Source organism: Haliotis rufescens, unplaced genomic scaffold, assembly GCF_023055435.1.
Source record: "Haliotis rufescens isolate VD_foot unplaced genomic scaffold, xgHalRufe1.0.p SCAF_20, whole genome shotgun sequence".
NCBI classification, from domain to species: domain Eukaryota; kingdom Metazoa; phylum Mollusca; class Gastropoda; order Lepetellida; family Haliotidae; genus Haliotis; species Haliotis rufescens.
Window position 1 is genome coordinate 17,759,534 of NW_025963891.1, and position 144,179 is coordinate 17,903,712.

Consider the following 144,179-nt stretch of genomic DNA (forward strand, 5'->3'; position numbering starts at 1 on the left):
TGTGGCTGTTCATTTAACTGTTCTCTTTCAAACCAAAGTCACATGACAGGAGTATGTTTGTGTATGTATAGAGCATAGGTGGCACAGTAATTGAAGGCTTCACAGTTGGCTGTGCAGAGTTGCATCCCTTATTGCATGCAAGGATCCCTGATCTTTGAGGAATATGCTTGTTATGAGAGGCGACTAACAGATGGTCAGGCTCGCTGACTTAGTTGATGCATGTCATCGATCCGAATGCGTGGATCGATGCTCATGATGTCAATCACTAGATTTTCTGGTCTAGACTCAATTATTCACAGACCACCGTCATATAGCTGGAATATTGCTGAGTGCAGCGTTAAACAACATACAAACAAAGAAAACAAAAACAAACACTGATCATGGGTTCAAATCCCAGAATTGCCTTGATTATGATCCACTCTCGAATATGGATGAAAAATATCTACAATCTGCCACAATTGTCTTTCCTCTCACATTAGGCTGCCATTAAGCTGTGAGGTAGCTGTAATACTGTTCAAGGCAGCCTCATGCCCAACTCTCACATTTTGTCCAGCGAAAATACCCAATTAATGTTAACTGCCATTTGCCATTTTTGACTGTTCTGTTTTATGTCCTGTACCTGAGTAAGTATCTGACGAATGTGTTAAGAATAAGGTAGGCCTAATTGTGAATTATAACATTTCGTGTAAGCATCTCAGCATCTTGTATGTAGCTGGGAAACCTGGAGCAGTTTGCTCCTTCTACACGTCAGGTTGGATCAAGTATACATGTTGCCATGTCAACACAAATATTTCATGACTAGGATGAACGTCACTGCTTTGCTTCTGTGGGCTGTAACTGTTGGATCAGGTCATTTGACTTCTGCAGTGTTAGACTGTGGTATTTTGTCAATATTTACAAGCATTCATCAATCAGCCAAAATTTCAGGTTAAAGCCAAATCGCCAAATCCCAATTTGATCATATTAGGCATGTCTATATAGGCCAGACCGATCTATCTTGTGTTGTGTTTGTCAGTAAGCCAGGAGGCATGGCAATATATTTAAGGTGATAAGGGTAACCTAGTTGTCTGTGCAGAGTTGCTTCCCTTAGCCATGCCATGATCCAGTGATATGGGTTCAAATCCCCAATTTGCCCTTATTGGTGTCCTTGGTTTGTCAGCACCATACTCATGCACATGGATTTAACCAATGTAGTAAATGACAGGTTTGTTTTCAGAAATATTAAGGGAACGCCTCCTGAGATATCTGAAATAATGTTCAATGTTCCATTAAACCCAGCTAACTCATTTCGGGTAAATATCCCTTATAGAAAACTACACAATATATTTTTATAAGTATAGTTCCAATCAAATATATAATTCAATATTTTGTTTTATTTTCACAAAATTTTGTCTTATCTATAAAGGAAATTCATTTGTCTGGCCTAATGATATTACACACACATCTGTTTTATAGCTTGCCAAACATTTAAGACTGTGATATGTGAAGCCAGTTGCTTCGTAAATGCTCAAGAAAGGTGATCTATAGCAATATCATGAACAATTTACCTATGTCAGTTTATGCAACAAATATACTACTCCAAAAAAGGTTAGAGAACACCTGATTTTTTTTATATGACTATAGTTAACCTGTCATGGCCAAAGTTACTATAGTTATATGAAAAATTCTGATGTTCTGAAACTTTTTTTGAGGCGTATTCATGGCATGAGAGAAGAACCTATACCAACACTCCAATGATTTGTTACTTATCAGGACAACTTAGTTTTCTATAAGAGCGTCACCACGACTGTTAGCACATACAGTTTATGGGTTCCATATTATTTGGCTGTACTTAATTCATTTAATCCATCATGATATGTTTGTTCCAAGAATTCAATACTTAGCAATTTATGAATTGTTAAAAAAGATTCAACTTTTGTCCAGAATATACTTGTTGATTTGATGTAAATGTAGGGTAGACTTTGCTGCAGGATCTAAAGCCTTTCCTAGTCCCGATCTAGATGTTGTAATGATGCTACTGTGTTGGAAACAGACATTGACCCTTTACAGGTAAACAAACAGTGTGAACACCATGTGTTAGGACAGTAGACGTTGTGTAAGTAATGGAAGGATCCATTTCCATTGAAGGGGGACTGCTGTAGATTGTGGCACAGACTTCATGCTTATCGTGTGCCCTTGAATGCGCCAATAAGCAAACCTTGAACCCCTGTTATCAAAGGCATGGATTATGCAGATCTGTAGGTTCAATTATCAGGTCATTATTTTTCTTAAGTTTGTTTGCCAGTAGTTAGGCTAAATGACTGGTAGATTTATATACTTAATATTTTATTTTGAACGACTTCAATCAAACATTCTACGACTGCCATTTAATAACCTAAGTCAAGTCTCATTTGAGGGGGGCACTGGTGGCCCTGTCGTGTAAGGCGCCGCGATTCGCTGATCAGAGTTGCGTCCCTTGGGCACGCCAGAAACCTATGATTGTGGGTTCGAATCCCAGTTCGCCCCGATTATGTTTCTAGGTTTGTCAGCACCATACCCGTGCTCATGGGTTTCACCAAAGTGGTAAACGTCTGAGACCTGCTTCACTTCGGGCTTTCCTCCCACATTAAGATGACATGGTATACAATAATTTATTGGAAAGCTGTTTAAAGCGGCATGAAACCCAATGGACTCACTCACTCGTTCATGTTCAGAGTTCAGGGAGACACTGCCATAGTTGTATAGTTGTACAGACAGAACATGATGCACTTATACCATGTTATCCAGAGCCTAGAGCTCCTCTACATCGCCGAAGATTGATTAGTAGCCTAAATTAACTCGCCACTAAATGGATCTCTCTGACACCTAAATGGTGGTTTTGAGATTTAAGGAGCGCTAACACGTTTGGTCATCTGACCTGCATCACTTTCCTCTCATTTTATGTCTTCAGCAACCCATGCTTGCCGTAAAAGGTGACTATGTTTGTCGTAACCCATATGAAGCTGACACGCCGTGATATATCTGTTTAAAGGTCACCTCAATGGCAAGGGGCAAAGCTTTCCGAAAGTTTTATAATTCATAAGCTAGGCCTAATGCAAAAACTGTAGGTTCAAGATTAGAGGATAATCACCATGTCACACTCATTCAACACTCTACTGCCCTTAGGTTTTTTCCAGCAATGTATTGTAACTAAATGATAGACACTGTAGGAATAGTGATGAAGCTCTGTAACCAGTGGGAGGTTGGAAAGATGGCTAACACTCTGTGATAGAAGAAAGGAAGTTAGAGGGGGTGTAAAAGAGCTGTCATCTGGACCAGGGATGGGGAAATCGGTCGGGGCGCCAGAATATCTGATTTGAAATCAGATGGTTGCTGTAAATAACGGTGAGTTGTGCAATCTACCGATCACTTCACACACAATTTCGCCACCAAGTTAATGTAAACAATATTGGATGAAATTTTGAATAAAATTAATAATATTAATTAAATTAATATAAAAAAAAAATAATATAAATAAATTACAAACATAAGTCTGATATACAATGAACAGGTTTTTATGACCAGATATTATTAAAATGGAATTATATTGCGTTCTTCAGTTTGTATTTGTTGACTGGTATTTCCAGTATTATGTGCTCGTGGTGATCAGCTGATAACGTTTTTGGAGGAAAAACATTGTGTAAAACTTGGGTTGTGTAAAATGTAAGTACATTTTTATTTATGTATGAACATCCATCTCCTCCAATATGTGGTGGGCGTGACCAAAATGCAAATGTCCGATTGGCAAAGAAATATTTCTGGATCCCTGATCTGGACCAGTTTTACATGGTCATGTCCTGGTCATGTAATACTGTCATGTATTTAGAGTGTTGTAGGTTAGGGAAGATCAGTTTCAGAGAAATACACAATATTGAGGACGGTGGGGAAAATAATGGAGTCATGGTAATAAATTACTGTGTCATCACAGAAGAATTAATAAATGTTTCGCGATTATACTATAAACATAAACGAGAGGGTTATACATGGTACTACGCTCGGATTGAAGTATCTAAATAACACTAGAATGATGAACGTGACAGGACAGCGCAAGTGTGCATGGAAAACCTCACATTTTAATGAACAAACTTATTGTTGCATTTGTCTTATTCATTGGATGACATTTCTTGCAAAGTATATGGCATGCCAGCCTTATTTACAAAGAATCCCTTCACCATGATGACTCACTCACTCACTCTTGCTCAATGAACTTTCGTAGTTGCCTTTGCCTGTGATTATTGTTTGTGTTGGATGTATAAATTATTTGTTTCCGCTTTTAGGCTAAGTGTTTCGGCAACAGTTCAGGTCAGTGTTGATGTTTTTGGTTAGTTCGTTAATATTTTTGTTGAATTATTTGATTTGTTATGTTTGGTAGTTATTTAACTGGCTTCCTGTGCACTTCCTTGTTCATAAAGTGATGAAGGAGAAGAGGTCTCAGTGACTGATTCCTGATGCTGAGGATGAATTTGTCTCCTGCTCTTGTCCTGTCCTGCCAATCAGTTCTTGATTTGGTCACACAAAGATCAGTAAACCAAGAAATGTTGTTACAACTGATAGGTGATGGGAGTTCCAAGTTCCAGACTTCACTAAACTGAGAAGGCCTGGTAAAGATAGAGAAGGCCTGGTAGAGATAGAGAAGGCCTGGTAGAGATAGAGAAGGCCTGGTAAACATGGTAAAGATAGAGAAGGCCTGGTAAAGATAGAGAAGGCCTGGTAGAGATACAGAAGGCCTGGTAGAGATACAGAAGGCCTGACAATGATAGAGAAGGCCTGGTAAAATGTTTTGCAATACAGACCCTCCACAAAGTGGTCTCAGCAGTGGTTTGGCAACAAACTAGAACAAAGGTGTTGGGTACCATTACAATCTTGGGCAAACCTATCTTTGTTTATCTAGTTGTGACTACAGTTTCATAAACATTAGCTGGTTGTGCAATGTTTACGGTCTGAATTGAGGTGTGTTCGAGGATCATTGCCAAAATGAATGCGAGGCTCGAAAAGGAATGTAAAACAAATGTTGGTGTTGGCTGCAGTCTGAGCGATTTAAAAACATTACTTTAAGAGTTTCAAGATCCAGAGTGGGTTTAGGTCCTGGTTCGACCTGAGTATGTTTCTAGGTTTGTCAGCACCATACTCATGCTGGTTGGTTTCACCGAAGTGGTTAACGGCTGAAAAATACTCAAGTTCATTGAAATCATATCTTAGTTCTCGCTACCGCTAAACAAAGATCTGAGGACATCCCACTATGGGTCACGTCAGACCGACCTTTTCCATCAATGGAATGGCGAACAAGAAGTCGACAATAGCCATTCAGAAGGCAGCTTAATTGAGCTTTACGGCACGAGTTTCAAACTGGCAACTATGCTTCGAAACATATTTTAACATACACTCGATTAAAAAATTAAAAACTGAATAAAAGAACATTCTGGAATGGCTAATGGATGGTCTTGATTGTATGAATACAGACATAAAGCCCATAACTGTCGTTCGGAATACCCTGTGTGTGTTTTTTTTGAGGTTACACGATCAAAAATCACATTCCAACCGTAACTTTCATGATCTGATAAGTGATGCTCTGATTGGTCAGATGAAAGGTCGTTCTGACATGACCCGCAATGGGATGTCCTCAGATCTTTGTTTAGCTGTAGCGAGAACTAAGATATGATTTTAATGAGATGGGAAAAATACTTCAATTCAGGCTTTCCTCCCACATTAAGCTAACACGCCGTGATACAACTGGAATATTGTTCAAAGGAAAGTTAAACTCAACTCACTCAAAGTCCAGAATGTCTCTTGATTGTCCATGACAACAGGATGCTTGGTAGATATACATGTAGCTGTTTGTTCTGCATATTCGGAACCCCAAAGTTAAAACAAGAAAACCTGTAAATGGGCATAGTTGACATGGATGTTGAAATCATTATATTTGATGTGTTTCATATGCGACAGATATTTCTTGAATTGATTTTTCTCCATTTCTCATGACCAGGCAGCTAGATGTTTTGGAGCCTTGGTAACTTGGTAGTACCCCCAGTATCACGAAAATGTATGGATTCACGAATTCATAATTAATGATAATAAATTATTTATATAGAGTTATGCATTGAAATCCACTTCATGTAACAATTTATATATTTAAGAACTAGATACCACAAGAAATGATGGCTACATAATAGACATTTGTTATATCATGGTTGGTCTATGGAACAAGGTTAAACATATATTCATCAAAATCATGACATCTAACATGTCAAACATTCCCTTTGTATTTCATCCTGCACGTGTTATGTAAAAATGAAATTATTTTTGCACATTGTATACAGATTTATATAAGTTTATATATAATTTATTCGGAATGTGAGTAGTTGTAGGAAATATGCGGTAATGAGCTTCATAGTGTTCATTCATGTTCATTTTGTGTGATTTAGTTTAATAAAGAGTGTACTTGATCTTGGAGTGTCATTTTGTGTTCATTTCTGCTATTATTGCTCCATTATGAAACATGTTGCTGAAACCGGCCTGTTGAATTGCAATGAACGTTGCGAAGACCTGGTACTGTTATTCTATCAGGACTTGCTGTGTGTACACTGTTGAAATCCGATGTGGAGACCATGAAGTCATTGGGGTAGAATAGGTCTTCAGAAACCCATGCTTGCTGTAAAAGGCGACTATATGTCATCCGCCATCATATAGCTGAAATATTGCTGAGTGCAGCAATAAACAAACAAGTCTAAAGGACGTCATTGATCAACATTTAGTAGAACAGCCCAGCATGAGAACTTTGGCAAAACTAAGATGTCTTGATGGATCAGTAAAGCTGCACTCAATTTTGAAAATCATTGAATAATTTTATGAAATATTTAAAAACATTTATTAGCATATATTTCTATTTCTGTTAAAGAAATTTACCTTAACCGTTCCGAATTTGCCTCCTGTGTTTTGCCAAATAACCAAAAAACTCTTTAAGAAAAATATAAACTTGGTCTGACCTAAATTATACTAAATACAGAGGTTGTCATACACCTTCATGTAATCTCATTCTTCTTCTCCAAGAAACATGGCCAAACAACTGTTTCGTGTACAAAATGTTTATTACCCAGTTGATATGCACCAGTAAGGTCACAGATGGTTGACATTCTATAAATATGATATGCTTGTATATATATGTATATATATATATATTATAACAGTTTGATCACAACTGCCATCCCTGGCATACATCACTTCCACATCAATCCGGTGGGTTCATGAGGACTCTCTACCACAAGCTGATATATAATATTACAAAAGGACACTAATCTACCAGCACTACAAGTGCGGAAACTACATATTCCAACCACTATAGTACAGGGCACCAAGGACCACACCTGTACCATATCCAATGTATACTCCAAGGCATCAGTAACTTATTATAGTTATCAATAACTAAATAATATTAACTTTTTAAATTCAAAACTCGAGTAACCGCTGTAAGTGTAGTGGATAGAGCGTTGCCTTGAGAGAGGAAGGTAAGTGTTCGATCCCCTGGATTCGTCAGACCAACATAATGGCATTTAGGTATTAGGGGATAAAACAAGGACTGGTCGGCTAGGAGTCAGTATGTGTCTAACAGGGAAGTCCATGTTAAATTGCAGTTGGAGCACTGTAAACTAGCATACCGTATTCGACATAATAAGCGCCCAGGGTGCTCTCAAAATTAGAAATAGGGAACTCTTATTACAATGTTATTTTGGTGAAAAAAGTTGAAAGATCAATTTCATGGTTTATGCTGACAGCCTGAAATGTTTATATACGACAGATATATTTTTCCAGAATTTAATTGCCCATAATTAAGGGTGCGTATAACAAACGAGTGCATATTACAAATAAGTCTTTTGTACATTGATCAATCGGAAGGGGTGCTAATTGGGATTGTTCACAAGCCAATATATTAGTATCGCGTGGGTGTTTATTAGAGCAGGGCACTTATTATGTCGAATGCAGTATATGTCTAGTACAAGCGCTCAGACATTTGCATTGCTCTATAAGGGAAGTAATCTTGAACACGATGATAAACCCGAATTCACCTCACCTCAGAACTCTGTCTCTTTGAAGATTTAAAGTGTAATGCATTAAACATGCAGTGCACTTTAAATCTTCAGAGACAGGAGTGAAGATGGGTTTGTAGATTGTAAAGAAATATATCACATTATAAATTCTGTTCTTAACAAGTTGTAAAATGTCTGGTTCATTTCTGTCAGAGCAGTACAGCAGTGGGGTGTGACTTCTTTTTTTACCTCAATCACATGACGCCACACATCATCGGTCTTGACAGGTGGTTTGATGTGTACACAGAAGCTTGACCAATCTGTAAAACTTTACAGTGCATATTATCATAATTAGCATAGTTCTATCATCAATAAATTCATACTGTCAGTTAGTTTTGGGTGTGCAGCTTCCAACAAGTTCAGAGAGGAAGTCCCTGACAGAAGATTCTCCCATGAGAATAGACATGGAAGAAACAAGGCTTTATTTTCAGATCTTAAATTGAGACCCATTAGGGCAAGACTATCTTAAAGTGAATCTGACCCTGAAGTAAGGTTCTGAGCTAAAACATCTACTGACTCTTGTACTTCAGGTTTGGTTTGTTTGTTGTTAAACACCGCACTCAGCAATATTCCAGGTATATGATGGCGGTCTGTAAATAATCGAGTCTGGAACAGACCATTCAGTGGTTGACAGTGGTTGACATCATTATGATGACATGCATCAACCAATTAACTGACTGACTGAGTATGGTTTTACGCCGCTTTTAGCAATATTCCAGCAATATCACGGCGGGGGACACCAGAAATGGGCTTCACACATTGTACCCATGTCGGGAATCGAACCCGGGTCTTCGGCGTGACGAGCAAACACTTTAACCATTAGGCTACCCGACCGCCCCTCAACCAATTAAGCAAGCCTGACCACCTGATCCTATCAGACGCCTATGATGACAAACATGGGTTGCTGAATTCTAACCCGGATTTGCACTTAATGATGTTCCCTGGTATGAATAAATTTAGAAATAGTGATATATGTTTGGCTTGGTATATATTTATCTGGCGTTTAATGAACCATGCGGTCAGGGTCTGATGAAGCAATGAACAAACTGGCCTAACAACCCACATCCAATCCATTAGTCATGTCTTACGACCAGCATAGGATGCTGGGGGCCATTCTAACTCAAATCCCCACAGGGTAATCTGTATGTAAGAAGTGTGAATAACACAGTGTGCACAGTGACATCCTTTTTCAATAGATTTTGAAGTTTAATACATAGGTATTTTAGAATCTGTGTGATTTAATCTATCTTAGAAAAATCTAAATACTCTGCACATTCTGACAGCAAACATCTGTAACATACAGACTGCTGACACTGTCTAGCTATCAGTGGTTCAGCAACTAATGCTTGCTGTAAGATGCGACTAACAGGATCGGGTGGTCAGGCTTGCTGATTTGGTTGATGCACGTCATCGTGTCCTAATTGTGTGGATCGATGCTCATGATGTCAATCACTAGATTGGACCAGACTTGATTATTGACAGATCACTGTCATATAACTGGAATATTGCTGAGAGCGGCGTTAAACAACAAACTAAATCACCAAACCTGCCAAGCCAAATCTATGGGAAGTTGACAAATATCATAAATACTATTCATACAATTCACATGATATCGCCACTGTGAGCCATTGAATACATTGAGAGGACTATACTAACCGCATATTATTTAAAAAGAAATTTATGTGATATCATGCAGCTTGGTATAAACTTACCTGTGGTTTCTACCAGGAAACTGGTAGCACACATTCTTCCTGTTTGAAATCAACAGGCCTGGCGATGGCGATGTTTACTGTGTTACCATGGATACTACTACAGGACATGCTGATGTATATTTCAGAACAGGAAAAAGACTCCTTCCTTGTATGCTATTTCCTGTCTTGATAGGACTGTTCACAACGAAAAACACATTAAATCACGTTGTGAGTATTGATTGATACAGTATTTGCATTTTCTAACCTTTGAACTAATTAGTGCAGATCTTTCAGTTTAAACGAAACTACAACTTTTTAATACAGGCGAAATACTTCTTCCTGTACTGTATGTGTATTGTGAGTGAGTGAGTATGGTTTTACGCCGCTTTTAGCAATATTCCAGCAATATCACGGTGGGGGACACCAGAAATGGGCTTCACACATTGTACCCATGTCGGGTATGTGTATTGTGTAGTTTGATATACTACTCAGAAGAACTTAACATGGCTCTTCTGTTTATTAGGCTATGTAGTTACTCATGATTTTGACATTTATGTGTAACTAAGGGGAATTACATCATCTCTCCCTAGTTGTGTAGCAACATTAATTAATGATGGTGAGCTTATCTGTACTGAGAGTGAAGAAATTTAGTATACAGCCTGCTACCGCAAAATCATGAAGCCATTTTCTGTATTGGACAATTGACACACTGCGACTTCAGTGTTGTGAAAAAAATGTCTATGACTTTAAAAAGTAAGGGAATGTTGCGATGTGACAACTTTTTGTTGCAATTGTTGCAATTATTTGTGTGTGTGTGTGTGTGTGTGTGTGTGTGTGTGTGTGTGTGTGTGTGTGTGTGTGTGTGTGTTTGCTGCTCTTACTGTCTTAGCAAATTGTCAGCAGTATCCCAGCGGGGAATACCTAAAGTGGGTTTCACACATCGCATACCTGTGACGAGCAAATGCTTAACCACTGATGCTTATGCTGATTATATATGTAGGGTTTGCTTTTCCTTATCAACATTTGGATTATATCATTGTACCACAGTGTCACTGGTGGGTGGAAACATGGAAGCCCTTTGCCCTTGACATTCAACAACATTTAACAAAAGTGTCAAGGTCAAAAGGGTTACTTGATACTCAAAAAATCATACAAGGCGGTCTCATAGGTGATGACAAGGTTGATATACTAGTATATGCTTGAGTTCATAGGATACAAGATACACTACAATGTAAAACAACAGGTTAATGGATGATATGGAGTCATACCCTTCCAAGGCACAATATATGCTCCTTCCACATAAAACACAATAAAATATCACAGACATTTAGGAAGGCAAATAAAATGTTTTGAGCAAAATACATCTCAACGTATCAAAACACTTCGATCACCATACATTAAAATTCAAATATTTTTTGTCATCACAATAGTTATCTCCAATTGTAACATGTTCAACCCTTTATTGAGGCCTTAAAAAGTAAAAGAATTGGTTCTCAGGCAATGACTTTTGAAAATAAAGTGCGGGCAGGCGGTGCTTTTTTGGGGGTTTGTTCAAACTAGTATGTAACCAAATAAACAGTTGTGTACCATCAACCTGGGAAAGGGCCTCCGTACATAAACAGGCATACAAACTCCTACTGCCGCCATGACCATAACACGAGATGCACAGTAAAGCAGTGTGCATGGAAAGGGAAGTAACTGTGTGCTATATTGGATCACATTGTTTTTAAGTATTAGGATTTTTATATTTTTTTGAAAATGGAAATAAAAACGAAACATGCGGCAGACTTTATGAAGATGCACGCGGCGCCTGAGAACAAGGACTATTATTGTTTTTAGCTTGTTGATGGGATTTTGTGGAACAAACTCCCCACGTTTTCACAAAGAATGTGATAAACCATAAGCAGCTAATACTGAGAGTAGCAGGGGTAAGACTATTGCTCATATCTCACTTGTCGCAGCTCAATTTGGACAAGTGTTTTTTGCAAATAACTAGATTTTGGATGCAAAAAACTAGTCCCTTTAAATTTTCACTTGTCTCGGACTAACGGACAAGTGGCAATGTCTATCCCTGAACTAGTACCGGGTATAGCAAAGTTTTTATTGAGGACAAGAATCTATTCAACAATAAGATATCATCTGTAGTCCAGTTCCCTGTCAGACAGCGGTGTTTGAAATTAAGGATCCACGAGGATTTGTATCTAACACCCCTCAAATCTTATACTATTAACATTAGGTTATGAGAAGCATCCCTCAACGTTCACGCTTAATTTCAAACTGTTTCACATAACCCTGAAGAAAAGTGATTGAGTATGGTTTTACGCCACTTTTAGCAATATTCCAGCAATATCACGTTGAGGGACCAATGTGGGGAATCGAACCCGGGCCTTTGGTGTGACGAGTGAACGCATTAACCATTAAGCTACCCAACTGCACCCCCTGAAGATAAGAAATTGGGTTGGACAGGCAGCCAACTTTTTGTTCTTGTTTGAGTTGGTGTGACAAAAACAATACTTTCAGTCTGAAGTAATGCAGTCTATAGCCAAATACTGAAATAGAAACACAAAACTAAACTGCTTATTAATGGATCTTAGACATCAGTGTCATGCAAATACTCTTTAAATACAGGGATGAGAATGGATTTTTCCTTTTCAGCTGAAACTTCTTTGCAATGAAGTGTGGTCTACAATTTGGGGGTGTTTATGGGGGAAGCCAACAAATGTTTGGTCACTAAAATATGCGGATCCGCGGAAGATTCTCATCACTGTGAATAGGAAAATGACATCTTGTACAGAAAATGCTATGTTGAAGTCAGTGAGAAAATGTGTGGTTATCCAAATTTCTTACATTATTTCATCTGATAAGTGTTACAGATTATAGGTAGATTACAGACACTGACACATTACAGAGGATTCATGGTTAATACTGAGATTCTGTAGATTATTTGTTAACTTGATTATTTAAAGTCAAACATCAACATATTTCTAGAACGTAAGGCCTCATGCAATGGTCAGCACAGAAGACACTGGGATCACAGAAACAATAGTCCAAGGCAACAGAAGACGATAATGAACAGAGTTAGGTAGAACTGGTCACTCTTTGTTACGTCAAAGTTTCGTTGTTATTTGGTATGTCACTGTACAGACAAGGATGATCTATTGACAAGTAATTAGACATTACCCGGTACATTAAATCATGTTATGTAACATATATGTGAACTGTTTTGTTAATAAACTAACAAATATCAGGGAGATATGCAAAGTTGTTCAACAACACATCAAATGCACAACATGCTTATCATACCAGTATGAATTTGTGAGGACCAATGGTGACATGTCTTGAAGCACACTCAGTAAGACATGGTGGTTGGCATGAGTGAGTGAGTGTGTGTGAGTGTGTGAGTTTGGTTTTATGCCGCTTTTAGCAATATTCCAGCAACATCATGGCGAGGGACATCAGAAATGGGCTTCACACATTGTACCCATGTCAGGATTCAAACTCAGGTCTTCGGCGTGACGAGTGAACGCTTTAACCACTAGGCTACCCGACCACCCCCTGGTTGGCATGACAACCATGTGAGTGTTGTACTGACATTACTCCTTCAATGTTGTCTTAAGGTGTCTTCCCAAAGCAAGCATGTCCTCTAGCCTATATCCAAGCCTAGTTTTTACCCTTGCCACATGAAGGCCACTTTTCTAGGCTCGAACCTGGCACCACCTAGATCACGAGTTGTGTCCCTTGTAATGAAAACGCGATATCCAATCATTTGCTGACCATTTGCTGAATCATGGGCTGACCATTTGCTGACAAGGTTTTGCTTGTCTTTAGCTTTAGCAAATTATGTTTAGTTGATCGGAAAAATGCATTAATACATATGTAGTCTACTCTTTGTACATGATTGCCATCTGAATCTATGGTCTTGGCTACTAGCACATAGTGAGTGAGTGAGTTTTGGTTTTACGCCGCTTTTAGCAATATTCCAGCAATAGCACGGCAGGGGATACCAGAAATGGGCTTCAGACATTGTACCCATATCGGGATTCGAACCCGGTCTTCGGCGTGACGAGCGAACGCTTTAACCACTAGGCTTCCCGACCGCCCCACTAGAACATAGAGGACTGCTACATGACGTATATGACGTAATCTAAGCATGTGTTTTGTTTATTTAAAGCATAAATAGTTTATTGTTAAGCAAGTTTGTCTCTGCAGCCGACTCGTCTCGCATCACCATGCAGATGACCATGCCGTACGCTGATCACTGTCAGATTAACGAGACTGATTAATGAGTGATTTCTGTAATTCGTTGCAAATTAGGCGTGTTGGAGTGCGAGATTAACGGGTCTAAATAGCACTGATTTAATCGGTTCCCATCATTAGTGTCAGATAAATCCGATTGTCGGATTAACGAGACTTGACTGTACATGACTACTACGGGACTAAAGGACGGACACATGATGTACACAGGAGGGCAAGGTGAGTACAGGACGGACACATGATGTACACAGGAGGGCAAGATGAGTACAGGACGGACACATGATGTGTATAGGAGATACATGACTACGACACAGAGGGCCACAACACACAAACTGAGACAGCAATCAGTCCAATGTCTGCATCCCGGCTTGGTCCTCTTGGTACCTCCCAGTTTCACCTCCAACCTCCATTGTTCACAAAAATATCTTGGCAATATGACTGTAACCCCATTTTAACACATGACAGTTGTAATGGCTACAAACAGTCTGTGTCAAGCCCTGCACTTCTACAGATCTATGGCGAGTCGGGTCCAATTCCTGTCTACACTATGTTCGGATTTCACTGTCGTTCCACTGACTATTGCTGTATGCAATTTCAAAATATTCATCTCCAATGAACTGATCACACTTGACACACCCTTAGGACGGAAGATGATTAAAAATGCAAGCACTTCATGCTACATCTGATAGTCACAAACTGCAGACATCATTCCTTCATCTGTAATTCAATGGATGACCGGAACCACTAGTGAGGTCAGATTTTCTGTGAGCCATGATATGGAGAATGTTTCAGTGTCTCTAAGAATATGCTTTCCTCTTCTAAGTACTCCTTGTCCTGAATTGAAAAATGTCAAATTTAAATGAGAATGCATTCCAATTACAGTTAAGCTACAACAAATCCACGAAAAAACAACAACATAACAACTCATATTCATTCCAAACAGATAACTCCAATCTAAATCACTTGTTGCAACCTTTCAAAACGCAAGTCCGATCTTTGCTTAATTCCAGTTCGTGACTAGAAAGGTGCACAGAAGCAGCTCCATCCAATCAAAGAGAGTGCTTATGTTCTCATTGAAAGATGTTTTGTATTATCAGGAATTAAAACCAAGTATTCAATGTTTTTACAATGAAGTTTCTTTTGACCTTGACCTTCATTGGAGGTCATCAAAAGCATTACTTGTTGCAAACATATGTGGTGTTAGAAATAATGACAATACTTTCAGAATGAAACTATTTCAGGAGTCATTCATAAGTGAATGACCTTCAAACTGACCTTGACATCTGACACAATAGTGACAAATGATAACTGATAGGAAATTGCTTTGATTTTGCAGGAATGAATACAAAATTTCCAGAAATTTGAGCCATGTTTCATGTGACCTTGACCTTAAACAGGTCACCTAAAAGTTGATGCAATTGATGAAATCATTGTGATCCAATGAGAAAATATTCTGCAGGGGCACATAGGTGATACAACATGTCTAAAAACGCTAGCATCTGTCAAAAGTGTTGAGAAAATTTTGGCAGCGATGGTGCATCAACCCCTACAGGTGGAGACTTCACAAAATACCAGTCACTACCCAGCTGTGTGAACGTGTATCATAATATATAAGATAGCTACACGATAAATCGCAAAGAATAATGAAGAACGAAGCATGGTTTATTTCACATTGTTCTATCATGACGTCATTTCTGGAGATTCGAACATGCGCTCACAACTTGATGACGTATATATGACGATGTTATTTTTGAGAGGGGAGTGTCTGGTGAGTTGTTCCCCATAGATGTAGCTGGGTAATACAGATAAACGTGATGGCCGAACGATCACATCCCAAAGCAGGAGAGATACGACAATCGGTATTGGGACAAAAGATACAGGTAATCGAAGTTAGGATTGTGAGAATATCTGGGAAATACCCACCGTTGCATAAAATGGACTTATTGCGGAAGACATCATTATTTAAATACGGGTAAATATTTTTAAAGCTTGTACAATTTATCGTCATCCTTAAAGAGTCTATATATAATGTTGATATCTCGTATAAGAAACAAACGACTCATGCCCTCACGGTTTATTCTCCCTGCAGTGTTTTATTGTACAATAAACCACTCCCATTTGTCTCCCACTCCCACTCAAGCCAACTCCCTCACTAACTCACCTTCAAGGCTTCAATCTTCCACATACGTACTGATCTGTCTGCTGCTATCGATGATGTTATGGACTCGATGGCATTGAAGGAAAAATTCATACCCGAATTACCATGATACATCATGTTCCCAGCATGCATTGGAGTTCGCATACCATTGACAGGGGACATCATCGGTCCTCCCGTCGTCATCGGCACTGCAACAAAACAGAGGACAGTGAGGACATTGGGAGGACTATTATGCAACAACAGAAACTATTCATTCGGTGACGAAAGGAAAAGTTAGTAATGTGAGGTGAGGTTAAAAGGGGTTTAACGTCGTGTTCAAGATTATTGCACAAAGTGGCATTACATAACCATGGTCCCCGTGAAGATTCCGGGGTAGAATAGGTCTTCAGCAACCCATACTTGCTGTAAAAGGCGACTATGCTTGCCATAAAAGGCGACTAATGGGATCACGTGGTCAGGCTTGCTGACTTGGTTGATACATGTCATCGATCCCAATTGCGTGGATCGATGCTCATGATGTCAATCACAGGATTGTCTGGTCCAGACTTAATTATTTATAGACCGCCGTCATATAGCTGGACTATTGCTGAGTGCGGCGTTAAACAACAAACAAACAAACATAACCATGATTCGCTACTCTGGAAATTTGTTAATCTGGACAACTGCAATTGGACCCTAACATTCTGATTAACAGGGTTTCACAGTATGTGAGAGATGGGAGTTTCCACTGACTGTGTGCAGGAACAAGGTTGGAGTCTCCAGGTCGCAACGGTGTCCGACAGTTTGTACACAGAGAAGAGTTCTTCAGGTTTTCCACATCCTTCTTCTCCTTAGCAAGTCGCAACTTCTCCTGAAAATAAACGATTCTTAACACTGCAAGGTTTATAATTCAACATACCAAAAATAAAAGGCGACTAAGCTTGTCATAAGGGGCGACTAACGGGATTGGGTGGTCAGGCTCTATGACTTGGTTGATGCATGTCATTGTCTCCCAAATGCGTGGATCGATGCTCATGATGCCAATCACTGGATTGTCTGGCCCCGGCTTGATTATTTACAGACTGGCGTCATATAGCTGGAATATTGCTGAGGGTGGCGCTAAACAACAATAACAACCAAACATATAAACCCAATCTATTCTCAGTCCATGACTTTTGAGAATTTGATGTGGGTAGGCGTGGTAGGCAGGGCAAATAATTGTTTCTGTGAAAAAATATTCCATTTTCACTCAATGTGGTCTCGATTGATGTTCCAGCAGATGAATAAAGATGACCAGAAAGAGGATGAAATCCATAAGTCAACCTTGTCTTTACTGCTACTACAGCAGCGAAATGCCACTTGAAAATACAGCCAGGTTACACGATGTTACCACCCAAAACCCGGCCCGTTTCATCAGCTTTCCTGACAAGCATGTATTCCTTGGGACCCAACCATATCTCAGCTCCTTGCAGTGTCTGTGCCCTACCTCCGAGATGTGTTCCTCCATGTTCCTGATGTTCTGGAGCTGTCGCTGTATCTCGTCCAGACGCTGGTTGTGGTGGGACTCTATCTGTCTCGCCTCCAACAGCGACTTCTCTCCATCTCGGTGAGATCGCGATGCCAGCTGCAAAAAGAAGGACTTTATAATAGTTTCAGTTGTTATTAGTCTTACGAAAAGAATTCAGTCCCAACACATGAAGCTTCAAGTAGGGAACATACTTTCTTATTGCATTGAGATAAATCAGTTTCCAGCTTCCAGAAAGGGCCCACTGCACCATGTCTAAAACGTCCGATGAACTTACCTCACTCATCGAGTCGACTTCTGCAGACTTCTGTTTCACCTGAATGGCCAGGTCAGACAGTCTGTCCTTCTCTGCATCAATCTTAGCCTTCTCTCTCTCCAGGCGTGTTCGTTCTGCATCCATCCTGTCTTCCTCTCTGTGCAGTTCCTGTAGTCTCTGAGATGACTTGGAACGCTCCTCAGCTATGGACTTCACTAACACATCATACTCAGCCTCAGCCTGGAAAACAAAACAGGACCCGTCAGAGAATACTCCAAGATGTCAGTTTCATTTTTCTTTTGGTGTGAAAATGAAAAGGTTCTTGCTTTTGCCCAAAAAACTAAAACCATAATGCTGTCATTGGACTATTTCTTTGTTTTTTTTCCCCCTAATGCCCAAGTACAAGTACCATTTTTTAACGTCTTTTGGTATGACACGGCTAGGGATCGAACCCCCGGAACTTCTGCTCTCAGGGAGGGTACTCTACAACCAGACCGTGGAGGCAAGAATAGGCAACTTTAAGTCACTCTTTTTTGTTTACAAAATTTCTTGTTTACAAATTTGTTAACCAGAAATGCCACTCATGATGTGAAGCCATTCCATTTAATGAATACCAATGATAACAACAACAACAACAACAACAACGTGAATACACAGATTCAAGATGTGAAATCTTTATGAGAAATAACAGAATGGTATTTCCCTGACCTGAGCAGCTTTGATGGAGTCACTGTTCATTTTCTCTCTCATCATCTTCTGATCAATGTTAAACTTGGTCCTCTCCTCAGCCAGAGCTCTCCTCTCCTCATTGATCTGGTTCATAGATGACCTCTGTTCCTCCAGGAAGGCAGACTGACAAGGAAATACACAATCTACATAACAAGCTTCTCTGTATTCCCATGGGGATATTGAAATACTACAACCTAATTGCCTGCCCCAAAACATTAAGCTGCCAGACACATAACATTGCGCATGTGAGTTGCATATCATGTCCCTCTCGGACACAAAGTCTGTCACACCCTGACCTTCTCCCTGACACAAAGTCTGCCTCACCCTGACCTCCCTGACACAAAGTTTGCCTCACCCTGGTCCTCTCTATCATGTCCCTCTCCCTGACACAATGTCTGCCTCACCCTGACCTCCCTGACACAAAGTCTGCCTCACCCTGACCTCCCTGACACAAAGCCTGCCTCACCCAGGTCCTCTCTATCATGTCCCTCTCCCTGACACAATGTCTGCCTCACCCTGACCTCCCTGACACAATGTCTGCCTCACCCTCTTTCTCTCTATCATGTCCTTCTCCCTGTCACAATGTCTGCCTCACCCTGGTTCTCTCTATCATGTCCCTCTCCCTGACACAATGTCTGCCTCACCCTGGTTCTCTCTATCATGTCCCTCTCCCTGACACAATGTCTCCCTCACCCTGACCTTCTCCCTGATACAATGTCTCCCTCACCCTGGTTCTCTCTATCATGTCCCTCTCCCTGACACAATGTCTCCCTCACCCTGACCTTCTCCCTGACACAATGTCTGCCTCACCCTGGTTCTCTCTATTATGTCCTTCTCCCTGACACAATGTCTCCCTCACCCTGACCTTCTCCCTGACACAATGTCTGCCTCACCCTGGTTCTCTCTATCATGTCCTTCTCCCTGACACAATGTCTGCCTCACCCTGACCTTCTCCCTGACACAATGTCTGCCTCACCCTGGTTCTCTCTATCATGTCCCTCTCCCTGACACAATGTCTCCCTCACCCTGGTTCTCTCTATCATGTCCCTCTCCCTGACACAATGTCTCCCTCACCCTGGTTCTCTCTATCATGTCCCTCTCCCTGACACAATGTCTCCCTCACCCTGGTTCTCTCTATCATGTCCCTCTCCCTGACACAATGTCTGCCTCACCCTGGTTCTCTCTATCATGTCCCTCTCCGGGTCTCCCTGACACAATGTCTCCCTCACCCTGGTTCTCCCCATCATGTCCCTCTCCCTGACACAATGTCTGCCATACCCTGGTTCTCTCTATTATGTCCCTCTGCTTGACACAATGTCTGCCTCACCCTGGTTCTCCCCATTATGTGTCTCTCCCTGACACAATGTCTGCCTCACCCTGGTCCTCTCTATCATGTCCCTCTCCCTGGCCTGATGCTCCACCCACACCCTCCGCTCCTCTTCCAAGGACTTCTGTTGTGAATCCAGACGACCGTGGTCCTGTTTCACCTTCCACCGTTCCTATGAGATGAAATATGTACATGTTCAAGACTGACTAGATCATTTAACCTTTCACTAACATGAGTGGCATGGCTAGGTGTGGAATCAATAAGCATTTGTAGCACTCAGATGTTGCTAATTTGTAATCAAGGATAATTACAGCCCATGGACACACATGGATGGTGAAATTTATAACAAAATCACATTACAAACTTTACCGCTGCACTCAGCAATATTCCAGCCGTATGACTGCGATCTGTAAATAATTGAGTGTGGACCATACAAAACAATGATGGACCTCAGGAGGATCATTCTACACAATTGGGATACATACATCAACCAAATCAGTGAGTCTGTCCACCCGATCCTTTAAGTCGCCACTTATGACAAGCATGGCTTGCTGAAAACCATTTCTAACCTGGAATTTTCATGGGGTTCTTGCCATTCTAAGATCTACCCTACGTACATGCCACAGATGTAAGAATCCATCACAGATCTGATTCCTACTATGGATCTGAGTCTTACACATTCACTGCATATTAGTTCCATAAACATGATCAATACATAGTAACGGTCCTAGATCAAACATGAATTTTGGATCAAGCTGCCTTCCTCAAACTTCTTCTCTAAAACCAGTAGTCCCAGTATAGTAAAGTTACATAAATGAAGAAAAGAAGTGTGAATTATGAGTGACTGACTTTGAGCCTACATACAAGTGGCAGAGACAGAGCCAATCACTTACCTCATCCAGCATCCTAGTCTGATCTCGGAGTTGTGACTCCATCCTGGCGATGAGATCTTCTAATCTCTTCCTCTCATTCTCATTGTCTCCCTCCTGGCGAGTGAGACGCTCCTGCAAAACTACAACACGACACATGTTTCAATAAAGGCCCATGGTTGTATACACTATTGCCTGTCAGATGTATTAAAAGTGCATCAATTTCCCATTAAAACACCATTAATTCATTAAAGTGTACCATGAAACTGTCCTTGTGAAGAAATTAATGGTTGAGACAAATACCATTAAATTCAAGGCCATTTCAAGGCTCAAAGCTTTGTTTGTTTGTTTGTTGTTTAACGCTGCACTCAGCAATATTGCAGCTATATGACGGCAGTCTGTAATTAAATCGAGTCTGGACCAGACAATCCAATGATTGACACCATGAACATCAATTTACGCAATTGGGATACAATGACAGGCATCAACCAAGTGAGCGAGCCTGACCACACGATCCTGTTAGTCGCCTCATCTGACAAGCATAGTTGCCTTTTACAGCAAGCAAGGGTTGCTGAAGACCTATTCTACCCCTGATCTTCAAGGGTTAATTGCACAAAGCATTAAATCTGTTTGATGAAAAAAACAGAAAATTAATGGTCTTAAAATACCATTAATTACTTTGCACCTATAAAATTTAGGCTCACTAAACCTCAGACTTAATGACATTAAAAACCATTAAATGGTTAAATTCCACAAAAAAAGTTTGTGAAGAACACGCATGAGTCAAATTTAGTGAGAAGGACTACACTACCCAAGCTGTATTTAACTTTGTGAGTCGGCAAATGCATCAAGCCACGGTCTGTTGTGTTTTCTGTTCAAATCTGTTGCCGTGGTGGATTTCAATTATGTTTAAATTCACCAAATTATATGGAGAAATCTTTCTTTATTTTTGCCCATAGTTTATCAGTGTTTTAAATAATCTCAGCAAAGAACCGTTAAATATACTACTCGAACAAAGTTAAGAACCACCCGATTCTTTCATATTACTACAGTTAATCCGCCATGCCTTGACAGAGTAACTACAGTAATATGAAAGAATCGTGGTCCTTCACTTTTTTTTAGTAGTATAGGATAGCATAAATCCATCTCCAACATATTTAAACAGTGTTTGAAATAATCTCAGCAAACATAAGTCCCAACTGTTAAATATGATAGGTCAAAGCCATCGGCAACATGTTTTAGCAACTATTTTACTTGTGTCTATTTAGTTTCGCTCATGGTGTTTGTTGGGCAGGAAAGATGGAAAGATATCAGTTATTGACAACTACATTGTCACAGACTTACTCCGGAGTTGTTCGTCCTTGGACTTGAGAGTGATCTCCCTGTCGTCAAGCCCCTGACGGTGCCAGCTGTCCACCTTGTACTGCAGCTCCCCAAGGTCCTTGGCATTGTTCTGGATCTGTTCCACCACCGCAGTCAGGCTCCTGGAGACATATATACAGTCAGGCTCCTGGAGACATATATACAGTCAGGCTGCTGGTGATATATATACAGTCAGGCTCCTGGAGACATATATACAGTCAGGCTCCTGGTGATATATATACAGTCAGGCTCCTGGAGACATATATACAGTCAGGCTCCTGGTGATATATATAGTCAGGCTGCTGGTGATATATATACAGTCAGGCTCCTGGAGACGTATATACAGTCAGGCTCCTGGAGCAGATACATAGTCAGGCTCCTGGTGATATATATACAGTCAGGCTCCTGGTGATATATATACATAGTCAGGCTCCTGGTGATATATATACAGTCAGGCTCCTGGTGATATATATACAGTCAGGCTCCTGGAGCAGATACATAGTCAGGCTCCTGGTGATATATATACAGTCAGGCTCCTGGTGATATATATACATAGTCAGGCTCCTGGTGATATATATACAGTCAGGCTCCTGGTGATATATATACATAGTCAGGCTCCTGGTGATATATATACAGTCAGGCTCCTGGTGATATATATACAGTCAGGCTCCTGGAGACATATAAAAAGTCAGGTCCCTCAGGCTCCTGGTGATATATATACAGTCAGGTTCCTGGAGACATATATACAGTCAGGCTGCTGGTGATATATATACAGTCAGGCTCCTGGAGACGTATATACAGTCAGGCTCCTGGAGACATATAAAAAGTCAGGTTCCTGGAGACATTTATATAGTCAGGCTCCTGGTGATATATATACAGTCAGGCTCCTGGAGACATATATACAGTCAGGCTCCTGGTGATATATATAGTCAGGCTCCTGGTGATATATATACATAGTCAGGCTCCTGGTGATATATATACAGTCAGGCTCCTGGTTATATATATACAGTCAGGCTCCTGGAGCAGATACATAGTCAGGCTCCTGGTGATATATATACAGTCAGGCTCCTGGTGATATATATACAGTCAGGCTCCTGGTGATATATATACATAGTCAGGCTCCTGGTGATATATATACAGTCAGGCTCCTGGTGATATATATACAGTCAGGCTCCTGGAGACATATAAAAAGTCAGGTTCCTGGAGACATTTATATAGTCAGGCTCCTGGTGATATATATACAGTCAGGTTCCTGGTGATATATATACAGTCAGGCTCCTGGAGACATATATACAGTCAGGCTCCTGGTGATATATATACAGTCAGGCTCCTGGTGATATATATACAGTCAGGCTGCTGGAGACATATATACAGTCAGGCTCCTGGAGACATATATACAGTCAGGCTCCTGGTGATATATATACAGTCAGGCTGCTGGAGACATATATACATTCAGGCTCCTGGTGATATATATACAGTCAGGCTGCTGGAGACATATATACAGTCAGGCTCCTGGAGCAGATACATAGTCAGGCTCCTGGTGATATATATACAGTCAGGCTCCTGGAGACATATATACATTCAGGCTCCTGGTGATATATATACAGTCAGGCTCCTGGAGCAGATACATAGTCAGGCTCCTGGTGATATATATACAGTCAGGCTCCTGGAGACATATATACAGTCAGGCTGCTGGTGATATATATACAGTCAGGCTCCTGGAGATATATATACAGTCAGGCTCCTGGTGATATATATACAGTCAGGCTCCTGGAGACATATATACAGTCAGGCTCCTGGAGACATATATACAGTCAGGCTCCTGGAGATATATATACAGTCAGGCTCCTGGTGATATATATACAGTCAGGCTCCTGGAGACATATATACAGTCAGGCTCCTGGAGACATATATACAGTCAGGCTCCTGACTAGGCGTCAACACATATTTTCCAAATCGTTTCAGGTTTTTTTATCAAGGTGCTCACATGATTTAATGCACTTCGCGACATAAGACCCGTTTAATCACAATATTGATCTTGATCATCGATCTGATTGTCTTGACTGGGCGCCGCCATTTTGTTTGAAGTAAATGCAAGTGATATGCGAAGTGAAATCTGATTGGTCAATAGGAGGGACATAGAAGGGACACAACTCGTAACAGCCACTGGTGGCACTACGATCAAGCCTGGAAATTCCAGCCGAGTTCGGCAAGGGTGGAAACTAGACTTTTATAGTCAGTTATCTCCCTTGCCTCGGGAAGAAGAAATTTAATATACTTGCTGTATTATTGTACATAGCATCAGATGATGCATTAGTTAACACTGAAGGTAAATGTATGACTGTAGCAAGTCTTGTATGTATGGTCCTTTGAGCTTCAAACTGTGGTATGCCTTTGTTCCTGACACTTTTCACTGAGGTACTTTCTCTCCAGGTTTCATATGATGAAGCTACACATCCATCACAGATTCTAATTGCCACAACCCTGTGAAATATCGTCACTAGATCAATGTAGATCAGGTATTACCACAGATTGCACAATATCTGCAACATAAAACTGTCCTCTGAATCATATGACATACTTGGAGGTATCGTGTGCACTGGCCACTGCTTCGATCTCCAGGTTTTTGGCTTTCTTCAGCCTCTCTATCATCTCTTCTTGCTCTCTCTTTGTTTCAGCAACTGCCAATCTGAAAGGGTTTACAGTTATACAGTCATTTTCTGTACTCATTCGATTTCCTAATTTGTCCCTCAGCCTATCTCAGTACCTGTGTTGTTCCTTCAGTCTATCTCAGTACATGTATAGTTCCTTCTGCCTATCTCAGTACATGTATAGTTCCTTCTGCCTATCTCAGTACATGTATAGTTCCTTCTTCAGTACATGTATAGTTCCTTCTGCCTATGTTAGTACATGTATAGTTCCTTCTGCCTATCTCAGTACATGTATAGTTCCTTCTGCCTATCTCAGTACATGTATAGTGCCTTCTGCCTATCTCAGTACATGTATAGTTCCTTCTGCCTATCTCACTACATGTATAGATCCTTCTGCCTATCTCAGTACATGTATAGTTCCTTCTGCCTATCTCAGTACATGTATAGTTCCTTCTGCCTATCTCAGTACATGTATAGTTCCTTCTGCCTATCTCACTACATGTATACCGTATATGACCGCGGATAAGCCGACCCCGTAGATAAGCCGAGGTGTTAACTTGACCATTGAAATACGAAAGAAAATGATATGACCCGCAGATAAGCCGAACCAGAAATTGAAAGGCAAAAAAACACTGCGAAGTCGGACTGCAAGACATGTGCCGGTACTCGCAGATATTCAAAAAGATGAAAAACGTTGTAATTATATTGAAAAAGTAATTATTATTTCTAATAAAGATTTAACAAACCAGTCATCCACTTTCATAATGTGGGAAGCTGTTTCTCGTGGGTTTTTTTAATCTCATAATGAACGTTATATGTTGCCATCAACAACGAAGCGCCATTTTGTGAATCGGTGTATATAGAATTATGAACCCGTGAGAAAATATATCAGCTAGAGCGAAGACTCGCAGTTTGAATTCAACATAGTAAGCATGGCGTTTTTTGTTTCAAACTCATGATGAGAATGTCAGTCAGTAAAATTATACCAACTTTTATAACCCCCTTTACACCACTATTGTATGTTAATCCAATTGAATTAAATAAACTATCATACTATGAACACATTGAATGACCATCACTTACTCACAGGCTTCTCCAGTTTATTAAACTACTCTCTCGAAAACAAAGGAATTAAGCCCCTACTCCCAACACGATCGCTAAGCACCCACAACTTGAAAATGTTTGTGTAAACAACATGACAATACCAATCGGCCCGTTTTTATCAATGCTCATTTCCTTGTGTACCGTGTTGCTTTTTAAACAACAGGAAGCAATCACAGTGGTCACCGTTTGTGACGTCACAGGAAACAGCTGATCACATGTTTTTGCAAATGGCGAACGGAATTACTCGCCGATACAGTTGTTTATTTGCCTCTTTCAATAAAGGTAGACATTTGTTCACTATCAATTTATGAACTTTGCAAAATGTACGTAATAGCTATTGGCGATTTCATCTGGGGATTATATATTATAGCTGTGAATTACATACATTGTTACATGTAAAAATTGTGGAGTTTACGAAGAACGATAAACTTTGAACATTCAATTGAAAACTTATTATCGGAAGTAGTAACATGCATAACATTTTTTTAATAATGACAACATTGGTGTATAATAATAACTTTATTGATAATTTATAACAATAATGGCTCTAGTCGTGGCAACTTCCAAACTTTCAGGAAGTTGTGATCTATCGGAACCGTCATTCAGGCGATGTTTCTGACAGATCACGATCTGAAAAATACTATCATGAAAGTGTATCCCGTGGATAAGCCGACCCCTTTCTACAGAATCTTTTTTCTGGTCCTCAAAATTCGGCTTATACGCGGTCATATACGGTAGTTCCTTCTGCCTATCTCAGTACATGTATAGTTCCTTCTGCCTATCTCAGTACATGTATAGCTCCTGCCTATCTCAGTACATGTATAGCTCCTTCTGCCTATCTCAGTACATGTATAGCTCCTTCTGCCTATCTCAGTACATGTATAGTTCCTCCTGCCTATCTCAGTACATGTATAGTTCCTGCAGGCTATCTCAGTACATGTATAGCTCCTTCTGCCTATCACAGTACATGTATAGCTCCTTCTGCCTATCTCAGTACATGTATAGTTCCTTCTGACTATCTCAGTACATGTATAGTTCCTTCTGCCTATCTCAGTACATGTATAGTTCCTTCCGACTATCTCAGTACATGTATAGTTCCTTCTGCCTATCTCAGTACATGTATAGTTCCTTCTGCCTATGTCAGTACATGTATAGTTCCTTCTGCCTATCTCAGTACATGTATAGCTCCTTCTGCCTATTTCAGTACATGTATAGTTCCTTCTGCCTATCTCAGTACATGTATAGTTCCTTCTGCCTATCTCAGTACATGTATAGTTCCTTCTGACTATGCCAGTACATGTATAGTTCCTTCTGCCTATCTCAGTACATGTATAGTTCCTTCTGCCTATCTCAGTACATGTACAGCTCCTTCTGCCTATCTCAGTACATGTATAGCTCCTTCTGCCTATCTCAGTACATGTATAGTTCCTTCTGCCTATGTCAGTACATGTATAGTTCCTTCTGCCTATCTCAGTACATGTACAGCTCCTTCTGCCTATCTCAGTACATGTATAGTTCCTTCTGCCTATCTCAGTACATGTATAGTTCCTTCTGCCTATCTCATTACATGTATAATTCCTTCTGCCTATCTCAGTACATGTATAGTTCCTTCTGCCTATCTCAGTACATGTATAGTTCCTTCTGCCTATCTCAGTACATGTATAATTCCTTCTGCCTATCTCAGTACATGTATAGTTCCTTCTGCCTATGCCAGTACATGTATAGTTCCTTCTGCCTATCTCAGTACATGTATAGTTCCTTCTGCCCATCTCATTACATGTATAATTCCTTCTGCCTATCTCAGTACATGTATAGTTCCTTCTGCCTATCTCAGTACATGTATAGTTCCTTCTGCCTATCTCAGTACATGTATAGTTCCTTCTGCCTATAACAGTACATGTATAGCTCCTTCTGCCTATGTCAGTACATGTATAGTTCCTTCTGCCTATCTCAGTACATGTACAGCTCCTTCTGCCTATCTCAGTACATGTATAGTTCCTTCTGCCTATCTCAGTACATGTATAGTTCCTTCTGCCTATCTCAGTACATGTATAGCTCCTCCTGCTTATGTCAGTACATGTATAGTTCCTCCTGCTTATGTCAGTACATGTATAGTTCCTCCTGCTTATGTCAGTACATGTATAGTTCCTCCTGCTTATGTCAGTACCTGTGTTGTTCCTTCAGCTTCTCCATGTCGTGGGACTTAGCCCGCTCCACCTCCTCCAGGTTCTTGTAGTTCTGGCTGGCGATGTCTGCCTTCTCCTGCTCCATCTTCCTCACACGCTCCAGGTGGTCGGCCATCAGCTGCTCACTCTCGTTCCGTAACCTGCAACACACATCCACACCACAAGGCATACAAACTGCATCCGAAATATTGGACATATAACTCCCTCTGTCTGGGCAGATAGTGTTTTTGTTAGTATATTGGTATCAGAGTCACTGTCTGCTGGAGGGGCAGTCAGGTAGCCTGGTGGTTAAAGCGCTCGCTCGTCATGCCGAAGACCTGGGTTCGATTCCCGACATGGGTACAATGTGTGAAGCCCATTCCTGGTGTCCCCTGCTGAGATATTGCTGGAATATTGCTAAAAGCAGCGTAAAACCATACTCACTCACTATCTGCTGGAGACATTTATGATGCACCTATGTGAATTCATGCAACTGTGCTGAAAAATGAAATTAGTAAAATCTAGATTTTACATTTGTATATTTATCCTGCATTACTCTAAATGCATTTACCGCTGATTGTTTACAGAAAGACAAAGCTGTGTGAAGTGCAACTAGTTGTGTGGTCAAACCCATCACACAGCCTCCACTTCTTTAGCTGGACCTCACACGGCTTCATCTTTCTGTAAAAAATCAGCATTAAATGCAGTTAGGAGTAATGCAGGATAACTTAAAAAATTTACCTTGTCTCTTTCTTGCGATTAGAATCTTCTAAAATCTGCAGTCTGTTTCTGAAAGAGAAAAAGAATCAAAATATTAGTACATCAGGTTACTTTCAACCTACACTTGAAATATTTCCTGCAATCAAACCTAAAGTTACACATGCATTCAAAACTGATTATGTAAATTTTGTCTGCAAGTAAACATACTAAAATCTCTCAAACATTTGAAGTAAATTACAACCATGAGTGACGTTATTTATGGGAATTGTTATGCTAAGATAAAATTCCTACTTATATGACGCCTCTATAGCCTGGATCTCCTCCTCGTATCTCCTCCTCGTACTGTCCAACAACGACTCTGTATAATGTTTCTCAATCTCCAGCTTTCGAATCTGATGAGAAAACCACACAATCCCATAATTCATCTCACAGAAGCACACAATTCTACACAAACATTCATGATCATTAAACGTTATCACAAGACCTTTAAATAACACAATGTTCATCAGAAACTCCAAATTCTAAATGAGTTTCCACAGCAATGTTGTAGAAATTGGCACTAGTCCTATAGTCCTGCCAAACTTCCCAATAGTTAAGGTATCATAAGGACTAGTAGAAATGTGACCTTTTTAAGCGTTTTGCTATATGTTATCACTATAAGAACTAGTGGGCTAAAACTGTGAGTGAGTGAGTGAGTGAGTGAGTGAGTGAGTGAGTGAGTGAGTGAGTGAGTATGGTTTTACGCCACTTTTAGCAATATTCCAGCAATATCACGGCGGGACACACTGGAAAATGGGCTTCACACATTGTACCCATGTCGAGAATCGAACCCGGGTCTTCGGCATGACGAGCCAACGCTTTAACCACTAGGCTACCAAACTGCCCCTATTGTGAGTAGACATAGTAGACACTTGTGTTAGGAGGATACCACTAATAATGAAGATACTACAATCTTCTGTCAGGTTTACCCTTGATTGAGCCTCTTCTAAAGATCCAGGAAGATCGTCCAGACGGCCACCGATGCTGTTGAAGGACTGTGGAGTTGAGGGGAAGGGCGTCGACCCCAGGACTGGGATACTAGGTGTAGTCTGAAACATGGTCCACATGAAAATTGATGGCATTACTCAAGTACAAAAGCCTTTGGAGTCTAATCTCTTGGCATCATTCTCAGCAGATTTTAGTAACAATCATATGGACTATGTCAGTTCAGCGTCTTGACCAAACAAAATGTTACTTGTCTTGGGCTTCAGACTAGTTGCTGGTGTCACACACTGTAACATGATCTTATTCATGTATTTGAATTCTCAAATTTGAAGGATAGCACACATTTGGTTTATTTTTCGATTTTGTCTCTGAACGGGTAACATCAGCTGAAAAAAGTTATGGTTCAATAATCACAAAAATAAATTGTCAGCATACAAAGGAAACGTGTATGATTTTGCCCGCCCTTGTTATATTTGTGAAAAACAGAACTGGCAAACACACAAGGAAGTGATGAGTCTGGACACCTGAAATGTCCATGCAGTATTGTGCTGAGCTCCTCAGTGTCATCTAGTGTGTCAGTCACAGGGACACATGGAATAGCAGCTGTGGCTGCTGTAATGTACAAGCCTTTTGTACATTTCGGTCAGTAGACAGTGAGATGAATCATATTGTATATGTTGTATGTGATACAGCACACTACCGTAAAGATATACGTTATTGCTACATGAATTAATGTATATCACCACTGATCTTACTGACTGTTTGTTTAATGTGCAAAAACAAAATGTGAACACGTTCTAAATCACCTGTTTCGATTTGGCAACATGATAGTTCGTGTGACGTCACCTATATTCGTGAGTCTGTTCCACGAAACTACTTCTTGTAGCATAATGGCTTAAATCAGCCTTGTATGGCTACAAACATGCATCTAGTCCATCTGAATGCATTGTATATTACTACATAGCCATGACATGAAGTAAAATAACTTCTGTCACTGGTGGAGTGCAATTTCCTCACTTCCACCGACCGTATCCTCGTGCGAGAGACTACTTCCGGTATGACGTCACTTTGTTGACAGTTTGATCGGCTGTAGATTTTCTGATTGGAGAGTGAAAGCCGGTACGAGCCGAGAGATGTGAGTTGACATTCAAGTATTTTATATTTATTGTACATCTTCCTAACTGAATGAAATACTGAAAAGAATAATTATATTCTTGTAATTTAATAAATGTTATTGTGCAATTCTTAATTGTGAAATTATTCTTGAAAATTAAATAATTAAAACTGTGTGGTTGGTGGTATTGGGAGTGATCCACAATTCGCTACCCAAAGCTGTACCCCAATACCCACCCCCTGAACCCAGCTGACTTAGGCATGAACCAATTCTCATCAAAACCAGAACTTAGTTCTCGCTACCACTAAACAAAGATCTGAGGACACCTATTACGGGTCACATCAGAACAACCATTCATCTGACCAATCAGAACATCGCTTACCAGATCAGGAAAGTGACTGTCGGAATGTGTTTTCTATTCATGCAACCTCAAAAAGGTTAACACGGGTATTTCGAATGACGGTTTCGGGCTGTACGACTGATTCCGTCAAAATCATCGTCTATTTCTCGCTTCAATGGGATAAACATCTTTAGGAAGAGACGTTGCATAGCACGTGTGAAGTACTGCCATACAACCTCAACCTTATATTAGACATTCCAGAATGTTCTTTTGTTCAGTTTTAAATTTTTTTTACCCGAGAACTTCAACATATTTTCAAGCATACTCTGGAAGTCGCCAGTTTGAAACTTGAGCCGTAAAGCTAAAATAAAAGCTGCTTTCTGATTGGCTAATGTTGACTTCTTGTGTGTCATTTTCATTGGTCGGTCAATGTTCACAAACAGTTCTTTTGACATGACCCGTAATGGGATGTCCTCAGATCTTCGTTTAGCGGTAGTGAGAGCTAAGATCTGATTTTAATGGGATTGTGCATGAACTGGACACAATGGCCACACTGTACATATCATCATCATCATCATCAGTACCAGGTGTACGTGTTTCCACTACTCAATCATATCTATTCCTGGCATAACACTCAGGATAACCTTCGAGTGGCCCAATATTAACATAATTTCTCTGCCTACCAACATTTTCTTAACAAAGTCCAAAATTAAGTGTCCACTCATCATTGTGAAAGGCTGTGTTACTTTTCTTCCTATCAGTTTCATAGCATGCAGGTTTGATTGGTTGACTAAAAGCAACATTCCTATAACTCTAATTTACACCAACAATTAATCACAGGGGTAAAGACCTGTGAAGATCCAGGTGGACAGGTTTTCAGCAACTCATGCTTGCCGTAAAAGGCGAATATGCTTGTCGTAAGAGGCGACATACGTGATCGGGTGGTCAGGCTCGCTGACTTGGTTGATGCATATCATCATATCCCAATTGCGGGGATCAATGCTCATGATGTCAATCACTGGATTGTATGGTCCAGAATGTTATTTACAGACCACCGTCATATAGCTGGAACTTTGCTGAGTGCGGAGCTAAAAAAACAACAACAAAACAACAACACAGGGGTAAAGGATGCTGTCTCACATAATATCCTGTTGGGGCATAACAAAACTGATACTGATTCCAAATATATTCTGTTACTGGGACGAAGACAAATCCTTACTACCTGTGGAGAGGTGTGGTACTGTGACTGAAGGTCTTGCATCATCCGCTGTAGTTGAGCCTGCTGTTGTAGCAGATGCTGCTGCTGCTGGAAGTCCGGGAGATGTTGCTGGGGTTGTCGCTGACTGGGCATGGGAACTGGCTCCTCCAGGAAGTCCTGAAGAGACTGACTGTAACCTGGGCCTGTGGTTACTATTGAACCCTGCCAAACATACAGTTTTCACACATCACAAGCAGTTCTTAAACAATGAAGCAATTGCATCAGTCATCCATGCATGGTTTCAGACTCACAGTCCTGAAAAATTCAGAGATGCTCAAATGTGAAAGTCTACATCTCCTCAAGACAAGCGAGTTAACTGACTGTAAAAGTCCAGTTTCCACCCTTGCTGAACTAGGCAACAATTACGGAGAGTTAAATTTTTGATGGACTAATGAGTCTATGCATAGTCCAATCAAAATCGCTTAACGAAATCGACATCCGGTTCATCAACAACATGGATTTCAAGGTACAGATTTCAGTCAACTGCAGGATTTGCAAAGGATGTGTACTGTCAACTGGGCGTCGACATAATTTCCAAAATGTTTTTAATCAAGGTGCTCACATGATTTGATGTACTTCGCGAAGTAACACCTGTTCTCTTACAATATATACCTTGATCATCGATCAAATTGTCTTGACTGGGTGCCGCCATTTTGTTTGAAGCGAATGCAATTGATATGAGAGATGGAATCCGATTGGTCAGTAGGGGGGACATAGAAAGAACATAATTCGTAATAGCCACTGGTGGCGCTACAATCAAGCCCCCAAATTCCAGCTTCGCTTGGAAAGGGTGGAAACTGGACTTTTAGAGATAAACAAAGGTTATAATCATCTTCCAGTACGTGAAGGCTAAGAATACTTTGTATCCATGAGCACGTTCCTTGAGCACAATTCACTCATTTAGATATCATGAACTGTATTGTAGAGCATTGTTGGTTTGTTGGTTTGTTGTTTAACGCCGCACTCAGCAATATTCCAGCTATATGACGGCCGTCTGTAAATAATCAAGTCTGGACCAGACAATCCAGTGATTAATATCATGAGCATCCACGCATTTGGGATCGATGACATGCGTCAACCAAGTCAGCGAGCCTGACCACCCGATCCCGTTAGTCGCCTTTTATGACAAGCATAGTCGCCTTTTACGACAAGCATGGGTTGCTGAAGACCTATTCTACCCTGGAATCTTCACGGGTCTGTAGAGCATTGTCATACAGGCAGGTATTGTTACAGCCCTAAGATGTGAGCATGCTGACCCCTCAAAACCTGGTGAAAATTTCTAATACATCTACTATGAATCCTTTTTTGCTTTGTTTGTTGCAGTGTCTACTCACTGGTGTTCCATTTAATTGAAATAAGAAAACAAAACATTTTAAAATCTTTAAAGAACAAAGACTCTATTACAGCATTAGATTGATATTATACAACATTTCACAGGGAAGTACATAACAATACTGTTAAAATTGTTAAGACTGCTCCATTCAATTCATTAAATTTATAAAATTTATTTAAAAACAAAATAATTGGGGGGAATCATAAATAGGAAAAGACACATCTACACTATATGGTGAATGTTTTTACCAAGTTTCTTAAAGATATCTCTAATAATTTTCCAGTTTTTCTCTGGAAATGAAACCCACTGCTTTCATTCAGTTCAGGGACTAAGTCCAAATTTATGAAAATTAAAAGAAATAAAAGAAAAATTTGGAGGAATCATAAATAGCAAAAGGCACATGTACACTATATGGTGAATGTGTGTACCCAGTTTCATAAAGATATCTCTAATAGTTTTTGAGTCCTGCTCAGGATATGAAGGTCACTTCTTCCAATCAGTTCAGAGATAAAATCCAAATTTAAATATATATATATAAGATATATTAAAAATGCAGGGGAAACCTAAATAGCAAAAGGCATATCTTCACCATAAGGTAAATGTGTGTACCAAGTCATTTCTAATGGTTTCCCAGTTCTGCTCCGGAAACGAAACGTGATGGACGGATGGAGATAATGTCTACATCACTGCCAACTTCGTTGGGGTGGAGGATAATAACTTTAAATGATCTCAGTTACTTTGGTTCTGAAGAAAGTTATTGATTCAAAGTAAAAATTAACATGCAGCTGGATCAAATGTGGACAAAACAAAGACATAATTCAATTCACCTTTCTAATGACTTCTTTTGCAGGTTCTGCTGTGGCCATGTTGTGAGCGGGCCCAGCATACTGAGTGACATCTCTCTTGAGGGGTTGCTGCTGGTACACCTGGGACATGATCTTGGCCTGAGGGGGAGGCCCTGGTGCTTGACCCATGTCCACTTCATCCTCCTTGTCCAGTGTCCGGTGTTGGGAAAAGCCTGCTGCTCCCTCTACGTACAAAGTTATTATGAACATTTCTACTCAGGAGCTTGACAACAGGCTGTTATTCTATCAATGACATCCCTAGCTATTGGCGTTGTGATATAGCTTAAATGTGGTTCAGGAACCTGTTTCACAGAGCCATCTGAGTGAGTGAGTGAGTGAGTGAGTGAGTGAGTGAGTGAGTGAGTGAGTGAGTGAGTGAGTGAGTGAGTGAGTGAGTGAGTGAGTGAGTGAGTGAGTGAGTGAGTGAGTGAGTGAGTGAGTGAGTGAGTGAGTGAGTGAGTGAGTGAGTGAGTGAGTGAGTGAGTGAGTGAGTGAGTGAGTGAGTGAGTGAGTGAGTGAGTGAGTGAGTGAGTGAGTGAGTGAGTGAGTGAGTGAGTGAGTGAGTGAGTGAGTGAGTGAGTGAGTGAGTGAGTGAGTGAGTGAGTGAGTGAGTGAGTGAGTGAGTGAGTGAGTGAGTGAGTGAGTGAGTGAGTGAGTGAGTGAGTGAGTGAGTGAGTGAGTGAGTGAGTGAGTGAGTGAGTGAGTGAGTGAGTGAGTGAGTGAGTGAGTGAGTGCGTGCGTGCGTGCGTGCGTGCGTGCGTGCGTGAGTGAGTGAGTGAGTGAGTGAGTTCGATGCAGTATTCAACAATATTCTTCTCTCGGGGTAGTGGGGACCTATTTTACAACAGAATCTAAACGTTATCTCTAGATGAATTAAACATTTTATTCATTGATATGACTACATAGATCTGTCCAAAGACTCGTCAAATAAACTTCTGTTTGATCTAATCAGCTCAGTTGATAATGACTAAACTATCTACTGAAAGTGATGTCAAGATACAGGTTCGGACAAGAAGACTCAACAGTTTTGGGCACAAATTGATACATTTCATCCATTTGTGCCTCATTCATTGGGTCAGATGAGAGGGAATTCAATATTTCTGTCTTTTGTATCTCAAAGATTACTCACTTCTGCCTCTCATGAATCCATCTTCAGTTCTTGTATCAGTCGTCGGTCGCGTCTGCCTGGTGTGAGATTCCTCCTTTGCTGATGAACTGAAGATAATGTACTCGAATAAAAACTGATATTTGATCAATAAACCAAAAGAGAAAATCAATTAATCCAAAGTAAGACTCATGACAAACAAGGATCATCCTGGAAATTTTTACCTTTGAGAGAAATATCTCCCTTGGTCCAAAGAAATGAGATTTGGCGAGACTGTGATGAGATTTTGCTATGGTAGAATTTATTTAAGCAATACAAGCAGTTAGATGTAGAAATCTATGCAACTTTCAATGAATGTTGATGAGATATCTATGACAACTATGCGAGAATATCGTGGAATCGCGGCCTAAGTCAATCCCTGGACAACCTAGGATGTCACTACTATGATTTATGACAGCGTGTGAAATTAAAGTCGGTCCTGATGTCCTTGTCATTTACCCTTGCAGTATTTGAATCTAGGAACCCTCTAAACCTTCAACTTTCAATTTGAGATTCTGAGTAATGACAAAGGCCCCTTGACTTCATTCTTAATTACCCTGATTATGCAAGTCATAGGCACTTCACATACCGAAGTCAGATCCATGCTGTCCCTAGCTTCACAAATACCTGTAATTATCACATGGTAATGCACAATGTTTGGCATAGTTCCTCTTTATTCAAATTTTGAAACTTTAAAATGGTCGTCAGTCTTACCCAGAGCCTCGTGTAGGGGGAGGGGTGAAGAGATCCTTGTTTCGGTCATCTTGTTTGTTGAAGGCCGGAGGAGTCTGACCTCTGAAGGCAGGGGAATCAGGCCTGGACCTGGGGACAGAGATGCTCATCAGTGTGGCAGCTTACAGGTTTATCAAGGGAGTGAGTTTGCTTTAACGCCTCTTTGAACAGTATTCCAGTTATATCCCGGCCTGCCAGCATGATGTGGGAAAAAGCCCAGTGATGCAGGTTTCAGAAGTTGACCAGTTTGGTTGGTTGGTTGGTTGCTTTGTTGTTTAACGCCGCACTCAGCAATATTCCAGCTATATGATGGCGGTCTGTAAATAATCGAGTCTGGACCAGACAATACAGTGATTAATATCATGAGCATCGATCCACGCAATTGGGATCAATGACATGCATCAACCAAATCAGTGAGCCTGACCACCCGATCCCGTTTGTCGCCTTTTACAACAAGTAGAGTCACCTTTTACGGCAAGCATGGGTTGCTGAAGACCTATTCTACCCCGGAATCTTCACGGGTCCTTGACCAGTTTGGTAAAAACTCACAAATACTGGTATGGTCCTGACGAACCTAGAGACATAAACAGAGCAAATCTGGGATTGAACCCCATCATATGTTTCGGGCACATCAAGAACAGCAACTCTGCACAGTTGTGTCTATGACAACTTGACTACACAAGCCGTGATGAATTACAGATGGAAATATTCAAAAGCAAACAACGGTGTTGTTAATCAAATGTCTTCAGAATTACATTAGATTTACTCCCAGTTATTAATCAGAGAAAGAATTCAGGTAAAAAGACTGTCAGTAAACATGATAAATAATGCTTAACGTCACAGTCAGGAATATTCCACCACTATTCCTTTTATTGCCTCTTAGGCCTTGACCACGTCGACAGAATAGGTTGTTTGGACCTATTCTAACCTGGAATCCCAATGGAGTAGAAATGTTCCATGCCATCTGGTATAATGACCTATGATCACACATTGTGACCACCCAATTCCCTCTTGTAACAAGCATGGGATGTTAGGAACCTGATATCCCAACAGGCAAAACACAACCAATTGATATCATGCTTCACCGATATCTACAATATCATCGATACTGGAATCGGCAGAATGTGAAATGGCGATACACCATTAATGAAACAGGACCAAATGGTTACCTCCCATAATGGCAGAAGTAGCATAGCGCCACCTGTATGCATGGCAGAACACGGGGACATGGTGACTGATTTGGTTTGTTGTTTAACACCACACTCAGCAATGTTCCAGCTATATGACGGTGGTCTGTTAATAATCGAGTCTGGACCAGACAATCCAGTGATTAATATCATGAGCATCGATCTACGCAATTGGGATCGATGACATGCATCAACCAAGTCAGCGAGCCTGACCACCCGATCCCGTTAGTCGCCCTTTAAGGACAAGCATAGTCACCTTTTACGGCAAGCTTGGGTTGCTGAAGACCTATTCTACCCCGGAATCTTCACGGGTCCATAGTGACCGAGGATAAGCCGACTAACTATTACATTTAATAACCATCCCTTCATTTAAAACGTTTTTTTTTCTTGTGGTGTTAATAGTTAATGTTTTGAGATAACACTAAATAATGAGTGAGTGAGTGAGTGAGTGAGTGAGTGAGGTTTTACGCCGCTTTTAGCAATATTCCAGCAAGATCACGGCGGGGCACACCAGAAATGGGCTTCACACATTGTACCCATGTCTTGAATCGAACCGGGGTCTTCGGCGTGACGAGGAACCCTTTAACCAATAGGCTACCTGACCGCCACAAATAAATGTATGAAGAAAGGTTTTAAAGCTGCATTTCAGTGATTTCATCATTTCTTACTGTTTGATGTGATGTATTGTGATACCTGTAGTATCATCAGTCCGTTTCTTGACACAAAATCGTATACGCAAGATACAAAAAGATACTCTGACACCAAGGAGATACACTATCGTGAATGCAGTTTTGATTTCTTGGTCACAAATAAAAGGTAGATCTGCTTGAAGCTCAATAATTACTACTTACGTGAGAATATCATCCAGGTCCACCTCCTTGCCCAAACCTAGATAGTCGTCATTCTGTTTGGCTGAATCACTCATACCAGAAAATACTGGCTTGTCACTGACTTCTTTCTTATCTGGCTCAGATTTCTTGTCAGCTAGTCCTAGCCAGTCATCTGCTTTGTCTTTCTTAGGCTCGGCCTTAGGTGGCTGTGTCCTGCGTCCTGATTGGCTAGATGGTGGAGGTGTTCTTTTGGGTCTGAAGAAGTCCTCATCACTGGATTCGGATTCTTTCAACCCTAACCAGTCAGATGGACTAGATTTTGACTTTGTTTCAGCAGGTTTGGAATCTGTTGGTTTATCTGCTGTTTTTGCTGGTGAGGCAGGTTTATCATCTGTGTTAAAGTCCAACCAATCCATTCCATCTGGGACCTTAGCAGAGCCCCCTGGTGACTGACTTCGCCCTCTAGATGCTGGTTTATCTTCACCAAACAGATCGTCATCCTGAAATCTAGAAACATACGAGTCAATCAAAATGTTTCCCATTTAATAACAATTTCAACTCATTAGTGTGAGGTAGGATGAGTGAGTGAATGTTGTGTATAGATCGTTGAGAAACATCACATGGCCTGAAAATAATTGCCATGATTCCTGCACAATAATTGTCTGTTGTGAAGTACCAAGGTAGCATAGTCAAGTATTTTAATTAAGTCAATTTTTTTTTAATTACTGAAGTTCTTTGGAGACAAATTTAGTAAAATCTAAATATTTTTTACATTTGTATACTTATCCTGCATTACTCCGTATTGCATTTACTGCTGTCTTTGACAGAGAGACGAACTGTGTGAGATCCAGCTGCTGAAGAAAGTTGTTTCCATCTGTCCAGGAAGCAGTGCCCCCTCCCACACAGTCGGCACGTGACCCGGAAGACATGACGTCATGTCAAAACTCATAACTGCTTTAACATAACATCGGAAACTTCGTGGGGAGGAAGCGGAGCGCAGGGGGGGCACTTAGACTTCGTAATGCAGGATAAGTATACAAATGTAAAAAATATTTAGATTTTACTAATTTTTTTAACTTATCCTGCATTACTCCGTATTGCATCTTTATCAGACGGCACGGCCGGTGGGCATACCTTCAGATGTGAGCCAGAAGAAAAACCCTCGACAAAGGTCCGATGAAATCGCACCGCATGGACAAGAGATGACCGGAACACCAGCGACCATTCCTGTCAAAGGAAACGAGAGTCGATGCAAAAGAGGGAACCCGAAATAGGTGACAGAAATAGTATGAGGCGGGAATGCCAAAACTAGCACTGACCTAAGAGCGAATGCGGAACGCAGTAGAGCCCTCTAATCTGTGGTGACAAACACCAGAGAGTTCGACGGGCCCCGCTCAGGGTAACGGAGAATCAGTGGCGTCGGGGGTTGGTGACCTGTTGAGCTACCACCAGGGGACCAAAGCTATGAACGCCAGCGACATCTTCCAAGGCTACATCAAGGAGGTAGTGGTTGGTGAAAACGGTGTCGGAACGCCAAAAACAGCCTTCCATGATAGATTTGAGGGAACAGTTACTGTGCAGAGCCATGGTAGACGCGACCGCCCGAATCTCGTGGGGGTTGTTAGCCTTGGGGGGGTCCAATCCGACTTTATAAGCTTGGAGGATGACCGCCCGGAGCCACAGGGAGATAGTATTCCGGCTGACCTCCGACAGCGACGAAGGGGAGACCGGTAGGAAAAGGCGTTTCCTAGACTTACGGCAGGCTTTAGATCGTCGCAGGAAAACCTTCAGGGCCCTAACTGGGCATAATAAAAGCTCCTCCACGTCGTCGGCACCCACAATCGACGAAAGTGGAGGGATGGTGAAGGATCTATCAGGCTGTCCGGGGAGTTGATTCTTTGCGATGAAGTCCCAGCACAGCCCAAGATGAACTGCTCCATGAGTCCCGCGTTCGAACCTGACCCGAGAGACGTCGAGGGCGTGGAGCTCACTAACCCGGGCGGCCGTAGCCAAGGCCAGTAGAAACACCGTCTTCTTCGTTAAGTCGTAAAAGGAAGACGTGTGGAGTGGTTCGAAGGGAGCCTCCCGAAGAGCCTTTAAGACCACATTTAGATCCCACGCAGGTGGTCTGAACTTGGCTTTCTGGTCGTCGAGACGAAACGAGCGCAGCATAGCCTGGAGTTCGGGAATTTTCGTCATTCTCCGGTCGTCCGGGATGGCAAGGACGGAGTTAATGGCGACCAGGTACGTGGAGATGGTAGAGCCTTTTAATCCACGCGTGCTGCACAAGTACAGAAGAAACTCAGCCAGGAACTGCGGGGATGCCGTCATCGGATCCTGATGCTTGTCAGAGCAGAACGCCTGGAACGAGGACCATTTATCATCATATAGTTCCCGTGTAGATGGACGATGGGCGAAAGCAATAGCCTTGGCTGCTCTAGTCGAATAGCCCTTGGCTCCAAGGGCTTTTTGCAGATGTGCCAGGCGTGCAGATGAAACCGAGCGGGACTTGGGTGGGGCAACCGACTGTGTGGGTGGAGCAGAAGGTTGGACCACGCTGGCAGTTCTAGAGGGTTGTCTCTGGCGACGTTTCGGAGGTCGACAAACCAACTTCTGGCTGGCCACCAAGGCGCGACCAAAATCAGTGTCAAGTGTCGAGTGGCCTGGATCTTTTGAAGAACCCTGGGAAGGAGAGCGGGAGGCGGAAAAGCGTACGCGCTTAATCCCTCCCAGGGAACACTGAAGGCGTCGACTGCTACAGCGGCCGGATCCGGGACCGGCGAGATGTAAGTCAGCAGCTGGCAGTTCTGAGACGTGGCGAACAGATCGATGTTTGGAGTGGCGATCGTTTGACAAAGGACTGTGAAGATCTCTGGGTGGAGTCGCCATTCGGTGGGAGCCACCTTGTCCGGCCTGGACAGAGCGTCTGCCAGAACATTCTTGCAACCTGGAATGTGCTGAACAAGGAATTGCAAGTCTAAGCGGTCCACCAGGTCGAAGAATCGGAAGGTCTGGTTGAGCAGGGACTGAGAGTGGAGAATACCCTGATTCCTCAGACACCACACCACGGTGATGTTGTCCGTGGAGATGGTCAACTGGGCGTGACGGAGAATGCTCTGCCAGTGGGAGACGGCCAGTATGAGAGCTTCGAGTTCGAGGCTGTTGCTGTGCCAGTGGAGTCGATCTCCGGACCACAGCCCTGCAACTGTTTGAGTCCCCAGATGAGCCCCCCAACCCTGTGTGGATGCGTTGACGAACAGGTGGAGGGAGGGCTGTAGCGCGGTCAAGGAGACGCCGCCGCAGACGTTCGATTCCACCGTCCACCATCGGAGAAAGGGGTGGAGGTGGACCGGGAGGACGATGAGGGACTCCGGATCCTGCTGCCGGATAAAGGGTGCGAGAAACTGTTGAATTGGACGGAGTTGGAGGCGACCTCTGGCAGTCAGGTCTTGAGCCGACGTGAGGAGACCCAATAGAACCTGCCATTGGCGGAGAGTTCGAGCCTGTTGAAGGGCAGGGAAGAGATGAGCGAGGATTTTCAACCACCTGTCTCTGGGGACTTGAAGGAGGTCCTGATCCGTGAGAAACAGGCCCCCGATAAACTGCAGACGGAACAATGGGGTCAGCTCCGACTTGGTCTGATTGACGATCCAACCCAACTGATTGAAGAGCCGCAGGGTAAAATCCCTGTGACGCAGTAGCAACGCCGAGTCCCGATTGTTGAGGAGACAATCGTCGATGTATGGATCGAAGTTGATGTTCCTCAGGTGTAGGTAGGCGGCGACCGGGCGGGTGATCCATGTGAAAAGCCACGGGGCCGTTGAAATTCCAAATGGTAGGACCGCCCACTGGTAATGGGTACCATTGAAAAAGAACCTGAGGAAGCGCCGGTCGTTGGGGTGGATGGGTACATGAAGATAGGCGTCCTGGATGTCGAGGCTGATCAGGGAATCGCCAGCTGAGATTCTCATCCTGAGCAGTCGCAACGTCGTCATGCGGAAGTAGGGAGGACGTTCCAGGTAGTGCCGGTTGAAAGTGGAGAGATTGTGTATCATGTGCCAGCTGGTGGTCCCCTTCTTGGGCACCAGAAACACCAGAGAGTAAAATCCTGGGTGTCGAGCCGGGTCGTGTACGATCTCTATGGCCTCCTTCTGCAGTAGGGAAACGATGCTGTCGTGAAGGGGCCGAAGCTGGTGGGGTGAATAAGCGGCTGTTGACGGAGTAGACGTCAGAGGAGGCAGCGCAGACAATGGGAGCCGGTACCCCTGACGGAGGACGTCGGTGACGAATGGGTCCTCCAGTATGGACCAGTTTCTCCAAAACCGGCCTAGTCTCCCACCCACAGGTGTGTCGGTGACCTGAACGGCTGGGGGTGGGAGGTCCCAGTCGTTGAGGTCCCGCTGGTCAACGCTTTGAGGTGGAATCGGCACCCTTGCCGGGGCGACGATCCCTTCGGGGTTGGTAAGTGCCACGGGCTCTACCACGACCACGCCCTGTCCCACGAAAGGGCGAGGTATGTTTGGAGACGACCTTGAGGGAGGAACGGCGTGGTTTATAGTTGCCTTTGGAGGACTTGGCCGCTGATTGGTGTGTTACATGCTCCAAGGCTCTGAGAGCAGTTTCATCCCTGGCGAAGCTGGAGACTCGGGTGTGGGTAGCGGAGATAGCACCATTAAAAAGGGTAGGACCCGACCAAGGTTGTCGTAGTAAGGAACGCTTGAATTCGGAATCCCAGTCCGTGGAAGTCAAGTAACCCAACCGTCGAGTAGTGGTGATCTCCGCAAGCGCAGCTCTCAGGTGATTGCGCATGTGATCGATCTGGCGAAGTTGGAATGTCATAACCGTGCGCAAGTGGTCGATCCTGTTAGGATTGGATTCAGCGAGATCCTGGTCAATGGCTCTGGCAGATGAGGCAAGTGTAGATAGTGGCTTCAAAGTAGGGCGCAGTTCTGTTTCCACGAAAGCGAGTCGGGAGTCCGGCATACGTATGGTGACGGACTGGGAAGACCCGGTCATTCGATGTAAGTCCTCGTCAAGGATATGTGCACCGTCGGCCACGTCGAAGGAGTGGACGGGGAAATCTTCCCGCCGGAAACGCGGAGCCTTGAACGACGGCGTGAGGGACAACTTAGCGAAGTCCTCGTCCAACGCCGTAACCAGGTCAGTGAGCATTGGGTCGGGTGGTAGAGAAGTCGGATTAGACCAGATCGTCAACTTTTTATCCACATCAGAGCCCGGGGAGGGAGCGACGGAGGCCAGACGGTCCGGCAACCAATCAGCAACCTGTGAAAGGCCCAAGTGTGTATCAATCTCGGGAGATGGAGGGTCATAATTGGGGCGAAATGATCCTTCCGAGGAGGAGGAACGACGTCGTCGTCTATGTACAGGTGAGCGACTACGAGAGCGACTACGAGAGCGACGACGGGAACGAGCAGACTTGGACGAGTGCCGAGAAACAGTCGGAGGCGACGAGGTGTACAATGTTCGAGACCGAGAAGCACCCGATGTGGAGGGGGCCGCAGGAATCGAAGTAACAGTAGTCGGGGCCGTCAGCGTCCCCGGCGTCGCAGGAGGCACCGTCGGCGCCGCTGAGGTGGGTTGAGCTTGCGCAAACAATGACTGCATCCAAGCTTGCATCCAAGATGGATCCATGAACGATGACGGAAGGGCATGTCCATAAGTAGGAGGCGCCGAAGTAGTCAGAGGCGCCGTATACATCGAAGACATCAGAGGCGCCGGACCAAGAGGCGCCGGATACATCGGAGGCGCCGGACCAAGAGGCGCCGGATACATCAGAGGCGCCGGACCAAGAGGCGCCGGAGTTGCCGGGTACATCGGAGGCGCCGGACCAAGAGGCGCCGAAGGACCAAGAGGCGCCGGGTACATCGGAGGCGCCGGACCAAGAGGCGCCGGAGTTGTCGTCGTAGATGGTAGAGGTGACAGGAAACCCGAAACGGGCGATGCTGCAGACGATGATGTCGAAGCAGACGACGGTAAGGGTGGTGTAAGGGTGGTGTAGGAGACCGTGGGAGGCAGACTCTACGTTGGATGACATGTTGGAGAGTCGACGCACACGCTGGGTGAATCGTTTCCGTTAGGTAGGCGGTGAAGGAGACTGGCGACTGGGGACTACAATAACTGCAACGCTCTGTGAGGGTACACGGGGTTGTACAGTCCAGGCAGCAGGGGTGGGGGTCCCGTCCAGATTTATTCCCGCGGCAGCGAGAGCAGCGAGACATACTGGAATTGAAGCAAAAAACATAACGATGTGTAAACACACAACGTGAAACATAATGTAACTCAACATAACTTATTCTTGTTACAAAGTTAATAAGAGCAAACAATTACGCTTCAAACACGCCAAAAACAATCATTAAACTTAATGTAAAACTCCAACCATAGAGCGAATTCAAGACACAAAACACGAAAGTACATGGACACGTAGTGAATCGCAACAGGGCGGGAAAAAATGGCGGTAAACCAAAATGGCGGGAAACAACAATACGCTCGGAAAAACCGTGACGAGAGTCACAACCCGAGCGAGAAATGTAACCAATTAACAATATAATGAAGGCAAAGGTAATACAGCAGACTTTTGTCGTAGAAAAACGAAAGAAAGTCAGGACCAAGAAAGCTTTAATAATTCCACTGAGGGATACAGTTCACGTCCGATCCATGTGGTTGACAAAGCAGTTATGAGTTTTGACATGACGTCATGTCTTCCGGGTCACGTGCCGACTGTGTGGGAGGGGGCACTGCTTCCTGGACAGATGGAAACAACTTTCTTCAGCAGCTGGATCTCACACAGTTCGTCTCTCTGTCAAAGACAGCAGTAAATGCAATACGGAGTAATGCAGGATAAGTTAAAAAATTTGTAAATATGTAAATAAGGCTGACTTAAGGCCAGGCCTGTATTCAAAGTATTAAAATTCTCTACGATAGGTAGGTCTAAAATATAGCATATTTAATCTACCAGTAACTTTCCAAATGAACAAAGAATGGGATCATCATGATGACTCCCAGCTCATGAAAGTTTTCAAGCCACACCCCTCAGTAGCATCAGAAGCAGTTGCACAAACAGCTGGTTGCTGTGATGATAGCAAAGGATGGATGACTTCTAACAGGTTGAAGTTAAATGGAGACAAAACCAAAATCCGTGCTCATAGGTCCAACTTGAATCCATCAGAGTTGGTGCTACATACCGTATTCGACGTAATAAGCGCCCAGGGCACTCTCAAAATTAGAAATAGGGGGGTGCTTATTAGAATATTATTTTGGTGAAAAAAGCAGAGTTAAAAGATAAATTTCGTGGTTTATGCTGACAGCCTGAAATGTTTATGTACGACAGATTTATTTTTGTGGAATTTAATTGCCCATCATTAAGGGTGCATATAACACACGAGTGCGTATTATACACGAATAAATAAGTCTTGTGTACATTGATCAATTGGAAGGGGTGCTAATTGGGATTGTTCACTAGCCAATATATTAGCAAAGATTGCCGTGGGCGCTTATTAGAGCGGGGCGTATTATGTCAAATACAGTAAATTCCACTCAAGAACATGATCAAAGATTCCTACTTGATACAGAACCTGGCCTTGACAAACACATCAACAACATCTCCAAAGTATGTTTCTTGCAATCAGAAACATAGGGAAAATCTGGAAATATCTGACAAGACTTGCTTCTATCTATCACACTTGTTCTGTCCTTGGTTAGGTCTCGAGTAGACTACTGTAGTGTTCTTTTAAAAGGTGCACCTAAAAAGCTCACTGATCAACTGCAGCACATCAAGAATAAAGCAGCCATGATTATATCCCCATGTCCAAAACGTGACCACACTACACCAGTTCTCAAGAATCTTCACACTCAGCAATACAAGAAAGAATCACGGACAAGGCCCTGTGCTTAACAATGTGTGAGAAAGGAATACCCAGTAGATGATTCTTATCCGTACTGCATATAACTAACTTTCTGTATAAATGTAAACATCCACACCAACTCCACTTACCCATAATAGTGCATGGATTAGTTAGTTAGTTAGTTAGTTAGTTAGTTAGTTAGTTAGTTAGTTAGTTAGTTAGTTAGTTAGTTGCATCAATCAAGTCAGCGAGTCTGACCACCCGATCCCGTTAGTTGCCTCTTATGACAAGCATCGCCGCCTATTACTGCAAGCATGGGCTCCTGAAGACCTATTTTACCCCGGATCTTCACGGGTCATTAGTAGTTGTAGTAGTAGTAGTAGTATCAGTATGCATTCTAAAACATGCATGTGAAAAGGGACAATTTTTTGAAGATTTTGTGCATCTCTGGACCCAAGAGGACTTGTTCATCATTTCTTTGTACTGTAACATACAGCACCAAAGAAAACCAGTTAAACATGCTTTAGTTAAAGACTTGCTTATATTCAAATTTTTGAAAATTGCTTTCCAAATACCTCTCAAATGACCTTGTTTAGGATATATTTTATCTATACAGCACGGGTTTGAAAAGAACAAAGTATATTAATGTTTTTATTACATCTGATAACATTTCAACACTTCCTCAAGGTTTTGCTGGTTTATAATACATGTTAAATTCTTTGGGGGGATTATTGGGGCTATTTTCTCTATTGCAATTGTATTTGAATAGTAGCCCTCACTATTGCAAGAGTATTGCGATAGTAGTAAACCAAATTTAAGGCTTGATAATTATATTAATCGATGTAATATAAATTAATAAAAGCATTGCTGACAATCTCAAAGTCGGACATTTTTCTCCCTGCAGCAAAGAACCCAAAGGGAAGTAACTCAAATCTGAAGTAGTCGTAATCCATGCTAACCAACACACAGGCAGGTTAAAAATTGGCATAATTTATGTTTTATTAAAAACTAATTGCAACTATTGAAACTATCCATAGTTATGCATACTCTTGACAATACTATTGATATATATCCTTATCGATATAGCATTATCTTTATTCAAACAATTGCAAAAGTTTGTTAGTTTGATATATCGTTACAATCGTATAAATTACGCACATTAAGTGTGAAAAAAGGATCCTTTATCACACATTATTCTTTCAGTTATAAACTAACATTTTGAGTTGGTCCTTCTGGCCTGAGGATTACTGGCTACCCCAACACTATCGCCATCATTACTCACCTGACTGACCTCCTTGACCCTGGCCTTGACCCTGAGGCTACTGATGGCTGGTAACTCCCGAACAAAAAGTCATCTTCCTCCTCTTTGTTAGCTTAACACAAACAAAGAGAAATGACATAATGTGGATAGTCTTCCGAAATATGAAATCATGCTAGTTAATAAATTTACAATAAGAACATCCATAAAACATTCATATTTCTTACCTTCCGACTTGGAGTATTTACTGTCTAAGGTAAATGCTTTCTTTTCTTTCGTCTCTAACTGTTGGGTTGCTGAGCCTTTCCCAAGCAGCCCATCCATAAATGACTTGGCTGACCTCTGGCTGTTCTCAAGGTCATCAGGCTTGGGCTTAGTCTTCTCTATACTCTTAACAGGCTTGTCCTCCATTCCAAGCAGAAAGTCGTCTTCATCGCTGAAGATTACTTCATCTTTTTTCTTTACAGCTGGACAAGAAAAGGTATAGATATGATTCATTTATTTGATTAAAATCCAAGAACAAATCTCAACATCAGCTGTGTACATGAGCAGATGAACCTTGTTATCTTCAACCTGATGGAAGTGTTCACATACACGGACATGCAGATAAAAGGCCATCAAGATCTGACAAACATTTGCAAAGAGTAATAGGAGTAGGACGTTACACAGATGGATCGGTGGGTCGCGATTTTTTACTTCTCGGTACAAGTATCGATCACAATCCCACACAAAGAAAAAAGTAGCGATTCTTACCTTAAATGTATTCTTCAATAAATGTTACACCAAACACTAATTACTGGTGAAAATGAGTAGTGAAAACGTAAATATTTTCATCCATTGCGCCATACTTGACACTACCAACTGTAAATCGTTAGTGTGCCAGGTATTTGGCCATCCTGTCTAAGAAAAACATGGCTCATGCACCACAGAAAAGTGCACATGCAAGAATTGTGATACGTATCGGATCGTGAGCAAGGTATCGAGATACGTATCGGATCGCACAGTTGGTGTATAGTCCCAGCCCTAGAGAGTAACGAGCTTATTTGTTTGTTTGTTTGTTTGTTTATTTATTGTTGTTTAACACCATACTCATTAATATTTCACCTATACTATGGTCATCTGTAAATAATCAAGTCTACACCAGACAAACAAGTGACTGATATCATGAGCAATGCTCTATGACCTGCCATCCACCAGGACACCAAGTAGAAACACCTTATTTATTATGTCTCCTACGACCAGCATTGGCTGCTGCGGAGCAATTCTAACTTGAATCCCAACAGAGGAGAAATAATGTGATCTTCTTGAGGCTAGAGTGTCCACTTGCCTATATCAAAGCCTAGTTTCTAGACTCTGACTCTGAACTACATTATATATTCACAATATGACAGACCTCATAAGAAAAGATTAGAAACTACATTCTTAGTCTTGATCAATTTGAATCTAGATTGACAAACGACACTTTCCATCATTTTCTGGTGCTAAAATTAAACTTTGAGAAAATTTCTAGGAACAAAACAATGTACAGCTGACTCTCTTTCAGTTGCAAATTAAGGGACTGAGCTTGTCTGAACCCTGAAAAAAATACATCCAATACAGCCCATGCAAGTCTATAATGTTTGGCAAGTCTAGATTACTGCAGTATCAGAAAATGAAGAAAGTCCCCACACGGACCTGGTTTAGGTTTAGCTGCTACTGGCTCCGGCTGCGACTCCTCCTCATCTTCCTTGCCACTTCCGCTTCGGGTTGGCGGACGATCATAAAGATTCCTCCTTCTGGGAGATTCTGAAGCAAGGACGAACATGAGGAAGTGGAGTCACTCGTGTATGAATACATGAATATGGGGGGCATTCCTAAACGATTATACCAATGTAGAAAATATACCAATGTAGAGTCATTTGTAAATAAACATATGGAAATTGAATCACTTGTATATGTGCACAAGCTGACTGTCAATATGTCAAATAATACTGTTTGTGAGTGAGTGAAGCACTGCTTTGTACAAGTTGAACAATATTTCAATTATGCCTTATGTGACACAAATCATGCAGATCGGAGACTAAAACAAGGCTTTTAAACCCATGGGCAGATCTTGACAAGGCTAAGGGATGCAACTCTGCACAGCGAGGAAAACAAAGTCCAAAATGTAAAACCAAATCTGTTTGCCACAGATCAACAATTAAAAACTGTCCTACCATGATTCAGTCAAATTAAACATTACTTTCTTTATCATATTAACTTGTGAATTTCACATCAAATTGTATATAATTCTTATCCAAACTCACACTATGGAAATGTGCTTGAACAAAGTTTCCAGCTTCTTAAAACATATCCTCCGAACACACCCGAGGACATCCCATTGTGGGTCATGTCAGAACGACCTTCATTCAACCAATCAGAGCATCGCTTACCAGATCGGGAAAGTGAAAATCATGAAATCGGGAAACCATGAAAAGGTTAACATGGGGTATTCCAAAAAGATAGTTTCTGTCAAAACCTTTGTCTATCGCTTCTTCAATTGGATAAACACTTAAAACAGAAGAAACTTTCTGTCTATGAGAGGTACTGCTATACAAATCGCGCAAAAGATTGTTCTCAATCTGACATGACCAGTAATGGGTAGTCCCGTAGCCTCTTGAGAAAGGAAAAGATGTTTGTCATGACAGCAACTTACGAGGATCCTTGGTTGGCCCGACAGGTTCCACGACAGGGGGTGAGGCTGAGGGTTCTTCACTGGACTTCTGTTGCTTCAGAGCAGGTTTGGCAGCTGGTTTACGTCGGGCAAAGGATTCATCCTCTGACAAATCCAGGCCAGCCAGTGGGTCGTCCTCATCAAACTCTGCAAAACCAATACAGTAATACATAACACTAAGCTAGACCATGTACATGATGTTTGTTTGTCTGTTTGTTTTTTAACGCTGCACTCAGCAATATTCCAGCTATATGATGGCGCTCTGTTAATAATCAAGTCTGGACCAGACAATCTAGTGATTGTCATCATGAGCATCAATCCATGCAACTGGTATACGATGACATGTATCAACCAAGTCAGTGAGCCTGACCACCCAAACCCGTTAGTCACCTCTTACGACAAACACAATTGTCTGTTACGACAAGCATGGGTTGCTGAAAACCTATTCTACCCCGTATCTTCATGAGTCTGTACATGATGTCCCAAGAAACCAGTGTTATCACTCTCCCCCACCATGGGGCACATTGTTTGTTTATTTAGTTAAAATGAGTCCTATAAAGCCTTAACAAGAGATCGGCACTGGGATCGCTTTATGTCAACAACAAAAATTATTAAATGTGAAGTTAATACACACAAAACACACAACAAATAATAATTTATGGCACCATTATACGAACAGTCTTGATAAGTATCTCTTAGATAAGTTTCAGTAGTTTCTGAGAAAACTTGTTCCCATTGCAGACACTATGTACCAAGTAAAATAACATGGATCAAGGGAAGTAAATCTTGAAAAAATAATTGACAGCAACAATTTTTAAACTGACTTGACAAGTATCTCAGATAAGCATGCAAAACTGTCGATCATACGATGTCAATGGTTTCTGAGAAAAGTTGTTCCCACTGCAGACACTATGCACTTTGTTGAAAATCAAGGAGCAAGGGCCACAACTCTGTAAAAAATGAATTTAAGACGCCAACTTTCGAACTCATTTATCAGTAAAGTCAGTGCATGAAATTTCACAGACATCAGGGGTTGGTCAACTGCAGGGTCAGGACAAAGAGACCGAGGGTGTCTGTCACCTCGATGAGGTGATTGCTGGCAAGGATAGCCGTTGATGACTAGAAGATTCCTCCATGATGATCAGACGGAGATGGTGGCACTGAGGGCAATAGTTGCCAGGGCTCATGTGGCTCGGGGCACGATGGAAGGCCGATAGGAGACAAATGGAGACTTCTATAGTGACACAGTTGGAGGCTGGTATGAACAGATGCTGATGCTGGCGTCGGCACCGTGTGGACACGTGGTGGACGAGGTTATAGGAATCGTCCAGGCCGACAATCTGAGAAGGCGGCAAGATGTGAAACTGGCAGTCAGGTTGACATCAAGAATCTGAAGAACGCCAACCCGGACACCGTTGTAAGGGCCAGTAGGAGGCAAAACCTGAAGGGGAGGACCTCAATGGAAGCAGGCGCAAGTGACTCCTGGGGTAGAACCCTGTTGAGGAGAATGGAACTTCTCCTACAGGGTCTCCAGCTTGAACCCTGAGAAAGGTAAAGAGTTCTGGCACTGAAGCAAGTCGGGTAACTCGGGCTATCCTTAAGATGAAGCGGAAGGACGCAAGGCAAATAGCAACCAGCAAGGGGATGTTTCTGCATAGAAACAGCAGGAAGTCAGCCAGGACGGTGGCCTCCACTGGAGTGATGGGTCATGGTAGAGGGAGCGAGTGGATGAGTGATGTGCCCTGGAGGCGTCAGTGGCACTAGCCGAGAAACCTTGGCCCTGAGGGACCATTGGAAACAGACGTGAATAATGGAGAAGTCTGGGTTGGGATGAGGCTGTCTGGAGTGTGGGCAGGGGAGTGTGTTCGGCCAAGACAGTAGAGGTCGGATTTGTTGTCAGGCAAGTAGGAGTAGATTGGGAAACCACAGACTATCTGGCCAATAGGTGCAACTAAAACAGACAGAGAACGGAAGGGGAAAGTGTATTATTTCACTAGTCCTCAGAGATTGTAGCTTGTCCTGCTTTGACAAGACAAAAATATTAACTATGCTGTGACTGTCACACTCACCTCCAAAATCCATCTTTGGTTTAGCCTTAGGCACTGTACGAGGACGGTCATCTTCAGGTTTCACTTGTCCAGGCTTTAAGTTTTCACTTTCTTTATACAATTCTGATAAAAAGAAAAGTCAGACATTTTGAAAGAAATATGAAAACATCATTAATGACAGATTCTACAATGAATATTCGAGTAATTTCAATTGAAAACATCAAGGGTTCATACTCCTGGAGTTTCAACAATAGTGAATAAGGTGTTTCAGTCGAAGCACTAAATAATGTTTCAGCAATTAGTGTTCTGAAAATGGGGCTGGATAAAAGTTGCTGTGACCAGTATAAACCACTGGATCTACTGCTGTCACCACTCACCTGTCATCTTCCCTGGAGCTGTTCCAGGTTTGGGCATGGTTATCTGAGGAGGTGGGGAGCTGGGTTTCGAGGGATTCTTTTTCATCTTGTTACCCCGAGGACTTGTAGGGGTGTCACTAGAAGGGGAGGCAACTCTCTGCGGGGACCCTGGCTTGTTGCCCCCTGAGCGAGGGGTGTTGCTGTTTGAGCGCGGTGTACGAGTTCTACGAGGTGTCGTCTGTTTACCAGATCGTCCACTTCCGCTTTTGATGCTTCCTTTCTTTTTCGGCAGCTGCCCTCCGAACAGATCGGCATCCATGTCATCCAAGCCCTGAAAATACATCAGCTTGATTAATATTGAATTATTTGTTTCCTTTCAGGTGAGGGATGAATAAAGTTGCAGATAAAGGTTGATCAGGTAACTGAGAAAACACCCACATATTTTGGGGCCTTATTTAATGAGCATATGCTGAATATTAGGTACTGAGTAGACTTCACTCAGTCTCATTAAATCTGGAAATTTACATCAAATTGTATATTCATATACTTGTCCTATCTCACACTATCCTTATGTGGAAATGTGCTTGAACAAAGTTTCCAGCTTCTAAAACCCAAACACATTCCAGCATCACCATGGTCACCACCCAAACAAATGGGTCATACACTGTAATCCCGTGATGATTTGACTACCCCTGCCACATCCTTCTCTTTCTTTGACAGGCTAGAGGAGCTGTGATGCAGGGATGGCTGGGAAGACATGCAGCGTGTGAGATAGGATAATGCAGATGTGAGCAGGTAGGAGCTTAGGACACCGCTGAAATGCTGCATCTGGTGGCAACTTCAGCTGATCTCGGCACTGGACACCGCCAGAATGACTGCCTTGAATTCCAAGTTGTGATGTGGAATTTCTTTTCGTCTATGGCCAGTGCCATACATGGGGCCACATCTGGCTGTGTTGTAGCGTCCAGGTGATACAGATGTGTAGTGGCAGGAGGAGCGACATGAGTAGAGAGTGCCGAAATAGCCGTGGTATCCCGAGGAGGCAAGGTTGGCTGGCCAGTCCTTTGTTGTAAGGCCATAGTCTAGCCTGCAGAAGTGACAAACTCAGTGAATGAGAGGACCAGTTGGTCCCAATGATCCTACAATGTAGGCAAAGGTTGAGTACTCGGTGGATCCTTCAGGGGCGTCCATGGGATGGGGAAATTGTGTACAATCAGGCAATGGAGTATACAATCTGCCACAGGACTGTCAACCTGACAGATGTCAATGGGGCGGTGCGTCGAGTGTGTGATGAATGTCGACGTTGATACGGGTAACGATGTCGATCTTGGTGTCACTGTCTTGGAGGCATATATCGTAGTAGTAGGCGATCTGCATAACATTATATCCGCTGTGATGTTGATCCATGTAGTCATTGTGTCAATAGCGATCCTCGGATGAATGTTGATACTCTGTGGATCCAAATCTGAAGATTGAGATCTATCCTTGAATCGATGGTGATTCAAATGTTGATTTGGATCGGCCTTGCCCTTGAGTGTAGAAGCGATCAAAAGGTTGACATTGACCCTAAGAGTCGGAACGACTGCTCTCTCTAGTGCAATGTAGATTCATCTTTCTTTATCTTTATGTGAATGCTCAGACTTCCTGGATCAATGTCTTTTCTTAGAGTATCACTGTCAATCATTCAATTGTTTGTCAACTTTGGAGTGAATGGCCGTTTTAGTAACTCTCTTCAACTTTTGCGATGATGACAGTGTTCTGTGTCCCTTACAATGCTGGTCGACTGCGTTTCTGGCACTTCCAATCTCATTAAAATCAGATCTTAGTTCTCACTATCGCTAAACAAAGATCTGAGGACATCCCATTACGGGTCATGTCAGAACGACCTTTCATCCAACCAATCAAAGCGTCGCTTACCAGATCATGAAAGTGACATATTTTTTCAAGCGTAGTCTGAAATGGAAGTCGCCAGGTTAAAACGAGTACCATAAAGCTCCAGAAAACTGCTTTCTAATTGGCTGATGTTTGTCATTTCAGTGGTCGGTCAAAGTTTGCGAAAGGTCCTTCTGATGTGACCTGTAATGGGATGTCCTCAGATCTTTGTTTAGCGGCAGCAAGAAATTAGATCTGATTTTAATGAGATTATGGCACTTCGTATATAAATCGGAAAAGCTTCCTCCGACAGTTGGGAACACTGGGAGCAATGGCAAGCAGGTTTACATAGACCACAGCAATCACAGCATAAAAGATGCGGAAGGTAGGATGAAAAAGTTTGTCTGTATTTCTTACAGGCCGGGCGTTTTTAATTGTCAGCTCCCATCTTCTGCTGTAGAAGTGATGTAGTTGTTGGAGGAAGATCTCACACACAAAAAAAAATCTATTCTCTACTGACTCAAATTCGTTCTCACACTGTGGTGATTAGAAAGAGAATGATGTGGCAGGTTAGGTCAAGTGTGCAGGTCGTGTAAGGTCGCTATGCACAGGATTACAGTGTTGACCCATTTGCTTAGGTGGTGACCATGGTGATGATGGGATGTGTTTGTAAGTAATGTTTTATTGAGCTGGAAACTTTGTTCTGTGGCGTTTCCACACCAAGTTGGAAAGAAGGAGAAACGCATTGTGAGAACGGGTAAGTTTAAAAATTCAGATCTTTTACTTTGAAATTTGATACAATATCTCTCTTATTATGAGGACACCGACATGGGAAGAGGAGGTCGCTTTAGTCGAACCCTGAACGCCTGATATAAAAAAAGGAGGCATGCATTCAAATGCAAAGTTTCTAAAACAATTCTGCTTCATTTTTGACTACCTCAATTTTCAATTTTTTATTTGTACAAATGAAAACTGACACAATAATTATTCCATTGATTCTGGGTGTAGATGCAAAGGCGCTCTGAACAACAGGTTGTACAAAATATCAACAACAACAAAATGAAGTGGATGTATTTATCTACATTGTAAATTGTAAATTTTAGAATGTTTTTGAGATACACAATTCAAACGTGCTGGTCTGAATGATTCACTCACTAATACTGATATTAAGAAGCCCCGAATTATCAGAAAGTTCAGTCGCCACGACACCGAGGTGTTCTCTGATCTTCATAAAGAGAGGTAGATATTGGCGCAAACAATCAAATTCCAATGAGTTCATCTACCATTTCATTTCTTTCACAGTGCTTGACTTGCAACTTACCCCCAAGTCTCTTGCCATCTGCTTAGCATCAACATCGGACACTTCAGAATCTGCATCCTCTCCTGCCTGAGACGCCAGGTTACTGTAGAAATCTTCATCCAGAGCACTGCAAGTAATCTCTATAGTCACCTAACTTCACTTCAAAAGCATTGATGCTCATGGGTTTTAAAGTGGTAAACGTCTGCATCACTTCAGTCTTTCCTCCCACATTAAGCTGACACGCCGTGATATAAATGGAATACTGTCCATAGAAGCTTTTAGTTTTAGCCCAACTCACTCAAAAGCTTTATCTCTGTAGCTTAAAGGATTTTGTTCCCATATTATATTTACACGGATGACATAAATATTTAAAGTGTTCATATTGAAGTGAAATTTTGTATTACTGGGGATTGATGTTACTTTTTCTTGAGACCATTTAAAACATACATTGCAAAACATGATCTGGAATAACTAGATATGGTCTTTGGATTGAAGACAATACTTAAGAAATAAACGATGAATGGGGGTTGTTTATTGTACAATAAAACAGTGGTTTATTCTCCCTGCAGTGTTTTATTGTACGATAAATAACCCCAACTCTTCATTTTTTTCTTATATGAGACATCAACATTAAGTACAGCCTCTTTAACGATGTTAGTAAAAAGTACACACTTCAAAAATATTTACCAGTATTTAAATAAATAATGATGACTCCTGCAATATAATCGAACTGCGGAAAGGTCGGACAAGTCCAATTTATGAAAAGGGGGTTAAATTTGGTCTTTCTTGTATATTCTCACATGTTTCACATCGATTATCTGTACCTTTTCTCCCAATACCGATTGTAATATCTCTCCCACTTTTGGATGCGATCGTTTGGCCAATGCGTTTATCTGCACTGTCCAGCTATATCTTTGGGGAACAACTCACTGGACACTTCCCTCTCAAAAATAAAGTTGCGAGGGCATGTTCGAATCTCCAAAAATGACTTTGTAATAACCCAATGTTATAGTGTGAAATAAACCATGCTTCCTTTTTCATTGTTCTTTGTACCCGTGAAGATCCGGGGTAGAATAGGTCTTCAGCCACCCATGCTTGCCATAAAAGGTGACTATGCTTGTCGTAAGAGGCAACTAATGGGGATTGGGTGGCCAGGCTCGCTGACTTGGTTGATGCATGTCATTGTATCCCAATTGTCTGGTCCAGACTTGATTATTTACAGCTGGAATATTGCTGAGTGCGGCGTTAAACAACAAACATTGTTCTTTGCGACTTATCGCAGAGCTATCTTACATAAGCTAATAACATACTTTCAGTATCATAAATCACCATCATGCTAATAAGCGTCTTTCTTACCTTTTCCCACCTCTCTTTGAAGGAGCCTGAAAAGACACACCAAATTTGATTGGACTTCATCAAAATTATCATGGTGAATATTTAATTTCCTACATTTCACAGAATCTTACAACAGTAGCCTACCATTCACACTGTACAATCCTCCCACATCAAATCACTGAAACACTTGGGATCAACATCATATTTGTAAACATATCTTTAACATGCTACATCACCCTGATGAAGATTCTAGTGGGTGAAAAGGGCAGTTCCTTAGGGCTCACCAGTAACATAAAAGGGTGTCATTTACTCTTAAAAAGGAGGATGATCATTCCCTAGAATCATTATTCCTAAAAAACAAAAGATGCAGATTTATCATATTGCAGTTGTACAAAGCAATCTGTGCTAAGGTGATCGTAACTCCCATACCTTAACACAGACTTACAACAGTCGTAGTGCTAAGGTTGTTTTTACAACGGCACCCAATGCTAAGGTGATTGTAACTCCCATACCTTAACACAGACTTACAACAGTCGTAGTGCTAAGGTTGTTTTTACAACGGCACCCAATGCTAAGGTGATTGTAACTCCCATACCTTAACACAGACTTACAACAGTCGTAGTGCTAAGGTTGTTTTTACAACGGCACCCAATGCTAAGGTGATTGTAACTCCCATACCTTAACACAGACTTACAACAGTCGTAGTGCTAAGGTTGTTTTTACAACGGCACCCAATGCTAAGGTGATCGTAACTCCCATACCTTAACACAGACTTACAACAGTCGTAGTGCTAAGGTTGTTTTTACAACGGCACCCAATGCTAAGGTGATTGTAACTCCCATACCTTAACACAGACTTACAACAGTCGTAGTGCTAAGGTTGTTTTTACAACGGCACCCAATGCTAAGGTGATCGTAACTCCCATACCTTAACACAGACTTACAACAGTCGTAGTGCTAAGGTTGTTTTTACAACGGCACCCAATGCTAAGGTGATTGTAACTCCCATACCGTAACACAGACTTACAACAGTCGTAGTGCTAAGGTTGTTTTTACAACGGCACCCAATGCTAAGGTGATCGTAACTCCCATACCTTAACACAGACTTACAACAGTCGTAGTGCTAAGGTTGTTTTTACAACGGCACCCAATGCTAAGGTGATCGTAACTCCCATACCTTAACACAGACTTACAACAGTCGTAGTGCTAAGGTTGTTTTTACAACGGCACCCAATGCTAAGGTGATTGTAACTCCCATACCTTAACACAGACTTACAACAGTCGTAGTGCTAAGGTTGTTTTTACAACGGCACCCAATGCTAAGGTGATCGTAACTCCCATACCTTAACACAGACTTACAACAGTCGTAGTGCTAAGGTTGTTTTTACAACGGCACCCAATGCTAAGGTGATTGTAACTCCCATACCGTAACACAGACTTACAACAGTCGTAGTGCTAAGGTTGTTTTTACAACGGCACCCAATGCTAAGGTGATCGTAACTCCCATACCTTAACACAGACTTACAACAGTCGTAGTGCTAAGGTTGTTTTTACAACGGCACCCAATGCTAAGGTGATTGTAACTCCCATACCGTAACACAGACTTACAACAGTCGTAGTGCTAAGGTTGTTTTTACAACGGCACCCAATGCTAAGGTGATTGTAACTCCCATACCTTAACACAGACTTACAACAGTCGTAGTGCTAAGGTTGTTTTTACAACGGCACCCAATGCTAAGGTGATTGTAACTCCCATACCTTAACACAGACTTACAACAGTCGTAGTGCTAAGGTTGTTTTTACAACGGCACCCAATGCTAAGGTGATCGTAACTCCCATACCTTAACACAGACTTACAACAGTCGTAGTGCTAAGGTTGTTTTTACAACGGCACCCAATGCTAAGGTGATTGTAACTCCCATACCTTAACACAGACTTACAACAGTCGTAGTGCTAAGGTTGTTTTTACAACGGCACCCAATGCTAAGGTGATCGTAACTCCCATACCTTAACACAGACTTACAACAGTCGTAGTGCTAAGGTTGTTTTTACAACGGCACCCAATGCTAAGGTGATCGTAACTCCCATACCTTAACACAGACTTACAACAGTCGTAGTGCTAAGGTTGTTTTTACAACGGCACCCAATGCTAAGGTGATCGTAACTCCCATACCTTAACACAGACTTACAACAGTCGTAGTGCTAAGGTTGTTTTTACAACGGCACCCAATGCTAAGGTGATTGTAACTCCCATACCTGAACACAGACTTACAACAGTCGTAGTGCTAAGGTTGTTTTTACAACGGCACCCAATGCTAAGGTGATTGTAACTCCCATACCTTAACACAGACTTACAACAGTCGTAGTGCTAAGGTTGTTTTTACAACGGCACCCAATGCTAAGGTGATCGTAACTCCCATACCTTAACACAGACTTACAACAGTCGTAGTGCTAAGGTTGTTTTTACAACGGCACCCAATGCTAAGGTGATTGTAACTCCCATACCGTAACACAGACTTACAACAGTCGTAGTGCTAAGGTTGTTTTTACAACGGCACCCAATGCTAAGGTGATTGTAACTCCCATACCTTAACACAGACTTACAACAGTCGTAGTGCTAAGGTTGTTTTTACAACGGCACCCAATGCTAAGGTGATCGTAACTCTCATACCTTAACACAGACTTACAACAGTCGTAGTGCTAAGGTTGTTTTTACAACGGCACCCATGTGTTTATGCATCATTATACACTGTACATTTAAAATTATTCTAACCTCCATTACTTTGTCAATTATTATGCCAGCAGACAGCTTTACTTTATGTTATTGCTTTGTATGCTAGTACCTCAGAGTTTTAAAAAATAAGGTCAAAAATCCTAATTTGACTGCCAACATAGCCAAGGACACAAGTATTAAAAAAGATAAGTCCCTGGGAGTGCTCACGCATTAGGATTGAGCTTTCTGCAAGATGTGCTGCTGATGTCTTCCAGTGTAAACATACTGGCAAATCAAGCAAATTGTTGTTTTGTTAACATGGTCAATGATATGAGAATTAAGATAAAATATATATTGGAAACAATGTGATATTACTCACTTTGTTATTGAAATAGATGTGGTAATGTTGCAATGGTGTGCTCTACAATGAACACTGCAGATACCAGACACTGATTCTTACCAAAATTGACTGGTTAAAAGAAAAAAATAACATGCAATTCTAAGCACTTCTTATCTGGGCCCACTTGCACAGAACAATCTTAGTTACAATCGATCTTAGGCGGCTAAAATCAACTTTACAATCACCCTACAATTGTCCTATTCCACTTGCACAAACCGATCTTAGCGCGATTGTAAGACGGCTTGGAGTTAAGATCGCGATCTTAGCTAAGATTGAAATCTTCAACTGTGGAGGTACGAATATTTTAAACTCGACTCCTGTCTATAGTTGTCTGCAAACGGGCATAGTTTGCTGCGCATACAATAAGTGGAACCGGTAACGACACGCAACACGTACCTCCCTCCATCGCACTTTTCCCAATTATTTGAAGGAAACGATTACTAGAATGAAGGCATATATTCTTGTCGGCATTAATACTGTCGTGATTTAGGAATTGTTTTCTATTTCAACAAGAGAAATACCTACTCATGTTTTTATTCAAAGTATTGAAATGCGAATAAATACATTATTTAGTAACACAATTATTATGAAAATTAAAATAAATAATAATAATATTTCCTAAAACCCAACGTGTAAATGCATGATCGTCATCTATTTGGGGGAGTTTTTCGTAAAATCCTAAATATATCCTTCATGTTTTCGTTTCGTTGCTACAACAAAGGATGTTATGACTACCATTTCAAAACACAGAAAGACGGGAACTTTCAAAAACGCATAGACGGGAAATAAGAATAATGAGTAATGTTTCGAGAAGCAATTGTTAATATATTACCCCTAGGTATAAATTAAAAAAAAAAAAAAATTTAAAATGTGAATTTTATTTTTGATATTAATGGGATATTTTGCAAAAAAAATCAAATGTTTCATCATGTATATTTGCTTGTTTGATGAATACTTGTATTTTTTTCTTTTAAACTCTGATTAACCGCTCGTCCCCGTCCCATTTGATTTTAGATTTAAACATGTATGATTTCCTCTTCAGCTTGTATTTATTTGTAGATTAATTTCATGATAAACTAACGACAAAATAACTGACACGAATATGACCCGAAAAATATATAGGGGAAGCTCAGCAATTCAACAACATTGATACACTGGGTAAGGTAGATTGTACTCTACGGGCTTATACAAAGGGAAACCACTCCCATCTAGAGTATAAACTAAGATTAGCTGCCCTTGATTTATCGAAAAGGTCACGGACGTTGCAAATCGCTTGCGGGACGACTTAGATTTATATCCTTCCCTTGTTTAGCGAAAAGGTATGTTGTTTTACATTTCTTTCAGTATTGAGTCGGATGGGAATATTCCTTTTAGCTATCGACTCGATAGTTACGTATTTAACTATGGTAATTAACAATATTTCTGACGTTAAATCTGTGGTGCATTCTTCATGTTGTTAAAGTGTCGATTCGAATGATAAAGTTTAGAAAAAAAGAGAGGCAATGTTTGAACGTAAAGCAGATTTTTTATGTGAAACAGACTAAGCCTTGCACGCCATTTTGTCAAGTTTATTCAGGGACACCAACGATCTTAGCTACTTAAGATTGGTCCGGACCAATTGTAAGTTTCGATTGTAGCTTACAATGATCTTAGCCTACAATCGCTTTGTGCAAGTGGATGACGATTGTAACCGAAGCCTAAGATCGCGATCTTAAGGATTTACAATAATTGTAGCGCTAAGATCGCTTTGTGCAAGTGGACCCTGGTCCCCTACCTTCTGAACTGGTTTCTTCTTCTGCACAGGAGGCCCTGAACATGCAATGAAAGAACAACTCAGCACATGTAATACTAATACATCTACATTGCATGATGACAAACACATACCAGGTATTACTGATTTAACAAGGGCAAAAGTGAGCGTGGCTCACTAATACCCCGACCTGCCTAGCGTGTCAGTAGTTTCAAATTAAATAATGGATAGGGTTAGGGTTTGAAAAATTCATTACAAAATGGAAAATTAATAAAAACAATTTTTTTCTTTTGACTGCACCCCTCCATATGACACAGATTATATGTACTAAGTTTGAGATGAATCCACTAAATAGTTTAAGAGAAATCGTGCAGACAAGTTTTCGGACGGACGGACGGACGGACAGACGGAACCTTGGTACAACTATATACCTAAAAGGTCGGGGATATAACAAATATGACAAATGCACAAAATTATATCAATGTATACTCAATATTAACCTGTTTGTTTATAGGAAGATAGGTGTCCAGTGGTCCTTGTAATCATGGTAATAATCTATCATAGTACTTGAATCCAGGGCCCCATAAAGCTTTAAATCTGCAGTTTTTGACACAAGACTCAAAAAAGATCATAACACAGACCCCTTGACAGTCATGCATAATTTCAAAACTGGGTAGGTATTCATAATAACCATATCACTTGAATTTTGATGACATGAAATCTGAGTTCTTACCTTCAGCAAGGAGATCATCCAGATCAAAGTCGTCCATTTTTCAGCTGTCACCTGCAAATGCATCAATGTCAGAGAAGTGGCTCACACAGGACATGAAGGATAAGAATTAAAACCAGTTGATGTTGAATACAACTCACCGACATGCAAAGGACACGGAAAAATGACAAATGAGGTATAAACTTAAATGTATACAATGGTGGACTATAACTATTATCTATAATCAATAATAACTTTACACAGCTTCAGCCAATTATGTACATTCTTTACAAGTGTTACATCTTAAATATCATTTATATATTATTAGCCTGGTGTTCCCTATTCTGGTGATGCTTATGACATAATTTTGACTCAGTAAACATTGATGTTGTGGTCATTTTGTAAATGGAGGTCATGATATTCTTGTGGTAAGCAAATAAAATAATTTTGATCATGGTTAGTCCAATAGTTGGTGACCGTTAGATCTATATCCAGACATATTATTGATATGTACAAACAAGCTGAAAAAGCTTTCAGCTAACCAGCTGATTCATTGGTTAATTATTTTTCAGTGTTAAGGATTGATTAAAATAGGGCAGACCAGTCTATCCTACTGACATAGATCCATATGGGTGGATGAATCTCTGGCCACTTGGCTATTTCAGTTTTATGAAATGTTCCAAATTGTCAGTATTTTAATATAATTGTTAGTTGCTAATTTTGCTTTAATTTGTCATCACATTAAATATAGATATGACAGTCATTTGGAGTTGTGGTCATATGGTGTACAAGAACATAAAGATAAATAATGTGGAAGACTCAGATTGACATGTCAACATGTCAGGACGGATGCTGGTTTCAACAAGTAGATCAACACAACAAACTAAATATGTTCTCTAACCGACCAGCTACAATACTGTAACAAGCGGTACAATTAAACGATAACACAATTAACAGAAGGATTTACCATGCAACGGTACTTTGTTGAAAAATATGTTCAACGCGAAAATTGAAAGAAAGTGCTATCTATTTTCTGGTGACTACGGACGCGACGAGCTGCCGCCATGTTTTGAAATGTCACGTGACTCTCATGGAATCTCGTTATACCGGAAGAGATCACAATACTGTCGCTAAGCGACAGCGTGGTTTGGAGAAGTTGAGAAGAAAAAGGCTGTGAACGGGATCTGAGAAAATGACTGGAGAAAACGACGAACCGATCACTATGGAAGCTCCACACATTTATGTAGAGAGAACACTGGCGATTATCAAGCCAGATTCAACATACAAAGCAGAAGAAATAGAGGATATAATACTCAGATCAGGTTTTGCAGTTCTTCAGGTAACATTTTCATTTTCTGGCTCTTATGCTTCTTATTCGAAATTTGGAATCGTTGTGAAGTCTCTTTTAGAAATGGTGTAATTTACTTACGTGGTAATTTGTTAAATGTTTACCTAAGTTACCATGGCTGATACGGTGGTGTATAAAACATTAAATATGTGATTGTTATTAACAGTTGCTTCTTGACAACTGTGTATCATCAAAATACAGTGTTTAGTACAAATATGTATGGAAATATTGCACAGCTCCAGATAAGCTTTTGGTGTTGTGGGTATTACCCATGCATTTAAAAATCATTGGGTATCTGTAATTTTATCTGGGTATTCAAATTTCTGTTACCCACTAGTTTTTATCCCCCGCCGGGCCAGAATGGCCGAAGGGGGATTATGTCATGGCGCAGTCTGTCCGTCTGTCCGTCCCACAGAGGGTACTAAGCTTGTGAAATCAACTCCTCCTACAGTTTCCAGAGAATATCCCTGACACTCTACACACAAGATGTCGACATGTTGACGATACGCATATCGCAGTCCCGTTACGTTTCGACTAATTTTGACAGAGTTACTGCCCCTGTTTTACGGAGCTTCATTTGCCTTATTGTGAGAGAGGGTACTTAGCTTGTGAAATCAACTCCTCCTACAGTTTCCAGAGAATATCCCTGAAACTCTACACACAAGATGTCGGCGTGTTGATGATACGCATATCGCAGTCCCGTTACGTTTCGACTAATTTTGACAGAGTTACTGACCCTGTTTTACGGAGCTTCATTTGCCTAATTGTGAGAGAGGGTACTTAGCTTGTGAAATCAACTCCTCCTACAGTTTCCAAAGAATATCCCTGACACTCTACACACAAGATGTCCACATATTGATGATACCCATATCGCAGTCCCGTTTCATTTCGACTAATTTTGACAGAGTAACTGCGCCTGTGGAGCTTCATTTGACTCGTTACAAAAATTCATGCGGGGGATGTTGTGCTCTCAAAGCACTCTTGTTACACATGTGGGTATTTAAGTTAAATATTAAAAAACACTATTCATTTAGACCCTGCAAACTGGTGTCATGTGGGTTCGAGAACTTTATAGGACTCAAAAATACCACGATACTTCCACCAGTAAGTGTGATGGCAAATGATCGTGATGTAACTGTCATCGTGGAGTTTGGCAAGGTTGACGGAATGCCCGTTTATAATTTCAAAATAAGTTGCTGATTTGCTAATCGAATATGCAGGGTTACTTCACAATATTTTGATGATATGCACAAGTTTATTTTTGGGTAGCTTATCTGTAATGTTCGTTGCGTATTTGATACGCTTTGATTATATTTTACTGCGTATTTCTGATGCGTATTTTACGCAGATACGCAGCTCTGGAGCTCTGTATTGCCTTCACGCATAGATCTATTTCATCTCTAGTTATGTAATAATCATTGCAAATTTTGAACCTAAATAGTAGATTAATATGCAGCATCAAAATATAATCAACACAGCAGCTAATAGGCCTAAGGGTAGAAATGTATGTATAACTTAACCTACAGTAATGTGTCATACTTCAACCTGCCATAGCTAAACAATTCATGTCAATGAAATCAATGTGTGTCAAGGGTTCAAAACAATGTCAGTGTCCAAACATGTTTTGTTGACATTATTGTGTTTGCTGCACTTTTGTAACATCAGACTTGATGGAGCAATTTGGGATGTTGTATATTGTTATGGATGTAATGATATTAAATTAATAATTCACACAGAAATGTTTATATTTATAATGATGATCATGATTAACATCCACATGTACAAAGCAAAGGAAGAAAATTCAATGTAAAAACATTTAACAAATCATTAATTTAATGAAATATTTAATGGAAGATGTGGTACTGTATTCTACAGGTGCAGCATCTAGTTCATATTAGCATTATGTTTATTAATGGCATGTCTGTACACATCAAGAATAATTAATTTTCCTATTAATCAATATATTGTGATACCTTTGAGTCAGTGTACCGATACTGAAATTTCCAATCAATGACACCCTCCCCTAGGAAGCAATGTACTTGATTGTGTCACTGAGCATCAACCATTGTATGTTACTATTAGATTATTTAGGATTTCATTTCAGTTGTGATGGCTGGGTGTGCTTTTCCAAATATGTGTGGGCACATGGAAATGCATTTAAATATTTTTTATCGATAATAATCTTTTATTCATTAGAAATTAATATAAGTTGTTGGATGTATATTTTCTTCAGAAAAGAAGAGTCCACCTCACACCAGAACAAGCCAGTGACTTCTATGCAGAACACTATGGGAAACTGTTCTTCCCAAGTCTTGTGGCATACATGAGCAGTGGACCAATCATTGCACTTGTCCTGGCGAGAGACCGAGCCATCTCCTACTGGAGGGAACTTGTTGGTCCAACAAACACACTAAAAGCCAGGCAGACACATCCAGATTGGTATGTACCGGTAATATTGTAATCATCCTTGAGCAACAGACATGCCAAGGCCTACAGTTAATGTTGAGGTTCCATAAAACAGAGAACTTCAGATCTTTACTGGTCTGATGAGACCTTATGTATTTGTTTCTGATGTCATTAAATTGCTATTGTAGGTACAAATAATGAGTTAAATCAGGTTATTGGGCAATAACTTGCTGCAGCTTTGTCTAATATGAACTTATCATGTATGAAGCCTTCTTGGTCTAAAAACTGAAAACAGTGATTATTGGTCCAAATCTGAGATTTGCACTGATTGTGGTCTTTGATTTGTCGTCACAGCTGTGCTCATGGGTTTCATCAACCTAATGTGGTAAAAATCTTTGACTCCATCACTTTGGATTCTTTATCTATCCAAAACGATTAAGCTGATAGTGAAACTACTCTTCAGTGTGGCCTTAAACAAAGTCACTCTCAAAGTTTCATCAGAATCAATTGGCTGTGAATTATTGTCCTGGTGAACATCACATTGTGTTCTATACTGTTGAAGATCTTGGGTAGAATAGGTCTTCAGAAACCGATGCTTGCTGTAAAAGGTGACTAGGCTTGTCGTAAGAGGCAGCTATTGGAATCGGATGGTCAAGCTCGCCGACTTGGTTCATGCATGTCGTTGTATCCCAAATGCGTGGATCGATGCTCATGCTGTCAATCACTGGATTGTCTGGTCCAGACTCGATTATTTACAGACTGCCGCCATATAGCTGGAATATTGCTGAATGTGGCGATAAAAAACAAACACACAAAATAAATCATTGTGTTCTAACATTTTACATGTGTTTCAGTTTGAGAGCCATCTATGGCACCGATGATCAGAGGAATGCACTTCATGGTAGTGACAGCTTCTCCAGTGCACAGAGAGAAATCCGATTCTTCTTTCCCGACAGTATGTAAAGCCTTTTTATTCATAATCAATGAAAGAAGCGTTGTTAAAAGTTATGGAGAAGGAATTCATCTAAAAATACAACACTTTTTCATACAACCAGATTTTAAGGTTTACCTGCATATGGACTCATAAGATGAGTTTACCAGACCAAAAGGAATTTTACTGGACTCCTGGTTCAGACTAGCAGCTGAAGTTTCTGAGTGATTATACAGACTTCAAAAACTTTCAAACTGTAATCAATTGTAAGGTTGTCAAGGGTACATAAGGTCTGGAACATCCTGGTTCTGTTGTATCGGGGTTGTGTAAATGAAGACTAAAACCGTGTTAGGTCATGAAGGAGTTAGTATAAACTCCGAAACGTTGTGTTCCTCATAATAAAGAAGTTGACATCCATAAATTCTCTTCCTTATGTGTATTACTTCTAAATGCCTTTTAAAGACTTAAACCCCTTTGTGTTCCAGGTGTGGTAGAACCAGTTGCCATTGGCCAAGCAGCCAAAGACTATTTGTCCAAAGCTGTCAACCCAACCCTCCTCAAGGGGCTGACAAATCTCTGCAAGCAGAAGCCCAAGGACCCTGTGGTTAGTCGTTGCAGGATGAAATTCATTGTTGTAGAATACATGTGCCCTGATACAATCCATCATACAGTGTTGTGTTGACCACCGAGGGTTACAATAGAACAATCTTGAAACTTTCAAGTATTTTCAAGAACATTCTTTAGCAGAATGCAACTACATTGTTATTGACTTTGAAGTGAAATTTGATGTAATTGTATTTAGCAGTGAAAGAACTATGTCAGTACATGAGTGAAAGAGTTAGGTTTAACGCCGCTTTTAACAGTATTCCAGTTATATCACGTCATGTCAGCTTTATGTGGGAGGAAATCCCGAAGTGATGCAGGTCTCGGACATTTACCACTTCGGTGAAACCCACGAGCATGTGTATGGTGCTGACAAACCTAGAAACATAATCGGGGCGAACCAGGATTTAAACCCTCAATCATAGGTTTGTGGTGTGCCCAAGGGACTCAACTCTGCACAGCGAATCGTGGCGCCTCAGACAACTTGGCCACCAGTGCCCCGTCAGTACATGAATGGGGAACCATGTGGCCTGTTGGCTAGAAACAGTCCCAGCACATCTAATGTTTTGTAGAGCTGGTACCTTCAGTATAAAGGACTGGAAGTGAATTTGACACACTGGAACTAACAACAGTGAGTGCATTTAGTAAATGCTGATATGCCTTTTGACAGTGTCTAAAACTGTCCTTTTATTTCCAGATCTGGCTTGCTGACTGGTTACTGGAGAACAATCCCAACAAGCCCAAGGTCAGACAGCCACTTGTGATTGAGGCGCAGTGAGGGTCGATGTCAACTATTACATCTATACAGTCCTTTGTAAATATGTCCCCTGTATGAGAAAAATGTACAGAATGTTATTGTCAAATATCAAGTATGAAATAAACAATAATCACTTGCCATTACTTTGACTTGTGACCTGAATCAGAAATCTGGAGCAGTGACTTCAATACGTACAAGTGAGTGAGTTGGGTTTAATGCGCTTTGAAGAGTATGCCTGGTATATCACAGTGACAGCTTGGTAAGAGAGGAAACTCCATAGTGATGCAGGTCTTAGATGTTTATCACTTATGTGAAACCCACGGGTGCTGATAAAAACTAGAAACATTATCGGGGCAAACCAGAAGTTAAACAAACAATCCTAGTTTCTGGCATGCCCAGGGGAAGCAACTTTGCACAGCGAATTGCGACAACTGTGCCACCCGTGATCGCCTAGGACGACTGTGCCACCCGTGCCCCCGACTTCCAATATGAGAAGATTCCTCCAGACATGGTGGTTTAACAGCTGTGACCTGGATGACTGTGTGCTGGACATGAATGTGGCGTGCTGGGATCTACAGCCCTGCAATTGTTGGGGTCTAAGCAAAATGTAAAATCTCAATGGCTGAGATTATCCAGTTTCAATTAGGATATAAAATAAATTTCTCATTTCAAAATAAATTTATTCACATGCATGTATACATTTCAAACAAATGTACAACCAATGTATTCATTCCATTTATACATGTACAATCATGGCACAGTGTTGAATATATTCCCAGTGGAGAAATGAAAACAGTGTTTTTAGCACAACAGACATTGGTAGTGATATCAGTATCACAATAAGGCATAGAATGATACAGTTGACAAATTTATAACTGGGAGAACTCCCCAAAAGAATTATTACAGCTAAGAGAATGTCTTCAATAATTTTACCAAATTTTATATGAGAGATAGCACCATGGATTATGAACCCTGGGCCTCTTCCAACAGAGCAATCTCAAAACAATGACTGAAATCTCCAATACACGAAAACGGTCTTATAGTCATCATATTCAGGATTCCGGGTTTGACTATGCCCCGAGCTCTGTGACTTAGCTGCTTGCATGTTGTACAGCATGGGATGTTGCTCATAATATCAGTCACCAGTTTGTCCGATCCAGAGTTTCTTAATTACAGGCTACATCCTTTATCCAATCTCATTAAAATCAGATCTTAGTTCTCGCTACTGCTAAACAAAGATCTGAAGACATCCCATTACGGGTCACGTCAGACCGACCTTGCGCGAACTTTGACCGACCAATGGAATGACCAATCAGAAGGCAGCTTTCTCGTGCTTTATGGCACTAATTTTAAATTGGGGATAACACTTTGAAACATATTTTGACAAATTCGCGATTACGAATTTGAAACCTGAACAAAAGAACATTCTGGAATGGCTAATAGATGGTCTAGATTGTATGGATTCAGTCGTTAAACCCGTAACTATCGTTCGGAATATCCCGTGTTAATGTTTATGAGGTTGTATGATTAGAAATCACATTCCGACTGTCACTTTCATGATCTGGTAAGCGACGCTCTGATTGGTGGGATGAAAGGTCGTTCTGACGTGACCCCTAATAGGATGTCTTCAGATCTTTGTTTAGCGGTAGCGAGAACTAAGTTCTGATTTTAATGAGATTGATCCTTTATCTGGAATATTGCTGTTTGAGGTGTTAAAAAGCAAACATTGTGTTAAGTCTGCTTTGTTGAATGACGAACTGGGTGCCATTGTGCAAAACAACCTTAGCACTACGACTGTCGTAAGTCTATGTTAAGGTATGGGAGTTAGGATCACCTTATAGCCAAGATAGCTTTGTACAACGGTCAATATGTCATATCTGTGTAATAATTGAATATTCAACATGCTGCATGTCAGAGCTTCCTGCAACAAAGCTTTGAAACGGCATGACTTGTTTGACCTTGTCTTAAATATCTTAAATAACAAAACATGATACTGTCAGGACAAATTCAGCATGTTCAGCATGTTCAGTGGAATCTGTAAACAGGAATGATGCTCATTTTAGAAATTACCATCTGAAGATAAGAATGTGTCAGAAATACAATCTCACACCATCTCAACACCAATCTGTAAGAGATCTGAATTGCATTATAAAGGCTTAAACAAATAAAGAATTGGTACATAAATCTATGCCTTGATGAGTAAAATACTGGAATACAGTATTTGACTGCAGTTGGACTTGGAATAATTAAGGATTTTATTGTTTTTCTAAAAATGGAAATATAAACGAAACAGGCAGCCATCTTTATGATGATGCAAGCGTTGCCTGAGAACCAAGGCTATTATTTTCTTAGCCCAATGTAAACAAATTACATTATAATTGGTGGAACATGAGAAATGCTTCAATGAATCGACCCTCATCGTCAGGGTGGAACATCCAGGAATATATTTTGATTATGGCTACCATTAATTACATGGTTGATGCAATTGACAAATAACTTAAACTGTGGACCTCACAAAAACACAGCTATCACAATAAATCTGAACCATTCAAATCGACATTTGTCAGATCTTGTCTGTACTATATGTACAACCTTGAAAGAACTATATACAAATACAAGTCATGGACAACATCACAAGCAGTGGATGTCTAATCTGAAAACAATGATGTCATTTATGATAATTCCATAAAAATAACTTCTGTATCACACAAAAAATGCTTTTGGAAAAGGCGTCATTTTAATAATTGGTGTGGGAAGATATTTGCGTTCATTGATACATTCTACACATTAACAGGGGTACTAGAATTTACAATGTCACCATCGTCTCAGGTTCCAGTCTCGTCATTCTCGAGCTGCAGGGGCGTGGCCAAATGAGGTCACATGGTACTGTGGCTAACTGGAAGTATGATACATCTTGACAGTAAAAGTAAACGGACCATTGAATATGTTGAGGTGTCTACCCTAAGACCAGCAGTGTGCTGATACTAGACCAGGGCCAGTAAGGATTCTAGGACAATAAAGTGACATCAATGATTAGCGACAGAGACATTGGACAGACTTATCAGTATATCGCTTTGTGGACCAAAATTGACAGACTTTGACCCAACACCGACCATGTAACACTAGACACAAGGCTAGAGTGAGTGAGTTGGGTTTAACGCAGCTTTTAACAGTATTCCAGTTATATCACGGTGTGTCAGCTTAATAGGGGAGGAAAGCCCAGAGCGATGCAGGTCTCAGAAGTTTATGAGCACGGGTATGGTGCTGACAAACCTAGAAACATAATCGGGGCGAACTGGGATTCAAACCCACAATCATAGGATTATGATATTTTATCTGCACCATTTTTCAAGTTCTGTGTGGCCTGGCTTAAAGAGGTCATTGCTATCAGGTAGTTCGTGTTTAACTCTCTGGTTAACAGGCTAATTCTCATAGATCTATCCAATCAGAGTCAAGCCATCGAAATGCAGTTATCCATTGTGTCTTTCCAATTGTGAAGAAGAGTATACAGTCTGGTCTCCTTGTAAAATGTATGAAGAACTTAGTAAAAATGTTGAATATCACTTTGTCCAAAATAATGGTGTGAGTATGAATAAAAATAATAGAGAATATTTTCATTACAATTTGGCTTAAATGTTTCCTTGATACAATACGATCCCTGGATCGTTATCACATAATTAACATACACATAAGACCTCAATAGAAGCATTGTCAGGGCCTGGGCCTGGTCTGGAGTGGGTTGTGGCAGAAACCCAATCATCTATACTACTTATTGTTTCTCAATTGGCAAGAAGTTTTAAAAATCCATAGATAATTAAAGACTAGAATAAATACATAAGTAGGCATATCATGTTCCTATGTTCAGGTGTAAATTTGCAATTCATTGACACACTGGCAAATCATATCAGTTGAAAACAGGAAAATATGTATATCTGAAACTGAGGCTTAAAAAAATAAAAGAATTGGTTCTCAGACACTAACTTTTGCAAATATAGTGAGGGCGGAGGTGTTTTTGTTTTGCTTGTTGAATGTATGTAACCAAATAAACAGTTGTGTACCATCAACCTGGGAAAGGGCCTCCCTACATAAACAAGCATACAAACTCCTATTGCCGCCATGACCATAACACGGGATACACAGTAAAGCAGTGCACATGCAAAGGAACTACTGGTATATTGGATCACATTGTTTTTAAGTATTAGGATTTTATATTTTTTTGGAAAATGGAAATATTAACAAAATGTGCGGCAGACTTTATGATGATGCGGGCGTTGCCTGAGAACCCAAACTTCTTCTTTTTTAGCCTAAATCAGAATCATGCTAACATATTCTGACTATTAGAAACAACAGTGTTTTTTTGTCAACACAGACCTGATAGACCCATGCTTCTCAAATATCAGATTCATCAACCATCAAACTACCATTCTTTTCTATACAACAACATTGGGCAGATCCATCGTCTGGAGGATTCACACTGTTCATAACACATCACAGTTCTACAAAACATTGTGGCTACCATGGTTACTACCAGCTACCAATAAATAAACCATTGTCTTCATACAGTCGCTAGGATACTACACAGGGACTGCATACATTGTCAAGGACCAGAAACTACCCATAAAGCTTGTTACTTGGACATGAAATAAATCTTGCACAAAATAATATTTAATTATCAGGCCACACCAACTAATCTTCTGGCCATGTGGATTTTCTTGGTCATTACACAAGTAGGCAGGAGATAATACAAAAAAAGGTTCATCAGCTGTGACAAATATCACTTGGACCTGTTAATGATTTTACCAATTTTTTATAAGAGTGAGTGAGTAAGTGAGTTGGGTTTAACGCTGCTTTTAACAGTATTCCAGTTACATCACGGCGTGTCAGCTTAATGTGGGAGGAAAGCCCGAAGTGATGCAGGTCTCAGACGTTTACCACTTCGGTGAAACCCACAAGCACGGGTATGGTGCTGACAAACCTAGAAACATAATCAGGGCGATTTGGGATTCGAACCCACAATCATAGGTTTCTGGCGTGCCCAAGGGACGCAACTCTGCACAGCGAATCCCGGCGCCTTCGACGACTGGGCCACCCATACCCCCTTTTGATAAGACATTTAGCATACAATTGAACAGATCTGACACCCTATTATCATACTTGATCAAAAGACAATTTTTTTTAAATATAAATTTTTAAACATATATGCAAACCAAACTGGTATTTTCAGTCGATATCAGCACTTTCTTAGTTTCATACTTTCACTTTAGCGTAAACTGAGGCTACCATTAGGCAAAAAACAAGCTAAGCTAAGCTAAGCTTACTAAGCTATCGTTTTTAGGGGCACTATGACAAAAATGATCCATTTTTACCGTCCTACACTTACAACAACACACAAGTCTTCACACAACATAAAACATGGCTCTGCTACTGCTGTTGTAAATACAGAAGTGCAACTGAACAAAATATTCCCACGAACAAATGGCAGCAGTCTCCTCAAGATATACCTGACATCAAGGGGTCTTTAAAATCATTTGCTATCTAATAATCATAATGTACTAAAAAGTTATATGGACAAAATGAAAATATTGCAAACCTTTCATTTTTGCATTATGTTTTTACATTTAATTCCATATTGGTGATACTTTGGGTGGGTGATTTGATAAAAAATGCAACATAAAAACAACCTATAAACATGATCAAGTGAGTGTTAGTAAGTGAGTTGGGTTAAACGCCGCTTTTAACAGTATTCCAGTTATATCACGGCGTGTCAGCTTAATGTGGGAGGAAAGCCCGAAGTGATGCAGGTCTCAGACGTTTACCACTTCGGTGAAACCCACGAGCACGGGTATGGTGCTGACAAACCTAGAAACATAATCGGGGCAAACCTGGATTCTAACCCACAATCATAGATTTCTGGAGTGCCCAAGGGACGCAACCCCAGACAGCTAATCGCGGCGCCTTAGACGACTGGGCTACCCGTGCCCCCAAACATGATCAATAAATATTAATCATATCTTTCCCTGTAGTTTTATGCTGTATTAAGGTCAAAGCTAATAACAAACACTCACAGTGCAGTTTTGACAAACTCTTGTACAGTACAACACTTCTACCTTTGTGCTTGTGCATATTGTTAGCTAAAATATCCCGCCTACCATAACGTGTGCACGTCTTTTATAACTTCCGTCCAATCATGTTCCCTTGTTGTATATCTTTATAATATTTCAATAAAGTCCCCATAGAACCACAGTTTTGATTGAATGTATTATTCACCCATACATAAACTGCCACATGTGGTATATCTGTTACATACACAAGTCTAATGTGACCTACATCACTCCCATGATGTTTTATGCGTTCATTGTCCCCCACACACATTTATACAGTAACTTAAATGAAGTTAATTTCGTCAAGTGAACTAAATCAGGATTGTGTGAAAATACATGTCTGGAATTATTAGGAAATAGTCTGATGCATATGTACGCAAAACGTGTATCTGAAGCGACTTTGTTTGAGAAAAATGGTATAAGGTGAGTTGGGATGAGGTTTAAAGCCGCTTTGAACAGTATTCCAGTTATATCACTGCATGTCAGCTTGATGTGGGAGGAAAGCCCGAAGTCATCCAGGTGTTAGACGTTTACCACTTCTGTGAAACCAACTAAGGGTGTGGTACTGACAAACCTGGAAACATAATCGAGGCAAATCTTGGACTCGAAGCAACAATCATGTGTCTCCATACTGTTTGTTTGTTGTTTAACTCAGCAATATTACAGCTATATGACGGCGGTCTGTAAGCAATGGAGTCTGAACCAGACAATCCAGTGATTTACATCATGAACATCGCTCCACACAGTTGGGATATGATGACATGCATCAACCAAGTCAGCTAGCCTGACCAACGGATCCCATTAGTCGACTCTTACGACAAGCATTACTCCATACACATGACATGGTACCATCCAGATAACAGTGTAACTGTATGTATCAGTACAGTCAACAGCATTGCTTCTGAATAAACATGTCTGTATGTCTCTTAAAGCTGTACATTAAATAATCTTGACACCTCCTGCAGTTCATATTGCACATTTCCGTCACTGCGCAGTTACCATGGTTACTGACTGATACACTATCAAACAGCTTACAGTATTGTTAAAAAAGATGACTGCTTCATTTACTAAAAAGCCAAAAGGTTTAGTAGCTCACCTAAACTACTGAATATGATCTGCATAAGACTGAAAGATTCAGTGACAGTATAGGCTAGTACACTGGCAGCATCCAAACTAAGGTAATATGTATGCTGACATCTATACACATATACTACCTATCATATGTAGTTAAACGGAAGATAAAAAGTTTCAACTATTTAACTGCTTCATTCGATTGGTTAATGTTTAATGCTTAAAAACTTTCTGCGGCAATGTTTCACGACATCATTGAGATTACCCAAGCATTCTTTCAAAGTTTAAAACAGACACTGGCAATTTTCTAATAATTATTATATTTATATACTTATCATATCTCACAAATTTCCAGTTTCCAGCTTCTAAAAAAATTTCCACCTCAACACATCCCAGCATCACCATGGTCACCTCCCAAACAAATGGGTCTCGCACGTAATCCTGTACATAGCAGCTACACAACCTGATCACATGCCTCCGTGGTGACGTGTTTGATCATTAGAGAATACACTGTGTTTGGGGTTTTTCTCTCAACAAATCCCCTTACTTAGTGCAGCTGTTTTTACACCATGCTGAGGGGAATGGGAAAGAAGAAGGGGAAAGTGTGAGAAAACTTTAAAAATTTAGATTTGGCACACATCACTTCCTTACTGCATATCAAATTAAGCATTAATTTGTTTCTAACACATGCTGATATAGATGACTTGTGAAAAATGAAAACACTATCATGCAAGAAGATTGACATGCAGAAACACTATTGTAGGGGCACACCATCTTCCTGAGGCAAGAGTGTCCACTAGCCTTTTGATCGAGGTCTTGTTTCCACCCTTGCCACATCAAGCCCACTTTCCTTCCTTGGAATAATGCACATATCGATAGTACCAATCAGAGAATGATTCACAAAATCAACATCCACGACTGGTACACCTTCATATGAAAGTGGTCGTCAGCATCTTTGTGAAGTAATACGAGATAAGAACAGCGATCTGATTGGATATCGCGTTTTCATTACAAGGAGCACGACTCGTGATCTACGCGAGGTGGCGCAAGGGTCGAGCCAAGAAAAGTGGCCTTGATGTGGCCTTGATGTGGCCAAGAGTAGAAACTAGGCTTTGATATAGGCTAGTGGACACGCTTGCCTCGGGGAGATTGGGGCACACATGCACAATTCTAACACAGAACACTTTTTAGTTTCTGAGATGTCATAAGTGTAAACATGGGAGGGATGGTGGATAACAGACAATGTGCAAGGACAGAAATTCACATGAACGTTATGTTCAGGTGAGCTTAAAAATGCCCCAGATGATGATAGTTAAATAAAGATTTTCTCAAACAGGAAACTTCAATGGAGCAACAGTAAAATCCAATGGAGAGACTGAGTGAATTTCGGGGAACATCTAGCACATGTCAGTATGGACAGAGATAACTCAGCATCAGCTGATGCTCAATCCTAGCTGTTAATGTTTTATGTTTGAACCTTATTACATACCGCGGTGTGTAAAGAATTAACAAGACATGAAATGATACATATTTTTGAAAAGACTAAATAATGACTGCACAGATCGGAAACATTACTCGGAATAATGCAAGAGACTTGTAAAGACGATTGACATAAAGATAAACAGTCAGATATTGAATAAAATTTTCTTCTCTGCTGTTCCACCCAGTTTCAAGTTCCTGTTCCATGTGGGAAACTGGGGGCTCCTTAATCAGCTTGCCTGAAGGAATGTAGGAGGATGAGGATGCCGAGATCAGTATCATGAGTGTCTTCGCACAGTGAAATATATAGCAACGCTTATCACAATCACCAACAACAGTCCGATGCCTATCAGCAGAATCCGATTCTGTATGATCCTGTAAAACACAATAGACATTTTATGTAAAAAAGTACATGACAAAAGAACAAAATATATGTTCAGTTAAATTTGAAGCTGAGGGTAATTAGGCTTTGAAAATATAACCAGCTGCCTCTTAGATGATATGTGACTTTTTCTAAGAAATGGGCAGATGTGTGTCAGAAGTGTAATTATTAATCTAAAAGCAGAAACAAAAGGCTCCCCTGCAGGAAACCTTTCACAGTTTAAGATTGATTTGTATCCAATAGTCTCAAATACAAGGCTTGCAACACTGAATAAAACATTTGAAGCAAATGTTTTTAGTTTAGGCTAAAAAAATAAAAGTCTTGGTTCTCAGGACCCCCCCGCATCATCATAAAGTCTGAGGCACGTTTTGTTTAATTTCCATTTTCAACAACAACAAAATCCTAATACTTAAAAACAATGCAAAATATAACATAGTTACTTCCCTTTAAATGTGCACTGCTTTACTGCGCATCTCGCATAATGGTGGCAATAGGAGTTGTATGCTTTTTTTCTAGTGATAAAAGGGAGGCCCTTTCCCAGGTTGATGGTACACAACTGTATATTTGGTGACATACTAGTTTGAACAAGGAAAATAAAAAAAAAAAACACTGCCCGTCCGCACTATATCTTTAAAAGTCGTTGCCTGAGAAAAATTATTTTTATCTTTTAAGCCTTAGGCACCATAATATGGTGTTGAAAAAGAGTATTCAAATTATCTGACCCTTTTATTTGTAGAGCAATGCATTATTAAGGGGAGATATTACAGCAGAAGAATTATCTCCCCTTGAGCATGTTGAGCTAAAAATGTACTCCTCGTGTCATACATTGATAATACACTATTAAAAAAAAGTAGGGGATATTTCATTTTGCGATCATACTTGTAACAAATGCAAATGAATACGAGACAAAGTAGTATAGATCCTTACAGAGGAAACATTTCCAGTGAAATTCGGCCCCAAAACACAACAATGGCAACCCCAGGATCTGCATGTGATGCTAGTCATGATCATGGGGGTTGAACACAAGATTTGCACGACTTTGAATTTGAAGGTTATACCCACTGTGGAAGGAAATTTGAAGGTGGAAACATCAGTTTCATTGTTTTGGAACTCAGTTACCAAACGGGTGACATGCACCGACTTACACAAAATGAAAGGTTACGTGCCCTTGGCATGCTACAGGTTGGCACAACACAGACCGTTGTGGAACGGACGATGAACGTTTCAGTCTGTCATAAGCAGATTATAGTCCAGATATTGTGCTACACATTCTGTTACTGATAGACGACGCTCGGGTCGACCAAGGGCGACAACTCATGCACAGGATCGATTTATCCGTACTTTAGCCTTGAGAAATCGTGTCATAACGGCTAATCAGATTAGAGCTCGACTACAAGCAGACACTGGTGTGATGGTGAGTGCCCAGACGATCAGAAATCGACTGCAAAGAGGTCATTTACACGCCCGACGTCCTCGCGTCATTCCATGTTTGAGAGATCATCACATTAGGGCAAGACGCCGTTGGTGTCGGGATCGTCAACACTGGGATAATCGACGTTGGAACAATGTAATGTTTTCAGATGAGTCGAGGTTCACTGTGGACTTTCTGGACATACGTAGGAGGGTGTGGCGTCGACGAAACGAACGTTTCCATGATGTTAACGTCATTAGACATGCTCAATTTGGGGGTGGATCTGTAGTGGTGTGGGGAGGCATCACTGCTGCTTGAAAACGGACTTACATGTTGTTGCCGGACGTGTCACAGGCCAGCACTACCGGGACAACATCTTGGCAGCCCATGTTGTGCCGTTTGCACGTCGTCATGGCCGCCGTTTCATCTTCCAGGATGACAATGCAAGATGTCACAGGGCCAGGATTGTTACAGATTACCTCCAACAGCAGCATATCACCACATTACCATGGCCAGCGCTGAGTCCGGACCTGTCCCCCATCGAGCATGTCTGGGACATGCTTGGACAGCAGTTACGTCAACGTCAACAACGTCCTACCACTGTCCAAGAACTTGGTGCTGCGTTGCAACAGGAGTGGAATAACCGTGACCAAAATTACTTGGGACGCCTCGTAAGGAGTATGCCACGTCGTATCCATGCCTGTCTAGCCAACAGAGGGGGTTTTACCCGTTATTGACTTTGCTTTCATGTCATGGCAACTTTGCTGTTTGACCCTGGGTTTGGTTTTGCCCTTAGTATGGAAAATCTGTGCCTCAGCGGCAGTACCAAAGGTGTGGAATAAATTGACACATGTTCCCTTAATGTCTTTTCGGCATTTGTTTCCTCTTTGGATTCACAATTTCCGTGTCATAAATCTTGCAAATCCAATATGCCCTACTTTTTTTAAATAGTATACAAGAATAAGCATACCTTCGCATCATCCCAGACAGTACACGGGAACTCTTCCCCAGTGTTGTGTTCATCTCCTCGAGCTGCAAGATAACACTCATCAAGTCAATCATGTCCACAGGATCACTTCATTAGCTCCCTTGTCATGGGACAGCAGTTTTAAACGCATTTCCCAAAAAGCTACTGGTTTGTTGAAATGACCAGTAGTTGTATTACACTAAATTAAATCAGACACAAAAGGAATTGTCCATTTTATTCTATTTATCATGTGGTTTGAACTATGTACTCAAAGAACTACTTCAAAATAATGAGTCAAATTTATACCCTATTTCGTGATTTTTGTATTGTCTGCCTCTGACCATGCAAGTCCTCCATAATTTGTGCCCCAATTTGTTCTGAAACAGAAAATATGACACTGTCACATTAAATCATATCTCTTAAAACACACTCATCTGCCCTATGTTCATGATCCCCACGGTTCTTTAGAAAATAATCCCTAGGGTTAGACAACAGTGAGATAAACTAATATCAGGCCAGGTGATAATCCTCTAAACAAGCACAGGGAAAAATTTGGGCACTCACATAGACCCGTGAAGATCCAGGGTAGAAAAGCTCTTTAGCAACCCATGCTTGCCATAAAAGGACACTATGCTTGTCGTAAGAGGTGACTAACTAGATTGGGTGGTCAGGTTTGCTGACTTGGTTGATGCATGTCATCATATTCCAATAGCGAGGATCGATGCTCATGATGTCAATCACTGGATTGTCTGGTCCAGACTTGATTATTTACAGACCGCTGTCATATAGCATGAATATTGCTGAATGAGGCATTAAACAACAAACAAACAACAACAGCCCCACTGTAGTGCTGGCTTCAATTATTACACGATAGTCGCCCTCCCCTTGTATGAGTGGGTGAGTGAATGAGGGTTTCAGGGCCGCGCTCATCAGATGAAAACATGACTGACCTGTTTCCACAGCCGCTCTGTATCCATGGTCCAGTCTGCGCGATGTCCGGTCCAGCCTCTCTGTGTTGTCCAACAGTCTTGCTCTCTGGAAATACACAATAAAATAATGCATTAACATTTACATAGCAAATGCCCAAACTTGCCTGTACACTGTTTGACAAAAACAGGTTCATTTGTGTTGCCTTGATAAGTAAAATCTAGTTTGCAAAGTCAGTGATTGAGATCACTTTGTTTTCTGTATATACACTGTCAGTTCCCACACAGTGAGTGAGTGAGTGAGTGAGTGAGTTGGGTTTAACGCCGCTTTTAACAGTATTCCAGTTATATCAAGGCGTGTCAGCTTAATGTGGGAGGAAAGCCCGAAGTGATGCAGGTCTCAGACGTTTACCACTTCGGTGAAACCCACGAGCACGGGTATGGTGCTGACAAACCTAGAAACATAATCGGGGCGAACCGTGATTCGAACCCACAATCATAGGTTTCTGGCGTGCCCAAGGGACGCAACTCTGCACAGCGAATCGCGGCGCCTTAGACGACTGGGCCACCCGTGCCCCCTGTTCCCACACAGATTCATGTGTCTGTCATTTAGTTGACTGACAACAAATATGTATGCCTCACTGTCATTGGTACTCAAGTTGATTAGGTCGGAGAGATGAATTGGGTATGATAACGTGTCTTGGAATAAAATCTTGACAAGAAAATTTAGAAAAATAATAGGTCTTCACCAACCCATGCTTACCATAAAAGGACACTATGCGACTAACAGGATCGGGTGGTCAGTCTCGCTGACTTGGCTGACGTATGTCATGGCATCCCAATTACGAGGACCAATGCTCATGATGTCAGTCACTGGATTGTCTGGTCCAGACACGATTATTTACAGACCGCCATCATATAGCTGGAATATTGCTGAGTGTGGCGTTAAACAACAAACAAACAAACAAACAAACAAACAAAAGCTAAACAATGTATGTGTGTAAGTTTGAACCGCTCTTCCAAATCCGCGCCATACTTCACATTTGTTTGAAGCGCAGGATGTTTGACAAAAATCTAACTAACATACCTGATCCTCTGAGTCGTGGGTATCATCACCTAGCAACTCGTCTCGATTGGCATCAATGCCAAGTTTAGCCTTTTTCTGGAACAAAATCATAACTGACCTTTATTCTCATTTTATTAGAATCCCTGTCAACAAATATTCTTATTTATACATCACATGATCTATACATGGAACACATAACATTTATCATGTTTACACATAATAATTACATTAACTCACAATTATTTAGAATACATATTCATTGCTAAGGATACATTTTATTAACTGTCTGGAATCCATGAATCTGTCACTGGTGTATCCCACAAAGTACAGTCTGATATGCAGGAGTCTCATAACTTGCATTAACATGCGGTTTTTTTAGTGTGTGAGAACTGGTTAACGCCAAAGTGGGGACAGCAAGGATAGGCTTGACACATTGTGCCCAAATGGGAGATCGAAGCTGGGTCTTAAGCACGACAAGCACATGTCTGAATCACAAGACTACTCCACCCCCCCGTCATCAGTGCTTTGATGTGAGGTGAAATGCAGTTTATTATCAAGATTATTGCACTTATCATGCCATGCATGTGTGAGGTAAGAACCCAGAGCTCCAGATAACTTTTTGAGCAAATGGGTTTTTACTGCAGGGTTTCTATTCTAATTGGGTTATTACATTTTTCATAAGGTTACCAATATTTTTTCACTCATCTATTCATCACTTAATTGTTTTTTTCACAAAATAAGTGAAAATTTTAAGATCTAGAAAAAGAAATAATGATTTAGATGTATATAACTGTTCGAAATATATAGGCTTGGCTCGGAAAGTAAATTAGGCATGCTGAAAAAGCTTCATTGTTTATTTATGCATACTGTTTTTATACATTTGAGTTTTTCATTTCATGCATGTGTCTCTGTACGCTAGTTAATTGAAAGTAATTGGGTTTTGAATATCTTGGGGGTGGGGGGTGGGGTGGGGGTGGTGGTGTGTATTTTACGCAAATACGCTGCTTATCTGTAGCTGTGACCCAGTTGGCTATTACTCCAGATGTCCAAGGTTGCATAATACATTTTCTCCAGAAGTGTTTTTGTCCATACCATATCTTTTTGCAGCTTTAACAGTTCCGTCTTATAGCTCTTGACACGTGTGGAGTATTTCTGTCTCTCTCGAGGATCTTGCTCCTTTACTTCCAATTCCATTTGTTCCAACTGCAAATGAAATCAAAGCAGACATTTGTTATTTACTTTTGTATATAAACAACTGGAGTCCTTAATAATGCAGTCATCAACCATGATCACAATATATTATATTTCCACACTAGACCTTTGTCAAATGTATCATTACTGATCCATAAATTGCAAGACAACACCAACAGAATCTTACCAGTTCCGAAGCTTCATCGAAGAGCTTCTCTGCTTGTCGCACATGTGACTGCTTTTCAGCTACAAATTGAAACATTCATAGCATGAGACAAGGACAATAAAAAAGAAAGGCAATTGTTTCTCTGTTACACTGTTTCTTGGTTTACATTTATTGAAAAATCCTAGTTGGAAGAAGAAAAACTGAAGACATTTCCTAGGCTTAAAAAAATAAAAGAATTGCTTCTCAGGCAATGGCTTTTGAAAATATAGTGTGGGCGGGCGGTGTTTTTTAGGTTGTTGTTCAAACTAGTATGGAACCAAATAAACAGCTGTTTGACCAAATAAACTGTTGTGTACAATCAACCTGGGAAAGGGCCTCCCTACATAAATGTATTCCTTGATGAGTAAAATATGGGACAGTATTTGACTACCGCCGGACTTGGAATATGTTTTTGTTCTTTTAAAAATGGAAAATAAAGGAAACGTGTGACGAACTTTATGAAGATGCGGGCGGCGCCTGAGAACAAAGACTATTCCTTTTTCTAGCCTTATTTGTTTTGTTCTTCAAAAGGATTAACTGAACATATGCTGTAGTTGAAGTAACATTACCATATTCATGATATTACTGAATAATCATTTTCGGGGTGGACACACTTTAAAGGGAAACAACACGTCAACTCTCAGTCGTCTATCCGGCGCCGTTTTAATTAGCCAGATGCCAATAGCGTCAGTGACCCAACAAGCTTGTCTTCGGTCCATTGATCAGGCAACTGGACAACTGGACAACGACCCTTATTTTTCAGTAAATTTGCATTCAATACTACTGCCTTCTAGTCATCCATGTTTCATGGCATAATCCAACACCTGTGAATCTGTCGTCCTTCACTTAATGCTCAGTTAATATAGAATACTAAACGAGCTCCCGCGTAATACCAATTTTATGAAACGAGTGAATAGTTGTGGTATCTAACGAGCGAAAGCGAGTTAGATACCACAACTATTCACGAGTTTCATAAAATTGGTTTTACACGGGAGCGAGTTTAGTATTTTATTTATTACTTGCCATTTATAACGTTTTTAGAATTATACTGTTGAGTATGAACAGGCTGACACCTACACGATCCATGGCATAGTACAATTGAGTTTAACAGAATAATACTTCAAACACGTCAAAAGTTGAAACGTATGAATTTAATACCATACAACGGTCCACCTTTAGAATTCAGGCGTCCGTTCCACAAAATTATCGTAGGGCTTATCGCAACTCACATACTTTAACTTAGACTAACGACTGTCGTTCGCTACAATACGATCTCCTTGTGGAATGGGCCTTGCACCTCAAAGTGTATACAACACGTCACAATACCCGATGACGTAATTTGTGGAATTTTGTTGCAAGATCCATCGGCGAAACAATGCCATGTGACGTCAGCCTAGCAACAAGGTTGCTGGGGTAATCGAGTGTGCATAAGCTCCTCTCAGTGATCTATCATCTCCACACGCAATGTCGTTGAATAAGCCAAGGGATGTTGAGAGTTTTCAATATTTGTTCGTGAAACGTGTTCAGAGAGTACATAAGCACGCGTTTTGGTATTACACAATGTGTAATACAGCTGTATGTTTATTAAACGGGTGATCTCTTCACGGGCAAGTAATAAATGACTTTATTACATGCATAATTACTGGCAGAACTACTCAGGTTACCTGATAAAGACTATGCAATATAAGTCAATAATGTTCACCCCTGCCTCTGAGGGTTGGAAGGATATATAGCAATCAGTGGTTCGCATTTCGCATTTCTTGTGTCTGGGGTAATTATTTAATCTAAGATTGGGTTATAAAATCGGTCTGATGTTGTGAATGTAAAAAATGTTAGGTAATGTGCATGTGACAGCATAGCAAGAGAGGAATGGTCAGTTGAGTTGCTAAAAACATTGATCAAAGGTTTAACCGAAAATATTTTGATTGATTAATAATTGTTATCTTGCATGGTGGATTTGTCAGAAGTAAGTGTTCATAAATGTAGGGTTTACTAAAGCAGGAAGAATACACCCATATCTGGGCGTGAAGTGCCTATGTATATTGTTCAAAGGATAAGCCGATAATATGTTGATCGATTTCTCACTGTTATCTAACCATTGCTAACCCTTGGGATTGTTTTTAAAGAACTGTGGGGATCATGAACATAGTTGTCATGTGTGCTATCGCAGCTGACCAATGAGACATAACACCTATGTGAAACACCTGAACAAACAGTTTCTTTGAACAAAAGTTTCTTTGTACAGCTTCAGATGTATGGGGTAATGTTCCTTTGTGTGGATATTGACGGATACATTCCTCGAACAAGGTAACTGCCTGATATCATACATATTACTTTTGTCGGTTGTAATACGATCTTTGCATTTTATTTTCATTCATTAGATGTAGCAAGAACGGTAACTGATCAATTGTTCCACACGTCATAAAAATATCTGGCAATAATTATCGGATGTTCCAAAGTGAAATGCTTATGGTTATTATTATCTAGTTGCAACTAAAATAATTAACTCTATATTGGAATATATTATTTCTGATAAATTTTTAACTGTGCATAGTATGATGTTGACCAAAAGCTTCACCCTTTCAAGTCGTGCATTAATCAACAACAAAAACATGTCAGTTTGGCTGCAGCTGTTCATTGTATAACCTTTCTTATGATATACAGCTTCTCATTCTTCAATCCTCTCATAGGTTCGTTTTGTCGCTTTGAGAATAGCGCCAAACACAAGTCAAACCTGTCTAAATTAAAGTTCATAATAAGCAAATTCTGAATCTGCGAAGAGAAAGCTAATCCATATTTCAATATTTCAAAGTTGGAGTGTCTTTTCCCTTTAAAGTATTATCACACCTAACTGCTTAACATTGAATAAATATGTTTCAACAAGTTCAATCACAGCCAGGATAGCAAATATTAGACCTCAGGCAGTAGACAGACATGTTATCACTGGGTAGTAAATATTTCAGATCATGCATTGCATCCCTGTCTGGAGAGTGTCCACTATCTGCTAATGGTCGTTATCATTTCTAATAGAAGTAATATTTGTTTACCCATCTACATTTTTCTTATGACAGTCTCAATGTAGGATTCTAAATGGTTATATTTTCACGGTAATCACGAACGAATTTTATTGCATCAAATCATAGTTTAGCATCCAGTTCTGACAGTAAATTGGCACAAACCGGCGTCAAGAAAAGACATCAAAATCAAACGTCATTCGCTCAGATCGGAGTCACAGGTTTTTTTCGCAGAAACAGTGAATACATATTTATGTCACAAAACCCCATAAGCTTGAAACATACCTCCATGGTGACAGGCTATCTGACCGACATGAAATGTAATGTCGGCTGTCACCGTAGAATATTGTTGTTCATAAGACTCCAACAAGCTGGTGGCCATGTTTGTAAATGAGGCAGTAATGTGCGTCTTCCCATACAACTAGTTGTATATGTACTTAGTGGTAATTGTTAACTTACCAATGATAATAGAATACAATCAATGCTAAGAACCAATTTAATAAATTAAGTATATTTGCTCAAAAATGTATATCATACAAAACAATTATAGACAATAAAACTGCGTATATGTTACTCATCATATTGTATGAACGTTTGTTGTGCATGACAGTATTTAGTAATTCTACTTCCTGTCTGTCTCTCTCTTTCCGGTTTCACAAAAACCAAGGTAGATGCATAAACGACATGCTAGTTAAAATCTATCTCCATCTCTATCATTTCATCACATAGTGCCGAATTCAAACAGAAAATGTATTCTTCCGTAGTCAAACAAACGATGTAAATTGTTATTGTAATAAAATATGTAATTTGTAATCAGATAATGACACTTCTGAAACATCGATGTAGAGAAGTTTGCACATGAAAACATGTACCTAACGATGTAAACATTTACACTGAAGTAGAGTCATGCTTTGCTAACATTTTGGCATTGGAGCTTTTGTTATAATTTCATGTTAAAAATGTATCTTCAGCCCATATATTGGTGGGGAAAACCATAGATCTTGTGATTACTGCACCGAAAGGAGTATTAAACTTGATTGCGTGGAGCCCTATCAAAATATATCTCGTACCCTCACAAGTAATATGCCATATATTTCAGTTAGAAAGCTGCATGTAGTACAGTTTATTATCTTCTTGCCCTGTCATTGTGGAAAAGAAATCTACTTCTGATAAAAAGTGTGCAATATAACCAAGTATGAGACGAAAACAATTCCCCATCTCCTATTATTATTTATATATTGGTACCGTTTTGTATTTGGTTTTGTCTTGATAGAAGAGCTTTGAATATGCACACGTTTTGATTGATCTGTTCATGTCAATCATCATTTTGGGAAAGATTTTGCCTGTATCCCCCTCCAAAACTTATATATGCCAACTGATGTTTTGCTAAAGGGCTACAGGTTGAATATTTTGGGGGGCTGCAGCATATATTGGAGGTTTAGAAGTTTGGGGGTGTCATTATTATATGTTTCATACCGTGTCCAATGCATTGCCTCTCAATCCTTTTCATTATATATATTATTGAGTTGGGGGATATGGGCAGAAGACTTACCAAAAGTTGTAAAATATTCTTGTTTGGTTATCTCAATTCCCGATACATCTTATTCATTTTTTTCTTTGACAGATGGCGCAGAGATTAACATTCAGACGCCGTCTTTCATACAACACAAACTCCAACCGCAGAAAAGTGTGAGTTTCTTTGTTATTTGATTAACATCATGCTCATAATCATGATAATCAGGCTTGGCATATTGGCACATAAATCGTGTTGCAATATATCTCAATACGGAGAGAGATATTGCATATGAATTGGGGACCAAATTTTATATAAATATAATGTACTGTTCAAATGGTACTTCTTCATTTGATAAACCAGACTTCAGATTGTGAGATTGGTAGTATGCATAAACAAGACCTATTATGTCATCAGTATGGAATGTTAATGTAAATGGTGTGAAGCCTGTTCGGTTAAGATAGGAACTCAGTCGTCCATGCTAATGCCTGGAGATAGTAGTTATCTAATTTATATATTAATTCCTGTGTGACTGTATTGGAAAATATCAATTCACACGGGTTGTATTGCAATACATATATGGCTGACGGCCGCATTGCAATATACCAGTTACATTGCACAACCCTACTCATAATGGCTGTGTATTTTACCTTTTGAAACATCTGTGTGCAGTGAAAGTGAATATAACTGTGGCACACGATACATATAGGCCTGTAGTGCGAAACATGATACAAAATACATATTTTTGCTTTCTCAACGGAAGAATAACCCTATCTTGCTCTCTGAGTTTTGTGCTGTTAATACACTTGACCATGTTGACGTCTCAGAAGGGATTGAAAATCTTTTGTCAGTTGCAATTACCATTGACTGCTGAAGTCAAACATGTGTGCCCTGTATGTCATATTATTAATAATGGTATACCCAAGCTATTATTTTAACCTGAATTAAATGAAAATGTATTATCAAACTGGAGTCAGTTGGTCTAAAGCGTAGACCTTATCCCAAGGACTGGTAGAATTTCAAACTCTTTAGCCTTTAATTTATCAGTAATGTCACAATGGTCACTATTCAATCTAGCATTTCAGGTTAATGTGCAGCCTTAGAAGTACAATTTGTTTATAACTAGTCCAGAGAAATAGTGTAAACTTTATTTCACTAGTCCTCACAGTTTGCAGCTAGCCCTGATTCAACAAACTACCAGTAGATCATTTACAATTCACACATTAGAAATATTTTCTGACTGCTGCAGAAGACATATCGACTCCAGACTTGACTTACATGTATGATTCAAGTCCTATTGATGCTTGTTGTGAAAGGTGACTATGCTTGTCATAAGCGGCGGCTAACAGTATCAGGTGGTCAGGCTCATTTTTTTGGTTGATCTATGTCATCTTAATCCATTTACATAGATGAATGCTCATGATGTCATTCACTGGGTTGACCGGTTCAGACTCAATTATTTACATACCACCATCATATGGCTGCAATATTGCTGAGTGCGACGTTAAACAACAAACAAACAAAACAAAGCATCCTATTGTACAAGACCACAATGCTAGGTACTTTCGACAAAACTTCATTGTCTAAAAGTCGGTTCAGTTTGTCTTATGAATTCATTACTCTGTTCATGTGATCCATTTCTAACAATTGTGTTTGGTTTATTTTCATTTCCTGCAACTTATCCTGAATTAACAGCTCCAAGACTCCAGGTTAGTTCAGAATCTTTTAAGTCTTTATGTATAAATAATTTGTTTACTTATCAAAACATTTTCATTTCCCATATATATTTGCATCATGAAGTTAATAGATGTGTTATATAAGCTGATGAACTCAGCCTAGTGTCATATAGACCGAAACAATGATGTCCATAGGATTACATTTAATTTTTAAAATCGAATTGTTTACCTTATCATACTTTTGGGTACGGGTCTTTAACGAGTGTTGGGTCAGCAGGGTTCGATTTAGCTATATTAAACATTCACCAGTGCAGCCTATTATTGAAAAATGCAACCTAATATTTATGTCTACCTTCCTTACATGTTTGTCTTGCTCTCATGGGCCTGACGTCATCAAATTGTGGGTACTTTAAGATAATGTACACATTTTCATATACTATCTGTATTAAAAAATCATGTCACAGTCATCCGAGACCTGAGAATTTATATATTAAGACCATTTTATGCTTCTGTGTTTCAACTTGGTAAATTTATGGGACCAGGGTCCAAACTGGTTTTGTTTGGAAGCATTAGAAATTGGCACTAGTGCTATAGTCCTTGCCAAAGTGCCCAATTGTTAAGGTATCACAAGGACTAGTACTAGTAGAATTTTGCTATATGTTATCATCATAAGGACTAGTGGACTAAAACAGTTTCTATCGCTTTTTAGTGCAACTAGGTTTTGATATCATACACCTGGTGCAAATTAAATCAAGTTCCTTAAATCAAGCCCCGGTCAGTTATAAATGGTTTTTTAAATGTCATCACCTTTTTTACAAAATGAAAACAGAATTTGAGGTTCTCTACACTAGTATACAAATTGCACTGTATTTTGTCTATTTCCAGGTGGTAAGCTTGTATACTTGTACCAGAAGAAACTCGGCACCCGTGCTAAATGTGGTGATTGCAAGCAGAAACTACAGGGTGTAAGTATTTGTTGCTAAAGATCAGCACAGTTAACTACTTGTGCATGAACCTTTAATTCATTGACTATAACCTGGTATAATTTCAAGATGCCCTTTTGTTCTCAGTAATCATGTGAAATCACAAATTTTTCAAACAGTTGTCTGTGTGAAGCCGCCTTTATTAGTTGTTGTTTTTTTTATCTGTTTACTGATTGCAATGATGTTTTAGGTGACTGCTGCCCGCCCCCTCCAACTGTCGGCCATGTCCAAAAGACTGAAGACCGTTACAAGGACGTACGGAGGATCTAGGTGCCACAGATGTGTCAGGGAGAGGTGACATTATTTATTATTTATTTGAATGTAGTTACATTAGGTTCTGTGCACTTTGAGGAAATTTCCATGATGGTGGCAGTGTTTGTTGGTATGTTGTTTAATGCTGCTCTCAGCAATATTCCTTGACTGAAAAACATGGAAAACGCATAATAAGCTTTAATTTCGAAAGCGGGAAAGATGTGTTGTTTTGCTCAAGTTCATCCCTGAACACATGGAATGACATTGAAACGTGTATGATGATGTTGTATATGTTATCTCATTCTAAAAAAAAAGATTCCAGAACAAAATTTGATTTTTGTGATCATTTTGCCAAAGATTTAAAAAAAATCAAATGTTTACAAAATGCTTTAGTATACATAAAATTGAAATGAAAGTCTTGCCATGGTTACATTATAACATCAAGGTGTACCTTATTTTACAGGATAGTAAGAGCTTTCCTCATTGAAGAACAGAAGATTGTTGTTCGTGTTCTCAAAGCACAGGAAGCTGCCAAGAAATAGATTGTACCTCCCTGAAAATAAATGTAAAAAAATCCTTGTAGATTGTTCAGTTATTTTTTATACACATGACCTGCGACACGTTGTAGTGGTTGGTTGAATGGAATTTGAGGCTGGGACATTTGGATGAGCCTGCACACGTTGCAGTGGCTGGTTGTTGAAGGGAATGTGAGAGCTGTGACATTTGGATAAGCCTACACACGTTGCAGTGGCTGGTTGTTGAAGGGAATGTGAGGCTGGGACATTTGGATAAGCCTACACATGTTGCAGTGGTTGGTTGTTGTAGGGAATGTGAGGCTGTGGTTTGACACAAATGTCATATTATGGTGTACATAGGTAGCTGACAGTTAAAGGGGTAAACATTTACATCTTGGTCACTTTGGGATGCCCATATTAGCTGACACACCCTTATATAACTGAAATAATGTTCCACTCTGTTGAAATGTTTGGCATGACGGACACTTTAACTATTTGGCAACACCCCCCCCCCCCCCCCCCCCCCCCCCACACACACACACACACACACACACACACACACACAAAAACACAGCCAGAAGCTAAATGCTATAACATCATACAGTCGCCCCATGCCTGATACTTGTGAGTTGCGGAATTTGGGGGTTCGATCCCCGGTTCGCTCCCGCGCCAGGCATAAAGGGACTAAAATAAGCACTGGTCGACTGGGATATACTGTGTCTGAGTGGGGTATTCATGTTAAACTGCATGGTTACTCAGTGGACTAGCACTATGAAATAGCGTTTTCTCTCTCTTAAATAACAAACAAACAATTTGACATTGGTTGATGAGCGTTAGAGAGGCGCAATTTAGAATGTCGATAAAGCGGAAACATTCTTACTGCACACGGTGTGAAACCCCGACCACACCGTAACAATGGAACTATATTTCTGACACAAAAGGTTCTTGATGTCCGGCCAGGAATTTCAGTCTAGGTTTTGACGGAATGAATGAAACCGCAGCTTTCCGGTCTCTTTGTGAATGAGTGAGTGTGGTTTTACGCCGCTTTTAGCAATATTCCAGCAATATCACGGCGGAGGACACCAGAAATGGGCTTCACACATTGTACCCATGTCGGGAATCGAACCCGGGTCTTGTGAACGCTTTAACCACAAGGCTACCCGACCGCCCCCCTCTCTTTTTGATGTATCAGTAATTCACAACGTCCATAAGGCCCCTGTTTTGTTTGTTAGTTGTTTAACGCCGCACTCAACAATATTCCAGCTATATGACGGCGGACTGTAAATAATCGAGTCTGGACCAGACAATCCACTGATTGGCATCATGAGCATCGATCCACGCAATTGGGATCAACGACATGCACCACCAAAGTCGGCGAGTCTGACCACCCGATCACGTTCGTCGCCTTTTACGGCAAGCATAGTCGCCTTTTACGGCAGGCATGGGTTGCTGAAGACCTATTCTACCCCGGATCTTCACGGGTCCTCTTCATACATATAACATAAGCTAGTTTATAAATAGAGGAATACACTTTGATAACAGTAACGATAACGATCCACTTACTTAAATAATACAAATGTCATTTTTGGAATAACACAGACGGCATTGTTGATACATATAATGTCACTACGTCCCAATAGGAGTGACGCCACTACGGATAATTGTTTACGTCATGTCCTTTCAGCCTCACTTTACCGCTTCCAAAATAGTTGATTTCTTTATGGTAAGCCGTTTGTTTTGATATTAAATGTCTATTTGCAGATATCTCGAATTCAGTTCGAGATATCTCTCATGAGTACACGATCCAACAGTTTCAAATCGAGATATTTGAAATTCAATTCGAGATATCTCAAATTCAGTTTCAGACATTTCAAATTCAAGATATCGCCAATTCAATTCAGATCAGAAATAGAGGTTTTGTTTGTTAACGCCGCACTGAAAAATATTCCAGCTATATGACGGCGCTTTTTTTAAAAACAACTTTTTGTCACAAGTTCATAATTTGGAAAGGAAGTTACATCAAATTATATTTTTACAATGTCCTGGTATTTTATTTCAGCCAATCGACATATGTAGCATATAAACACCAAAAAATATTGAACATGTATCTTTGTGTTGTGACAATGTTGACAAATAAATAATGCTTCTGATGAAGGATGAAATGTCAGTATCAGAATATTACGATATGCATAAAAGTATTGCAAGCACGGGAGCTACACTCGTAGCGCCAGCGCAGCATACCCAGGGAACCAGGCTGAGGAGTTTTAAACTTTTATCGACACGTGATGAATGATATATTTGATATCAGAAGAAACTCGGGTGAGATATTCTTATATCTTTAATTCACCTCTGCACGTTTAAATCCATGTTCTTTACGAACCTGGTGTCTGGTTCGTTACACATTTTGATTGAAGTATGCATAGACTCGTTAGTCCAGCCAAAATGCAACTCCGGAATTCCAGCCTACTTCTGCAAGCCCTGTGGGTGGACTCAACTTTAATAATCAGTTAACGCTGTTGCCTCGGAAAGACATCTTCCCGAGGCAACAGAGTTCACTGACTTTAAAAGTCCAGTTTCCACCCTTGCCGAGCTAGGCTGTGATTCCTGGGCTCGATCGTAGCGCCACCAGTGGCTATTACGAGTTATGTCCTTTCTATGCCTCTCCTATTGACCAATCAGATTCAACCTCTCGTATCACTTGCATTTGCTTCAAACAAAACGGTGGCGCCCAGTCAAGACGATCTGATCGATAATCAAGATCTATATTGTGATAAAACGAGTCTTACATCGCGAAGTGCATCAAATCACGTGAGCACCTTGATTGAAAACAGGAAAAGATTTAGAAAATATCTATTGACAACGAGTTAGCTGTGCACATGTTTTCCAAATCCTGCAGTCGACCGAAATCTGCATGACACTTTACGAACCGGATTTTGATTTCGGTGCGCGATTTTGATTGGACTATGCATAGACTCGGTAGTCCAGCCAAAATGTAACTCCATAATACCAGCCTAGTTCGGCAAGGGTAGAAACTGGACTTTTATAGTCAGTTAACTCACTTGCCTCGGGAAGATGCGGGAAGATGATGTCTGATATAGTACAGTATTAATTTAAGATATCTTACAAAATCCATTTTATATCAAAATGGCCAGTTATACTTTTTCATTTCGCTGTGCAGAGTTGCGTCCGTTGGGCATGCCAGAAACCCGTGGCTGTGTCTCCAATCCCGGTTTGCCCCGAGGTTTGTCAGCACCATATCCGTGCATGTTGGTGTCAGCAAAGTGGTAAACGCCTAAGACCTGCACACTTCGGGCTCTCCTTCCATCTTAATCTGACAATTCTGACTGGCATTCTGTTAAAAGCGTCATTAAACCCGACTCATTAACACCTCCCTACAGCGTAAGTGTTGTGGTGGCGCGGACTGACAGGTAGTCCACACGCCGCAATTCGCTGTGCCAGATTTCGACGATCATGGTTTTGATTCCCGGATTCGCTCTAACTATGATTCTTGGTTTGTCAGAGCTCCAGTTTTTCGTCAAATTGGCAAGCGTCTATAACACCTTCATCGCCTTGAGTGTTCTACCCATATACAGCCGATATTAATGAAACAATGTTCAAAGCGGCGTTAAACCCAACGCAATCACTCATAGCCTTTAGCTTTGTTTTTGTTCAGGTGGAACCTAAGTGAGGAGGGTAATTCCGTGTTAAATGTTGTCAATTATTTCTTCAAAAACGAAATTTGGATGACAAACAAATAATTATTTGGTGTTAGTTTAACGCAGCGTTCGATGATTGGTTAAGCCTACCCATGTATCAAGCCAAAAGGCAGACTACCTCACTGTTAAAATATTGAGAAGTACGGTGGCCTATAAGGGACATGGAGTCTTTCACTTACTTTTATCGTTACCTTTTGCAAATTAACACGATTTGTCATACAAATATGTGATAAATCATGTGTAAAGAAGATATTGAATCGCTGAAAAGAGAAACGAAAATGTCAAAAACTAAAATGAAAATGTCAAAAAACAAAAATGAAAATGTCAAAAACAAAAGCGAAAATGTCAAAAACTAAAATGAAAATACAGAAAACTATTTCCACCGCGGTGGAAATATTATCAACGCGGTGGAAATAGTTTTCTGCATGTGGTTTCATTTTTAGTTTTTTACATTTTCGCTTCACATTTCAGCGACTCAATAGCTACTTGAAAGTACATTTTCCATGTTTTCGGTTGTTTTTATACATGATTTATCACATATTTGTATGACAAATTGTGTTAATTTGCAAAAGGTTACGATAAAAGTAAGTGAAACATCAAAATATTGAAAAACAGACTCCATGTCCCTTATGGGCCACCGTAAGAAGGCAAGCATTTCGGGTTACCAGTAACCTGTACATGTTTAATTAACTAGTAAAATACCAGCTAATAATCTGGTACAACATCAGTGAAACCAACACATTACCGGGTAGCCCTTGTGCGTGTGGCCCGTGACGATCCCTGGTTAGAATTATTCCCTTAGCAACCCAAGGTTGTCGTAAGAGGCGACCAACGGGATCGGGAGGTCTGGCTTTGTTGATGCATGTCATGCATGGTATACCAATTGTGTAGATCGATGCTCATGATATCAATCACTGGATTGTCTGGTCCAGACTCGATTATTTACAGACCGCCGTCATGTAGCTGGCATTTTGCTGAGTGCGGCGTTAAACAACAAACAAACAGACCTTGTGCGTGTATATCGACAGGATTATGTACATGTAGCTGTGTAAAATATGTATACAGTAAAATACGGTTATAACGAACACGCTTATAACGAACTGACGGATATAACGAACTTACTTTTTGGTCCTGACTATTTGCTGTAGTTATGCTGTATATATGTTTATAACGAACTACGGTTATAACGAACTAAAATTAGTAGTCCCTTTGAGTTCGTTATAACCGTACTTTACTGTACTGTGTACTCGCGTACATCCGGGTCTTGACGTCAGGCACATAGTGGTGGGTTTGTTAACGCGTTCGCTCGTCACGCAGAAGGCCTGGGTTCGATCACATGGGTACAATGTGACAAGCCCATTGGTGATATACCACCCGGCCCCAACCCCCGTGAAATCGCTTGATTATTGCAAAAAAAAGCTGTGTTAAACTCAACTCACTCATATACGTAGATTGAAGCACAAATTACGGACAAACAGAAGGATTCAAGCTGTTTTTTGTACAGAATGGTGTTGAATGTTGTGAAACAATTTATTGTTGTTAACATCTTTCATGACTCGCATATTAAACACGCATATTATACCGGAAGGATTCGTTTCGTTTTCCAGTTAAACCACGCTTATCATGAGACGTACTCTTCTTTGTGTATTTTCAGATGACGGACTTGAAACAAACTACGTTGGAGATATTGTAACCAAATGAGTAAACGACTTCAGTACTGTGAATGTAAGTGTGTCACTACCACTCATATAACATACGCAGTAAGTTACATTATATTCTCTGCTCGCCGGTACTGCAGGGTCATTCGAGGAGGGGGATGCCGTGAGGTAAGGTGATTATCAAGATTATTGCACATATCCACGTGAATGCATGCGTGCGTTTGTTTGTGTGTGTGTGTGTGTGCGTGCGTGCGTGCGTGCGTGCGTGTGTGCGTGCGTGTGTGTGTGTGTGTGTTGCTACGGCTGCTTGTACACGTCCACAATGGCTTGTAACGCAAAAATTAGCAGTTACGAGACATATGGTCCCAGTTAACCAGTGTGAGTACTGTTGAAGGTGTCAGTACTATAAAGTCCTTATATAGAACTGACACTGGTTGAGACCATACATCTTATTGCTGCTATTTTGGGGCGTTACCAGCCAGAAGGACAGAGGGATATTTCAGTGGAAAGCTCATACTTAGGGGTTATTTACGAAAAGAAGGCCCGTTCAGTCAATGGGATGACCTCACGAGTGTTGTTAGGATACTACAACTTCAGGGACGTGAACGACTTTAAACATGATTTCGAAGTCCTTGCAGTTTCCTTGATTCTACGAATTCAAGGATAGGTACGAGTGTGATGTTACGAGTGCCACTTACTGTATCAGTCAATGACACAACTAACAATGAATGAACCAGGGGAGCGGAAAACCTCCTTGTGACCCTTGACCCAAGTCACATTGTCACGTGTAAAATAAAACACGCGCAGGTCAAGCCCTGAACCTATTGTCCATGTTATGCTGTATTACTAATCGAAGCGCTGAACCTGACACGAAAAGATTCAGAAAGTCGATTCTGATATTGGATGGTTACAAGTGCATCTATTTGACTTCAAAGGTAGGCGGAATACTTTTCTTTTGACATGTTTGTTGTTAGCGACGCATTCAGCACTATTCCAGCCATATGACAGCGGTCTGTTAATAATCAGCCTGATAAAACTTAAGTCAAAACTAAGTTTTTGATAAATACGGCCCCTGATTATCAGGGCCAGTGATTATCAGGGCCGTATTTATCAAAAACTTAGTTTTGACTTAAGTTTTATTTTTGACTTAAATTATTTGATAAATACGGCCCCAGGTCTGACCACCCGATCCCGTTAGGCGTTCTTTCTGAGATGTGCGTAATGAAATGAGTGAGTGAATGTTTTCACGCTACAGTTTGAAACTATACAACTATATTAAATTATCTGAACACAGACTGCTACGATGACCACCTCCGTCTCCATATGTACCCTTGCAGTTGTCGTTCTTCCGAATTATCTTTTTCGTGTGAACGTTTATAACCTTCAATTATGACAATACTATTTTTTCTTTCTGTGAATCTAATTCTATGTTACATCACCTAAATTAATATTTTTTTAAAACGATTGGTAAGTTTTCGGATCATGAAAAATGCATTTGACATAGTTGACTGACAACACTGTTTATAATTATTGAACAATTGTTTATATATTAGTGATGAAGTAAATCTGCCATTGCTTCAAAGATTTATGTGAAATTAAAGATTGAAAACACTGAGGGAATCTTGCTGTGAAAGTTGCTATAACGCCTGTCAGGACTATTTCAATTTTTACGGTGGCCTGTAGATAACCGAGTTGGGGCAAGACAATTGCAAACCAGTGGTTGATATCCATAATAAACGTCCAGCTTTGACAGCGTATATTCAATTAGCCAAGTCACAGAGTCTGACCATTCCACTATTCCAGCCATATGACAGCGGTCTGTTAATAATCAGCCTGATAAAACTTAAGTCAAAACTAAGTTTTTGATAAATACGGCCCCTGATTATCAGGGCCAGTGATTATCAGGGCCGTATTTATCAAAAACTTAGTTTTGACTTAAGTTTTATTTTTGACTTAAATTATTTGATAAATACGGCCCCAGGTCTGACCACCCGGTCCCGTTAGGGGTTCTTTCTGAGACGTGCGTAATGAAATGAGTGAGTGAATGTATATTCAATTAGCCAAGTCACAGAGTCTGACCATCCGTTTCCAATTTAAACTGTTTTTTCGACAAGCATGAGACACTGGGGATTTGATCTGACCCAGAATCCGCACGGACAAGAGTACCTATGGTAAATGCTTGACAAACCATTCATGCTGTCGGGGTACGATAACGCGTACTTTGCTTGGTAACATATTGTGTAATCGATCCTAGCAATTGGGATACGATGACATGCATCAACCATGTCAGCGAACCTGACCACCCGATCCCGTAAGTCGCCTCTTACGACAAGCATAGTCACCTTTTACGGCAAGCATGGGTTGGTGAAGACCTATTCTAAACCGGATCTTCACGGGTATAAGAATTCATGAGAATCTGTTATTTCCGGAAGAAGAATCAACGGGTCCAAAGGGGCGGGTTAGTTCTACTTCCAAAATTAAAAGGTTCGAACTCAATTTCACGTTCGGCAATTTCCGCCAAGACTAGAAAAAAGATTATGCCAGCGTCCTCTGTTGACTTAAGCCATATTATGATTGACAGATAATTTCTCTGTAATTTTGCATAATGAACTATAGTTGCGTCAGTTTTAATTGTTTAAATTTTGTTTGAAATGGGAAGTAAATTCTTGGCTCAGAATCAGGTGCAACAACAATAGCGTGACGTCATCATAATTGTTCAATACATGTACTTAAGATTGAACAACGATATGTATATCACTTTATAAAGGTCCTGTTGTGTGAATTTCCGCATCAGTACGACCAGTGCTTGCCCAGTGGAACACGCGGTTGCACGTTGTTTAGGGACACGTTTAGACCAGTCAGAATAGCCATGTTAAAAGCCAATTTATCAACTCTTCAAATATCATATATTCAAAATATTTCCTATTTGACCTTCAGATGGCTGAGAAACTGTTGAAGAGACACCTTACGTGCTCAATCTGCATGGGAGTATTTACAGACCCGGCTACACTTCAGTGCCAGCACACATTCTGTAAGTCCTGTCTGCTGCAATACCTTCAAACCCAACCACAGACAGGCCACGTCCGATGTCCCACCTGCAGGTCCCTGTCTGAGGTGGACGCCCCGAGTGGGCGTCCTGATCACTGGGTCCGACAGCTGAAACCAAGCTTTGTCATACAAGGGTTGCTTGACGACTTTGGACCAGCAACATTAGGTGAGTCGGTGATTTATGTTTCATGTTATTGATATTATAAAGCTGTATCTCGGAGACATGTAAATTATAGAGGTTGGATCAGATAGACCAGTTGTCCATGCCCACTTTATTCGTCTCTTACGACAAGCCTGTACTCGGGGCCTACTTTTCCCCCTGGTAACACAAGGATATTTTAGCCCGCACACGAAAGCCTGTACCCTCGGTTGAACCCGGATGTAAATGTTATGATAGAAGCTGCATTGATCGAAACGTAATAATCATAGGACTGGTGAAGTGAAAGGGGGTTTAAACATAGCGACCTGCATGCACGTGTGTGTGTGTGTGTGTGTGTGTGTGGTTGCGTGTACTAGTTTTATAGTGCTCGCCCAATTATATACCATGCCGGTGTTTACCCTTTTACATTAATTGCAGACACAATTTCGTCAAGAATTATTGTCGATGTGGACAATGGGCAAACTGCTGCAAGGGTCGTGTACAAACACGATGTGGAAAACGCAATCCTGAGCAATCAAGAACCGCAGCTTGAGGCGAAGGTCAAGGAATTACGGACCTGGAAGTCGTCTGCTCTACTTCACATTATTGACTACAGATGGAAAGCCAAAGAATGTCCGGATTTGAAAGACGTCACCGTTTTGACTGTTGATGACATGAAGGTGACCGTGGTCACGGATATCAACAACAATAGCGCCACGGCAGTTTTCATATCGAAATACAAGCAAATTCAGCAACAACTAAGGTTCAAAAACAGGCCGTGGCAGATTGCTAAAATAAGCGACCGTCGAATTGCAGTGAGTGTTCCTCAGAGTAATGGAATAGTGTTCATAAACTTCAACCCTGATCTTGAAGTAGAATCGTCTATTACGACATGTAAGCAATATTACGCCCTCGCCAGTCTTACTTCACGTCAGCTTGTTGTAAGCACTGCGGGAGGGGAATACTCTGTTGACATTCTAGACATGTCCGGCAATGTTCTGAGATCAATCCAAACCGGTAGGATATATTCCCCAGACTGGATCCACGTCACCAGCAATAGGCACCTGATCGTCAGTCAAGGGAAGGCTGATTCCCTTGTGTCTGTGACCGATGAAGGAGAAGCTATATTCACATACACCCCGACGGGGGACGGGACCCTGCGATGGCCCCAGGCAGTACTGACGTCTTGTACGGGAGATATTTTACTTGTTGATGGTGGTTCCCACAAAGTGGTTCAGCTGACAGAGAGGGGTCAGTTTGTCCGAGACCTTCTCACAGATGACGGATTAGTTGACCCTCGTGGTCTTTGGCTGGACGGAGACTTGCTGTATATCACTCTGCAAGATTGTGTCAAAGTGTTTAGTTTAAAAACGAAGCAGTGTGAAAACCCGGACACCTCCTCTGACAATTTCATTAAAATCAGATCTTAGTTCTCGCTAAACTTTGTTTAGCGGCAGCGAGAACTTAGATCTGATTTTAATGAGATTGCATCCTCTGATAACAAATGATCATTAAAGGCTCTGGACAACTGACAGTCCCAGCAAGATTGATGCAAGTCCCAGACACCAATTAGTTTAACTGCTAACTCAAGGTGTAATGGATAGCCTAGTGTTTAAAGTATTCACTCGTTACGCCAAATGTCCGGGTTCGATTCCCAACATCGATACAATGTGCGACCTTTTCCGTTGTTCCCATCCAGGGACCACAACCAATACCACTATGTGCTGACTTGACACATAGTCCTACTGGTACAAATACCTGGGGCACTGCCGTAGGTAGAACAGTCGTGTAAGTTGTGTCCATTAGGCGAACTAGAAACCCTTGAACGTGGGTATGAATCTCGTTTCTTCAAGCTTATGGTTCTAGGTTCGACTGCACCATATTCGTGTTCGAAGGTTAAACCAAAGTGGAAAACGTCAAAGGTATGTATAGAAAACCTGACACGCCGTGGTTTCACTGAAATAATTATCAAATCGGCATGAAACTCACTCACTCATTTCTCACTATATAACTATTGTATAAAAGCTATATACCTCAAGCTACACGTTGATATTGTCTCTTCCAACCAAGAACCGAGCCCCTGCATAAACAAATACATAAATCAACACCAGCGTCTGTAATACACGCTATCTCGTTGCTAATACGTAATAGTGATAATATTCATTTCTTTGAAAAAATAATTATATGATACTACGTGCAGAAATAGAAATGGAATAAAATGTGTCTATATTTGATTATTTATTTTTCAAACCAGGAGTTTTTCAGAACTTCCAGCATGTCTAGTGAATTATTATTTTTATATATAAAACATGAGGACACATTATTTGGTTACAACAATGTAGGGAAGAGATTTTGGTCAATAAATATCCCCCCAAAGTGTGAACATACCATGTAAAAATAGGCCAAACAATAACCGTACACAAAATACTTTATTGAGGAAATAAGTTATATCAATTCACACGTATCAATAGATAGTTCTTAAGCAACTCACGCTTGCCGTAAAAGGCGACTATGCTTGTCGTAAGAGGCGACTAACGGGATCGGGTGGTCAGGCTCGCTGACTTGGATTATGCATGTCATCGTATCCCAATTGCGTGGATCGATGCTCATGACATCAATCACTGGATTGTCTGCTCCAGACGCGATAATTTACAGACCGCCTTCATACAGTTGGAATATTGCTTAGTGCGGCGATAAACAACAAACAAAATAGTTAAGATAGCATGATCATATCCGATTCCATGATCTTGGTCCAGCTCTTCACTGAATGTGTTTGTGCTTTCTTTGGCTGCAACCTGCATAACACGGCATTGCAAGCATAAATATATTTGGCCTTTAGGTAATTGGCACCCTTCATGAAGCTTTTGATATATTGCATCGTGATTATGGTTCTGAACCAGAACTGGTTTGGTTGAATTGTGCGATCAACTGCCAGACTGGAACGTGATACATGTCATCTTCTGTATCTGCTGGAGTCGCATTTCGGCAAACCTACACTAACGTCAGTATAGAATTACAGAAATGCTAGCCCTGCAGATATTAGAGGATGGAGATATGCCTGGAAGTGTCATGTTGCTTTTGAAACATCGCAAATGATGTATGTATATATATAACAGATAAACTTCGGGACCATATTGAGTGTATACTTATGTGTGTTCGTGTGATCAGCTTGTTTTGTTTTTACTTTCTTTTACATTCCCTAAGAAATAGGGGATATTATATTCGTGTTCATGTCATGCTATGTTTACGACACGAGTGTCTTTTGCTTTACCGGAATTTAGGCAGGAGTGTCGTAAACATAGTATGACATGAACACGAATATAATGTTCTGTTTATTACCGAAGAAGATGTCAATATGACCTTTTTTCACACTTTCGCCATCTTGGATCGAAAACGAGGCTTGGAGAGCATAGCTCCATGCAGTGAGAGTCGCATCAGCTCATAGGGAACAGACAGCATGTTGTGCATTTCACTGATGGACATTTTAAACAAACAAAAAATGGTATCCTCTGTATCTAATACAGAAGATATTTCACATTAAATCATGAGGTCCAACTAAAATATGCCTGTAATACACTGGAATTAGCATTTTGCTGTCAGGATCCCGGAAGTGAATCGAAAGGTGCATTTCGAGATACGTATTTCAGAAATAGATTGTTTTATCATAACCTCGTCGGCATATAGATACAATGTGACAGTACATTCAATGACAGAAGTTTTGTATCGTAAATAAACCGCATAACATGAAACACGTCAGTTTCCTTTTGCAAAATTGCTGTCAATGCGTGGCTTGGCGAACTCTAGATCAAGATTGAGATCATGTTTATTTCACGTTTCATAGTGGTGTTTGCTGCACAACGCACTATCGTTTTGCCATGAGTCCATTTGACAAAAGACACTTTTTCTGCTAAGATTTTCATTTTAACATATTACAATGTTAATTATGAAAATAATTCGTGTGTCAAAATAAATATTCAGAAGGGGTGATAACTCTATTCAGTGTGTACAATGACAGATGATACTTTCAAACATCACTTACTTAACTGATTATTGCCGATTGAGATTGCACCGTGCACGACAAAAGTAATAATGTGTGAACTGTTTAAAATAAGTTAAAGGGAAACTAAAAAATGATAAATATAAATAATGTATGAAATTGAGGAAATATAAGAATTGATACAACTACCAACTTCTTGAACACCCTCACCTAATCCTGTATGATGATAGGTAATTGTATATCAAAAGGAAGCTACTAATACATTTATCCTGAATAGTTTGAAAATGTCTTGATCAGATATGAGTACAGATAAAATAACAAAAGATATAAAGGAATCAACTTCAATTGGTAATCAAGCCAAGATAAAATATATGTATCGGTACAAATTATGTTGATGGAACAATCTGGATTTCTCATATTTAACAAAGAAAAACAAACCAAAATTTTCATATCTTTATTTCTCACAATATAAGTTTTCAAAACTTAACATGGACTGGGTGTCTTTGTCAGTCAAAAGCACCTAATTAAATTCCAGGAGAAAATAATTTTCTTGCTTGTAAACAAATGGTAAAATGTGCTTTTTCAGTGTTCGATAAATATTGGCCATGTTGATTTGTGAGTGAATAAGGCTTTTCACTTCCTCGTCCTATTTAAGTGAAATATGACAGGAAGCACATTTGTTGATTAAATGATTATGGCTTTTCACTTCCTCGTCCTTTGACAGGACGCACATTGTAACCATTGTGTTACTGTCAGCAGAAAGCTCCTCCAGACATCCGTCACCCGATACTAGTACTTCATTGTGTTGACTCGCTGGCCTGAAATGAATAATTCAATAATATTGTAATAATATTCCTACTTCAATAACATTTTTTATAAACAATGCATATTCACCTTCTCTCAAAATATTGCTTATTTAGAAAACAACATTCTTCTGAAATAGGGAAGTTTAAGGAAATTTAATCAAAGTGTGTAACATTACATGCTTCGAACAATCTTGAAGGCATCAATTCATCTGATATGTCGAAAACTCAAACAGAATATTCTTTGTAAACAGTAAACTCAACAGATGCATCAATTTAATGACAGATTACTAAAGCTCTTTATATCAATGTCACACAGAAATTCACTCTTGTTTAAATGAAACACGTTTTGATATTTGCATTACCGGTATGTATTTAATCATGAAATACTTTGTTTAGTCTAACCATGTTGAAAACATACTTTCGCTGGAGTGAAAATCAGGTGAAATATCACGTTTTGTCACACCTACAGTCAGTCTGCCTCATTGACACTATGGTTTTCTGAGTAAGGTCATGAAGATCACAAAGAAAATATAAGACTTGAATTTATTTTGTCAAATGCAATGTTCATCCCTTCATGTGGTTTACTAAAGTTGATATCTTGACTTGAAAATATTAACTTTGTCAGATCACAAGATGAAATATTATTAAACATATTTTATTGTCCAAAAAGACAAAGGGCAGCACTTATTACCGCCTTCTCCCTATATACAGTTATACATAATATTGCATAATGAAAATGAACAATTTACAGTTGAAGCTTCCCATTGTGGAAACATAGTGCGCAGTATATATACAGTGCTCATATGAAGGATATGTACAATGTGCTGGAAAGTGAAGACAGTGTGCATCTCATACATATCCTTATATTATACATTTTAGTGTTGAATATAGATTTAACAATATTAATGAATAACAGTTTGGAAACAATAATATGCTAGCTACTGAATCTGTTAGTCGTTTCTATAAATTTGTGTACAGACAAGAATATTTTTGTATTCAGGAAAACATCTAAGTTTGGATCACCAAAAAGAATACTATGTAGAGTTTTTTGTCCTCCAAGATTATCGATAGCTGTCAGTAATGGCTCCCTAAAATCATCATATAAGGTACATTCGAAGAAGAAATGGAATGAATTTTCACAAGGAGCATGCATACAAGGAGCATGAGATATATTCATGCTATCATCGTTATTTGACAAGGAAAACAAATTTCCTCTATGTATTTATATTTTTTTATTTTTCTCGTTTTGATTGAATTATAAAAAAATATCAAAATGATCACACCACTTGACTTGATTGAAATAAACTAAAGTTCTAAAGATTGTTAACAATAGTAAAATATAACATCATAACAATATAATTATTGCAAAATGACACAGTAAGCACAACTATATTCTTATATATAAATTGATATGATTAATAATCAATAATACATGGCAATTGCTTGCACAAAAGAAATCTTTTTGTTTTAAAAGTTTCAAAACATGTTTGTGGACATAAAACCAGATGGGTTTCACAATTAAACAAAGGGAATTAATGAGTTATGATTGCAATACGCATGGGAATTAAAAATAATTCTTTTTATACTTTAAGTTTTTAGTAATGTCAATATCAATTATTGCATTTGAAATGTTTGAATACAAACTGTTAAAGAGTTATCTGTTTCTGTAAATTATATAAAGATCAAATGTAGATTGAACATTTACTGGACATTAATTAGTTGGGTTTTTGTTCATTTCATGACATGATTAAATTGGTACAGTAAAGTAAATATCATTTTGGTAGAAATATTAATTGTTACCAAAATTGCAGATCAAGCTGTACATTACTTTAAATATTTACACACCCATTATGTAATAATTCAGTTGAAATATTACACCTCATGCTATCTAATCTGTCAACATTGACAATCAAAATAACAACTGTTCACAATCACAACAGCACAAGTAGATCGAGAGGTCTAATATTTTATTGGAATGCATTTGAGTCCATTACAACTTACATCAAATACGCAACTGATGCAAACTTTTGATTTGTTACGATTGTAACTTCTCAGTAGGTTACAATTTGATACATTATATCAACTTATCAATTTAGTTAGTTTCTGACATATATCTAGATATGGTCAAAAGGTCAATATTTCGACTCCAAATACAACCCGCAAAGTTATTTAAACTCACAATAAATAGTTTGGCTTAATGGTGTGTAAACAATGAATTATTCTTTACAAGATTTCAGTAGCATTTGTATTAAGTCTGTTCAGCTACCATAAACTGCACTGGGAGTTACCAGGTGGTCATGGATATTTTAAATTGAAATCACAACAGAACGGCCAGATTCAAATTTATATCGGTAAGGAGACCAGATAACAGTAGAATAGTTTGTCAATAAGAATAATGTTCAATACTTACCGATAAATGTACCGGGATGGTTAAATTGTCACAGTTTGTCCCGATTGCGTGCCTTGTTTCATGTGCTATCCAGCCTTCACCTTCTGCTCTCCAAGCCTCGGTTTCAAACCGGAAGTAGCGAAGTGTGAAAAAGGTCAAAGGACAGCAAGTCGCAACAGCAGCGGAACCACAATATTTGTCGAATTACGTCAACAATGTTGAGCTATGACGTTTCTAGCGTGACGTCATTCCGACCTCACGTCACAATAAGATTCGACTGACGTCTACAATGCTGCCCGGATGACGGAAACAATACACTGTTGTCTCGTGAGGTGATATGACCCTAGGGCACATATGATTTTTATGAGCCCCGTTATGTTTGCCCTCGTAGCTAATATAATATATTTTATGGAGTATGCCATCTTCCCGTGGCAAGAGAGTTAATTGACTTTAAAAGTCCAGTTTCCACCCTTGCCAAACTAGGGTGCGTTGCAAAGCGCCAATCGCTTGTACAATGTACAGCGATTCGCCTTTCAACAGTGCGCTAACTTTCAGCCGCTTGCAAGCGAAACAATCCCTGACTGAGGTTGCTTCGTTCTCAAACCGAAATGGCGGCTTACTTTGACAGCGGAACAAGGAATTCTTGACTGGATCAACGAGAAAATGAGCAAAGATAGCTAACACACCATCATCCTCAGTCTGCTTCACATCTTCAAAGTAGTCATAAATTTCATCAGCTCGTCATCGAGCCTCTTCTATTACGTTCTTCATTACGCGGATGGTCAGGCTCGCTGACTTGGTTGATGCATGTCATCGTATCCCAATTACGTGGATAGATGCTCATGATGTCAATCACTGGATTGTCTGGTCCAGACTCGATTATTTACAAACCGCCGTCATATAGCTGGAAGATTGCTGAGTGCGGCGTTAAACAACAAACAAACAAACGTCAAGGCAACCAACCGGTAGTTGCGCCGCCATTTTGGAAGAGTGCGGAACGCTTCGAACTGCTTGAGACCCCGGGTTGAGCGATGAATTTGCTTTCTCTAAGCGATTCGTGGCTTGCAACGCGCCCCTAGGCTGGAATAACTGGGCTCGATCGTAACGCCACCAGTGGCTATTACTAGTTATGTCCCTTCTAAGCCTCTCCTATGGACCAATCAGATTCAACTTCTCATATCACTTGTGTTTGCTTCACACAAAATGGTGGCGCCGAGTCAGGATGATCTGATCGATAATCAAGATCTATATTGTGATAAAACGGGTCTTACATCGCGAAATTCAGCAAATCACGTGAGCACTTTTATTAAAAACATGAAAAGATTTGGAAAATATCTGCTGACAAGGGGTTGTTTGTGCACATGCTTTGCAAATCCTTCAATCGACCGAAATCTGCACGACAGTTTACGAACCGGATTTCGATTTCGGTGCGCGATTTTGATTGGACTATGCATAGGCTCGTTAGCCCAGTCAGAATGTAACTCCATAATACCAGCCAAGTTCGGCAAGGGTGGAAACCGGACTTTTATAGTCAGTTAACTCTCTTGCGTCGGGAAGATGGGATTATGCTTGATTGTAAAAGTGGCCCTGTCACATTGTGCACATTGAAAGGTTAACGCTGCTTTGAACAGTATTTCAGTTATATAACGGCGTTCTATCACGACAGAGACGCAGGTCTCAACTGCTTACTACCGTGAAAGCCACGAGCACGGGTATGGTGCTACCAAACCATCTTGGATTCGAACCCATGATCATAGGTTTCTGGCAAGTGTGTGGGATCCAACTCGGCACTGCGAATTGCTGTGTGCCTTCCATAAGCCGATTACTGCAAACAAAAAACAAACGAACGAAAAAGCAATCGTTCGCTGAACACAAATGTGATCGTAAGTGTAAGTAGTACCCCTGAAGATCCGGGTTAGAACTGGTCTTCAACAATCCATTCTAGTCGCAAGAGGTGACCATTGCACTCAGCAATATTCCAGCTATACGACGGCGGTCTGTAAATAATCCAGCCTGGACCAGACATTCCCAGTGATTGACATCATGAGCATCGATTAACGTAATTGGGATACGATGACATGCATCAGCGAGCCTGACCACCTGATCCCGTTAGTCGTCTCTTATCATATGCCATCTTCCCGAGGCAAGAGAGTTAACTGACTTTAAAAGTCCAGTTTCCACCCTTGCCGAACTAGGCTGGAATTCCTTGGCTCGATCGTAGCCCACCAGTGGCTATCACCAGTTATGTACCTTCTAAGCCTCTCCTCTGGACCAATCAGATTCCACTTCACGTGTCACTTCACACAAAAGGTGGCGCGCCCAGTCAGGACGATCTGATCGATAATCAAGATCTATATTGTGATAAAATGGGTCTTTCATCGCGAAATGCATCAAATCACGTGTGCACCATGATTAAAAACATGAAACGATTTGGAAAATATCTGCTGACAACGAGTTGGCGGTGCACATGTTTTGCAAATCCTGCAATTGACCGAAATCTGCACGACAGTTTACGAACCGGATTTCGATTTCGGTGCGCGATTTTGATTGGACTATGCATAGACTCGTTAGCCCAGCCAAAATGTAACCCCATAATACCAGCCTAGTTCGGCAAGGGTGGAAACTGGACTTTTAAAGTCAGTTAACTCACTTGCCTCGGGAAGATGACCATATGCATGGGTTGCTGAAGACCTATTCTACCCAGGATCTTCACGGCTCAATAATAGAAGTAATTTTATATGCCGAGGAGTGCGCATGACCATTTCAGTTTTGTAAATTAGTTTTTATTCATAAGGATGAGGGCTCGGGCGGTCTTCTGTATATTATGTAACTCCTTTGATCCCAAAGACTTAATTAATGTGGGGAAGCGGGGGTTCAGGAGCAATTTGCTCTCAATACTAACATCGTATACTGCTCGTGTATTCAAAACATGATGAAGGTACATGTATTCCAATCACGTATTGTTTATGTACGTACTTCGCTAAAGGGGCGGTCGGGTAGCCCAGTGGTTAAAGCGTTCGCTCGTCACGCCGAAGACCCGGGTTCGATACCCGACATGGGTACAATGTGTGAAGCCCATTTCTCGTGTCCCCCGCCGTGATATTGCTGGAATATTGCTAAAAGCGGCGTTAAACTTCTCTCACTCACTTCGCTTAACGTAACCAAACCGTTTTCATAAAATCTGCCTGGCAAAAGAAAGTAATGTACACACATGTTTAGTGGTTGCTAACATGAAACAAACAAGAAATTGTTATTCGATGGTGATGTATTTGAAACGCGTATCATGGTCCTGTTTCTACCTAACTTTGCAGAGTTTCGGGGACTGTTGACAGCCTGGTTACGTTATGCTGACGTTTTTAATTTTTGTTCAAATCCAATTTTCAAGTGTATAAATTCACTTTAATTTGCTCGGCAATTTAGTTGTATTTGAAATAGTGAGCCACGTTCAGTCGGTGAATAACCTAATCAACACGTGATCAGTACAAATATTCAGAATGATCGCAAAAGCGAACAGCATATACTTTTGGGTGTGGAGCAAACATGACTGGTGTGACTATTCTTCTTGGAACAATTGTTATGGTTAGTTTAGACAATGTTTTGGAGTACCAAGGCAGAGCTATAGATAAGCAGCGTATTAGCGCAACCCCCCCCCCCCCCCCCCCCTCCCCCCACCAAAAAATAAATAAAATAATATATATATATATATATATATAGAAAAAATTAAGGAAAATAAAATAAAATAAAATAAAATAAAATAATTAATATAAAAAAAAAAAAAAAATATTTTAAACCCAATTATTTTCAATTACGCGTACATACCCAATGAAGCTTTTTCAGCATGCGTACGATGGAGCTAATTTCCGATACACAATTATTAGCTAATTTACTTTCCGAGTTAAGCCTATATATATTTAGAACAGTTATATACATCTAAAACATTATTTGATTTTTTTTAAATCTTAAAATGTTTACTAATTTTTGGAAAACCCTAATAGAGTGATGAATAGATTAGTGAAGAAATATTAGTTACCCAATGACAAATGTAATATTAACCCACTAATTGTAATTCTAATGTGTGTGCGTGTGTGTGTGTGTGTGTGTATGCGCGCGCGCGTTCGTGTGTGTGTGCGTGTATGTAATTGTATTCTCCAAATAATTTGAGATATCTGCAAATATACCTATTTAGTATAAAAACGACTTGCCATATTATTATTTAAATTAGTGAGAAGCACGTGCGTAATCATGCGTTTACGTGCGTGTTCTACATGCAGCAGTGTTAATGTATGCAAAACCATTTATTTAAATAATCACTGCGCCCGAGCTTGCGTGTCTCTTCTGTTTGACGAGGCTTCTGTCTACCTAAACTAGTACTGGCGCTGCGCTTGCGGCGCGTATCAACAGTAGAACCAGTTGACGCAACTGCTTACCGGAAGGAGAGTAACCTCCCTTAGACCCAACCCGGAAGTGATACCTTGCTGGATCCAAACTTCAGCTGACAAGAGTTCAGTGACATTTAGCGCTGATAATGATCAGAGGGCGGGTCGTTGCTGCCTGATACAGCAAAGGAGGGGAGTTCAACACAAAATGATGTTTATGGTAACTTCTTCATCTTATACTTAAGTGACGTGTCATTTTGCGGTGTTCAATGTTGTCAAATTTCTACAGAGCGTAAGACGCCACATAAGGCTACATTCATGGCATTAGAGAAGCTATTATTGATTTAAACAGGTTTTTTTATCAATGTTATTTATTAATTGTAGAGTCAAGGCTCTGTTGAGTTAGGTAAATTTTTTAATTACACATTAATGAAAACCTGATGATTACACTTCCAAGAGCTAAAATATTCAAGGTTCTAGCTGTAATATTGTCTACTGTTTATGGGTTTATGACTATATACTAAATGTAACACTGTAATGCCTAAATCTTTGAATAACATTGGAAGATATGTTTCTAACTTCGGAGATAACAATTATATGTTTGTTTGCTTATCGTAAAAGGTATAAATTGACGAGGATATGAAGAGGCATGTTTCTTATTCGTTCCCACTTCCAATATTATCGCCATTGTGAATGTTTTCATGATCGATGAATAGTGTTCTCCATTATGTACATTCAGAAGGGTCTGACTGCCACAGCATTTGTATGGTTTATGTCAGAAATGCGTGTATTTACAGGAGTGTGAGTGTAACAATTGTGACTCCTTTGTCATCCGTCAACTTTTAAGTGATGCCTTTGAAACAAAACTTTCGATAGTTGCAACATTCATAGTTAATCAATGATAGAACATACATAATTATCATCAGAAAACTCATTTAGCAACTTATGTGTTGATTATGACAACTTTAGACGTTACTTCCCTTCAGTTTGTTAGTGACAGGGCTGGAAATGGATGACTTTGACATTATCGGCAATAGTTTATTCATTTGTATTATTTCTACTGGTCACTGACCAGCCATTTTTTGTGTCTTAATTCTGAAATATTCTGTTTTCAAAGTTGCCTGTGCCAATAACTTTGAGTTTTGTGAAACTATGAGGATGTAGTTACACTAATCTACGCAACTGTAAATTGCCCCCTACCTGTATATATGCTTGTCAACCACACTCTTTTTCTTGATAACGGTGTTAGAACCTACAACGACATGTCACTCCTAATTGTAATAAGGAAGTTGTTCATCCATATATCTTATCCTTACTTAGTACTCCAACTTCTAAATAACTCTCAAAGAAGTTAGTCACTTATTGTTGATAAGACATGTATTAAACTCCACCTCTGTATACCCTGTCTCGCTACCCCCTGTTGTTACAAGACATAAGGGGGCACGGGTGGCCCAGTCGTCTAAGGCGCCCCGATTCGCTGTGCAGAGTTGCGTCCCTTGGGCATGCCAGAAACCTATGATTGTGGGTTCGAATCCCGGTTCGCCCCGATTATGTTTCTAGGTTTGTCAGCACCATACCCGTGCTCGTGGGTTTCACTGAAGTGGTAAACGTCGGAGACCTGCATCACTTCGGGCTTTCCTCCCACATTAAGCTGACACGCCGCGATATAACTGGAATACTGTTAAAAGCGGCGTAAAAGCCAACTCACTCACTCACTCACTACAAGACATAATTGTCCCCCGTCAGGCTGTGTTGTTCTGTTGGATTACCCCCTCTGCTCATTAGATGCATTGTAAAGCGGCTCATTAAACACAACAACCATTCAATTAGTTTATCTTTCAGGCTTGTCTGCTGTTCAAATACAGATACTGTCATGAAAAACATGCATATAAAACAAATAGGGTACAACAATACATCAGTGCATCATATTTTTTCATGTAATGATAAGATACACGATACATATGTCTCTGTATTGATACAAGACATACACTTGCATTTAATGACCCCTGGCGTTTTTATCAGTCCGATATAGGAACATGAGTTGTAATTAGCGTTTCAAGTTCACTACTAAAAATAGCCATTTCGAACGTGTGTATACAGCTAGCTTTGAACGGGCTCTGAAATATTTGGACTCCACTGTGCTTTAATCATATCATCAGCCACAAATAGACATACTGATTGCCTCATTGTTCGTTGACCGTAGTCAGCTCTCTATCACACCCAGCCCAATCACTACACCTCCATTGTATTGGCTGCTGTCCTGTTAGTCTCATTGGCTTCATCGTTATAGTGCTATCTCTGTACATTAATTATACCTTGTGTAAACATATCCTTCCTGTCTGTCTGTCTGTCTGTATGTCCGTCTGTTTGTCTGTCTGTCTGCGCTATACGCTTTCTCAGTAACCACCTGATGAAGGGCCAAGAAGAAGCCCTGAAATATCTTTACACAAGAATAAAAGAAGTTGTTATCCATAAAAGAATGTCATGTATTCATATTCTTCCAACTTCTAGGGCAATGGGGTAGCCTAGGGCTTAAAGCATTGACTCATCACGTTGAATGCCAGGGTTTGATTCCCCACATGGGTACAATATGGAAGCCCATTTTCAGGTGTAACCCCCCGGGATATTGCTGGAATATTGCTAAAAGCGGCGTAAAACCATACTCACTCACTCACTCTTCCAACTTCTAAATTACTATCAAAGACTGTGAGAAAATGATCTACTCTTCTTACAGAATAACAAGCCTCTGTTGTTACTAAGGATGTGAGGTATTATCAGTATATTGGTAAATCGGTAAATTTAGGCACAGGAACCTCGTTATTAGTCAGTAAATAAAAATATATACCCCCTATGTATGTAGAGACCAATAACGAGTTCCTGTGAATTGAGGTTCATTCTTTCCACGATATGTATCACAGTATCACTTTTTATGCTCGATATATTGGGTGATTTCATTGCAAAATATTGTCATCTAGCGATTTTTATTTAGTACTACATGTAGTTGTACTCAGTTGTGTCTTGTAACAACAAGGGTCCAGGGTTGGTGAGACGCAGATTACATCTATGATGTCATAAACAAATTCAAATTTAATGTCAACTGAAATAGCATTTTAAGCAGAATTATTTTATTAAAAAAAGTCTACTCTGGTGTAAAAATACCCAATAGACTGGCCACAAGGCAGTGACCATACATTGAATATACAGCCGACTGAGATATATACCTGCGGTTCCATTTTTACCAGTTTCTTTGTTTAACTGAAACTTTAAAACACAGACCGCATTCTCGTGTGGTTGGTGATTATAAATTTGAATGTTGTGTTGGGATAGTTTCAGTTTCTGCTTTGTTTGGACAAGATAACCACAAGTGTGATTCATGTTACCCTTTCAGATGTTACCATGGTTACATTGACACATGTACAACATGTATGCTGTTAATGTTGATCGTGTTTGATGAATATAGCTACAAAGAATTTGTAGCACTTATTTCTTGGTCATTTCAAAATCATAAAAACCAGCATCTTTGTCAGAAAATGAGGACGTTGTTAGAAGGAAGTCATTGTGAATTATGTGTTTGATAACCATTAAAGAAATACTGAGTCATGTCAATGATGAGATGTGGCCAAAGGGTTTCATTTTTTAGGTTGGTTGTTCAAATGAGAAATGAAAGGTTTGTTAATTAATTTTGTTTACATATTACATGAATCTTTTATGTATGTTTACAATTTGAAGGCTTTAATTAAAAAGAATGAACTGAAGTATGTTTTTTTTTCCAAAGGCAAAACTTTTCAGATGAAATGATCATGTGTTGTTGTTTATGCAGGTTAGTTTCTCTTCTCTTTCAGGGGCATGGGTGGCGGAGTCGTCTAAGGCGTTGCAGCCTGCTGTACAGAGTTGTGTACCTTGGGCACGCCAGAAACCTATGATTGTGGGTTCAAATCCCGGTTGGCCCCGATTATGTTTCTGGGTTTGTCAGCACCATACCCGTGCTCGTGGTTTTCACCGAAGTGGTTAACGTCGGAGACCTGCATCACTTCGGGCTTTCCTCCCACATTAAGCTGACACGCTGAGATATAACTGTAATGCTGTTTCAAGTGGCTTTAAACACAAATCACTCACTCACTCACTCTCTTCTCTTTCAGAGTGTGAACATGTGACAGCAGCAGGAGAGATGAGGTGCAGCAGCAGCAGCGGCTGTGACATCAACATCAGCAAGATGCCACACCTACTGCGACAAATCTCATCACATACTGACTATAAGAGGTAATTTGGTTCTTGATTTGTTTGCGAAATATTATTTCTTGGTGAAGGATCCACATTTGGGACTCTTCATTCTGATACATCCGGGGTAGAATAGGCCTTCAGCAACCAATGCTTGCCATAAAAGGTGACTATGCTTGTCGTAAGACATCAGGTGGTCGAGCTTGTTGACTTTGTTGATGCATGTCATCGTATCCCAATTGTGTGGATCGATGCTTATGATATCAGTCACTGGATTGTCTGGTCTAGACTCGATTATTTACACACCGGCGCCATATAGGTGGTATATTTGTGTGTGCGGCGTTAAACAACAAACAAACAATCATTCTGATAGAATACATTTTTTGCCATTGTTAAGGAATAGGCTTATAAACATTTCAAATTATGATAATAGCAGGTATTTGGCATGTCAATTCCAGTAAATACAGTAAATAAATTCCAGTAAATCAATGAATGATTGAAACATACTAGGGCTGGGACGAGTCCAAATTTACTACCCGGGTACCCACCCTCCTATTACCTGACCCTACCTGGGTACCCGCTGTAGGTCTCAAGAGATAGGTACAAACTGTCCGATTGGGGAAAGTATGACAGTAGCTCTGGTAAAATGTGTTTAGATACATGTATGAAACGATCTGGTGAATACACTGAAGTTGACTGAAGTTTTATTTTTATTCAAACATGTAAAAGGCAGAAGGAATGGGTGTAGTAGTCAGGACGAACTGCGAACATTAGTGACTTGTAGTTTAAACATAGAGTTTTAGATACTTTTTGTCATTAAACAATCTATCACATGACTAACCATGGGTCTGGGTAGTCCTGTGGGTACCCGAGTCCGACTCAGTACCCACCTGACCCGAGTACTCCGAGTTACCCGTCTCAGCCCAAAAATATACTGATGAGAACATATGATCAATGCTGATGTTTAGACCAATTTCAAAATCTAGTTCATCATATTTTGATTGACTAAACTGATACACCTAGATAATAATATGATACAATTTGACAGTGTTTGGAAGGGATTGAAGACAACTGATAGCCGTTTTGGAGAGTTATGAAAATTAATACATACTTTTACGGACTTCATTTTATGTACCTCAGAGATAAGAATCTTTTGTCCACTCTCCCTACATCGATTGACCAGCTCCTCAGATGACTGCCGGAATATTTATGACATAGAATGTCCAGTGCTTGGTGATTTGGTTGCAGGTTGATGAACAGTCGAGCCAAGCCAGGCCAGGCCTACATTCCCACAGATGTAGAACACATCGCCAATGTTATATCCCACGGGGTAAGTGGTGCTTGTCCAGAGGTATTAAATGGTTGGACTGCCAAGATTTTAGTTTTTTTATATTTTCAAAAAAATTTCCGTCAGAGGTTAGGTAAGGTGAAATGGGGTTTAACGTCGTGTCCAAGATCATTGCACTTATATAGCGACGTGCAGGCACGTGTCTGTCTGTCTGTCTGTCTGTCTGTCTGTCTGTCTGCTTGTAGTCCGGACATAGTCCAGACTGATGCCGATATAGAGTGCAGCGTTAAACAACAAACAAACACTTTCAATTAATCTGACTTTATACATGTTATATATAAAAACTGCAATTATTACATAAACAGTTAATAAGTCTGAAAATGTGACTTCTCAGAAAATTAGTCTAAATGTTTGATGCCAGGTATCTCCATAATAATAAATATGAATTGAAGCGTGTGAATTGTATTTTTGTGTTCCTAAGATACTGTAGTTTTAGAATATAATGAGAAATGAAAATGTGATTTTCTTGTCCATAAGATCCCTTATCTCATGGTCATATATAAAGAATCTGATGATAAAATAGTAGACCTATCTGTGAAGATCCGGGGTAGAATAGGTCTTCAGCAATCCATGCTTGCCATAAAAGGCTACTATGCTTGTTGTAAGAGGCAACTATACGGATCGGGTGGTCAGACTCGCTGACTTGGTTGATGCATGTCATCGTATCCCAATAGCTGGGATCGATGCTCATGACATCAGTCACTGGATTGTCTGCTTCAGACTCGATTATTTACAGACCACCATCGTATAGCTGGAATATTGCTGAGTGCGGCGTCAAACAACAAACAAACGAAACTTAGTAAATCTGCTATGTGAATACTGCCAGGATATTTATCATGAGAAGTTTTGTATTTTCTCCCAGGGGTAGAATAGGTTTTCAGCAACCCATGCTTGCCGTAAAAGAAGACTATGCTTGTCGAAAGAGGCAACTAATGGGATCAGGTGGTCAGGCTCACTGACTTAGTTGGAGCATGTCATCGATCCCAATCGCGTGGACCGATGCTCATGATATCAATCACTGGATTGTCTGGTTCAGACTCGATTATTATCAGACCGCCGTCATATAAATGGAATATTGCTGAGTGCGACGTAAAACAATAAATCAACCAACCCATTGTATTTTCTCTCTGACTTCAAGAGTGCCCTCATTCCTTGTTTTACTGAGCTTTGCTTGCTGCAGTTGGGGATCGTGCCGAGCGTGCTGGGGCTGCTGTGGATGGTGTACCTGTCCACAACGCAGGTGCAGTTGATCATCGCAGTGGTGTACGGCAGCGCCCTGGCCATACTGTTCAGTGTGTCCACCACCTTCCACACTGTCTCCTTCTGTGCCACCAAGTTCAACAGGTAAGGAGGCCTTGTGGGCCCAGTGGTGACTCAGCATAACACCACTGCCACAGGCTAATTTGCGTATCACGTGACCAGACTTTTCTCTTGCTTGTAAACAAACACGCTTTTTCAGAAATCTGTAAAGAACGGACTAATGCAAGTAGTTGGGGGCGCTTTTCATATTGTTTTGCATAACTATATAGATATGCTACTACAACTGTGACAGTGAGTTGCATGACAATATATACTTATACATCAAAGTGACCGTATCGCTAGCTCTCCGTTGGGCTTCGATGACAGCACGTGGAGCCGTACAACCAATGTAAACAGAGGATAAAGTTCTACGCAAAAACAAGTAGATGTTCACGTATAAGGATACTTTCTTAATGAACCGTAACCATTCTTTGACATTTGTTTATGAAAATGTGTAGACTTGTCAAACATGAAACGGATGAAAAGCATATGCAATATCTTGAATGGACTGTGAAAGATGTGACGAATCGTCACATGTCACTGGCCTGTGGCAGAGGTAGTATGCTGGTTGGCTGCCGGCCGCATGAGACTCTGGGTAGGAGAGTGGGGAGTCTCCAGTGATTCACCAAGACATAGGTCTGTTTAACATATGCAGAGATGCCAACCAATATGCTTTTGAGCAAAAACTATGTTATTCTGCTTATCCTCCCCAATTACAATTTTTGACATTTTTTCCCTAATTATTTACATGTATAAAATATCCCGGAGAGCAAATTGTTAATACACTGATCACGTGAAGCATTCTACAGGGAACCTATTGCATGTGCACCGATATTTCTAAGGAACTCCAAACGCGACATTGTCTTTAAGCAAAACAGTTAATATTGTCACATGATCAATTGTATGAATGTGTGGAGCTTTGATCACGTGTTTCGCCATGAATGCAGTTTCTCAAAGGCCATTTTTTGTCGCCTCGCTAAAATAACAGGTGGTATAGGGGGCTGGGCCCAACACAATAGCTTGAATAAAATGCGTTCGAACATGATTTCTAATATAAAATTACCGAAGTTATTCAAAATACGTGTTTGTTTGAGTGGAAAGTCGATGGTTCAGTCCCTGGCTGCATCATATCTAAAGACATAAAAAGATGGTACTTGTTGTTACCTTTCCTGTGCTCGGCATTTAGGGGATAAAACAAGGACTGGTCGGCTCGGGGTCAGTATACTCTGTCTGAGTGGAGTATCCATGTTAAAACTGTGGCATGGTATCGCAGTGGGAAAGCACTATTAAACTGGCATTGGTTTGGACTTATCTTGCAGCCACACACACACGCACGTCACTATTTCAGTGTAATCTGTATTTCAGTAATGAAAATGATGTAAAAATGGAAGTAGACCTTTGGCCCTTTTACATGAGATCACCTAAGGGAACATGTTTTAAAATTTTATTGATATTTAGACAACCAACCTTACTGTTTGGGAATAAATATCTGAAAACCAAGTGATTATAAAAACAAAAAACATATTGTTAGACGAACTTCCAAATTGCAACTTAAATTTCAATTTTAGATAAACGGTATACCATGACGTCAACCATGACTTACGACAGTCGTAGTGCTCGGTTTCTCTGATTTTTCTTCTTTGCATTCCGTTTATCAGGGTAGCGCTGTACAAAGTGATCTTTGCGCTAAGGTGATCGTAACTCCCATACGTCAACCATGACTTACGACAGTCGTAGTGCTCGGTTTCTCTGATTTTTCTTCTTTGCGTTCTGTTTACCAGGGTAGCACTGTACAAAGTGATCTTTGCGCTAAGGTGATCATAACTCCCATACGTCAACCTTGACGTACGACAGTCGTAGTGCTCGGTTTCTCTGATTTTTCTTCTTTGCGTTCTGTTTACCAGGGTAGCACTGTACAAAGTGATCTTTGCACTAAGGTGATCGTAACTCCCATACGTCAACCTTGACTTACGACAGTTGTAGTGCTCGGTTTCTCTGATTTTTCTTCTTTGCATTCCGTTTACCAGGGTAGCACTGTACAAAGTGATCTTTGCGCTAAGGTGATCGTAACTCCCATACGTCAACCATGACTTACGACAGTCGTAGTGCTCAGTTTCTCTGATTTTTCTTCTTTGCATTCTGGTAATTTCGTACACAGACACCCAGCCTCGGTTTCTCTGAAATTTCAACAATTGAAGTCTGTCTTCTGCTGTTGGTTCAAGATGAGATTACCTGATACTGAATTCTTAAATAAAACCACCACATGTCTGAAATCATATATTGCTTATCTCCTTCAGAAACACATCTCGATCTACTTCCCTTTCAGCTCAATCAAGAACTTCTTCCATATTGGTGATCGTGCAGTCATCTATGTCTTCATTGCTGCTTCCTACACCCCATGGTGAGTTCTGCCTCCGTGGTCAAGTTGGGATGGGATAGTGGGCAGTGTCACAGACCTGGGTTTAATTCCACACATGCACCAAGGGTTTTGCAGCTCTTCTCTGTAGAGGCACAATTGTGTCTTGTTCAAAAGTGGAGTTAAACCCAACTCACTCACTCACTCTGATTTTCAAGATATGGCAAGAATTGATTAAGTAAGACTCTTAAACACATGTTTGAAATAGACCTCTCAACTTTTGATAGGGACATGTCTGTTATTTCTTTATATCAAGGTGCTCACTTGATTTGATGCACTTTGCGAAGTTAAACTTGTTTTATCAAAATATAGATTTTGATTATCGATCAGATCATCTTGTTGGCACTGCCATTTTGTTTGAAGCAGATGCAAGTGTCATGAGAGGTGGAATCTGATTGGTCAATAGTAGGGACATGGAAGGGACATAACTCGTAATAGCCACTGGTGGCGCTATGATCGAGCCAAGAAACTCCAGTCTTGGTGGGCATGGGTGGAAACTGGACTTTTACAGTCAATTAACTCCCTTGCCTCGGGAACATGAGGTTCATAAATTTTGTGGTCAAATCTACGTATGATATCATATTGACCATTGAGAAATATCTACAGTGAAATCAATTATACGTCATAATTGAAACTGTAAACAGCAGGATGCAGTGATCGTGTGAACTTTCATTCACCTACCTTCACCTCAAAGAAATACCAAATATGTACAACAATGTCGACTTATGACATCACTACCGGTAACTGGCTTTTACTTTTACAAAATGGCGTTTTCACTGACATCAGAATGCAGGATTTTTGGTTGATTTAGGGATCGTATCTACAAAAATGTGATGTTAGTAATCAGATACATTCTGTTATTTGTTTTTATGTTTTTCATTGTAACCAAGAGAAATAGTCCGGAATTCCGATAAATACTGTTGTCGTTGCATGATTTTGCGTCAGTCATGGCATCAAGCAGGATGGAAACTTTGACAATTTCTGTTGAATTTACCAAATCATTGCAATGTATTTATTTTTAATTCCATAATACCTTGCCATGATTCTCTTCCAATGTATGTTGAGCCAATGTATGCAACGGAAATAGAAGAATGGATAGCTCAAAATAGGAGCGAGTGCTACGCAGTGTAAAATCTGAATTTTGCTTTGTTTATATTTCAAACAAGTGCTGTTTTCCGAGCACATCATTTGTTTTCATACTTAATTTATTTCACTTGATTCCGTCCATTTGTCATTTGATTCTAAAATGTGTGAGGATCTGGCATCCAGGGGGTTAAATGAAAAGTAAAAAGTAAAATACAGTTTACACCCTTGCCGATCTAGGCTGGAATTTCCAGGCTCAATCGCAGTGCCACCAGTGGCTATTACGAGTTATGTCCCTTCTCTGTCCCTCCTGTCAACAATCAGATCTTTCCTCTCATATCACTTGCATTTGCTTCAAACAAAATGATGGCACCCAGTCAAGACGATCTGATCGATCGATCAAAATCTATTTTTTTATAAAACAGTTCTTCAGCTAGGGCTGAAACTGGACTTACGTAGTCAGTTGACACCTTTGCATCGGAAAGATGAGATAAGAGTAAATTCTTTTCTATCTGTTCGTTTATTTGAATGAAAAGCCACCAAATCACACATACATACAATGCATAGAGTTAAATATATAGTATAACACATATTTTGCAGTTAATAAAACGGATAATAATAAGTCCTGATGAAAGTAAACATTTAGTTCTTATCTTAACTACAATTTCTTCCATGTCACCGTGGCAGAAGACTACATTCGCTAGCCTTTGGTGCAGACTTTGTGGGTTCGAATCCCACTGGCGACACGTTTTCATGAATTTGTTCTTTCATCAAGGTAATTGACAGGGAAAAAAATGAAGTTTCGTCATTGCCAAGTGGTGTTTAACTGACAATTCAGTTACCGGTAGTTAATGTATGGTCAAAAACAAAGGAGCCATGGTTTAAATGGTAGTTTGATAAATATGGCTTTACCATTGGCCTATTAGCTTGTAAGATACATTTAAATGGGGATTGGGTGATCACAATGGCTTCTAGCTATACGCAGAAGGAGGGATGTTACCAAGACTACCCTCGAACCCTGTCAGCCACTGTTTGTATGTTCCACACTGACCGCCGTGTGCCCTGTGTGCCCTGTGTGTAGGTTGGCCCTGAAGGACCTGGGCTGGTGGGGGCATCATCTCATCCTGCTCATCTGGTCCCTGGCAGCCTTCGGCATCACCTACCAGTACATCTACCATGAACAGTGAGTAGTGTGTCTGTACCATGAACAGTGAGTAGTGACATGAACAATGAGTAGTGCCATGAACAGTGAGTAGTGACATGAACAGTGAGTAGTGACATGAACAGTGAGTAGTGCCATGAACAGTGAGTAGTGCCATGAACAGTGAGTAGTGACATGAACAGTGAGTAGTGCCATGAACAGTGAGTAGTGACATGAACAATGTATTGACATGAACAGTGAGTAGTGACATGAACAGTGAGTAGTGCCATGAACAGTGAGTAGTGACATGAACAGTGAGTAGTGACATGAACAATGTATTGACATGAACAGTGAGTAGTGACATGAACAGTGAGTAGTGACATGAACAGTGAGTAGTGACATGAACAGTGAGTAGTGTGTATGTACCATGAACAGTGAGTAGTGACATGAACAGTGAGTAGTGCCATGAACAGTGAGTAGTGCCATGAACACTGAGTAGTGTGTCTGTGCCATGAACAGTGAGTAGTGCCATGAACAGTGAGTAGTGCCATGAACAGTGAGTAGTGCCATGAACAGTGAGTAGTGCCATGAACAGTGAGGAGTGTGTCTGTACCATGAACAGTGAGTAGTGCCATGAACAGTGAGTAGTGCCATGAACAGTGAGTAGTGCCATGAACACTGAGTAGTGTGTCTGTACCATGAACAGTGAGTAGTGCCATGAACAGTGAGTAGTGCCATGAACAGTGAGTAGTGCCATGAACAGTGAGTAGTGCCATGAACAGTGAGGAGTGTGTCTGTACCATGAACAGTGAGTAGTGCCATGAACAGTGAGTAGTGCCATGAACAGTGAGTAGCCCCATGAACAGTGAGTAGTGACATGAACTGTTCATGGCACTACTGTGAACAGTGTTCTTTGTGTGGTCTCTGAAGCAGGCTGCTTTGTGGACGCCCCTGTGAAGAGACTGTATCAGTGTTGTGTGTGAAAAGACTGTGTCCGTGTTGTGTGTGTGAAGTGACTGTGTCGGTGTTGTGTGAGTGAAGAGACTGTGTCAGTGTTGTGTGTGTGGAGAGACTGTGTCAGTGTTGTGTGTGTGGAGAGACTGTGTCAGTGTTGTGTGTGAAGAGACCGTATCAGTGTTGTGTGTGAAGAGACTGTGTCAGTGTTGTGTGTGTGGAGAGACTGTGTCAGTGTTGTGTGTGTGGAGAGACTGTGTCAGTGTTGTGTGTGTGGAGAGACTGTGTCAGTGTTGTGTGTGTGGAGAGACTGTGTCAGTGTTGTGTGTGTGGAGAGACTGTCAGTGTTGTGTGTGAAGAGAATGTGTCAGTGTTGTGTGTGTGAAGAGACTGTGTCAATGTTGTGTGTGGAGAGACTGTGTCAGTGTTGTGTGTGCAGAGAGACTGTCAGTGTTGTGTGTGAAGAGACTGTGTCAGTGTTGTGTGTGAAGAGACTGTGTCAGTGTTGTGTGTGGAGAGACTGTGTCAGTGTTGTGTGTGAAGAGACTGTGTCAGTGTTGTGTGTGGAGAGAGACTGTGTCAGTGTTGTGTGTGAAGAGACTGTGTCAGTGTTGTGTGTGAAGAGACCGTGTCAGTGTTGTGTGTGTGGAGAGACTGTGTCAGTGTTGTGTGTGGAGAGACTGTCAGTGTTGTGTGTGAAGAGACTGTGTCAGTGTTGTGTGTGTGAAGAGACTGTGTCAGTGTTGCGTGTGTGAAGAGACTGTGTCAGTGTTGTGTGTGGAGAGACTGTGTCAGTGTTGTGTGTGGAGAGACTGTGTCAGTGTTGTGTGTGTGGAGAGACTGTGTTAGTGTTGTGTGTGAAGAGACTGTGTCAGTGTTGTGTGTGGAGAGACTGTGTCAGTGTTGTGTGTGTGGAGAGACTGTGTCAGTGTTGTGTGTGGAGAGACTGTGTCAGTGTTGTGTGTGGAGAGACTGTCAGTGTTGTGTGTGAAGAGACTGTGTCAGTGTTGTGTGTGTGAAGAGACTGTGTCAGTGTTGGGTGTGTGAAGAGACTGTGTCAGTGTTGTGTGTGGAGAGACTGTGTCAGTGTTGTGTGTGGAGAGACTGTGTCAGTGTTGTGTGTGTGGAGAGACTGTGTTAGTGTTGTGTGTGAAGAGACTGTGTCAGTGTTGTGTGTGGAGAGACTGTGTCAGTGTTGTGTGTGTGGAGAGACTGTGTCAGTGTTGTGTGTGAAGAGACTGTGTCAGTGTTGTGTGTGAAGAGACTGTGTCAGTGTTGTGTGTGTGTGGAGAGACTGTGTCAGTGTTGTGTGTGAAGAGACTGTGTCATGGTTGTGTGTGAAGAGACTGTGTCAGCGTTGTGTGTGGAGAGACTGTGTCAGTGTTGTGTGAGTGAAGAGACTGTGTCAGTGTTGTGTGTGTGGAGAGACTGTGTCAGTGTTGTGTGTGGAGAGCCTGTGTCAGTGTTGTGTATGAAGAGACTGTGTCAGTGTTGTGTGAGTGAAGAGACTGTGTCAGTGTTGTGTGTGTGGAGAGACTGTGTCAGTGTTGTGTGTGGAGAGACTGTGTCAGTGTTGTGTGTGGAGAGCCTGTGTCAGTGTTGTGTATGAAGAGACTGTGTCAGTGTTGTGTGTGTGGAGAGACTATGTCAGTGTTGTGTGTGAAGAGACTGTGTCAATGTTGTGTATGAAGAGACTGTCAGTGTTGTGTGTGAAGAGACTGTGTCAGTGTTGTGTGTGAAGAGACTGTGTCAGTGTTGTGTGTGTGGAGAGACTATGTCAGTGTTGTGTGTGCAGAGAGACTGTGTCAGTGTTGTGTGTGAAGAGACTGTGTCAGTGTTGTGTGTGTGAAGAGACTGTGTCAGTGTTGTGTGTGGAGAGACTATGTCAGTGTTGTGTGTGTGGAGAGACTGTGTCAGTGTTGTGTGTGGAGAGACTGTGTCAGTGTTGTGTGTGAAGAGACTGTGTCAGTGTTATTTGTGTGAAGAGACTGTGTCAGTGTTGTGTATGAAGAGACTGTGTCAGTGTTGTGTGTGAAGAGACTGTGTCAGTGTTGTGTGTGAAGAGACTGTGTCAGTGTTGTGTGTGAAGAGACTGTGTCAGTGTTGTGTGAGTGAAGAGACTGTGTCAGTGTTGTGTGTGTGGAGAGACTGTGTCAGTGTTGTGTGTGGAGAGAGACTGTGTCAGTGTTGTGTGTGTGGAGAGACTGTGTCAGTGTTGTGTGTGTGAAGAGCCTGTGTCAGTGTTGTGTGTGTGGAGAGACTGTGTCAGTGTTGTGTGTGTGGAGAGACTGTGTCAGTGTTGTGTGTGGAGAGAGACTGTGTCAGTGTTGTGTGTGTGGAGAGACTGTGTCAGTGTTGTGTGTGGAGAGAGACTGTGTCAGTGTTGTGTGTGTGAAGAGACTGTGTCAGTGTTGTGTGTGAAGAGACTGTGTCAGTGTTGTGTGTGAAGAGACTGTGTCAGTGTTGTGTTTGTGGAGAGACCGTGTCAGTGTTGTGTGTGTGGAGAGACTGTGTCAGTGTTGTGTGTGGAGAGACTGTGTCAGTGTTGTGTGTGTGGAGAGACTGTGTCGGTGTTGTGTGTGTGGAGAGACTGTGTCAGTGTTGTGTGTGGAGAGACTGTGTCAGTGTTGTGTGTGAAGAGACTGTGTCAGTGTTGTGTGTGTGGAGAGACTGTGTCAGTGTTGTGTGTGGAGAGACTGTGTCAGTGTTGTGTGTGGAGAGCCTGTGTCAGTGTTGTGTGTGAAGAGACTGTGTCAGTGTTGTGTGTGTGGAGAGACTGTGTCAGTGTTGTGTGAGTGAAGAGACTGTGTCAGTGTTGTGTGTGTGGAGAGACTGTGTCAGTGTTGTGTGTGTGAAGAGACTGTGTCAGTGTTGTGTGTGTGATGTGCTGGACATGTTGGACTGTGTTCTCTGCTGCAGGTACAAATGGCTGGAGATTGTGTTCTACATGGGTATCGGGATACTTCCAGCTTCAGCAGTATTTCTCATGGTAAGTCAGCACACTGAACTGGATTTCATTGTGTCATATTTCTTATTATTGAAGGATGGTGGGGTAGCCTAGTGGTTAAAGCATCCACTTGTCACTCCGGATTCCAGTCCAATGTATGAAGCCCATTTCTGGTGTCCCTGCTGGAATATTGCTGAATATTGCTAAAAGCAGCATAAAACCATACTCATTCACTCACTCACTCACTCACCCTAACTATTGGACATAGTGGTAATTTGATAAAAATAGTTTATTTTGTTGAGAAATGCTGTTATCAAAGTCCAACACTTAGCTAACCATACCGAAATGTCTTTAGATTTTGCTTACCAAATTAGAATGTTTGTGAAAGAAATTTATCCATCAAGTGTCTTATGCAGACCAGATATTTGGGGCAAACTAGTTCTCTAACCAAAAAGTCTTGTTGAAAATGAAGTGAATAATTATCTCCCTTGGTTCAGTTGAAAACGCTACACAGAAACATTTCCTCTTATGCATCAGGACACACGTTTTGTGAATCATCGAAAACTTCTTTTTCCTTGCTTAACTTTTTGAAATAATAACAATTGAACTGAATGTCTTTAAATGTATTCTGCAAAGGAAACAGAAAGTAGCATGGAAACACAGAATTCACATATGCTTGTCTCACTTTTTCGCTCTCTTGTACCGAGAATTTAGAAACCTCAGCTCTGATTGGATGATTAGAACTGATGTGACCTCCGATGGAGGTGTTCTGAGATCTTCACACAAAAAGGTTTCATATCCGAGTAAAAGATCTGACTATAATTATATATAATGCAGATCCCCCGTTAAGATCCAGGTTGGAAAAGATCTTTTGTAATCCATGCTTGCTTAATCATAATAAGGCAACTAATGGGGTCGGATGGTCAGGTTCGCTGACTTGGTTGATGCATGTCACCATATCCCAATTGCATAGATCAATGCTCTCAATGTCAACCACGAGAATGTCTGGTCCAGACTTGATTATTTTACAGAGCGCTATCATATAACTGGAATATTGCTGAGTGTGGTGTTAAATGACTAACAAACAAAGCGGATGGTTCCTCGGATAGCCTAAAATCTGATGAGCATCCCTGCACCTGCCTCTGGACCAATGTCTGCACTGTATTTTCTGATCTCTCAACAGGAAGAGTGCTCCGGCATCTACGAGCTGCTCATCGGTGGGAGTATGTACGTATGTGGAGTGGTATTCTTTAAAAGTGACGGCGTTATCCCTTTCGCCCATGCCATCTGGCACTGCTTCGTGTTTGTTGGTGCACTGCTCCATTTCTATGCTGTATGCACGTATCTCCTGGGTGCAGGCGCGATCCATGCTGGAGGTCAGAACACCACGCCACATGATGAACTTTGATGTTACATACGCTCCCCTTCGGCATCCACCGATTCCAATATCAGCACCAAGATGAAACATCAGAACAAGATTAAATGGGGTTAGATATTTACACCAATGTTAAATACTGGGGCTTTATCAAAAATATTTTATACCAGACTAAAATTCATTAACTTCTGACGATTTTCTTGGTCGATATGCCAATAAGATCGAGGCATAATAGAATACATATAAAATGTTTGAGAAGCGTTTGCTATCAGTCAAATCCAACATTTAATGTTACACATGCATTTTACCAGACACCTATCTGCCATCTTTGTTGATTCTAAAATATAGCTGCACATGACAGCGGTACTGTTTTAAAAATTGGGCAATAAAGCTCAAAATAAGAATAAAGTATGACTTCGCTTGCATTTATATGATTTAAGGTGATTAAACCTCGACTTTGAAAATCAAAGCATTTCATAAACAATATACTTGAAAACAGAAGTTCCATAATGGCAACCTCATCAGTGACATCCATTTAAAAAAACTATTAAATATACTGACAAAAGTGGTTATTTCAAGTTGTTGGGTTGTGGGCAATGCCCCCATATCCCCTGCTAAAAATGGTGTCTGAAGAACTTAAATATTTACACTCAGGAAGGATCTCGTGCACATCATTTACCAAACTGTCAAAAGGTGTCTAGTAAAATGTATTCTTTATATTTGGTTGGCTAGGTTCGTCCTTAACACACTGGCCGGGCGATTACACGATTCTGAAATTTAACACGTCACAAATGTTATATTTGGGATAGCACTTTCTTTGTAAAGTAAAGATTCTCGTACTTTTTAGGCATTGTGTGTCAAAGGTCAAAGGTTTAAGTAAACTTGAAAACATTCTGACTCCGGATTCTCTAGTGTTACAGGAAATACTCAATAGAGAAATGGTAGATTCCACTTTCTACTTACGGACTATATTTCAACTACCTCTTTATTTTTTCGGGTTAATCAATCCCATCCCATGACAAGCTTTAGCAAATATATTGTGATCTACTTTAACGTTGGACAGTCCTAGTTTTAACTCCAGAGTTTGTTTTTTTATGTCACATGGTGTAAAAAAATAAGTGCACAAGCTGAACAATCTCATTAAAATCAGATCTTAGTTTTTGCTACCGCTAAGCAAAGATCTGAGGACATCCCATTACGGGTCACGTCAGAACGACCTTTCGCGAATTTTGACCGACCAATGAAATGACTGATAGAAATCGACACAAGCCAATCAGAAGACAGCTTTCTCGAGCCTTATGACACTAGTTTCAAACTGGCGACCAAGCTTCGAAACATATTTTGACGTATTCTCGATTAAAAATTATAAAACTGATAAAAAGAACATTCTGGAATATCTTATAGATGGCCTAGATTGTATGGATATAATCATAAAACCTGTAACTGTCGTTCGGAATACCCCGTGTTAAATATTTTGAGGTTTCATGATTAGAAAACACATTCCGAATGTCACTTTCAGGATCTGGTAAGCAACGCTCTGATTGTTTGGATGAAAGGTCGTTCTGACGTAACCCGTAATGGGATGTCCTCAGATCTTTGTTTAGTGATAGCGAGGACTAAGATCTGATTTTAATGAGATCGACAAGTTGAATAAACAAAGAAATGTTGTTTGTTTCTGTGACGTGATGTTCGAGAGTTGCACCCGTGAATTGTGATATATATGAAGTTGCAACTCGCTTGATGCATTGAAAATGTGCTTAATTTTCAAACAAACATACTAACAAGGTAATGAGATAGGCATCATGACTTAACGTCCCACAAGTGAAAAACCTTGATAACTTTGTTGTCTGAGGTAGACATGTTCGACATTTATACTTTTTACCGAGTTCTATACACACAGTATACTACAAGTATAACTGTATTCCATGTTAACATGACAGTAATGTTTCGTTGTTTGTTCTCCAGCTCTACCCTTCATCCTCTATACCGCAGCATATATCTGTGATATTTTATTGCAACATTGCTAAGTTTATTTGGGGCAGATATTTTTAGCTACAGGGCAAATTTCGTTTACGTTTATTGATGATCTGTTGTGTTGGCTTCACCCACTAGTACTTCTGTCATGAACAGTGAAATATACATGATAGTTTTTTATAATTTTTTCATAAGAGAACATTTTTTGTTCCGAGAGGAAAATGGCTTTTTTGTCTTTATTTAAAAGAAATCAGACAAACAGATGTGTTTTCATGTTCTGGGTTATTTTTAATTTTTATTCAAATATGAAATTACTACAGAGAAGTACACATGATTTGGTAATATTCTTATCAAAATGTTATCACATTACAGAAGTTCATCTTTAATGGTGCTCTTTCCAAGGTCCCGGGTAGAATTATTAATTTTTCATTACATAATAATGATTAAAGTGCTATGAATTAAGAATATCAAATCTTCGCTGCCAATAACGTTTTGGTGTCTAAAGTTTCAAAATACTGTATTGGACGTTATAAGTGCCCTGCTTCAATAAGCGCCCATGGCGATATTTGCTAATATATTGGCTAGTGAACAATTCCAGTTAGCACCCTTCCGATTGATCAATGTTCACACAACTTATTTATTTGTATATAACACGCACTCGTGTGTTATATGCTCCCTTAATTATGAGCGATTAATTTCTGGAAAATATATCTGTCGTGTATGATACGCACATACTGATGTTTTGTATCATTTCAGGCTGTCAGCATAAACTACAAATTTTACGATCTTTCAACTCTGGGTTTTTTTCTCACCAAAATTATTTTCCAATAAGAGCCCCCTATTTCTAATTTTGAGAAAGCCCCGGGTGCTTATTACGTCGAATACAGTAACTCATGTCTATGATGCATAGCATACATGAGTGTTAGTTTTCTACAAGTATGAATACACTATGTTCCTCCATATCCCGTGAATACATACGGCCGATATGAGATGTAGTGGTCACGTGTCTATTTTTAGTCAGCCAATGAAATGAGGCCAAGTACAACTCACTGAAGTCAAATGAGGCCAAATCAATGCATGAACCTTTTAGAAACATATATGATAGGTACGGCAAGGTCAGGAGTGAAATGATACAGCAAGGTCATGATATGATACGTATCACGATACATAGTCATGATACGTATCTCGATACACAGGTCATGATACCTATCGCGATACATAGGTCATACATATCGCGATACATAGGTCATGATACTATTGTGATACATAGGTCATGATACTATCGTGATACATAGTCATGATACTATCGTGATACATAGGTCATGATACGTATCTCGATACACAGGTCATGATACCTATCACGATACATAGGTCATACATATCGCAATACATAGGTCATGATACATAGGTCATGATACTATCATGATACATAGTCATGATACTATCGTGATACATAGGTCATGATACTATCGTGATTCATAGTCATGATACTATCGTGATACACAGGTCATGATACATATCATGATACATTGGTCATACATATCGCGATACATAGTCATGATACATATGATACATAGGTCATGAAACGTATCATGATACGCATATTCACGTCAGATTGCATGCAAACTTCTTGACTTAATAGTTCAGAGCAGGTTCAAAAGGAAAAGCTAGCTTTAGACACATGTTTGTTGTGGCTATTTTTAGTAGCGAACTTGAAACGCTAATTACAATAGATGTTGTGATATTTGACAGACGAAAATGTTGGGGGAGGGGGGTCATTATACGACTAGTAAGTAATTTATAATGGCAAGTGTTTCATCTTCTATCGATACAGAAAACAACATAACGTATTCGACGTAATAAGCGCCCAGGGCGCTCTCAAAATTAGAAATAGTGGGCTCTTAAAAGAGTTAAAAGATAAATTTTGTGGTTTATGCTGACAGCCTGAAATGTCTATATACGAGAGATACATTTGTCCAGAATTTAACTGCCCATAATTAAGGGTGCATATAACACACGAGTGCGTATTATACGGGAATAAATAAGTCTTGTGTACATTGATCAATCGGAAGGGGTGCTAATTGGTATTGTTCACCAGCCAGTATATTAGCAAATATCATCGTAGGCCCTTATTAGAGCAGGGCGCTTATTACGTCGAATACGGTATTGTGTATCATATTAATGCATGAAAACTCACGATGCACCAGTGTATAGTTTTACCCCTAACAGATGATGGAAGACGATAAGCAGACATATATATTGCTGTTAACATTGTCAGTATATAGTTCACCATGTTGAAATGCTCAGAATAGACTAGTGCTTTATGTATAGTTACATAGTATTTTACACCTGACACATAACATCAGGTACTATTCCCCTATTGGGTCTTCATACCTAGCTTTATAGACAGATGTATTTTTGACAATTACATTTAAATGATGATGTCATCGAAAATTTACATGCAGTTACATTTTTCTTGTGCTCATTAAAAGATGCCATTTTTATGTCTTATAGTGTTTGTATACCTATAGTATTTTAGCTTTAAAAAATGGATATTTTCTATTGTTGAATATAAGAACTATTTTGTCTTTGTATTATTTGTATCTGAATGTATTTCAATTTACCCTTTTCAATTTGAAGAGGAATATGTGGGTTAAGAAAACTTGTTTTATAATGGAATCCACCAAGAACCCTTCATGCAGGACCTTTGTAGGTTGTTATATGGTTACAGTGTGCCAAGAAACTGCCGGTCCACTAGACCATGGCTAGCAAAATTTCGATCAGGCTAAAGATTCTGATATGTCCATATCCTGACTGACTCCTGACTGACTCCTGACATTTTAACTGTGGGTTTTTTGTGCACAGTTCTCTCATTTCTGTAGATCGGTACCTCCATCCAAAATAACAAAATAATTGTATTTTATACCTATTTCTCACACTGGTTACAGCTAAGATGTATTACAGTTGATGCACATTGGGATGTACTGTAAATCTTGAAATTAACCTGAGTGTGAACTAAATGCGCAAAATGCAAGTGGTCTTTGCTCGCATTGATAAACTTCACATGTATGTCTCAAAAAGGATTATCAACAATAAGACGGCTTCACTTCAAACTGTGATAGACGAAATACCAACTTGATTATAAACACAAACATGGTTTATTGAGAAGCAGTTGTAACAAGTATATAACAATGTCATTCAAAGAATAGGAATTACACAATGGCCATCCGGTGAGTTATCACTGCTGGGGTCAAAAGTTCTACCCACTCATGTCAAATTTGTTGACACCTTCAACGCATACCAATCAGTGAACTGTTGTTGGTTCAATTATTTTATTGCCTACGAACTTCCTTAATGCCAGTCAACAGAGTAAACATATAAACCTGTGTTGTTTTTATGAAAACACTGTTTATTGTTTTTACGGATGTTCACTACTCTGCAGTAGTAAGCGGCACTATTTGCTGTGGATTGGATTAAGGTAAGGTTGGATTAAGGTAAGGTTGGATTAAGGTAAGGTTGGATTAAGGTAAGGTTGGATTAAGGTAAGGTTGGATTAAGGTAAGGTTGGATTAAGGTAAGGTTGGATTAAGGTAAGGTTGGATTAAGGTAAGGTTGGATTAAGGTAAGGATGGATTAAGGTAAGGTTGGATTAAGGTAAGGTTGGATTAAGGTAAGGATGGATTAAGGTAAGGTTGGATTAAGGTAAGGTTGGATTAAGGTAAGGTTGGATTAAGGTAAGGTTGGATTAAGGTAAGGTTGGATTAAGGTAAGGTTGGATTAAGGTAAGGATATGTATCATTCCACTGGGGATGGAGTGGGGTGAGTTGCATTGATATGGAGTCTCATTTTGGGCTTTGGGTTGGCAGTCGTATTAATTTCCAGATTTACAGTATACATTCTGTATCAAGTCTTCTTTCTTTAAACCATGGTCAGCAATTTATTGATAGGAGCTGAAGGTATGGGCCTCATATAAAATATCTAAATAGATTATATGTACATGAAGCCCCGTGGAGATCTTGGGTAAATAGATCTTCAGCCACCCATGCTTGCCATAAAAGGCGACTATGATTGTCGAAAGAGGCAGGACAGGATCGGGTGGCCAGGCTCGTTGACTTGGTTGATGCATGGATAGTGTGGTTCAGACTCGATTATTTACAGACAGCCGTCATATAGCTGGAATTTTGCTGAGTGTGGCGTTAAACAACCAACAAACAAACATGTACATGAAGATACTATTAGCAACACATTGAGGTCCCCTTCCTGAATAAGTACCATGATGATACAGGGCACGGGGGGGCCCAATCGTCTAAGGCGCCGCGATTCGCTGTACAGAATTGCGTCCCTTGGGCACGCCAGAAACCTATGATTGTGGGTTCGAATCCCGTTTCGCCCCGATTATGTTTCTAGGTTTGTCAGCACCATACCCGTGCTCGTGGGTTTCACCCAAGTGGTAAACGTCTAAGACCTGCATCACTTGGGGCTTTCCTCCCACATTAAGCTGACACGCCGTGATATAACTGGAATACTGTTAAAAGTGCAATAAACCCAACTCACCCGCCCACCATGATGATACATGTCTACCAGTTTTGTGAGATATGTATTGGTAAAGATACTTGTTTACTCCCTCCCTACTATCCTGGTACCTTCTCCCAATGCCTTCTGGGTAAACTCTGGAACACGAGTAATGTGTATTATTATACATCGCACATGTAATACTTTTCAGAGTCATAACGACCCATTGAAGGACTTTGAAAAATGCTGTGAACAGATTTATGGTTTTGTAGAATACAATTGAGGAAAGATTTATTCCAAGTAAGGATAAGATTTATGGATGACTAACTTCTTTATTACAATTAAGAGCGGCTTTTCGATGTAGGTTCTTACACCGTTATCAAGCAAGTCCAAGAAGTTAAAAAGATTTATTCTGTCAACACTTTTGATCTAGATTATGGCAAACTTGGTCTCAATGCCTGTATCTTGTGAGAATTGTGGCGTCTACGAACCTGATGTACTGGAGACTGTTTTATACGCTTTAGTTTGCATTTTTTCAGTCTGATTTTCAGACGTTTCATTGGATTCTACACACCTGCTACAAGGGCCGGTTGCCCAGATACTCTATTTATAACTCACTTCACTTCTGTCTCATATTTGTATAAGTATTAATATATTCTTCATTAAACCATGTTAAGATATTTGTTTGTATGTGAGTCGTGTCTTGATTGTGATGTTTGTGTTAAATCATTATTCTTGTATAGTTTCACTTCTAAGTACACTATGCTAAACACAATTATGCACAGGTCAGACTCTTGCCTTTGTGAATGAATAGTGTATATCTGTATATCAGGGATGTAAGTATGTGTAGAAGCGGAGTTATCTGTAATTGTGTCGACAGGATTCAAAATGTGTCTTCTTCACTCCAAGAAATTGTTCATGAAAACTTGGGATGAGTTACCTCCCTTGTGTTGTCGACATATCATATTTTATGTTAGAACTTTGTCATAATTCTAAATCTTAGATCATATTTTCTCCCTTTCCCATATTTGAACCATTCCATATGTCAAAATAACAAAGTTTAAAAACTGAATTTATGTTAAAATCAGTTGTTTGTTTTTTTCAGTCTTTAAAATTTATTAATCAGCTCACAATAACACCAAGGACACACCTTCCTCTGTGATAGTATTACAAGTAGAGCATTTGATCTTGGTATGTTTTTTGGTATACATTATGGTATATGAATACTATTAGTAGCTAGATTGAACTAGAACTGTACATATTTCATATGGAAATCTCTCTCACTTTTGGTAAGCCCTCCAAATTATTTTGTGTTTTTCTCATTTCCATCCTCAAGGAAGATGCCAGTCGGAAGAAAATTAAAAAGAACCCCAACTGTTTGATAATCAAACAATAAATTGTCTGTTTGTGATATGTACAAAAATATGGTTCAAAATTTTATCTTTATGGCGCTATTTTCAAAGTGTTTCATACTGTTTTGGTGCTTAGAGATTAAAAGTGGAGGGCTAAAGAGTTACTTCCCTTCTCTAAATATCACTTCGATAAAATACATGAAACGCTTTTTTTAATTTGTTTTGTTCCTGGCCTGGATAATTTATATTCAAGCAAGTGAATAGGTGCATATTAAAATATTTACAAACAAAATTAACTGATGCTAATGTAGGACAGTTAGAGATGAGAAACACAAAAACAATTATAAGGTGTTGTTATTGTGGTTATTGTCAGTGGCCGAAGACCCGGGTTCGATTCCCAACATGGGTACAATGTGTCCCCCGCCGTGATATTGCTGGAATATTGCTAAAAGCGGCGTAAAACCTCTCACTCACTCACTCACTCACTCACTCACTCACTCACTCACTCACAAGCACTGAAGCTTGGTGGAGTTGTCAGGGAATAGTCGGTCATACAGACCCTGAAACAAATATATCAAATACAGCCCATGCAAGTCTATAATTATAGGCAAGTCTAGGTTACTGCAGTATCCAAAAAGTCTCTGGGCTCCTTTTTATTATATTTCATAACTATAATTTAACAAAATTTAACAACTGTTTTTTGTGTGTAAAATATGTTCATTTCAGAGACTAGATGTTAGTCTAGTCAGGGAAGAGACTTCCACACTAGATGCACTGTGATGCTGTGTTTGTTTATCTATCATATTAATTGTCTGATGTTTATGCTTGCTCCTCACATGTGTTAAGTTATTGCATTGAAAGTTCATGGAACACTTTACTGACAGGTCATCAGACTAATTTGGAAATGTTTTAAGGTCAGATTCACCTTAAGGTTTAAGGTTTAGTACACACACATATATGTAATGTATTTCACAAGGGCTGGGACGAGTCCAAATTTACAACCCGGGTACCCACCCCACTATTACCCGACCTAACACGGTACCCACTGTAGGTCTCAAGAGTTGGGTACATAGTGTCCGATTGGGAATAGTTTGACCAGAGCCCTGGCAAAAACAATTTACATACAAATATTAAACGATCAGGTCAAGCACACACTGAAGTTTAGTAAAGTTTTATCTTCATTCAAACATATAAAAATCAAAAGCAAAGTCAGAAAGAAATGCGACTATTAGCGACTTGTAGTGTAACCACACAGAGTTCTATGTAAATTTTGTCATTATATATCACATGACTAACCAGGTGTCTGGGTAGTCCTGTGGCTACCCGGGTCCTACTCAGTACCCACCCGACCCGAGTACCCGAGTTACCCGTCCCAGCCCTACATTGCATCTTAAGCTTGATGAAAACTTTCATAAAAAAACCTTCTGTTATCTTTTGACATTTTACGATCTAAGTATTCTAATTACATTGTACTATTTATTCAGCTACAGATAAGTTAAGATTATCTTCCAGTGGTCTTTCAGATGTTCGTTTATTTTTGTTTCCACTGACAGTAAATGGATTTTTATGTACATGTGATAATGATAAATTCATGTCTGAGCACTCTTCCCCGAGGCAGGAGCGTCCACTAGCCTTTTTATTAAAGTCTTGTTTCCACCCTTGCCACATCAAGCCCACTTTCCAGTGTGAAATATGATTGGACTAATGCACATATCGAGTCAAATCAGAGAATGTTTCACAAAATCAACATCCATGACTGGTACACCTTCGTATGAAACTGGTTTAACGCTGCCTGTCTTTGTTGACACGAAGATGTCTTTTTAATCTTTTAAACCCCCCAATAATTGCCTATGTTTTTGTGTCAGGGATGAAATTGTGTATGTTTTTGTTATCTGAATTGACTAGATCATCGCCTATGTTAGTCCCATCTTTGTGAAGGTACACGAGATATGAACAGCGATCTGACTGGATATCGCGTTTTCATTACAAGGGGTACAACTTGTGATCTAGGTGAGGTGGCGCCAGGGTCGAGCCAAAAAAAGTGGCCTTGATGTGGCAAGGGTAGAAGCTGGGCTTTCATATAGGCTAGTGGACAGGCTTGCCTGGGGAAAATGGTCCGAGCATATATGGTTTACATTTTTTACTCATTTGATAATTTCAGATTATTAAATGTTCATCGAAGAATATATTAGAGTTTTTTAAAGAGCTCTCACAACCAAGGTTACAATGCCGCAAACATTTTTTTCTATGAAGGTGACAGTGGTCCATGTTTTTGGATTGATATGCTCGGTGGTTTGTTGTTTTTGTTGTTCCTGGAATTTAATCTTCAGTTTCTGATAAATATTTTGACAATCAGTTACTGCTCCCTCCAGTTTCAATACTCACCATCCCATGTTTCTGTAGCATTTCGTAGTCGGCTCTGAAACGTCTTCACTTTGAGGCTTAGCCTGATTGTGATGTAGATTCTGTATCAAAATATTCAGATCATTGTAAGCCATTGTATTATCAGTATTTTTCTAGTTTCAAAAAGTTCATTTTAGATGTGTTAATGCGTCTTTGGTTTTTTGTAGTTTTAGTTTCTGAAGACAGTGTCATCTGCAAAAAGACTTTATTGTTTGTGGTCATAATGGTTAATTGTCACAAAAATATTGTATGTGTTCAAAATCAATGTTTGTACTCATTTGAATAAATTTTTATTTGTTGTGAAGTTAGTATCTGTTATGTGTTCATGATTATTGTGATAAGCAGTAGCATCTTAGTTTTACACACAGTTTCCCCATTGGAAGTATATATATATCCCCAACAGTGCAGCCTTCTGCATTACCCAGATTGTCAGAAGGGCTGTATTCCTGGTAGCAAACCCAGGTACTCTCCAAATGCCAGTCATAAGATTGGGAGGTACCAAACCTAAGGCCCCGAGAACAATGGGGAGTCGGACAACTTGGTACTTGGGATGCAAGCGTGACATTATGAAAGCGAGGTCCGCATATTTGAATTATTTGCCATGTTTTTCCTCAGTCTTGTCAATCACATTAGTGTCAAAGGGGACAGAGAAATTCATTGATATAAATGATTTCATTGGATTTATCAAAAAGGACAAGATCAGGTTTGTTGATCAGGCCTGGATAGGTCTGAGGCTGTATATGGCGTATTCCAAAGAATTTTGTATTTATCATTTTCCATGACGCTCTCTACATATTCTGGGTTGTACCATGGATGGACCTCTGCGTCAAACCACAAGCATTGCAAAGACAGTAATAAAATGATCGAGCCACTCCATCATGTCGCTTAAGATACTGTGTTTGTGCCATAGCTGGGCATCCACTGACAATGTGTTCGACAATCTCATTAAATTCATTGCATATTCTACGTTTCATATTTACATCTGGATTCAAAATCACACATTGACAGTTTCGAGTGGGAAGTGACTGGTCCTGAGGAGCAAACAGAAAGCATTCTGTTTCACTTTTCAGGCCAGCTGACTTCAGCAAAGGACTGTGCAGGGTTGCTGATCTTCTCAACATACTGCACATAAACTGTTGCAGTGGCTTAGGTCTTTAGCAAACCATGCTTGCCGTAAAAGGCGACTATGCTTGTCGTAGGAGGCGACTAACATGATCGGTCAGGCTCGCTGACTTGGTTGATACATGTCATCGATCCCAATTGCGTGGATTGATGCTCATGATATTAATCACTGAATTGTCTTGTCCAGACTCGATTATTTACAGACAGCCGTCATATAGCTGGAATATTACTGAGTGCGGCGTCAAGCAACAAACAAACAAATAAACGATGCAGTTGACATTCAGAGAGCCTCTCCTTGAAAACTGAGCCTGGGCTGATTTGATATGGCATTTCGCTTGGTTGACACTCATATCTGTACCATCCAGCAGTACAGAATCATCAACAAAATCAACATTGAGATTGAGATTATGTCCCTCATCCTTGGCTCATTTAAGGACACTGTGGAATGCCTTGTTTTCATCATGAGAATCATCAGACAAATGTGTGCTAAAGTGCACATTACAATTCTATCTTGAAGAGCCTCCATGTTAGTCAAACCACGCCCTCCAATTATAATTGGTAAATCTAAGCGATTGAGGGAAGAGCGTGGGTGGTGGGATCTATTTTGTGAGCTCATGTGTGGGTCATCAGTGACAAATGCATCGGGTTATTTAGAAAGAATAATGCAAACGTTCATTTAAAATGTTGGTTATGCTACTGTTGGAACTGAGGGTTCATGCAAAGATGTCTGACGAGTGTTGGCAGTTAGCTCACCAGGTTCACAGCGTTACATCCAGGTGACACAACTGCTTGACCAAAAGCGACGAGCAGCACAGACAGCTGCAACCATTCAAGGTCCACGTCATCCCTTGTCAGCCGACGTAGTTCATCGTCGTCCAAGTGAGGCGGGAATCAGATGTGGTCGTCCTTATGTTGGGGCCATACTGACTCAATGTCACCGCCAACGCCTGCAGTGGGCCCAACAGCACCTGCGTTGGCGACGTCAACATTGGCAACAAGTTGTCTTTTCGGGCGAATCAAGGTTAAACCTTTCTCAAGCCGATGGCCGCATCAGAGTGTGGAGACGACGTAATGAGCGTTACGCTAACTGCTGTGTCTTACAGGTCGACCGGTTGAGAGGAGGAAGCATCACGATGTTGTTGACTTCAGTTGTCATCACACGACGGCCTCACACGACCCCTCTACACGTGTTCCGTCAGCGTGTGACTGATGTGTACAGGGACGATGTTATTCGCAATCACGTCAGGCCTCTCTTCCTGGCTCAACCTCAGCTCCAGGTCTTTCAGCAGGACAACGCTCGGTCCCATACAGTATGGGTCTCTATGGACTTCCTCAGAGTGATTCCCGTGATTCCCTGAGCGTCTTTGTCACCGGACATGGCGCCATTTGAGCAAGTCTTGGACGAGGCAGCCATATACACTTCAGGAACTGGAAGCCTTTTTGTTGCGGGAATGGAAGGGGATGTGTGTGTGTGTGTGTGTCTGTGTGTATGTGTGTGTGTGTGTCCTTTGCGGTTGAGTATAGTAGCATTTTGGAATTGTTCAGCCACCTCTTACGTTAGTCACCTTTTGCGACAATCATAGTCGCCTTTTACGGCAAGCAAAAATGATGATACAAGTGTTAAATCCACAAGGGAAATGTCCTATTTACCATCGTCACCGTCACATTGACAGTGTTTTGAGTAACCATAGCAGATTCATAAAGGACATTTTCCTTAACTGAACCGTTATAATCACTTAACTACACCCACAGAGAATATGTGGGATGATTCAAAATATTTTTATAACCCTTAGCAGAGTTTTTCCTGTATTCTAAATATTGATTATGATCACATATCTGTTGTCATTGATAAATGATGTCAGCTTCAAAAACATTGTGGGAGTATTATTTCATGGAAGGCAATATATAGATTTCTAACATTAGGATTATAAGAGAAAAGATTGTGTCTAAATCAGCAAATCTATTTATTTAGAATTTACTTTCATGCCACAGAAGCATTTCTTGAAAACGAATTCCTTTTAGTAATGGATTTTTTTCACACTAAAACTATTACAAGGTTTGACTATTTGGAGTCAGACTTTGAGCTCTTTTTTTAGAATATTGTGAGGTGCATTAGTAAACCAATCTCATTCAAATCAGATCTTAGTTCTCGCTACCGCTAAACAAAGATCTGAGGACATCCCATTAAAGGTCACGTCTGACCGACCTTGCGCGAACTTTGACCGACCTATGGAATGACTGACACTAAGCCAACATTAGCCAATCAGAAGGAAGCTTTCTCGTGCTTTACGGCACTAATTTCAAATTGACGACTACGCTTCGAAGCAAATTTTCACAAATTCTCGATTAAAAGTAATTTGAAACCTGAACAAAAGAACATACTGGAATGGCCAATAGATGGTCTAGAGTGTATGGATTCAGTCGTTAAACCCACAACTATCGTTCGGAATACCCCGTGTTAAATTTCTCGAGGTTGCATGATTAGGTCACATTCCGACTGTCACTTTCATGATCTGGTAAGCGACGCTCTGATTGGTCGGATGAAAGGTCGTTCTGACGTGATCGCCATGGGATGTCCTCAGATCTTTGTTTACTGTTAGCGAGAACCAAGATCTGATTTTAATGAGATTGATCAGTAAGCCTTCCATTTACTCTGGTTCGTGTGGAGTGACTAGGTTTGGGCACCACTAGATCAAGATGTTCTTTTGCGATAGACACAAGACAGTTTATCATTATTTACAGACCGCCGTCATCTCGCTGGAATATTGCTGAGTGCGGCGTTCAACAACAAACAACAACACTTTATCTGTTCCTACTTAGAGGTGGAATCGAAACAGAGAGCTACCGATGGCCATCTTCCCGAGGCAAGAGCGTCCACTAGCCTTTCTATCAAAGTCTTGTTTCCACCCTTGCCACATCAAGAACACTTTCCTAAATATGATTGGACGATCGCACATAACGATAGTCCAATCAGAGTACGTTTCACAAAATCAACATCCACGAATGGTACACCTTCGTATGAAAGTGATTTACCGCTGTTTTTGTTGACACGAATATGTCTTTTACGTCTTCTAACCCCCCATGACTATGTTTTTGTGTCAGGGATAAAATTGCGAATGTTTTCGTTATCTGGTCAACTAGGTCGTCGCCTATGGTAGTCGCCATCTTTGACAAGCTACACGAGATAAGAACAACGATCTGATTGGATCTCGCGTTTTCATTTCAAGGGGCACAACTCGTGATCTACGCGAGGTGACGCCAGGGTCAAGCCAAGAAAAGTGACCTTGATGTGGCAAGGGTAGAAACTAGGCTTTGATACAGGCTCGTGGAAACGCTTGCCTCGGGGAGTTGCCGATGGCAGTGTCAGGCTGTTTCACACATGGCCATCACTAGAAGCTGGCTTAGTGAGCAGACTTTGAGCCATGCAATGACATGAACACTTTGAGGGTAGTTTTAGAGACTGATCATCCTCCCGAGGCAAGGGAGTTAACTGACTTTAAAAGTCATTTAACCCCCCATCGGGAAGATGGAGCCCGACTGACCGGGAATGACTTTAACCTGTTGGTTTGAACAGTTGCATAAGATTGTGTTTAGCTGTTAATCCTAACCATACGAACAGCCTCCAATGTGAAATTTTGTTCACAACCGACAGCGACATAGCGACAGCTTTCTTGCATTTTGGACATGCTCAATTTGCAGCAATGTGGTAACCCCCATAGTGAGAGCATTTAAATCCAGAAGTACACCTTTCCACTGTATGATCACCGCTACAAGGGGAGCAGCAAGACTTGGTTTTACATTTAGATGCAGCGTTGACATGTGAAGCAGCGTTTGTTAAGGGGTGTAAACAGTCGAACACGGAACGTCTGGCAAACATAGAATCCTCTCAGGGAGGATGGGAGATGAAAATGTCAACTGTACAGATTTTGTAACTCCTGATTCTCTACCACTTCGCAAACATTTCACATGAATAAACTTGGGGTCTTTCGGCTGTTTTAGGATGTCGTCCAATAAGCTATCAAGGACATTAAGTATCACACCTTTACTCCCGGAGAGACCTTCAAACAAGCGAGATATGCAGGCAGTGAAATATATGGAATCTTAGAAGGGACACATTGTTGCATTGTCGCGCTTTGGTTAATTTTGCCAATTTTTACAA

At 40.4% G+C, this 144,179-nt stretch overlaps 6 protein-coding genes across 6 annotated transcripts; 4 read left to right on the forward strand and 2 right to left on the reverse strand.

Annotated features, from left to right (window-relative positions):
• Positions 1–10,609: 10,609 nt before the first annotated feature.
• LOC124132817 (fas-binding factor 1-like) lies at positions 10,610–64,030 on the reverse strand. Its single transcript, XM_048400901.1, has 30 exons — positions 63,918–64,030; positions 62,975–63,025; positions 62,266–62,300; positions 57,401–57,426; positions 56,066–56,171; positions 52,894–53,203; positions 52,538–52,639; positions 50,451–50,615; positions 49,451–49,561; positions 48,004–48,243; positions 47,801–47,891; positions 38,678–39,163; positions 36,622–36,729; positions 35,893–35,978; positions 34,746–34,948; positions 32,550–32,747; positions 29,858–29,977; positions 29,181–29,281; positions 28,911–28,958; positions 28,172–28,330; positions 24,831–24,938; positions 22,232–22,371; positions 20,912–21,030; positions 20,068–20,190; positions 18,671–18,814; positions 17,984–18,202; positions 17,668–17,805; positions 16,935–17,052; positions 16,206–16,390; positions 10,610–14,878 (listed from the first exon to the last, which is right to left on the reverse strand). The coding sequence occupies exons 2-30, from the start codon at positions 63,009–63,011 to the stop codon at positions 14,798–14,800; spliced, it is 4,107 nt and encodes a 1,368-aa protein (XP_048256858.1). The 5' UTR covers positions 63,012–63,025; positions 63,918–64,030; the 3' UTR covers positions 10,610–14,797.
• Positions 64,031–64,067: 37 nt separating this feature from the next.
• LOC124132826 (nucleoside diphosphate kinase homolog 5-like) lies at positions 64,068–69,131 on the forward strand. The gene is made up of 5 exons (XM_046496972.2): positions 64,068–64,289; positions 66,532–66,737; positions 67,559–67,659; positions 68,121–68,239; positions 68,936–69,131. The coding sequence occupies exons 1-5, from the start codon at positions 64,143–64,145 to the stop codon at positions 69,014–69,016; spliced, it is 654 nt and encodes a 217-aa protein (XP_046352928.1). The 5' UTR covers positions 64,068–64,142; the 3' UTR covers positions 69,017–69,131.
• An 8,555-nt stretch (positions 69,132–77,686) lies between these two features.
• On the reverse strand, positions 77,687–87,205 carry LOC124132837 (vesicle transport through interaction with t-SNAREs homolog 1A-like). Its single transcript, XM_046496981.2, has 8 exons — positions 87,094–87,205; positions 83,777–83,835; positions 83,491–83,601; positions 82,420–82,494; positions 81,357–81,441; positions 80,713–80,783; positions 80,410–80,471; positions 77,687–78,021 (listed from the first exon to the last, which is right to left on the reverse strand). Exons 1-8 carry the CDS (start codon positions 87,188–87,190, stop codon positions 77,925–77,927), a joined length of 657 nt encoding a protein of 218 aa, XP_046352937.1. The 5' UTR covers positions 87,191–87,205; the 3' UTR covers positions 77,687–77,924.
• A 218-nt stretch (positions 87,206–87,423) lies between these two features.
• Positions 87,424–91,808, forward strand: LOC124132848 (60S ribosomal protein L34-like). The gene is made up of 6 exons (XM_046496992.2): positions 87,424–87,475; positions 88,433–88,497; positions 90,017–90,030; positions 90,883–90,962; positions 91,171–91,274; positions 91,696–91,808. Exons 2-6 carry the CDS (start codon positions 88,433–88,435, stop codon positions 91,772–91,774), a joined length of 342 nt encoding a protein of 113 aa, XP_046352948.1. The 5' UTR covers positions 87,424–87,475; the 3' UTR covers positions 91,775–91,808.
• Positions 91,809–97,191: 5,383 nt separating this feature from the next.
• LOC124132856 lies at positions 97,192–103,549 on the forward strand. Its single transcript, XM_046497003.2, has 3 exons — positions 97,192–97,289; positions 100,059–100,335; positions 100,747–103,549. Exons 2-3 carry the CDS (start codon positions 100,059–100,061, stop codon positions 101,736–101,738), a joined length of 1,269 nt encoding a protein of 422 aa, XP_046352959.2. The 5' UTR covers positions 97,192–97,289; the 3' UTR covers positions 101,739–103,549.
• An 8,096-nt stretch (positions 103,550–111,645) lies between these two features.
• On the forward strand, positions 111,646–129,835 carry LOC124132866 (monocyte to macrophage differentiation factor 2-like). Its single transcript, XM_046497012.2, has 8 exons — positions 111,646–112,096; positions 116,016–116,136; positions 117,343–117,424; positions 118,623–118,786; positions 121,068–121,142; positions 123,322–123,423; positions 127,255–127,324; positions 128,466–129,835. The coding sequence occupies exons 2-8, from the start codon at positions 116,045–116,047 to the stop codon at positions 128,688–128,690; spliced, it is 810 nt and encodes a 269-aa protein (XP_046352968.1). The 5' UTR covers positions 111,646–112,096; positions 116,016–116,044; the 3' UTR covers positions 128,691–129,835.
• Positions 129,836–144,179: the final 14,344 nt, after the last annotated feature.

Excerpts from the sequence above, each read along its gene's own strand:
- LOC124132866 (XM_046497012.2), top strand. The coding sequence starts at position 116,045 with ATGAGGTGCAGCAGCAGCAGCGGCTGTGACATCAACATCAGCAAGATG. Across the intron at positions 116,137-117,342 it reads TCACATACTGACTATAAGAG|GTTGATGAACAGTCGAGCCA; the intron begins GTAATTTGGTTC and ends ATTTGGTTGCAG. Across the intron at positions 127,325-128,465 it reads CTTCAGCAGTATTTCTCATG|GAAGAGTGCTCCGGCATCTA; the intron begins GTAAGTCAGCAC and ends ATCTCTCAACAG.
- LOC124132817 (XM_048400901.1), bottom strand. The coding sequence starts at position 63,011 with ATGGACGACTTTGATCTGGATGATCTCCTTGCTGAAG. Across the intron at positions 32,748-34,745 it reads CAAAAGAAGTCATTAGAAAG|GGTTCAATAGTAACCACAGG; the intron begins GTGAATTGAATT and ends TATGTTTGGCAG. Across the intron at positions 28,331-28,910 it reads AATCGCAAGAAAGAGACAAG|GTTACGGAACGAGAGTGAGC; the intron begins GTAAATTTTTTA and ends TGTGTGTTGCAG.
- LOC124132856 (XM_046497003.2), top strand. The coding sequence starts at position 100,059 with ATGGCTGAGAAACTGTTGAAGAGACACCTTACGTGCTCAATCTGCATG. Across the intron at positions 100,336-100,746 it reads CTTTGGACCAGCAACATTAG|ACACAATTTCGTCAAGAATT; the intron begins GTGAGTCGGTGA and ends CATTAATTGCAG.
- LOC124132848 (XM_046496992.2), top strand. The coding sequence starts at position 88,433 with ATGGCGCAGAGATTAACATTCAGACGCCGTCTTTCATACAACACAAAC. Across the intron at positions 90,963-91,170 it reads GCAAGCAGAAACTACAGGGT|GTGACTGCTGCCCGCCCCCT; the intron begins GTAAGTATTTGT and ends ATGATGTTTTAG. Across the intron at positions 91,275-91,695 it reads CACAGATGTGTCAGGGAGAG|GATAGTAAGAGCTTTCCTCA; the intron begins GTGACATTATTT and ends CTTATTTTACAG.
- LOC124132837 (XM_046496981.2), bottom strand. The coding sequence starts at position 87,190 with ATGGCCACCAGCTTGTTGGAGTCTTATGAACAACAATATTCTACGGTG. Across the intron at positions 83,602-83,776 it reads TCGATGAAGCTTCGGAACTG|TTGGAACAAATGGAATTGGA; the intron begins GTAAGATTCTGT and ends TTTCATTTGCAG. Across the intron at positions 80,784-81,356 it reads CAGAGCGGCTGTGGAAACAG|AACAAATTGGGGCACAAATT; the intron begins GTCAGTCATGTT and ends TTTCTGTTTCAG.
- LOC124132826 (XM_046496972.2), top strand. The coding sequence starts at position 64,143 with ATGACTGGAGAAAACGACGAACCGATCACTATGGAAGCTCCACACATT. Across the intron at positions 67,660-68,120 it reads CCGATTCTTCTTTCCCGACA|GTGTGGTAGAACCAGTTGCC; the intron begins GTATGTAAAGCC and ends TTTGTGTTCCAG. Across the intron at positions 68,240-68,935 it reads AGAAGCCCAAGGACCCTGTG|ATCTGGCTTGCTGACTGGTT; the intron begins GTTAGTCGTTGC and ends TTTTATTTCCAG.